We start from the raw sequence: 139500 nt of genomic DNA on the forward strand, positions 1-139500 counted from the left end.
CATTTCATGCAAAGATGGGCTCAATAAAGGACAGAAATGGTATGGACCTAACAGAAGCAGAAGATATTAAGAAGAGGTGGCAGGAATACACAGAAGAACTGTACAAAAAAGATCTTCACGACCAAGATAGTCACGATAACGTGACCACTGACCTAGAGCCAGACATCTTGGAATGTGAAGTCAAGTGGGCCTTAGAAAGCATCACTACGAACAAAGCTAGTGGAGGTGATGGAATTCCAGTTGAGCTATTTCAAGTCTTGAAAGATGATGCTGTGAAAGTGCTGCACTCAATATGCCAGCAGATTTGGAAAACTCAGCAGTGGCCACAGGACTGGAAGAGGTCAGTCTTCATTCCAATCCCAAAGAAAGGCAATGCCAAAGAATGCTCAAACTACCACACAATTGCACTCATCTCACACGCTAGTAAAGTCATGCTCAAAATTCTCCAAGCCAGGCTTCAGCAGTATGTAAACCGTGAACTCCCAGATGTTCAAGCAGGTTTTAGAAAAGGCAGAGGCACCAGAGATCAAATTGCCAACATCCGCTGGATCATGGAGAAAGCAAGAGAGTTTCAGAAAAACATCTATTTCTGCTTCATTGACTATGCCAAAGCCTTTGATTGTGTCGATCACAATAAACTGTGGAACATTCTGAAAGAGATGGGAGAGGGGTAAGAAGCTCCAATACTTTGGCCATCTGACGTGAAGAGCCGACTCATTGGAAAGACCCTGATGCTGGGAAAGATTGAGGGAAAAGGAAGAAGGGGGTGGCAGAGGATGAGATGGTCAGATAGCATTACCTACCCACTCACTCGATGGACATGAAACTGAGCATCCTCTTGGGAGACAGTCAGGGACAGGAGCCTGGCGCGCTGCAGTCCATGGGATTGTGAGAATCAGACACGATTTAGGGACTGAACAACAACAAAAACACGACTGGGTAACTTACATCTGAAAATGTTCAGATTTCTGAAGGCTGGAAAGGCCAGATTCAAGGCACCAAGCACAGTCACGTTCTACCAAGGGCTCTCCTCCAAGTTACAGATACCTGTTTCAACTGTGTCCTCACAGAGTGAGAGGGGCAGGGAACTCTCTGGAGCCTTGTTTATAAAAGCACTAATCCCATTCATGAAGGTCTACACTCATGATCTGAGCATCTTTCAAAGGTTTCATCTCCTAATATTGGGGATTTCAGCATAAGAATTGCGGGGGCGGGGGGCTGCACAAAAATTCATACCATTGCAGGTGGTTGAACAGAGGAATGGCATGTTTTAATTTACATTGAAAAGATTACTGCTGGGCAGAAAATGGGTTATAGAGGCAAGAAAATAAGCAAGAACACAAGTTGGACTTTTGAGGTAGGGTCAGTGTGAGAATGATTCAGAAGAGAGCAGCAGAGTGAGTTGAGTAGATTGCCTAGGGAGACTTCGGAGGTGAAACTGATAGGAATTGCTGACAGGAGTGGGAAGGAAAAGCACATGGAATCAAAGGGGATACCCACATCTTTTACTTGAGCATCCGGATTGGATCTGAGATTGAGGAAACTTAGGGAGAGAGCATAAAAAAGTACAGATACTTTGAAAAAGTACCGATAAACTACACCAGAAAAAACTATGAGGTATTACTTGACACACATAGCAAAGTAATTTATTTGAAATTTGGTGGTCTGGATGTCTCATTGTTTTAGTCTAGATTTTACTTTGCAATACTTTTCAGAAGTGGCTATCAATTTAAATCTTGTGTTCTATTAAACATCCTTTCCAGGAGATATCTTGCACAACCCTAGGGAAAGTTGGGAAAGAAAATGGAATCTCTCTCTAAACCCTGGGGTACTGATTATGTCACTGTCAGCACTCTTCCAGCTAAGAGCCTGGCATTCAGTAATCCAGTGTCCTAGGGGAGTTTAGTATATGTGGTTGGTCAGTGGAATGTCCAATGCTCATTCCCCTTTAGCACTGTCTATCCAAGAGACAAAACTATAGGTTCTTAGACTGTTGAAAGTGGGAAAAGGAAAATTCCTAGTTTGTGAATTTGGAGAAATGAAGTCTTAAAAGTCCAAGAATAGGGACTTCCCTGGAAGTTCAGTGGTCAAGGCTCCGTACTTCCAGTGCAGGGGGCACAGGTTCGATCCCTGCCTGGGGAACCAGAATTCTGCAAGGTGTGCCATGTAGCCAAAAAATAACTAACCCAAGAAAAATATAGATAAATGAAATTTTATCTTTCCCTAAGGAAACAAATTAAGCTAGTTTACAAATAGGATAGCCTTTACAAATAAATATTTTATCTCCAATAATACCTTAACTTTACCTACCATAAGGTAGAAAGTTTAAAAAATTTTCATTAAAAAAAAATACACATTAAGAGAACTCTCCAGTGTGTTGCAAGAAATGGTAGATGAAGCCTTTAGCTAGAATGAACTACAGCCTGTTAACACATGCCATGCCAGAAAAGGAACTAGACTAGACCTCAGAAAACAGAAGGGAGACCTTCTCCTTTCCCTTGCCACTGAACTGCTAAACATCAGAGCAGTTAAAATAGCAGCATTTGACACCGAAGCCGAGGACGGACAGCAGGATTTAGAATCACACTGCACAGGTGAGAGACCTTGGCTTCAGAGAACAGGCTGGTGGAACACTTTTCTGAAAGACTATTATGTAAAAGCCAGAGCAGAAAATGGCCTTGAGCTAAATCAGGAGAGAACACCAGGCCTTGCTCTTGGGTTCACAGCTGTGCAGGACTAATTAGGGCAAAACGTGGTGCTGAAATCTAGGTAGAACTGGCCAGCAGCTCGCCATGGACAGGACCTTCTGGAGAACCTTTTCCTTCCTGCCTGTATTTCCGACTGCCCAAGGTTAGGTATAGGGGCGTCCAGCCCCTGTGCTAGAGCAAAACACTAAGGGAATTAAGCGAGGCCCAACCAGTCCATTCTTAAGGAGATCAGTCCTGAAAATTCATTGGAAGGACTGATGCTGAAGCTGAAACTCCAATACTTTGGCCACCTGATGTGAAGAACTGACTCATTGGAAAAGACCCTGATGCTGGAAGAGATTGAAGGGAGAAGGGGACGACAGAGGATGAGATCATTGGATGACATCACTGACTCAACGGACATGAGTTTGAGTCAACTCCGGGAGTTGGTGATGGACAGGGAAGCCTGGAGTGCTGCCATCCATGGGGTCGCAGTGTCCGACACGACTGAGAGACTGAACTGAACTGGACTGGAGTTTCAGGTGTACAGCAAAGGGATTGAGTTATGCATATACACATATCTCTGGTGGCTCAGATGGTAAAGAATGTGCCTGTAATGCGGGAGACCTGGGTTTGATTCCTGGGTCAGGAAGATTCCCTGGAGAAGGGAAGGGCTTACTCACTCCAGTATTCTTGCCTGGAGAATTCCATGGACAGAGGAGCCTGGTGGGCTACAGTCCATGGGGTCGCAAAAAGTCGAACACGATTGAGTGAATTAACTGAACTGAAACTCTTAGTCCAGGGGCCGCTGCTGCCTCCGCGCGCACTCCCGGCGCCCCCTCCCACGGGTGGCCGTGGCGCCCCAAGGCTGGTGCCTGCTCTCCTCTCTCTTCTTCCCGGGTCTTTGGCTGGAGCTTTGCCCTTCCTGGTGGCTCAGCTGGTGTAAAATCCGACTGCAATGCACGAGACCCCGGTTCGATTCCTGGGTCAGAGAGCCGCTGGAGAAGGGATAGGCTACCTACTCCAGTATTCTTGGGTTTCCCTGGTGGCTTAGCTGGTAAAGAATCCGTGGGAGGCCTGGGTTCGATCCCTGGGAGGGAAAGATCCCCTGGAGAAGGGAACGGCTGCCCACTCCAGTATTCTGGCCTGGAGAGTCCCATGGACAGGGGAGCCTGGAGGGTCCACGGGTGTCACAAAGAGTCGGACACGACTGAGTGACTAACACTAACTCGTCCTCTAAACTGCCTTTCCCAACCGCGGCAGGCCCTCCAGGCGGAAGCGACAGCTCAGGTCTTGCCGTCATCCTGCACCTCTGCTGGTAACCGGGAACTCGCGGACTCGGGACGGCGCCGTCAAGATTGTTTTAAATAAAGTTTTCGCCATCAAAAGGGGGCGGGGTGGCCGGGGATTGGCCAATGCACGGAGGGGCTGAAACAGGAAGACGCCGGGGCCCGCGGGTGATTGGTTACCTCAGAAGCCTGTCTGGCTGGTACCACAGTTATTGGGCGGGGGGGAGCTTGGCGAATTCGGGAGGGTGGCGGCTTGTTCTTGAGAACTTCCAGCAGACACATATAACTATATTTTGCTTCTGAGGATTTCTGCGTCTATACAGGAGGGGCGGAATGCGGGACGCAGGAAAAGGGGACTCCTCGCCCGGCCATTCCCCCATTTCTGACTCCCGGGCGGTCGCCGGCGGAGCCCGACGGCCCTGAGCGCGCGCGCTCTCGTGTGTTCTCGCGTGGCGCGGCGCTGTGCTCCCGCAGCCAATCAGGCTGCGAGGTCGCCGCGGTCGCCGGGGTGCGCGCGCACGCCCTAGGGTGGCGTGGGGGCGGGGGCAGCACGGTGAATGGGGGCGCGCGCGGGGGCGGGCGCGGCGGCGTGAGCCGCATGAATGAGAGAAACGCGCCCCGCGCGAGACGCAACGCGCGCGCCCGGCGCCAGGAGCCAATGGGAGCGCGGGGAGTGCGGGCGACCCGGCCCTGAGGGCGACGGCCGCGCGCCGGCTGGAAGGCTAGCGTCGCCGGGCGGGCGCGCGCGTCGCGGGGCGGGCGCGGAGCGTGCGGGGGCCGCGCGCTGCCTCTCAGAGGCCGGACGGCACTGCCGGGAGGCGGCGGCGGCGGCGCGGCGCTGGCCGCGGGTGAGTGCCGGGGCCGCCGGCCCCTGCGGAAGCGGAAGTGCGGGGCCCGGGCCGGGAGGGGAGCGTGACCTCTAGGGAAGGGGGCCCGGGCAGGGGAGGCGCTGGGAGGCCCCGCTCCGCGTCCGGGCCGGGTCCTGCGGCCGCGGCCGGACCCTCGGGCCCCGGAGAAGGGCGACCGGCAGAGGCCGGGGCTCCCCTCGGGGCCGGGTCGCGAGGGGACCCCGGTCCCCGCCGCCCCCGGGCCCGCAGCCCGCGGGGCCCCTGCGGCCGCCGCCCCCGTCCCCTCCGTGTGGGCCGGCGCTGCCCCGGACGGCGACCCTCGGCGCCCCGGCCGCGGGGTGGGGGACTGGGCGCCGCTCTCTCCGGGCGGCTCGAGCCCCTCGCCCCGCTCCGCCGACCCTTGCTCTCTGGTCCGAGCCTCATCCTGTTACCTGTCGCCTCGCACCCGCCCGCTTCCGTCCCTACCCCCACCAGCTCGGAGCTCCCTGCTTCCAGCACTTTGTACTTTTTCACAAGTGGGAGCTCCACTGCGCTGGCCATTATTTTGCCTGTAGGGATCCTGTGGGGCAGGAAGGTTGAAAGTGCTTCACCGACCTGGCCAAATGGAGACGTCGAAGTGAGAAGCAAAAGTGACAAAGTTCTGGAAGGAGCTGTGGGATCCGATGTATGCTGTCCTCTAGACAGCGTCTCTGCCTTGGAGTTTTCACTTCTTGGTGAATGCCATCTTGTCTGGGTTGACCTTATATTCGCCTCCCTTAGTATTATTAGTTTTTAATCCCAGGATCCCTTTGTACAATATTAAATCTCTTCAGAGTAGTCATTATCACCTAGTCATTAAAACCCACCTAGTACTTGCAAGTTTTGTATTGCCAGGTACTCTCCTGCCTCGCTTTATAACGATCACACTCATGTTAAACCTCTCTTTGACTGTTCAGCTGGTATCTTGACATGTGGCTTATTCCACATACACTGATGACTTTGTATTGGGCTTTACAGTATTATACCATTACACCACTTTATCTGAAATAGGACTCGTGCTGTCAGTCCTGCTGCCCTATCCATTCGCCCCTTTAAGGAGGTACTTGTGTTCAAGTTTCCTTGCCTTGAAACGGCGCAGTCTGTAGTTTATTTTCTGTGTACGTGGTCGCCTTCCATAGAGTGCTCTGTGCCTGACGGCATCATACACGTGCTTGCCCACCCTTGGCATACTGCCGTGGGTCCAGACTGCTGGTTCTCCTGAACCACACGCACCCTGCAGTCTCATCCCAGCTACTCACGGAACACCCTTCTGCTCTGACCTGGTGCTTCTCTAGTAGACCCAGTGCCTCCTTAGGTTTAGTCGTGTCACTTCTAATATATATCCTCTAAATATCTTAGACTGATCTCTTTTGTTTCCCAGTACTGTCCTCCCCAAATAGCCTGGCCTTTTATGACTCTGAATTACTTTCACAGTATTAGCCCATAATCTGAAATAATATATGGTATCTAAATGATATCCTACCCTAGATAAAATACAAGCAGTGCAATTTTCCATCTTCTCTAACCTTTGAGGCTTTGAGGGAAAAGTTTAATAGTACTGTCTGCAAACTAAGAATTTGCTCCTCACTGTTAACAAAGTTACTGAGACCTAAATTCAGAAAGTTGTGCTTTGATTCCTGTAGGAATCAATCCGTTCTAACTATGCTGTGTGGCCCTCTAAAACTACATTGTGTGTGTGTAAGAGAGAGCAAGCGCATCTGAAGGAAGATCTGTCTCCCATGCCACAGAAAGGAGGAAGTGATCGATTCCAGGGTACATTCATATTTCATTATTCAAAACTTCTGATATTTTCATCTCTGTCTTTGGTATTAGGGAGATACCACACCTCTTGGATGGAAAAAAAAAAAACCTTAAGTAAAATGTTTGGTCTGGAGATTCCAGGTTGTCTTCAGCAGACAGGTAGTGTAGTAGATGAGAAAGGTTGGAAGGGTTTGCTTTGGCAGAGGGGGCCTGTGAACTGTGAGTTCTGAACCTGACTGCTTAGTAGATGGCTTCCGGCATTCTCTAACCTTCAGTTTTATGGAATGGGATAAGGAACTGTGTCATCAGATAATGTGAGTTAAATGCTTTGCCATCACTAGATGAAAAGCATCCTACACAATCCGAAGTGTTATTTTGCTACTACCATCAACAGAAATAATTGCTATTCTTAATCACATCAGGGAAGGTGGGGTCCCTTGACTTCCTATTAGGCCAATATAGGAGCAGAAAACTGTTGACTTGGGAAGAGAAAGACCAGCCCCTCTGGTTGACTCAGTTTCTCTTAGAGGGCATCTCACCTTTCAGTGCAGGGACATTTGTCATCCAGGTCCTTTCATGAGTTATTTCAGAAGGCCAAAAATTCAGCTTTTGCCTCTCTCAAGGTTGTAACTAAAAAGCATAGAAGGATAAGAGCGAGAGAGACATAGGCAGAAAGGAAATGAGACTTACTGTCCTAATTTTGTCCTTTTTTCATTGTAGCAATAAATATTCTCTTTGTTCAAAGGGAAATCTCTTTTCTAGGACTGCCCTTCTCTGCTGTGCCTTTGTCTTCAGATTTTGATATTCTTGGTATTTGTTACTGCCCATCGGTGTCAGGTGGGAAAGGCCTCATCTGTGTCGAGAGCTAGTTCTCTGATGATCTTAGGCCAGGTGAAGCCATGTTTTTCTTTCTTCAAAATGAAGAGCACTTAGAAGAGAGAAGAATTCTAAGTCCACTGTCCTCCCAGTTCAGAGTACTTTTCACATACACATAGTGGAGTAGAAAATCATCTTCTTTCCGAGGGCACATTTTAATGGAACGCCTTGTGGGGTTTCAGCCTCAATGCTCCTGAGAAATGCTGTGAACAAATTTCTCTGATCAGGTGTCTGTTTCTCTTCAGGTGAGGCACCCAGCTGAACTCTGCGTCCAGAAAGCCCGAGATTAAAGGAGACTGGAGACGCTGACTGACCTGGAGACAGGGACCTCTGGGAATTCTGCTTTCATCCACAGTGACCCTTCAAAAGTATCAAGTGGAGTTGATTTTCTTTATCTTATTTTGCTTATTGGGAAGAACATGGCTTTGGGAATTTTGTGTTTCCCTTCAGTTTTGCACGAACTCTGCAGGGAACGGAGCACTTGAAGGGTTCGGGGGTAACAGGAAGAGACTGAAGACGACCCGCTTGCGCTCCTGCGCTCTGGGCTCTGTTCCCCCCCGCTTCAAAGAAAAGGATTTACAACTCAACCTTGTAACAGCTGCTGCCCAGCTTTAGCCATCAAGAGAAAGTAAATAAAATTAAACCACCACTGCCAGACGACAAGCCCTGCAGTCAAGGTGTGGGAGTGGTGGCGTTGAGAAAACCGCCTGAGAGGGACAAGGACTGCAGTGAAGCCGGTTTCTCTTTAAAGCCGGAAGGGGCCCCAGGTCCCTTCTTGGACTGAAATAGAAACTCAGGGCACCCTCTCCCGGGCGCCGCTCACCCTCCGGTGGGAGTGAGGTGGTCCTGGTGCTGCAGTGTCTCCTCCGAAGACATTTTCCTCGCGAGAGGTGTTCTGTGCTCCCGTCTCCTCCCCTTCTTCCCTTCGGAGGACTGCCTCCCCTCCCTCCATGCGCTGCTCCCTGGTCTGTCCAGCTGCCCGCGTTCTCTACCTGCGGCCATTTGCATGTGTGCAGCCTCCTGTGTGGCTCCGGTTTTTAAGCTGTGCCGCTTGTGTTTCTTAATCGCTCCTTCTGCCTTGTTCTGGGGAGGTGGTTATTCGTCATCTGGAGTCACCTTTCCCCCTCCCATGTGCTTTCCTTCCTTGGAGATCTCTTGACCTTTGGTTTTCTTTGGGAGGGGGAAGGGTGGTGAGTCTAAATTTTCTGTGTCCCTGGTCTCCCTCGGTCCTCCTCTCTCTGTGGCTGGCCTCGTCCCGTTTTCTGGTCTGTTCTGCCGCTGTGTGGACCTGTGCTATGCGGCAGGGCAGATCTCCCAGCAGAGCTCCAACATGCCCGCAGAGTCTGCAAAGAGATTCAAACCCAGCAAGTATGTTCCCGTCTCAGCAGCCGCCATCTTCTTAGTGGGAGCCACGACCCTCTTCTTTGCCTTTACGTGAGTTTCCTCCCAGCTGGATGGGGGCAGGGGGGGTATGTTTCCTCTGGAGTTGGCTCCTTACTTGCAATGCCGAGTGACTGGGAGTGTTTGAGGTATAATACAGGTAAAGGGAAACCAGAGGTGTGGTAAGAAGCGTTAAGGCCAGGCCTACCCTCTCTGCTCGGTCCTCTGCCGTCCCCGCCTCCCTTCCTCTGGAGTCACAGATGTCTTCCTCTTTGCCTACCCATTTTCATCATTAGACGACTCTGAACTAGAAAGGAAGTGGGAGGGAGTCACCAGAGAGGATGACGCAGCCTCTGCAGTCAGTTCTATGAGAAAACTGGACTCGACGGAAGGTTCGTCAGGCAGTCGTGGCTTCCCCCAGGCTCACTGAAGCCCGGATTTGCGATGCAGGTCTCAGAGCCTTGGAGGGTCTCTGACTCGCTTTAGCAGGTCTGCCAGCGAGGCTTTGGCCCTTAGTGCTGCTCAGATGGTCTCCGCTGTGGTGGTGTGGGTGTGGTCTTAACTGTGCTGTGTGATGTGCAAGATGGTTCCCCGACCAGGGATCGAACCCAGGCCCCCTCAGTGAAGGCACGGAATCCTCAGCCCTCGGCCCCTGGGGAAGCCCTGGTTTTCTCTGTGTTCTTAAGGGCCGAAGCTAGAGAAGTGAAGGCCACTGGGAAAGAGCAGGTTTCATTTAAGGAGAGAGTCCTAGAAGGCTTCCTCTACCTCGGTTCTTGCTGAAGGGGATGGCAGGCATTTCTCCCGTTCATGGTCCTTTTAGGAAAAGCAGTTGGTGCTGACAGCCTTCCCACTTAGGATGTCCGGCCTTTGTGCATCCGCTTGTTGCTGCAGGGGATCTGAGAGGTTTCTCTTCGTTCTTTTCTCTGTTAGTTCAGCGGTCGACTGCCTGGCGCGCACCTTTGCTGTTGCCTGTTTATAGTTTAGCGTGTGCCAGGCTCCTGAGCCTTAGACTGTCGAGTCACTGAGTCAGTGTTCAGAGCATGCTAGGGTTTCTGGGGGTTGACTCTGCTGTGATTCAGGCCCAAACCTAAGTGGGGTGCTGGTTAGAGCCAGTGTGAGGTGACTGGCAAGAAGAAGATGGACTGGAGTGATCGGGCATAAAAGCAGTTTGGACTCACTGAAGGATGACTGAAGTGGGCAGTTACTGTTATGGGGAGAAAGTAAAACAGAAATTAAGTCTGTGACAGGAGGGAAGGAGCCACCTCCCTCCAAATAGAGCTTCTGATGCCAAAAGGGATTCTCAGAACTGGGTTGTTTGGCCAAAAGAGTAACAATGCAGAAGTAAAGTGAAGGCAGTGTTCTTCTATTTGGTTTTTAAATAAGGGGAGAATGAACCTGTTATCTAAGGTACGAGTATCATCCCGAAGAGCAGACTAGGTCACAGATTCTTTGGGCCCAGCCCTTCACCCTGAGCACACCTGTGGAGTCCCTCAGGGGTTCAAGCCCACCTTCCAAAAAGGAGGAGTGAGTCTTCGGTTTCGGGCTTGTTTTGGTTTCTGCTGTTATGGCCACTGCAGTCAGCCTTTTAGCTGAGGGATGTTTACGTGGGATCTTAGTATCTTTGGGGCAGTTGTGGTGCCCTCAGGAGGGACGGGTTCAAGACTAATCTGACACTGTTTGACCCGCCTGATGGGAGAGGGAGTCTTTTCCTTTAAGAGGCAAAGCCTTTGGGAAGCGAAGAGATTGGGGACTGGCTCCGTGGTTTCTCTTTCAACCCATCAATTCCTGAGTTGGGGCAAGCAGAATCCTTGGTCTTAATTTGCTCCTCTGGAGCCATTGAAGTGTTTGGCTGGTTCTACCAGTTTTGCCACAAAGAGTTGTCCTGACATAGGCATTTTCTCAACTGATAGTTGAAGCTGTTTAACCTACTTTCCTGTTGCCTGGTGCCAGAAAAGTCAGGGGCCCTCCTTATTCCCTGCACTGTCAGCTCCAGGAGAAAGGATTTTGGAGGACAGGGTTGACTCTTACTTGGTGTTGTTGGCTCTAACCCGAAGTGAGAAGCGCCTTAAGACTTTGCTCGAGTTCCCCCGGCAGTCTCCTCAGGACACGGGTCTGGCCGGCCTTTGCTCTCTGGGTTTGCCCCTGCCCGCTTCGTGGGGACGTGGTGGACACCCTGTTTGTCTCAGGCCCCTGGCGCTTGCGGCTTCTGACGCGCTCATCTCTTCCTGTCCATCTGACTGCAGCAGCACCTGTGCAAGCAGGTGCCTGGCTCGAGGCAGCACTCTTCTCCCAAACCTCCCTGTCCCTTCTGAGGTTCAGTGCTCTGTTTGAAACCATATACAGCCTAGAAAAGACTGCTTTCCGATAGACTGGAGGAAGGCTCTTCTGGAACCAGCTCCTGCTGGGGCCTCGAGTCGACCCGTGCTGCCACCCTGCTCTCCTCACCAGGCTGCAACTGTCTGTCCTCACGTCACAGCAGGCCCCAGGTGAGCGCTCCTCTGGGGCCTACAGGCCTGGGAGGAGGAGGACGACGAGCCCTCTCGATTGGCAGGTGTAGTTCGTGGAGACACGTCGGCTTCTAGTAACTAGGTGCGGTTCACCCTCCGTGTTTCTTTGTCAAGCAGGGAAAGCGCTGAGCAGAAATTAGCAGTTGGGTGTGGTCAGCAAGACGTGATGTTCTGCTCCAGAGGAGCTCGCCTGGAACTGCTGAGGTCTCCCCCATGGCCTCTCATTTACAGCCTTTGTCCAGTCTGGAACTAAGGAGGAGCTATCGGGGACCCTGTAGCTCTTTACTCCGTCCACTGTTTGGGAAGTCGTGGGCCTGCTAAAGGAACCTCCCGGTCCCGGTTAGGTAATAGACGCTGCATTTAAGGTCACCAGCCTGGACCCCACCTGGCTTCGCTGAGTCTCCTTTTGTGCTGGGCAGCGGGCAATTCCAGGGGAGAGGAATAAGCCCTGTTTGGGGAAGCTGGTTCTGGTAAAGTCGGTTAGCTGTTGCAGACCTCTGTCTTCTCTGTATAATGAGGAAGTTGACCTAGAGAGTTTATTTAAGCAATATGCCCCCCCCTTTTTTTTTTCCACTGAGCTCTTCTGTGGAACCCAGTATATAAAGTGTAAGGGTAGGACTGCTCTGGTTCAAGAGAGGCTGACGCATAGAGGCCCAGACCCTGGGTATCTCCTCTTTGCCTTCCTGGGGACCCGGAGACCTCCTTAGGGTTCCTAACAATACCATTAGAAATAAGTCACTAAGTCGTATCCTTTAAAGTCTCCTTGAGCCTGTGGAGTTACGTCAGCTAGTGTCCGAGACATCTGTTTCTAAAACCAGTGGGGCGGGCATGGGGGTCTGGGCCGTGAGCCATCCTCTGCAGGAAGGGAAGTCAGGGTTGTCCAGAAACCCGTCCTGGTCCCATCAAGGCCCCAGCTGTGCAGCTTCCACCTTTCCCGTCTCGCCTCTCCAGGGTCTTACCCACTGAGTTGGGCAACCTCGGTGACTCTCCCTCTGGGTTTCTTTTTCATGACTGCAGAGGTGCTGGCACCTGATTTGAGTGGGAGCAGCCTCGTGATTTAGGGCATTAATTGAGCAGTGGTGGTTCTTTTCCTTCCCACGTTGTTTTCTCATCCAGGAATACGTGCCCAAGTCCTACGTCTTGTACTCGGCTGCTTGACAGTCTGGAAAAGACAGGACAAATACAGTGTTTCATGAGAAATTTACCCACTTAGAAGGGAAGGGATTTTTTTCCCGTGGAATCTTGAGGATCCCCCGGGGCAAGAAGTGGGATGTTCTTTCTAGGCTTGCTTCATTACCAAGGAACACTCCGTATATGCTAGGAGTAGGTGCTAGACATGGCAGGAATGCAAAGACCTGTCCTTTAGGAGCAAATGCCTCTGTTGTGTTCTTGAGTCTGGTACTTCAGATGGAGGAAGTGCAGTTAGGGAGGGAGGTGGGGCTGGAATGATAATTGATGGTTAATAATGTTTTCTGTTTGTTTCTTCTGTCTTGCGGATGCTCATGCTAAGCCAGCTAGTTCAGAAGGACTCGTAAGCTCTTCTCAGACGTCGTCTCTCTCGTTCTGATGTCTGTGTGATGCAGCTGACGAAACACGCTCACAGCGTTTCCTGTGAATTACCTAAGGCTACAGCAGCAAAGCATTGATGAAGACAGGATTGAAATCCAAAGCTTCTTGACTGCTACTTTAGTTTTCTCACCAGGAATTTAATCATATATATATATATATATACACATATAAAAAATAGGAAGAGTTAGGGCTGGGGAACAGGTTTTCAGTACTCTGAGTATTGAAACCCACTCTCCCAATTTTGGAGAAGGAAATGGCAACCCAATCTAGTATTCTTGCCTGGAGAATCCCAGGGACGGAGGAGCCTGGTGGGTTGCCATCTTTGGGGTCGCACAGAGTTGGACATGACTGAAGCGACTTAGCAGCAGCAGCAGCTCCCAATTTGGCCTTGGAAACAGGAGTGCTGGAGCGGCGGGCAGAAGAACCTGTTCTCCCTGGGGTGGTGTAGGTCTGGGAGTCTCACCCGTGAGTCAGCCAGCCTTCTAAGCGACGCCACTCCCTGCGCTTGGAGCTCTGTGATTACTGCCGTCATCGGAGGACGAGCCCCAACAGCTCCTCAGCTCAGGCCTCACCTCCTCCCATCAAAGGTGGCAGATTGAGACAGGCCACTTGAGGGGGTCACCTGGGAATCTGGCAAAGTACTGGAGCTACGGCAAGCCCCTCCTGGAGCCAGGCAGGATGTGGGGTATGGCAGGCTCTGCTCTCAAGGCCTCTCCTTGGTGGGAGGTACCTGACTTGGAGTGCTCAGGTTGGAAGCAGTAGTCTTTGATTTGAATCTAGGAGTGAGGCTCGCCCGTGCCGTGGAGTTGTTTGCATCCTTTCTGTATACTTGCCACAGTGGGGATAGGGCTTTATTTTGGAACTTTTTAGTTTTTATTTTGGAACCGAGATGGGAGCTTGTTTCTAGAGTCACACATTTCAGCTGGGAGGGGTTAATATCCAGACGGTTGTAAGGGATAAAGTTCATTATCCAGGGGAAGGTGTTTGGCAGGATATCCTAGAAATGGAGTGGTTTGCTTTGTTTGGAAATGCAGAGACTGAGGACAGAATGGGGCCGAAAGATTGACGTCAGTGAGGGGCTGACGTGTCCCTGTTCACTGTAGCTTCACTCAGAGGCGGAGGGACCCTTACTTTTTCCGAAGCTCCAGAGGCCACAGTAGCCAGTTCTAGGAATGAGACTTTTAAATCACATAGACCTCAGTGTTCTAAGGATTTAATTCTTTTTTCCTTCTAATTATCTTCTCAGGCTGTAGGAGTCAAGTGAGTCACCCTTTCTCCTCTTCCCTGGGCGGAAATTGAAGTGACAGCTAAGAAGCAGGGAGGGGCTCTGACCTGGATGACTGGTTTTCAGTTTCTCTCCCTCCCTCCCAGGAGCCTGGGAGGTCACGCTTTGGGTGGGGCTGTGTGAAGATGCAGCCTTCTTGCTTGTATTCCACCCCAAACCCTGCCAAGGTGTGGGGCCAGCTTTTTTGAATCAGCCCCCAGAGGAAGAGGCTTCCTAGGAGACTTTGGCAGAATAAAACTAGAGCCGTGACTGGAGGTCTGTTTTTCCTTGAAGTCACTGCCCTCACTCTGGCTTCAAGGTTTTGTCTCCCAAGTAGGTACTGGCCCGTCGAGAGAGGCAGAGTTAACAGAGTTAACTGAGAGTTACTGTCTGAAGAAGCCTGGCACATGGTGCATATTTGCTTCAGTCTCTTTTTAGTGATCGGCTCGGTGGAGCTTGCGTGAGTGGGTGGTGGTGGCGCAGACGCGCGCGGCGCTTTGTGACGGTCAGCTTGGCCTCCTGTCCTTAGTTTGCTGTTGTGTTGGTTAGTCTGTCAGTCGCATCCGAGTCTTTTGCAGCCTCGGGGGCTGTAGCCCACCAGGCCCCTCTGTCCATGGGAGTTCCCCAGGCAAGCATACTGGAGTGGTTTGCCATGTCCTTCTCCAGGGGATGTTGCCAGCCAGGGATCGAACCCACGTCCCCTGCGTTTGCAGGCGGACTCTTTACTGCTGCCTCCAGGGAAGCCCTGTCGTTAGTTTACTCCTCACTGAGGAGCTCCGTTCGTTTGAACGTCCTGAATCACCGCTCAGGACTCTGCTTGTTGTTCGGATGGAGACAGATCCGCTCTCAGCAGAATCCAGACCTGCTGTGGATTAAGTCTCCAGAGTCATTTGCTGTCTAGTCCTGCTGGCGCCTCTTCCTTTGCTTCAGCGAACTCTTCCTCTCCTTGCGGCTGCTCTGGGTGAAGGGGGACAGGACAGATGCTGGCCTAATTCTGGAGATTAAGTTCTCAGCCACAGAGCAGATTAGGGTGTTCAGCCACTGTCTTGTAGTGGGAAGTTCTGAGCTGAGCCGGAAGAGAGGGTGTTTGATACCGGGGACTCCACAGGCAGCTCATCTGCTGTTCTAACACTTGCAGGAACCATCCTCAGGGAAAGGCAGAGCAGGCCGCATTCCTGAGGCTTCTGTCCTGACAGAATCTGAGGGCCCAGCTCACTCTTGGTGTCAAGGAGAAGTTCCCTAAAGCCTTCTTGTGGTTTGAACTTGGAATATTCGATATGTGTAGCCCGTTTCTTTTCCCTGCAGGATTTAGGGCCACTCTGCTCTGATACCTTCTCGCTCGCTCTCTTTTCTCCTCCACTCTTCTGCTTCATTTATTGATCTCTGGGTCTTCCTTATCTATGAGTGGTTTCCTTTTGTTTATCCTGAGAACTAGCCTAGTTGAATAAAATTCTCTGAAGTGTGTGAGACATACTTGTATCTATAATGGATCTGAAGAAACTCTAAGCAGTGGCGAGTGATTTGGAGCCAGAGAGGCAGGTGGTGTCGCCTGCTCTGGGCCAGCGTGCGGGTCAGTGGGGCATGGCTGGGGTCCAGGGGCCTCGGGCTGTCCCAGAGCAGGACTGCAGCTGGTGTCGGTTACATTCTTAGTCCCCACTCCTGGGCCTGGTTAAGAGGAGGTCAGGACAGAGGCCATGACACATGGGCGATCCACAGGGTAGGAATGAATTTGAAGAACACAGACTTCAGTGCAAGGGCGTATGAGTCTTGTACCTTGATCTAAAGTGAGCATTTCCCTGGGAAAGCAGAAGCACCTGTTGGGGAGGAAGAAGACAGTTTGAGACAGTGAAGGTGAGCCCCACGAGACGTGTGTGTGGGGGGCGCGCACACCTACATTTCTCGCGCGGCCACTGTCCCGAGTGTCGAGGCATCCCCTCATTCTCTCTGTTGTCTGCAGCTGCCCGGGGCTGAGCCTGTCCGTGTCGCCCGCAGTGCCCGTCTACAATGCGGTGGTGTTTCTGTTTGTGCTGGCCAACTTCAGCATGGCCACCTTCATGGACCCGGGGATCTTCCCTCGAGGTAAGACTTCCCTCTTCTCTCTCAGAACTGCCTTTGAGAAAAAAGAGTTTCGGCGTGCACGATCGGTCTGGGGCCTTCAGGGTCTTGCATTTTGGGATGTTCCTGGGGTCTAATGGTGAAAAGCACGCCGGGGTTTTACAACTTCTAGGCCTTTGACCCGCCTTGGGTCAGCTCTGGTTTTCAGTTGCTCATCCAGCAGAGGTTTATTTCAGGGGTGGGTTGGGCATTATTGCTCACTTTGATAACATCTGAGATGAGTCAGAGAGGAACAGTGTGGTACGACCTGTAATGGAAGCATGAACAGGGCTCTGAGGGACCTTGGAAAGGGTGCGCTTACCCTGCCCAGGGAAACTGGGGAGATGCCACTGGAGGTGGGGTGGGAAGACCTCACCAAGTGGAGGGTGGGCGGGGAGGGCACTGTAGGCAGAGGAAGCAGCGTGTGGCCGGGAAACACAGGCTGCAGGGGTGGAGGATGGCGCAGGGTTGGGCCAGGGCACCAAAGACAAGCCAGAGGCAAGTGTGAAAGACTGCGTGTTAAACAGGCGACAGGCCTTCCTTTGGACAGCGGGGGGCTTGAGCTGGAGGAATCACGGGATCAGCTCTCCTCTCACAAAAGTAATTTTTGTGAGAACAGACGGATACCTTGAGGAGGCTACTGCAATAATGCAAACCAGATGAACTGGAGTTCAAAGCTGGAGTTACAGATTTAGCTCCAGGAGAATTGTTCACGCCTCGAATTGATGCTTTTGAATTGTGGTGTTGGAGACTCTTGAGAGTCCCTTGGACTGCAAGGAGATCCAACCAGTCCATCCTAAAGGAGATCAATCCTGGGTGTTCATTGGAAGGACTGACGCTAAAGCTGAAACTGCAATACTTTGGCCACCTCATGGGACGAGTTGACTCACTGGAAAAGACTCTGATGCTGGGAAAGGTTGGGGGCGGGAGGAGAAGGGGACGACGGAGAATGAGATGGCTGGATGGCATCACCGACTCTGTGGACATGAGTTTGAGTGAACTCCGGGAGTTGGTGATGGACAGGGAGGCCTGGCGTGCTGTGATTCATGGGGTCGCGGAGAGTCGGACACGACTGAGCGACTGAACTGAGCTGAACTGAGTTGGTGCTTAGGTGAGAGTGAGAGGGTGACGGCGGCTCCACTGCTCCTGCCTTGAAAGATCAGTTAGATGCTGGTGTTTATGAACTGAGACCCAAGTTACAGGAACGTCGAGCAATTTTGGAGGGAAGACAGAGCACTGTAGACATGCTGAATTTGAGATACTTAATGGATTGTTCTGGCTTCCCTCATAGCTCAGTTGGTAAAGAATCCGCCTGCAATGCAGGAGACCCCAGTTCGATTGCTGGGTCGGGAAGATCACCTGGAGAAGGGAAAGGCTACCCACTCCAGTGTTCTGGCCTGGAGAATTCCATGTACTATAGTCCATGGTGTTGCAAAGAGTCGGACGCGACCGAGCGCCTTTCAGTTCACTTCACTTCACTTCAATGGATCGCTCAGTTGCATTTGAGTAGTGAGGCTCAGCGCAGAGTCCCCAGCCATGTAGTTTTGTCAGCAGCAGGAGTGAGACTGTCTAGAGAAAGTGGGATGAGGTTAGGAAAGAACGTGTGTCAGCCTGACCAGCCTTGATTAATAATGAGCAGAGCAGAAGGAGGAGGGACTGAGCAAGCAAAGCAAGTAGGAGGAGAAACTGGACGAAGTGGGAGCTGAGGGAAGTTCATGAGATAGCTGATGGTTGGCGTCATCAGAAATTACACTCAATAGTGTGGAAACTCCAAGTTGCCCATTGTTTTAGTAACTAAGAAATTAGTGATCTTAATAAGAATTGTTTGAGACGTCCCTGTTGTTCAGTAGTTAAGACTCTGCATGTCCGCTGCAGGGGGCACGGGGTCGGTCCCTGGTTGGGAAACTAAGATCGCAGAGCTTCATGGCATGGCCAAAAAAAATACAGCACACACACAGGAATCTTTTATTTTTTGGTCCTGCTGTGCAGATTGCGGGATCTTAGTTCCCTGACCAGGGATTGAACCCAAGCCCCAGTAGCAAAAGCGCCGAGTCCTGACCACTGAACTGCCAAGGAATTCCCAGCAAGAATAGTTTTAATCGTGTGTTTATGTATGTGGGAGAGACAGTGAAGCTACCAAAACTGCAGTGGTTCGGAAGGTAGTGGATGGGAAATGAGGGAGCAGCATCCGTGAGGATTGAGGTTATTCTTTTAAGAAGTTGGCAGAGAAGGCAGAAAGGTGGAGTGTCTCCAGTGAGAGGGAAGGGCCTCGTTTGTTTTGTGGTACAGAGGGGTTAGCGTGCTGGCAGCATGAGGAGGTGGAGCCAGAGAAGAGAGAGGCTGACGTTGAGGTAAGCGGGTGATTGAAGAGTGCCCCGGAGGAAGAGCCGTTCTCCTCTCCTCGTGGAAGGGTGACGCTCACAGAGCTGGGCTGTTTCTGGAACAGGAGGCAAGAGTGAGGCCCAGCATTGGTGGACTAAGGCAGAAAGAGAAGCTGATGCTGATGGTTGCTGCTGGTGACGTCCAACTGCTCTCTCACATGTGCAGTTCCCTCTCGAGACAGACTGGGGCGGGGCAGCAGCTGTGGTGAGGGGAGGTGTGTCTGAAATTCACCGTGCTCACAAAGCCTGTGTCACCGTGCTTTCTGACTTCTGTTTCAAAGACTAGAGTAACAGGAGGTGCTTTGAGATCCTAAAGCCGAGGAAGGCTGTTTTACCAAGTGTTTAATGTTCATTTATCAAATATTTACTGATGATTATGGGATTTTTTAAAAAAATTTTAAGGTCATTGCTTTCAAATAGCTCAGTCTAGAAGGGAAGATAGGGAAGACATTTACATAAATACATACACTGGTGACTTTTATTTATTTTTTTACGGTTAAAATTACATATTCATAAAATAATTTTATTATTGAATACCAAAGGTGATCAATGAAAATCACATATTACAATTAAGGTTAAAATTAACACTGATATATCAGTTACCAGATAAACACATCAACATTTACAATTGGGCTCCTGTGTCTTTGAAATCACATATATGCTTTTGGTGGTGGTGGTGGTTTAGTCACTAAGTCGTGTCCGACTCTTGGTGACCCCATTGACTGTATCCCGCCAGGCTCCTCAGTCCATGGGATTCTCTAGGCAGGAATGCTGGAGTGGGTTGCCATTTCCTTCTCCTACACTGGTGACTTTTAAGAGTAATCAAAAAACTGTAGAACTTTCAGAAGAGAAAGCTCGCTTCTGATAGACGACGGTGCGGAAGAATCGGTTATTTCAAAATAAATAGCGTTTGAATTTTTTCCTTTAAAACAGTAGAATCTTCATAACGTAGAAAGTCTGAAATAGATAGTGGAAGTCGCTCAGTCGTGTCCGACTCCATGGATTCTCCAGGCCAGAACACTGGATTGGGTGCCTTTCCCTTCTCCAGGGGGTCTTCCCAACCCAGGGATGGGACCCAGGTCTCCCGCACTGCAGGCGGATTCTCTACGAGCTGAGCCACCAGGGAGGCCCGTAAACTAGAGAAGTGCCACCTGTGCGTTCCCAGCGCAGGGATAGCTGCTGTTGCGCCGTCATACGTTTTCTCAGTTAGCGCTCTGGAGCCTTACGGGGTCTGCCCGCCCACGCACCTGTGGCGTGTTTGTTTTCAGCCTGGGGTCTGTTGGTGTGCACTTAGTTACATTGTTAGCATCTCTAATTGAAAACGTAATAATTACTGCACCATCGCTTACCAATGTTTCCTTCCCACAGGTATTTTTTTTAGATTAATAATTTAAAGTATGAAAATTGCTTATTATAGATGAAGGCATAATGTTTCACTTTTGAAGTGGGGTGGTGACTTTTTTTTTTCATAGTTGATTTACAGTGTTGTATTGCTTTCTGCTGTAAGTTTCTGATAGCTGAAAATTGAAAGGGTGTTCAGGTAAAGAGAATGTCTGGAACCAAGAACCAGTACTGACATGTATAGGGAATCAGGGGAAGACCTTTGGCCAAGGGACTTTGTGCATGGAGAGAAGGTTCACGCTCGTTTGTTTCTCCGCATTTGGATTGCTGTAGCTCAGTCATGTACTTGTAAATATTGAACTGTTACGCAGACTCATTATGTATGTACTTTGATATGTAAATCATCTATTTCTTTTGAAATACATTCATAATATGTAAACCAAGAATCCCAACCTATCCATATCAGAGCCGCCTCTGAGTCATCTTCTTGAACCACTTTTCGCAGTGTAGAATAAATTATTTCCTCATTTCCGTGGTGGTGTATTTAGAGCTGATCTCTCAGCATTGGAGCTACCAGTCCCTAGTCTCCCTGCCTTTAGACTGCGTTCTTTGAAGGCAGTATCGCTGTGTCCCCAGTGCCTAGTACAGCTGCGGCACAGCTGTGTTTTCAGGGACGTTTCCTCTCTGCAGCTGAAGAGGATGAAGACAAAGAGGACGACTTCCGGGCACCCCTTTACAAAACCGTGGAGATCAAGGGCATCCAGGTGCGCATGAAGTGGTGTGCCACCTGCCGCTTCTACCGGCCTCCCCGCTGTTCCCACTGCAGCGTCTGTGACAACTGCGTGGAGGTGAGTGCCGGCGGGCCGCGTCGCCCAGGCTGTCGGCGGCCTGCCCGCGGAGTCGGGACCGCGTGCTGTGGACTCTGGGCCGCGGCCGGCGGGGCTGTTCTTGCGCTGCCAGAGTGCTGGCAGCGATGTACGTGCGAGAGGCGGTGTGTGCGTGTCCTGTTGCGGGAGGGGCCCTGGGTAGGCAGGCCCAGGCGCAGGCCCTCCCACACGCAGTCAGAGCTCTGGCCTTCCGCCCGCGGCCTCTCTTGGTTATCTGTCCTGCCTCCGTGTTCTCTCTGTCCCACGACATCATGCTGCTGCGTTCAGGTTTCATAGTGGTAACTGATGAGAGCCAGCACACAGCACAGGGAGCTCTGCTCAGTGAGCTCTGGTGACCGCAGTGCGCAGGGGTCCAAACAAGGGGACCTGCGTGTACACATGGCTGATGCGCTCTGCTGCACAGCAGGAGCTGACACAGCACGGTAAAGCAACTATACTCAGATAAAAATTTAAAAATAAGTGTGCGATTTTCAAATTAAAAACACACAAAACAAATTGTACAATTATATTTCTCTTTCTTTATGCATGCCTTGTCTTTTATTTTTAACCCTTTTCCCAGTCTATTTTTACTTAGCTATAAGCAGTTGCCTACTAGATTTTTTTTCTGAGCCTCTTTTTTTTTTTAAAAAAAAGAAAAATCTTAATGTATTTGCAAACTTCTGACATTTGTGCTGTCAGAGTTCTTGGTCACGTAGGATAAACTGTTAGATGGCCCTGGCCTTTGATGCTCATGCTCTAGGCAAGAACACTGGAGCGGGTTGCCATTTCCTTCTCCAGGGGACCTTCCCGACTCAGAGATGGAACCCATGTCTCTTATGTCTACTGCCTTGGCCGGCGGGTTCGCTACCATTCTTTCCCACCTGGGAAGCCCTACAGAGCGATAGATAAACTGCAGGAGCCTGTTTTTACATTTTGAACGTGATCACACATTGCTAAAAGCAGTGTTTAGTTGTGTCTGCCGTTGCTGATGGAAGAGGTGTGGTGCCGTGACCCCAGCCTGCCTTGTCCGCCCGCAGGAGTTCGACCACCACTGCCCCTGGGTGAACAACTGCATCGGCCGCCGGAACTACCGTTACTTCTTCCTCTTCCTCCTCTCCCTGACGGCCCACATCACGGGCGTGTTTGGCTTTGGCCTCCTCTACGTCCTCTCGCACATGGAGGAGCTCTCCGGGGTCCGCACAGCTGTCACGTATCCTTCAAGGCCTGTGGGTCGCCGGACTGCCGGCGGGGGCGGGCAGGGAGATGGTGCAGGCCTGTGGTGGCGGGGGCCGGGGTGGGGGCCGGGGCGGGCCGGGCCACAGGGCTCCGCTCTCCTTGACTGCTGGCTCCAGGATGGCCGTGATGTGTGTGGCTGGCTTGTTCTTCGTCCCGGTTGCCGGCCTCACGGGTTTCCATGTAGTGCTGGTGGCCCGGGGACGCACCACCAACGAACAGGTAGGAGGGCGCGAGGGGAACGCGGGCCTGTGTCTCGGCCCAGGGAGCGGCGTATCCCTTCCGTGATGCAGCGTCCACGTTCCTCCTGTGAGCACGAGGACAGGCCGCGTCTCAGCTAGTAAGCGTTGTAGAACGCGTCCTCCGTCCTGGACGATGAGGGCTCTGAGCCAGTAGAAGCAGTAGAGGCCTGGGCCAGCGCTCGGAAAGCGTGCAGCCACACACGCTCCTGCGCATGGTGACAGCCGGCGTTACTTGCTGACTCTTACGTGGAGGTCCCCCCTTTACATAAAGACACTGATGTTCAGGGTTAGGTAGCTTCTGTGAGGGGACCTAGACATTGGACTGATGGCCCTGAGTAGAGTCCCTTTCGCAGTCTCCACGGGGACGCACTTCGTTGCGGCAGGCTTGCTCGTTTTTCGTGTCTCCCGGCAGTGGGTGCACAGGAAGGTGTCAGCAATGCTGTGTTGGCTTCTGGAGGCCATGGTGCCCTTGTTTCACTGGCCTGGTCCTTTTTCCTCCGTCCAGGTTACGGGTAAATTCCGGGGAGGTGTGAACCCCTTCACCAATGGCTGCTGTAACAACGTCAGCCGTGTTCTCTGCAGCTCCCCAGCACCCAGGTACGTACGCTGTGCTCTGGCGCCCACCCTCGGTCACACACGTCTGTCTTCTTTGGGCTGGTTCTGGTGTGGGGGGCTGCTCTTAGGGTGGGTTCTCCTAGAATGGGAAGTGCCGAAGTGCCGACCTTCAGACCCTGTGAGTGCAGTGCCTTCTGTAGGTGGTGCTCCCTTTGGAGAGGCGGGAATGAGGTTCACTCCAGAGAGCCTCGAGCTTGGTGTATCTGCCCAAGGCCTGGTCTTGCTGTTGGTCTTGTACTTCATAGAACTGGAGAAATCAGTTCAGTGCTGGTCTTTGCCCTGGCCTGCTGGGACTGTTCCTTGTATCTGTAAAAGTGCTTTCCACAGGGTAGGCAGCCAGTAGGTATTTTTAAACGACTGAATAAAAGCCCTCTTGCTCTTGACACTCAGGTATTTGGGGAGACCAAAGAAAGAGAAGACAGTTGTCATCAGACCGCCCTTCCTTCGGCCCGAAGTGTCCGATGGCCAGATAACCGTGAAGATCATGGACAATGGCATCCAGGGGGAGCTGCGGAGGACTAAGGTGGGGAAGCAGGGGGCAGCGCTGGGCACCTCGGGGATCCGCCCCCACAGCAGAGGTGGACGCTCACTTTGTTTAAATCTCTTTGCATATTTATCACTTTCTGGTTTGTCTTCCGTCCGTCCGTTCCGTCGCTCAGTCGTGTCCGACTCTTTGCGACCCCCTGGACTGTAGCCTACAAGGCTTCTCCGTCCATGGGATTCTCCAGGCAAGAATACTGGAGTGGGTTACCGTTTCCTTCTCCAGGGGATCTTCCCGACCCAGGGATCGAACCCGGGTCTCCTGCATTGGAGGCAGACGCTTTAACCTCTGAGCCACTAGGGAAGCCCCTGGTTTGTCTTGGAGTTACTCAAATACATAACTTCTTTTCCCGTTGCATTTTAAGTTCATTAACAGTAGAAACTGGGTCCACTCCTTCGCGTGTCTTCCGAGGACTTAACAGAACTTATGGATGGTGGGAGCTCAACAAGTAGTTGTTGGTGGAAATAAATGACAGAGGGAAACCCTTGTTGAGGAAGACTTCCCTCTGCAGCGCCATCCCAAGAGAGGCTGCTTTCTCCTTTCCTAGTTGAGAGGCACATGACGCCACCCCCCCCTTCCCCCAGTTTCGCACTTCGAGTCACCCTGATGTTCCCTTCTGCCTCATTTCTCCAGTCTAAAGGCAGCCTGGAGGTAACAGAAAGCCAGTCAGCAGACGCGGAACCGCCACCACCTCCTAAGCCGGACCTGAGCCGCTACACGGGGCTGCGGACACACCTCAGCCTGGCCAGTAACGAGGGTGAGTGTGGCAGCAGGAGTGCGGAGGTCAGGCAGGGATGGCTTGGGCGAGGGGTGGGGGAGGCCGCTGTGCTGTGGCTGAGGAAACCCAGCAAGCGGTGCTCGACCCACTTCTGCGGACAGCGGGAGAGGGGTTCCACGGGGCGCGGGCCGTGAAGCGGCCATCCGTGTGTGTGCGTGTACCGCCAGCCTCTGGGCAGACCAGAGAGCACCCCAGGCTCTGCACGCGCACACTCTTGGTTCTGGGCTGGGCTGAGTCTGTAGTCTCGGCTTCAGCAAACCCGTGTCTGCTCCTGGGCCTTCCCTTCTGCCTGGTGTACCTGTGCCTACCTAGTGTCAGCTGTACTCGAAGCAGCTGTAGCCAGGTTAAGCGAGCGAGCGGCTCCTGAGGTGGCGCCCCTCGGCCTCTCTTCCTGCAGAGAGCAACCTCTTGGGCAAGGACAGCCCCCCCACGCCCACCATGTACAGGTACCGGCCGGGCTACAGCAGCAGCAGCGCGTCCGCCGCCATGCCTCACTCGTCCAGCGCCAAGGTACTGCGCACACGAGGGAGTCGGGCCGGAATGTAGGCCGCCGGTTCTGGGACAGCGGGCGGGAGGCGGCGGCGGCACCGAGGGAGCGAAGTCCGGAGGCGGGCAGCGGCGCCCGTGGTGCCGAGTCTCCCTGGTGCGCGTCCTTCACGCCGAGGGGGGCCCTGTGGCCCCGTCGATGCAGGCGCTGAGGGCAGCCTCAGCTCCGAGTTCACAACCCAGCTCCGCCGCCAGACACGCTCCTCCTGTCTGCGCCTCGGTCCCTGCGTCTTACAGCCAGACGCCGTTTGTCCCTAGTCAGAGATGAGCCTCGGGGTTGAACGCGAGAACGCAGGTGAACTCGAAGCATGTTGCTGGCGCGGGACCCACACTGACGACTCCTTGGGCTCCGGGGCCTGGCATCGGTTGCGGGAGGGGCGGCTAAGAGCCAGCTCTGCTTTCTCCCTCAGCTGAGTCGCGGGGACAGCCTGAAGGAGCCGACCTCCATCGCAGAGAGCAGCCGTCAGCCCAGCTACCGCTCCGAGCCAAGCCTGGAGCCCGAGAGCTTCCGTTCGCCCACCTTCGGCAAAGGCTTCCCGTTTGACCCGCTGTCCAGCGGCTCGCGCTCCTCCAGCCTCAAGTCCGCCCAGGGCACAGGCTTCGAGCTGGGCCCGCTGCAGTCCATCCGCTCCGAGGGCACGACCTCCACCTCCTACAAGAGCCTGGCCAACCAGACGCGAAACGGGAGCCTGTCCTACGACAGCCTGCTCACGCCCTCCGACAGCCCTGATTTTGAGTCCGTGCAGGCGGGCCCGGAGCCAGAGCCGCCTCTGGGCTACACATCTCCCTTCCTGTCGGCCCGGCTGGCCCAGCAGCGGGAGGCTGAGCGGCACCCCCGCTTGGCGCCCGGCGGCCCGCCGCCCCGCGAGCCCTCGCCCGTCCGCTACGACAATCTGTCGCGCCACATTGTGGCTTCCCTGCAAGAGCGCGAGAAGCTGCTGCGCCAGTCGCCTCCGCCTCCGTCCGGCCGCGAGGAGGAGCCAGGCCTGGGGGACTCGGGCGTCCAGTGCACGCCCGGCTCGGGCCATGCGCCGCGCACCAGCTCCTCCTCCGACGACTCCAAGCGCTCGCCACTGGGCAAGACGCCGCTGGCACGTCCAGCGGCTCCCCGGTTTGGCAAGCCGGATGGGCTGAGGGGCCGGGGACTCGCGTCCCCTGAACCAGGCCTGCCCGCCCCGTACCTGGGCCGCTCCGTGTCTTACAGCAGTCAGAAAGCCCCCCCTGGCGTCCCTGAGACAGAGGAAGTGGCCCTGCAGCCATTACTGACACCCAAGTAAGTGTCTGCAGCCTGGACCCCGTACGCTGACTGCAGGCGGCCTCGGGGTTCCCGGGTGCCTTCTAGCGCGGACCCCGCCCGCCCTGCCCGGGGAGAGCCCTGCCTTTCCCTGTCTCTCTTGCTGCCTTCCTGGGCCTTGCCTGTTGAAAGGCTGAGGACGTCTCCCTAAACAGCAGTCTGTTTGCCAGAGAGGAACTGAGCAGTGTAGCTGTTACTGGAGAGAAGGAATAAGCGGGAAGGAGGGAGGCAGGCTGCTTGTCAGCAGGGCAGTAACATAAAAGGGGGTGTTTGGGTCGGAAAGGCGTATGTAGACAGGATGTTTTCTCTCTCAGCCTGGTTCAAAGTGTGTCCCTTTGCTGTGTCGTGTCCCACGCTGACCCCGCTCTCCTTTCCTTCCCAGAGATGAAGTACAGCTCAAGACCGCCTACAGCAAATCCAACGGACAGCCCAAGAGCATAGGCTCAGCTGCCCCCGGCCCGGGCCAGCCGCCTCTCAGCAGCCCCACGAGGGGGGGCGTCAAGAAGGTGTCGGGGGTGGGGGGCACGACCTACGAGATCTCAGTGTGAGCCTGGCGCCGCCTCTGCACCCGCACCAAAGGGTCCCTCCCCCGCACGGACCTGTGCAAGCCCCGACTCTGGGAGGAAGAGGGCCGTTTCTTAAACCGCAGGGGGGCCGGGGGGTCAGAGCGTGGGGGCACCGAGACTTGGGGTAGCAGCCCCGACCCTCCCTCCCTCACCCCCTGGACCAGCCTCAGTGGACATTTGTGCAATTGCTCGCCCTGGAGGGAACCAGATCATTTTTAAACCAGAAATAATTTTTTTTATTATTGTTACGGATTCTATTTTTTTCCTCTTCTGCGTTACCAGGTGTGTGTACATATATATATATATATTATAAATATCAAAGAAATTCTATATCTATCCTGGGAGGGGAAGGCGAGGGCGGGAGATGTGTGAGGGGCCCTGACCTGTTCCTCAGACCGGCAGGAAAAGGGGAGACGGCACTGAAGTCTCTTCCCCATGGGTCCCGCGCTCGATCCCAGGTCCCACCTGAGGACACAGCACCAGCTGCGTGGTCAGGAGACACCTAGGGAGGGGAGAGGAGAGTCGGGGCGGGCTCTGTCAGAGGAGGCGGGCTTGGGGAAGAGAGTTGTTTTCCAGGCTCAGCAGCACTTAGTCTCCCCTGGGGAGGGTGCCTCAGCCCCACGACGTGGTGGTAGGGTGGTCAGAAGGGCTTGGCCAAGCTCCAGCAACAATATTGGGGTAAGCCCCCCTTCTTGGGGGAGAGGGAGCAGAGAGGGCTTCTTCAGTGGGCCCTGCAAAGCCCTCCCTCGTTCACACGGTCAACATTATTTTTAAACCCAAGGCCGGGAAAGAAGAATCCAAAAAGCAATATTTCTCATCACATGCCAAAAACGGGGTGGAGAGAAGGAGCGGCAGGCCTAGGCCCCTCCAGCTATCCCTTGGGGTCCCCCCTGCCCACTCAGTATGGTGCTGGGTAGAGGGGATACCTGGGTTCTCACCTTCAAAAATAGGGGTGACCCCAGCCTCTAGACAGAGGCCCTTTTATTTTTTATTCTGATTAGCCATTTTAAACCAACAAGGAATAAAAAGAAATCCTGATCTAACCAGCCCCCCCGACTTGGCGTTATTTTGTGTGCTTAAGGCAGGGTGACTGATCTCGGATGGGAAGTTACAAGGATGACCAAAGTGTCTCTGGTCCGGGCCCATCCTTAAGCAGGACTGTGGTGAAGAGAACTACTTAAGACCCTGTTTTTATTTCAGTGATTTAATTGGATGTTTCAGAAAAAAATTCTTGTAACAATCAAAACTTGTCATTTCAGAGTTTAGAGAGCTCTTGACTTTTGCTTACAATCCCTTAACAGAATTTTCTCTGGATGCTAAAGCTCCTTTTGGACGCAGCCAGAGGTGAGCCAGTGGATGATCATCGCATGAAAGGCAGACCACAGGGACATATAGGGGCAGTGTGACATCTCATGCTATCTCTTCTGTTAAAAGCAGAAGCCTGTGTCATTTAACTAAGGCACCCTTAGACACTCATCTCAGAAAGCTGGCCAGAACCCTTTATTTTCCTATCTGTAACCAAAGTCTGTAAACCCTCGCTCTGAAGTCCGAGGTTAACACGAGCAGAATGAGTGGTTTTCCATCTGCTGCTCTAGGATTGACCCTGGCTCATCCCAGCAGACCAGCCATGTCACACTGGGCTTTGGTCAAGACGACGTCACCTGGGGCTCTCGTAGCTTCTGCTTACCTGGCCTGCTGCAAACACTTTACCTTGTGACAGTCACCTTGTTCAGTCGCATCTCACTCTTTGCGACCCCTTGAACTGCAACATGCCACACTTCCCTGTCCTCCACTGTCTCCCCGAGTTCACTTAAAGTCATCCATGAGTCGGTGATGCCGTCCAACCCTCTCATCCTCTGCCGGTCCCTTCTCTTGCCCTCAGTCTTTCCTAGCATCAGCATCTTTTCCACTGAGGTGGCTCTTTGCATCAGGTGACCAAAGATTTGGGAGTTCACTAGTTCTGGCTGCCTTTTTTTTTTTGGCTTAGAAACTTAGGCATTCACATCAGCCAAATAATTTCACTGTCTTAAGGAGTGATGAAGATCAAAAGTAGTTCTTATTATAAAGAGAATCATTTACCTTTGCTTGCCAGAAATTTATTTTTTAAAAAAAAAAAACAGGGTTGACCAAGAAGCAACCTTGCTGAAATTCACTTTTGACCATGGGTGCTTTCTCCATTGGCTACCCAGTTTCCACACGAAACTGACCTAGAACACAGCCGGGCCTTAAGCGGAAGGCCATCCAGGCACTGGCCGGCAACCTTAGGGGCAGGGTGGTAACGAGTCTGGGGCAGAAAGGTGTCAGCACGCTCCGCTTCTGGACCCTGCTCCCTGGTCTCGGGCGGCTGCCCCGCCTGCTGAGGAAACCATGGCACACAAGGTCTGAGCCCCCTCAGACCTCAGCACGCCTTGGCTTACACCCTGACTCCCATGGAAAAAGGCACTTACCTCCTGACAGGCAGCCATGCTTCAGCCAGTTTGATAAATGCCAATTTTAAGAGAATAAAAATCCTTACAAATCAGACCAAGTCCTACATCAGACAAACGGCACACAGAGGTGAACAGAAAGCTTCCTGGGAGGGGAAGAGGTGTCCGCGAGAAAGCGAGGCGGGCGGAGGCCGCCGGGAGCCTGGTCCGTCTCCCTTTCAGCTCCTCCGGCCGAGCGGCTTCCACCCCTGCAACCCGGTGCTGACCCGGGCCGCCTCCGGCCCAGCAGGGAAGTCCTCCTGGCAGGGTCCGCCAGCCCCTTAGCGGAGGCTGCTGCTGCTGCTAGCCTGAGAGCTGCCCATCCCGGGGTGCTCCGGGCTGTGTCGGTTCTGGAAGGAAAGGAGGGCAGAGGAAGAGGACGAGGCTCAACCGAGGCCCTGGGTGAGGCGGGGGCTCGGGCTGCGGCCACGGGGGCGGCACCATACCTTCTTCTTCTTCTTTTCCTTCTTCTTCCTCTTCCGCTCAGGGTCCTCTTCTTTTTTCTTTTTCTTCTTCTTGTGATCTGAATCAGACGGCGTCTCTGGGGGAGACAGAGGTGCCCGTCATGGGTCGGGCCCCGAATTCTGGACCGCTGGAACTCTGGGACGCGAGGAAAACCCCTAGTCCAGGGCCACCGCTTCTCTCTGCGTGACCAGGACACGTTCAGAGGCTCCGCTGAAGCCCTGGCCTGAGTTCCTGTCTGCCCAGGGGCTGCATTATGTCAGCTTCTTCTCTAAGAAGCAGGGAGTCCGGGGCTCGTGAGGAACTTAACTGAGCTTTTAACTGAGGAAGGTCAAACCAGATTCAGAGCGCCTGGCTTTCCAGCTCTGATGAGAACCGCTTCTTACCTGGGGGGACAGGGTCCTGGGTGCGGCTCTGTTTGTGCTTCTGCTTATTCTTCTTCTTCGGCGGCTGAATATGCATCAGGCGGCACTGCTCCGGCAACTGAAGGAGCCAAAGGGAGGGCTGGGTGAGCAGAGGGCGCCCCTTCCGGTCATCTGCTCTGTGCAGCACCTTAGGGGGGGCAGACGTGGGGAGGAACAGCACCGCAAAGCCTTCGGGCCTCCCCCTGCCCCCTTCCTCCCCAGGAGGGCACGCACCGGGCCGGTATGCAGGCGGAAGCCCGCCAGCATGGTCCCTGTGATGGGATTGAAAGAGCCCCCGAGGATAGGGGGCTTCTCGATGAGGGAGCGCAGGCTGCTGTTGTCCTGGGACCCAGGCAGATCGATCATCCCGGGCAGGTCGGGCAGAAAGTTGCTCAGCTTCTCCTTCACCTTCTTCCCGCAGAATTTATGATAGGCGTGCTCCAGGCTGTAGTGTGTGATCAGGTTGGTGCTGCCTGTCAGCTCGCTGCTGCCTGGGGACACAGGGAGTGGGGACAGTAGGAGGATCAGATCCAAGAGCCACTGTGCAGCCGCTTGATCGCGTCTGACCCTGTGACCCCGTCCTGCACTGCCTCCCGGAGCTTGCTCAAGTTGATGCCACTCAGTAGGTGCTGCCGTCCAACCGTCTCATCCTCTGTCGCCCCCTTCTCCTCCCGCCCACAATCTTTCCCAGCATCAGGGGCTTTTCCAAGAATAGAGAATTTTTTTGTTTTAATTCACTGACCTAGAAGGGAAAGTAAAAGACTATATTTTAACCTAAATAAGAATCTTTTAAGTTAAAATTACCAATAAAGAAAAGTTATTTTTGAGTAAGAAATAGCAGTAAATAATAACATATAACAAACACTAAAACTACTATACTATAGGAGTATATAGTACAAGCAGCAGCAGGTTGGAATGAGAAGAAAAAATAGGCAAAAATCCAAATAGGCAGCGGTAGAAACCGTTTTAACTCAATGAAGGAGACACTCAGTCTAACCACAGTAATAACGTATACGGTGCTTATAATCTGCTAAACACTGCTCTGTGTTTCATCAATATGCTAATGGGAAATGGGAAATTAATAGTTTTGGCTGTGACAAGAATAATAAAGCCTCACAGGTCAGCTACAACCAACCTTAAAGCCGACTATAACCCAGTGGTGTGAGTGTCTTGCTTCCTTTTTTTTTCAAACTAGCAAGAAACTCCAGTCACCTTTACAGAGAAAAACAGATTTTTCTAGCTATTGCTGATAACTTTTGTTACCACCATCTTTACTCTTCCTATAATACCAAATATGACAGCTCTGCCTAGAAAAAAGAAATGTTTGATTAGAAGTTGGGCAACTAAAATTGAAATCCTTTATATGCCTGTTTCTGCTTATCTATGGAATGCAATAAAAGCTATCATATTCACACTTAATTTTTTTTCAAGGTTCAAATGAAAACATATTGAAAAGTATAAAGTATATAAGCGGAAGACATCATCAGTATAAACATTTCATGGCTGACTTTTTTCAAAGAATTGCTCTTGTTGCCATTCAGTTACTAAGTTGTGTCCAACTCTTTAAGACCCCATGAACCGCAGCATGCCAGGCTTCCCTGTCCTTCACTGTCTCCTGGAGTTTGCTCAGACTCATGGCCATTGAGTCAGTGATGCCATCTAACTATCTCATCCTCTGCCGCCCTTGTGCCTTCAATCTTTCCCAGCATCAGGGTCTTTTCCAATGAATTGGCTCTTCGTATCACGTGGCCAAAGTATTGGAGCTTCAGCTTTAGCATCACTCCTTCCAATGAATATTCAGGGTTTATCTCCTTTAAGATGGACTGGCTGGATCTCCGTGCAGTCCAAGGGACTCTCAAGAGTCTTCTCCAGCACCACAGTTCAAAAGCATCAGTTCTTTAGTGCTCAGCTTTCTTTACGTCTGACTCACATCCATACATGACCACTGAAAAAACCATAGCCTCGACTAGACAGACCTTTGTCGGCAAAGTGATGTCTCTGCTTTTTGGTATATTGCCTAGGTTTGCCACACCTGTCCTTCCAAGGAGCAAGTGACTTTTACTTTCATGGCTGCAGTCACCATCTGCAGTGATTTTGGAGCTCAGGAAAACAAAATCTGTCACTGCTTCCACTTTTCTCCCTTCTATTTGCCATGAAGTGATAGGACTGGATGCCACGATCTTCGTTTTTTTGAATGTTGCATTTCAAGCCAGCTTTTTCACTCTCCTCTTAGTAATTTAACTAGGGTCCAGTGGTGAGGGTAGAAATATCTAACCTTACAATTTCATAGTCTAGTTATGATGAACACTTGGGGTACAAATGACAAAAGTGACTTGTTTATAATCATTCACTTGAGAAAACTCAGCTTCTGAGCTATCAACCCACTGTGGGCTGAGAAAAATGCCTTGTTCATTCACATGTCACTGATGCTCAGTGAACAACGTGTTTTTCCTCCCTACTGACAGGCCTTACCCTCTTCTGCTCCGTTGTCTTCCACGCCGGCTGTCGCTGAAGAGTGGTCCATGTCATGGCAGGAGGCTCCGGGACCCAGTACCTTTCGTATCAGCACTTTCTCCTTCCGTTTTTTCCCACTCTGTGCTTTTTCTAAATCCTTTAACCTAAAAGAATCCATCCAATGTTCTGTTTTGCCCATCAGTTCTATGAAGATGATTTATAAATCTCTCTCCTCAGTCCTGATACCACTCCTGAAAACTAATCTTCCATTTCCAACATTCTCTTAATTCACTGCAGACTCAATTTTCGTTTTTTTTTTTTTTTTTTTTCTGCACCAGGAGGCTTATGGGATTTAAGTTCCCTGACCAGGGATCAAACCCACTGCAGAAGTATGGCGCCCTAACCACTGGACTGTCAGGGCATTCTTTTTTAAACTCCAAATCTTCCCACCTCACTCATGGTTCCTTTATTTTAGTACAAGGCACCCGTATTCTCCAAATATCTTTAGAAGCTGTACTCACTTCAAAAATCTTGATGGTTTCCCATTCCCTCAGGAAAAAGCTCAAATTCCTTCGACTTGCGTTCGTGGGTGAACGTATAAACATCTCACTGAAACATCACTAGCAGGAATCAAGACTGCTGGAATAAAGAGCAACAAGCTCAGACAGATGACACCACTCTAACAGCAGAAAGTGAAGAGCAACAGCAGAGCCTCTTGATGAGGGTGAAGGAGAGTGAAAAAGTTGGCTTAAAACTCAATATTCAGAAAACTAAGATCATGGCAAACAGAAGGCGAAAAACGGGAGGCAGTGACAGACTTTATTTTCTTGGGCTCCAAAATCACTGCAGATGGGGACTGCAGCCATGAAATCAAAAGACGCTTACTTCTTGAATGGAAAGCTATGACAAACCTAGATAGCATTTTAAAAGAGCAGAGACATCATTTTGCCGATAAAGGTCCGTACAGTCAAAGCTATGGATGTGGGATGAACTGAAAGACGTCCCTGAGACTAACATGTCTAAAATGACTCGTGATTTCCGCCTCCTCACACTTGTTCTTTCCTGACCTCAGCACTACCATCAACCTGTTCTTCAAGCCAAAAATTCAGAATCCTCCTCAATTCCCCTCTCCCACTTTTATATTCAATCCTTCATTCCCGTCAGTTCCACCTCTAACATTTATCCTGCATCCATTACTTCTTTCCTCCATTGCTATCGCCTAGTCCAAACCGCCTCTTTCTTTACTGAAACGAACGCAATAATTAATTTAGCTATTTCACTACCACTTTGCATTATTACATTCAATAGTTACAGCTGACACACCTGTAAAGTTTTCTCCAGCACCAAGAGTTTCATTTTCACTTTGCATATCAGAAAACAATCACTAAGGTTTTTGTATCTTTGTTAGTCTAACAGTCACATCGCCTGAATTAGAACTATATTCGGAACGACGACCATCTTCTGAGACACTAGTAAATATGTTGCTTGGACAATAAGAGGAAGGATCTGCATAAAATTCACTGAAAAATTTTTCTTCACTCAAAATTTCATGATGCGTCACTCTTCAACTTCCCACGGTGATGTTAATGGTTTCACTCTCTAAAAAATGTATTGACATGTTTATGGTCAATAATATGTTAAAATCTAAATGTCTAATACAGGCCTCTGCCTACCACTCTCACTTTATCTCCCATCACTCCTCTGTTCACTTCACTGGAGTCCAACTGACCTTCTGTCCCTCAAACATTACGAGACTTTTCTCACACTGGGGCTGTTGATTTCAATTTTTTTTTGGATCCAGTTATTCCTTCTCTCACTCATAAATGGCTAGCTCTTTCTCTGCGCTTACATTTTAACTCTAAGGTAACCTAATCAACAGAGCTTCTCTGATCACTCTAGCTAAAGCAGTTCCGCTTCTTTAAATCTTTATCACATTTTTTTTTTTCCTACAGCCATAACTGCTATGTGATTTCACCCTGTTACCTCTTGCCTCCTCCATGGGCACGTAAACTCCCAAACAGGCAAGGATCTTGCAGCTTTGTTCACAGCTGTATCTTCAGTGTACAACACCCCTTGGTACATAGAGTAGGTGCTCAACGAAATAATTTTTTGAATTAAAGAATCTGGTTCAGTTCTATTCACTTGTTCCAACAGACGAGGAAAGGCCCAGGCCCAGAGAAAAAGGAAGGCAACAAACCAACAGGAAGTCGGAACCAGATTTGGAACTAGGTCCGCAAGGATGTTAAATCAGGACTCTCAAATTCCAAACTCGAACTCTGGGTGCTTTTTCAGAGTTAGCCGCTCAGTCGTGTCCGACTCTCTGCGACCCCATCGACCGTAGCCCGCCAGGCTCTTCCGTCCATGTAATTTTCCAAACAGGGATACTGGAGTGGGTAGCCTTTCCTTTCTCCAGGGGATCCTCCCGCCTGAAGGATCAAAACCAGGTCTCCCGCATTGCAGGCGGACTCTACCGTCTGAACCGGCAGGGGGTAATTTTTAGGGAGTCATAAAACCACCGTCAGAGTCAGAGGCAAGGCGGAGCGTAGAAGGCGGCCACAGAGACCCATTCTTCTCATTCCCAGTCCATCCCGAGAGTTCCTGTCGTGCCTTTGGCCGTGAACTCGCAGTCCTTTCCGACACGGAGCTCCGAAATCCCCGCACGCGCCGCGCGGGCCCCCCTCACCTCCCTCGGCGGCCAGGAGCCACGCCCAGCCCCACCTCGCGGCGATCTGATTGGCCGGCTTCGGCCTCGCACTCACCTGGCAGCTCCCTCATAAGGTAGAAGGGGCCGCAGCCTGCCGCAGACTTGTCGCTCCCGGGAGGGGCCGAGGCGGCGGTCGGGGGCGGGGCCGGGCCCGGCCCCCCGCCCGGAGGCGGCGGCGGCGGAGGGGGCGGCTTCCCGGGTCCGAAGCCGAGCGCCGCTGGGGGAGGTGGCGGGTCAGCCTGGGCCCCGAACAGCGCCGTGAAATTCTCCATCGTCCCCCTCCGCCCCGGCACCGTCCCGGTGTCTGGCGTTAATGATTCTCATTGGTTAATCTTTCCACGGGGTACCGCCCTTTTCCTCCAGGAGCCGTTTACCATTGGACTGCCTCTGGCCCTGCCTACCTTCTTCCGGCAACGACTTCCGTCGCTTTCTGAGAACGTTCCGGAAATACTCCTTAACTGTATTAAATTCTCCGAGGCCTCCGCTCGCCGCAATCGCTTAACCAATGAGATGACTTAGGTAGAAAAAGCGACAGCTAGGTTAACCAATAACGTATCAAGTCCCTTTCTTACTTTCCTTACTTGACGTAGGGGCCAATCAAAGATCTAGGTCCGGGTCCAGAGGCGGGGCATCTGACACTTGGCCCAATGGAAACCTTTAATGGTGAGAGAGGCGGGACCAGACCTACGGAAGCCGAAGAGAGCCGCCGGCGCCTCAGGGGGCCGGAAAGATGGCGGTCCTAGCGCCTTTGATTGCTCTGGTGTATTCGGTACCGCGACTTTCACGATGGCTGGCCCGACCTTACTACTTTTTGTCAGCCCTGCTCTCTGCCGCCTTCCTGCTTGTGAGGAAGCTGCCCCCTGTCTGCGAAAGTCTCCCCACGCAACGCGAAGACGGCAACCCGTGTGACTTTGACTGGGTGAGCGACCCCCGCCTCGGGACCCCGCGACCTTGCCTGTCCCCGCCCTGGTGGTCGCAGCCCGGAGCCCCGAGGCCGACCGTCTTGAGAACGCCTCGGGTTCCGGGCCTCTTAGCGCACTAGACCGAATACTAAGAGTGCAGGGCGTGGACTGCTAGCGAGCCTGAACCCGCGCCCGTGCGGGGTGAGAAGCCGCCGGTTGGCTCGCCCAGCAGTCTGCGCCGTCTGCCTTTTGAGTGCGGGCTCCTTCCCGCCGCCCGTCCACGCCCGACCCCCGCACCGCGCGCTCTCCCAGCGTTGCTCGGCAGTAAAGCCTGTTGAGGAACCAGTGAGCTGAACGAGGCGAGCAGTAGTTGTAGTATTCTCATTTTATTGATGAAGAGACGGATCTTGGCGTGGTTAGGAGACTCGTCCCAGGTCACACAACTAGTGAGCGACAAGGATCTGCAACCACTCTTCGGCCATGGTAACAGCACACAGCCATTTCTTAAAACTAAGTTAACAGGCTCACAGGGAGGACTGTGTGCTGGGCCCTGTGCCGCATACTGCGGATGTAAAAATAAATAGAATTGTTACGCCCATGGAAATGGAATGGTAAGAAAAAAAGAAAACCTTGTAAAGAAATTTATCTCAAGCCTCTTGCAGTCCTCCCTGAGCTGGAATGGAGGGACCACACAGAAAAACAACTTGAGGGGCTTCCCTGGTGGTCCAGGGGTTAAGACTCTGCGCTTCCCTTGCAGGGGGCCTGGGTTCCATCCCTGATCAGGGACCTAAGATTCTGCATGCTTTAAGGGGAAAAAAAAAAAGTGTTAAATAAGTTGAAATTCTGCCCTCTGCTGAATAGCCACATACATGTTCTGAGGAAAGACAGTCACCTGAGTTTTTGTGTTTTTTTCAAAGCCCCAAATGAGTCTTGATCTTTAACAGAACCTGCTTCCTTACTTTTATTCTTCACCCCACACTTTTTCATACTCTATCCTGTCCCAGTGTTATTCATTAGCTCTGATGTAGCCATCTTCTTCAAAAGATCCTATTTGTATCTATCCCGCTTTAACCAAAATAAGACTCAAACATAAGTGGATGGAAATAAAGATTTTATAAAAGGGACTTTTTATGCAGTTAATTTCTCTGAGTACTCTTCCCTAATTATATGCAAAATACTGGAGAGTGTTATGTTTTCTTTTTACTCAGTTTTAACTATGTAGTATTTGTAACTGTTTGTTTTCCTGGAAAATCTGTGTTTTACTCATTTACCCTGGTGATTTGGATGTTACAATATTAAGGTAAACAATGTTAGCAAGGATGTGACTTCCCTGGTGGCTCAGCAGTAAAGAGTCTACTTGCCAGTGCAGAGACTTGGGTTTGATCCCTGGGTTGGGAAGATCCCCTGCAGAAGGAAATGGCAACCTATTCCGGCATTCTTGCCTGGGAAATCCCATGGACGGAGGAGCCTGGTGGGTTTCAGTGCGTGGACGTGCAAAGAGTCAGGCAGGGCTGAATGAGCAAGCACATACACCTACACCCTTTGAATCTGAATGAGGGCCGAGCATTAGAGAACAGCGAGGCAGTGATATTAATTTTGTTAGATATGAGAATGGCATTTTAGTTTAAGAAAGAAGTTCTTATCTGTAAGCAATATGTACTGAAATCTTACAGTTGAAATAATATAGTTGCAATTTGCTTTTAAGTTTCTCCAGCAAAAGAAATGGGTAGCGTAGATGAAATATTTTGCCATATTGGCAAAATATTACTATTGAAACTGAGTATTAGGGGTTTACTACGGTCTTGCAGGAGGCGGAAAATAATTTTCCCTTTGCCCTTCTGAGGTCTTGCCTGAGACTACTGTAATAAAAGACTGATTGAAGTCAATTAAAATACAAATAAATTTATTTACATGTGTAACTGTGTTCAAGGGATATACCCAGGGAAAAATCACTGACAAAGAGGCTTAGAATTCCAGCTTATATGGCATCTTCAACAAAGAACAATAAATTTGTGGAGAAATGTCAGGATGAAGAAGGAAAGAGTTTTAGGTTTGCAGGAGCTGAAAATTGGAAAGGTAAACTAACGGTAGGTAAAGGCTCATTTGTTGCGTAGATCCCTCTGGTGCTATCTCCAGGCTGATAGCATCTAAAGTTATCTCCCCTGATTAGTTTTGTCCTTGGTAGAGAAGGTAAATTTTTGTCCTACTCTTAGACACGTAAGGGAAGGGCATGGAGCTTTTCTTTATTTTACTTCTCATCAGTTGCCTTTAGACTCAAAATAATCCTTATGCCAAAATGGCACACTTGGGAGCGGCATATACTGCCACCCTTCAGTGTCCCCTCTAATTTGGTGTATGTTTGAAAATTTCCTTAATAAAAAGTTTGAAACAGGGCTACGCTGATTACTCAGTGGTAAAGAATCCAACTGTCAGTGCAAGAGACACAGGTTTGATCCCCGGTCAGGAAGGATTCCACTTGCTGTGGAGCAGCTCAGCCGGTGCACACAGCTCCTGAGCCTGTGCTCTGGAGCCCGGGAGCTGCACCCACTGAGCCCACCTGCGGCATTTACTGAAGCCCCGTGCCCTAGAGCCCGTGCGCTGCAACGAGGGGGCCACCGCAGTGGGAAGAAGCCTGCTCACCCCCATGACGGAAAAGCCTGCCTAGCAACGAAGGCCTGGCACAGCCAAATACAAGTAAAGATAAAATTAGCTTTAAAAAAAGTTTGAAACAGTGACTAAACAAGCAGACAACCAAGGGAGCTCTTGTTTATGCAGTTATTCTGGAACCCAGGCTCATCCTGTCTTCTACTGATGGCCTTAAGATCGTCCCAGCATCATGCCAGCAGGTGGAGAAAGAAAGCTGTCCTGCAGGAACGTGCATCCCCTTTTTTAACTGCCTGGGCACAGAAGTGGCGCATCGCTTCTGCTTACAGTGCATTTATGAGTGCTGGTCACACAGTTCTCCCCAGATGTGGTATGTCCAGGAGAAAAAGGAAGTAAGGTCTGGAGTATGCATGGCTGGTATTTACCACAGACCCATTCTGTCTTTTTTTTTTTTTTTTTTAAATTTTAATTTATTTTATTGGAGGCAAATTACCTTTCATTAATATATTGGTTGGTTTTGCGATACATTGACATGAATCCGCCCCGGGTGTACATGTGCTCTCCCTCCCGAACCCCCCTCCCACCTCCCTCCTCCCCATATCCTCCCCCCATGTCATTCCCGTGCACCAGCCCCAGGCATCCTGCATCATGCGTCGAACCTGGACTGGTCACATATGCTAATATACATGCTACAATGCCATTCTCCCCAATCATCCCACCTTCACCCTCTCCCACAGAGTCCCAAAGACTGTTCTATATGTCTATGTCTTTAGAGTATATTCCTTTTAGTCCTGTCTTTGGTCTCCTGATTGGGCATAATTCTCTTTTAAATCATCTTTCCATAATTATAAAAGCCACTTTTACAGCCAGTTTCATTCTTGAAAACTCTTCCTAATTTCTATTCAGGTGGAATATTTAGTAAGGCCTGTCATATTCCCTACCCTCCCACTTCCGATACCCATTGCTAAATCCGGTCAGTTACTTTTTGTTGGAGATTGAGGCTAAAAACTAGGTCCCTGATTGCTGACCGTAAATCACAGTTAATTGGTTCTGTCTGTAATAGTGATTTGGACCCTGTATGCCTAAGAAAGGTATGGAAAGCCTCAAACCCTGCAGTCCACGGAAGGCCCTCCCCGTGTGTGATCTCTCATGAATTCCTTGTTACTCTTCGTTCCAGTCTTTGCTCTTTGAAGTTACCTTGTTTGTGTCACCTGACTCACATGGAACTTACCTTCTGGAAGGTCAGAAAGAACAGTAAACTAGTGGTACTGAAAAGTACCTTTGAGAGGTTTGAAAGGCCTTCAGCTCTCAAATTACATTCAAGGTGCATGGATTATCACAATGAATATGAGGTGGTGAGGAATGTTGTAACTTAAAACCAAACAAATGGAATAACCATCTGTTGTATTGATGGACATGATTGAGAAAGTTTACCTGGAAAAGTTTTATTTTACCAGGGTCACGCTGAGGTGATTGTAGTATCTTACAGTTTTACACCGTATACTTTATGTAACTGCTTCATACCTCTTATCTTCTTTAATCCTCAGTCAGGGAAGCCAGTGCTCGCTCCCACGTTAAGTGCTTTGCAACTTAACAAAGGCAACAGGCAGTTTGTGGTAGGGGTAGAACTGGAACCTGGATCTTCTGACTGGTGTTTTCCCCACTACCCCTTGTGCTTGCTAAGTCACTTCAGTCGTGTCTGACTCTCTGCGACCCCAAGGACTGTAGCCCTCTAGGCTCCCCTGTCCATGGGATTCTCCAGGCAAGAATACCAGAGTGGGTTGCCATGCCCTCCTCCAGGGGATCGTCCCGATCCAGGGATTAAACCCGTCTCTCTTGTGTCTCCTGCATTGGCAGCTAAGTTCTTTACCACTAGTGCCGCCTGGGAAGCCAACACTGCTCCTCAGCTGGCTCCAGTTATTTCTCTGCTGTTACTGTTCCCAGTTTGGATCTTTGTTAGTTTTTTCTCTGTTGGTTTTTGTCACATATTTGGCTCCCTCGGCCTCCCAAATGATTTCTGTTCATGGCATTCCTGATGGTCTGATTCTGTTCCAGAGAGAAGTAGAGATCCTGATGTTTCTCAGTGCCATCGTGATGATGAAGAACCGCAGGTCCAGTAAGTGTAGTTTCCCGCTTCTCAGTCTCTCACGGTTCGGACCGACGACCCCCGGAGTCTTTCTCTCATGTTATGAGAGGGGCATCATTTGGTGAACTTGTCCCTCATTCTGTACCAAGGCTGAATTTGACCTTAGACTTTTATCCCCTTCCCCCCTCCCATGTCAAAGTATTCCGAGGAGAGGGACAAATAATAGAACGTGGGAGCACGCACCCCAGCCTGACCTCTGACATCCTTGTGTTTCAGTCACCGTGGAACAGCATATAGGCAACATCTTCATGTTCAGTAAGGTGGCCAATGCAATTCTTTTCTTCCGCCTGGATATTCGTATGGGCCTGCTTTACATCACACTCTGCATAGGTAAGGAGACTGTAAGACTTGGTCGTGGGAACCAAATTCCAGCACCAAACCAGGTTCTCCATACCTGTCTTCCATAGCTTATACCTAATTAATTGTGTGAAGCTCAGATGATAAGAACCTACAGAGATTGTATTTTAAGAGGAAAGGAACGTGTCTGTGTATGTCTACAAAGTGTACTCTTTGGGACTTGAAATCTTTAGGTTGGTTTGATAGTAAATCCCCCACTCAAGGCCTTATATGTTTCCTGTGTTGACTTAAAATGTGCAGCATGAGAGCTGCAAGTGAAGTTTTAATTGGGGCAGAATGAGGACTGCAGGCTCGGAGACAGCACCTCAGTTAGCTCTGAGAAACTGTTCCAAAGAGGCAGGAGGAAAGGACAGTATATATGTGATTTTGGCGAGGGGGGAGTACATGCAGTCAGCGTTTATTTTTTATAGAAAGTGTGTGCTAGTCTCATGAAGCTTTCTGCCAATCACGAGAAGCTGTGGTCACCATGAAGGATTTTAGTGCTTTTCTAGATGTGAGGAGATACATGAACTGGGCTCATAAAATCGGCTCCTGAGAATATGTAACTATCGGAAGACCTGTCCTGCCAGTTTTTCCCTGAGCACAGGGTGCCTCGTTTCTGCTCTCCACCCTGGGCTCCTTCAGGGGGTGTTGAAGGTCGGCAGCTGCGGGCGCATGTGACGTAATCCTTACAGAGATGGATGGCAAGTGCCACTCTGTAGTTAACACCTGTGACATCCTGTTTCTGTGTTTAGTGTTCCTGATGACCTGCAAACCCCCCCTGTATATGGGCCCTGAGTACATCAAGTACTTCAGTGACAAAACCATTGATGTGAGTAGTCTTCTTCCCTGTTCCTTGGGTCCCTTGGGGGTGATTTTGGCATTGCGCTCATTACTTAGAGGAACAGCCATGTTTCTGAATGGAAGTCAAGGGCACTGGTTCACTGTGGGCTCCAGAGGAGAATCAAGGGCACCATGGTTCATTTTGGGGTCTACACAGGTATGGGGAAGTCGAGATGAGGAATTGGGTGCTGAAGTCTGAATCTTCCAGGAGCCTGTGTAATCCAGCTCACCATTTCCTCTCTGTGTGGTAGGAGGAGCTGGAGCGGGACAAGAGGGTCACTTGGATCGTGGAGTTCTTTGCCAACTGGTCTAGTGACTGCCAGTCATTTGCCCCTATCTACGCTGACCTCTCGCTCAAGTGAGTGGGACAAAGGGAGGGATGGTAGAAGTTACTCCTTCCCTCTCATTGGTTTGGCCTTGGTTTTTGCACACTGCGGCCAAAGGCACTCCCGCCCCACCCTGATACGTGTACCTCGGCTTCATGGATTCCTTCTCTCTCATGTGAAACAATACATTCCTCCCAGGTACAACTGTACGGGGCTGAATTTTGGGAAGGTGGACGTTGGACGCTACACTGACGTTAGTACACGGTATGTGAGGGCCTGGGCAGGGGGTCCCTTGGGGGGATACACGCAGATGCACTTACAGAGAACCTTCTGGATCCTGCAGGTACAAAGTGAGCACGTCACCCCTCACCAAGCAACTCCCTACCCTGATCCTGTTCCAAGGTGGGAAGGAGGTCATGCGGCGGCCGCAGATCGACAAGAAGGGCCGGGCTGTCTCTTGGACGTTCTCAGAGGTATGTGAGCGGGCAGGTGGTTTGCAGGAGGGTGTATAACAGGTCAGTTTGGAGCCCACCCTGGGTTTGATTCCTGTTTCTGCTACTGGCCCACAAGCTTTGAGAGTGTGGACTATTATTAGGTCTCATTCCTGGATTCACTCAGCAAATTATTCTGCCATGTGCCAGACGGTCTAGTAGTAGGGAACGATTATTAGTTAAGATTCAGTCTTGGTGGCTCTTGCCCTTATAGTCTATTTCCTTGGCAGTAAATTGGAGAGGGTAACATTTAGTTTACAGGTTTTGTTTTGCAGATTACATTAAATAATGTAGCTATAATTCTTGGCACAGTGACCGGCACGTAATAGGTGAATGTTAATTGACTTTTTCAGGTACCCAAAAAAAAGAGATCTGGGTTAGCTTCCTGTCCTTTGCTTCCTCCCTTCCTAGCCTGTGTAAATACAATTGACTCTTGCACACACAAGTCAGAACTTGTCGGTCTGCTTGTGTGGATATTTTTAACAGTAAAAACTGCAGTATTGCACGATCCATGTGGTTGGTTGAATCCGCACACATGGAACTACAGATTGGGAGGGACTGTGGTTATGGAAGGCTGACTATAAGTTGCAGGTGGATTTTTGAGTGCAAAAGGGTTGGTGCCTCAACCACACCGCTGTTCAAGGGTCAACTGTACTTCTTCCCAGACACCACCCTCCCTTCCAACTTGAATCTGATGCCTGCGTCCCTTTTGCGCAGGAGAATGTGATCCGAGAATTCAACTTGAATGAGCTCTACCAGCGGGCCAAGAAGCTGTCAAAGGCTGGAGATAAGATCCCCGAGGAGCAGCCTGTGGCCGCGGTGCCCACTGCCGTGCCAGATGAGGAGAGCAAGAAGGACAAATAGGATCCCTGCTTCAGTGCTTCTTGTTCTGTCAGTCCCAGGCACCTCAGAGGCTTTGCCCTTTCTGTAACCACAAGCCTCGCCTGAGGCCTGGGCCTTTATTTATGTTTCCCCTGTTTGGCTGTGCCTAGATGGGGCAGGGCATCGCTTCTGAGTTTTAAGAGGCACCCAGGGCAATGACAGGCGCCCTCTAGGAAGGCCCTAACTGCTGCAGCTGTTTCACTGGAGGCGGGGAAGGTCCTGTCTGGTGGGTGGAGAAGGCTTGCCCTCCAAGCTGGGCCAGCCCGACGTCTCCATCCGGCTCTGGTCTCGTTATTCCTTACGGTGGCGCCACGCAGCCTACTTAGACTAGATTAAACCCTAACATAAACAGGCCAAGGTGCAGAGTTAGTGCAGAGATTTTCCCCTCATGGAATCTTACTCCTTTAGGCCCTTCTGGCTTAGTCTGTGGCCTCTATTTAAAAAAGTGTGAGCCTGTGACTGGTCCCAAGGAAAAACCTTTAACCACAGACTTTTCTCTTTGAAGATTACTGAATAATCTACCTAGTTTATGAAGATTGGGAGGAAGGAGAACATAAGTTTGAGACTTCCTTTGTGTGGTGGGCGCTGGATGGGAGCTCACTTAACCCTCCTGCATCCTTCCACACCCAGTTGATGGTTTTGCACAATAAAGAGACTGAGAATTACTTTTGATTTCGCCTTTGTGTGTTATTCATGCATTACAAGTGCAAGTGTTGGTCACTCCTGCATTAGAAAAGCCAGGCAATTGCAGAGGACTGTTCCATGTTCATTTCAAAGGCCATCCTGATTAGTTCATCAGATGCTGCGCACAGGTCCCCAGGATTGTGGACAGCTGCAGAAGGTTTGGGTCTCCCCTATGTTGGTGTTTAGTCGCTCAGTCATCCTATGGACTAGTCTGCCAGGCTCCTCTGTCCATGCTATTTCCTTGGCAATACTGGAGTGGGTTACCATTTTCTTTCTCCAGGGAATCTTCTCAACCCAGGAGCACACCCATGTTTCCTGCATTGGCAGGTGGATTCTTTACCGCTTAGCCAACTGGGAAGCTCTTTTGAAGAGTAGCTATCCAACAGAACTGAAAAATCTACTAGATTATTAAGATATGACAATACAGACCTTAATGAGAGAGAAGGAGTTGGAAATGCGGGATAAGTAGGACTTAAGAAAGCCCTGGACACCTTTCAAAACAGACATAGGTAGGCTCGTCAAAATCGCAGGACCTCTGCATGCATTTAAAAATGTTCCTCAAATGGTCTTGATATTACTAACATCCTACTATCCCACTTGAAAATCAATGATGGAAACAATACAGAGAATTCTTAGAATTTATTCATATTAGTTAATGAAGGATCCTGAATGATTACCGACGTTAGATCTAAGCAATTACCTTGGAAGAAGCTCGAAATGGAGATACAATATTGGCTTGGCTTTAAAGACTAGGAAACAATTCAAGCTTCAAATCAAAACCTTGTACCCGTAACAAAGTTTACTTAACCCCAGAGTTAAGCTGTACATTTGGTCTGGGACTGATCCGTGGGTCCCAGGAGCGAAGTTTTGGGTAGCAGCCCTGATGGACACCGTTCAAGCTGGCGCCGCGGTTACAGAGACGCCTGTGTGAAGACTGGTTTTCACAGCGACCCGCCCCCCAGCCGGGTGGTTGGGCGCGGCGCCCCGCGCCTCCCCGCCTCCGCGCAGCGCGGCTTCGCCCGAGGCCCCGCCTCCAGACCACGTGTACGCCCTGCGCCACGCTCGCAGCCGCCGAAGAGCGGTTTCGCGCCGGGAGCCGAGCTCTTGGGCTGCGGTTCGGCGCTCGGAGCCGGGCTGGCCTTCGGTGGCCGCGGCTGCGCCTTGTCCCCAGCCGGACCCCAGGCGCCATGGCGTCCCGCGGGAGGAAGCGGAAGGCCGAGGCGGCGCTGGCCGCTGCGGCCGAGAAGCGGGAGAAGCCGGCCGGCGGCCAGGAGGGCGGAGCGGAGGTTCCGAGCGTCGTCATCGAGCACTGGTGAGCGGCCCGGCGCGCGGCGGGGAGCGCGAGGGCGCGGGCGCCGCAGGCCGGGGCCCGGCTCTGACCTCGCCCTTCTCCGCGCAGCACGAGCTGACGCGTCTACGGGCGCAACGCCGCGGCCCTGAGCCAGGCGCTGCGCCTGCAGGCCCCCGAGCTGGCGGTGAAGGTGAACCCCGCCAGGCCGCGGAGGGGCAGCTTCGAGGTGACGCTGCTGCGCGCCGACGGCAGCAGTGAGTGCGGGCCGGCCCGGGGCGGGGCGGGGCGGCGCGGCGCGGGCCTCCAGACCGCCGCCTCCCGGTGGCTTCGGGGAACTGCTGCAGGGTTCCAGAGCCGTTGCGCTTCACGTGGCCTTTCTTCCCAGGCGCGGAGCTCTGGACGGGTCTTAAGAAGGGGCCCCCACGCAAACTCAAGTTTCCGGAGCCTCATGTGGTGCTGGAGGAGCTGAAGAAGTACCTTTCGTAGGGAGGTGGGGCAGAAGGCGTCTCGCTGAGGTTCGAGATGGCGAATGGGGGGGGGAGTGGGCTGATCTTGGTGCGGCTGCCGGCGAAGCAGCCCTTCCTGTTAAATCCGATTTCACACGGGACCTACATCTCCATAACTCGCTTCTGCTCTCGGGATTTCCTCTAGTGGGAATACCTCTTCCCCCTTTTCCTGGTGGGAAAAACTGAAGTCGCCCCCCCCCCACCCCAATTTCCTATTCAGTGTGCCCTTTGCTACAAGCTTCGTGTCTCATTCCAGTGTCTAAGCCGTGGAATGCCGTTGGTAGTGTAAATGACTATGAGAATGCAAATTGTGTCCTTAGAGGATGCAGAGAACTGTGTCCTTCGGAGTATGGGCCGATTTTCTGTTTTTTAAAAAAACACCTCACTTTGCTGTAAATCCCACCGATGCCCTCGTGTATTTGTGTGTGTTGTCTCCTTCCTGGCCAAACCTCTGTGTAGTTTCCGGTGTGCCTACTGCCCTCTTGTGTTCCCGGCGTGTACCGCCAGCCCTGCATAGTGGTGCTGGCACTGCTGGTCGCAGGATCCGACCGTCTGTGTCCCGAGTGCTGCAGCCAGGGCTTTGGCATGTTGTCAGGCACTTGATGCTGCGTGAGATGGGGGCGGTGTGTGTGCGCGCAGCCCTTGAGTGCTCTGTGTTCGGTGGTGGAGGGCTGGCTAGGATACCTGCATCCCTTCTCTAACTTTTCCTTTCTCTGTTTCACAGCCTCTGTCCCTGGTGATGTTGGAGCATTTATGACGGGACATGGCCAAACTTCAGTCATGGCCCTGAAGCTGTGATTTCCTCCCCTCCAGAAACGATGGTTCAGTTGTGAGGCAATCCTCTAGTAAGACATTGAAAAGTTCTTGCATTTGGTTTAATAAAAATTAAAGGATTTGAGTTGATTAAGCCTGAGTCGTGAAGTAAATTTATTAATATGGGAAGGGGTGCCCTAAGCCAGCCTTATGGGATTGGTTGTGTTCCTCATAGCCCTAGGTCACCAGTTAACCTGGGTCTCCTATGGTCCTTATTAGAGCATGGGAAATACTTGTCAAAACTATGGGGGAAAAGGAAATAAAAGGAACTACTTTTCTCACCTCACTTCTCAGAAGTGCTGATGCAGGACATCTTCCCAGCCCTGTGGAGCTTTTGGCTACACTTCCCATGCTGGCAGTGACTTAAGCCACACATACCAGGCACTAGTGATAGATGCCTGCTGATCGGGGAGACTGGCTTTGGCTGTCACTGGTGACCCACGAGAGTTGGTGACCACACAGTTTATTGTTTCACTTGTCACTGACTGGAAGACAAGATTATGAAAGAAGTAAGGGGATTCAAGTTCATAATTTTCTGCCTATGGAATGACTTGCCTGGCTCCAAAAGCCTCGGGAGGGAAGGAGCACTACGGGCATGCCTGCCTCTGGTGCTGAGAGGACAGGGACGCACGCTGGCCTGTCGGTGGACTTTCTCTGGGCCAGCATGTCTCTCCCTCCCAGGCCCTGTGACCTGACCTCCCCGCTCTGCTACCATGTTAGTATATCTACCTCTGTGTCTGACTCTGAGGAAGGGTCAGGCCACACAGAGAGAATGCTCATGGGTAGAATCCCCTCTGACAGGGAGTCTACATCAATCTCCTCTTCAGGGCTGGCAGGAAGTGGACCCACCCACTCCGAGTTGCCAGATCCCTCCTTGCCTGCCTCTGGAACTGGGTATAATACCTCATCCATTGCTAGGGACACTTCCAGGTCAGCGTCCACCCAGTTTGAACGGGGAGGCGAGAGGTCTCCATAGGACCTTTGGGGAGGGTCAAGGGAGTCCATGTGGAGAAGTTTGTCTCTCTGACCTTCCAGTGGCTGGGAGCTGCTAATTTCCAGGTCTGGAGTCCAAGAGCCTCCCACTGAAAACACCTCCCCGTCACTTACCTCGGAGGGCATGACAAGGGGGCTGAAGGGTTCACCTGGCTCTTTGCTCTCAGAGGGCAGGACTAGGGGGCTGAAAGGCTCAGCTGGCCCTTTGTTCTCACCAAGAGATTCCTCTTCCAGTCCTGTGAACTCCCTGGGCCAGAGCTCCACGTCTGGCAAACACCATTCTTCCCCTTCGATCCAGGTCTTGCCTGTTTCCGTCAGGTGGTAACTCGGGGTCCTGCAGCCCTCAGCCCGGGGACTCTCCAGAGACTCCATGGGCGGCTCAATGTCAGAGCCGCAGAGCATGAAGTCCAGGATCTCCTCCAGCTCGCTGGTGGCAGCGGCGCTGGTGATGCGGTACTCCTCAGCTTCGCAGGGCTGCCCGAGCGGGGCTGGATTGAACGTGTAGGACTCTCTGCAGTCCATGTCCAGTCCAGGTTCCTTCCCTACCAGCTCTGGGCTGGACCCAAACTCGGACTTCTCCACTGAGTGGTCTGGAGAGCGGCCGGCAGAGAGCAAAATGTCTTGTAGCCTGGAGCACATGGGCGAGTCCTCACACAGCTTTGTTCTCGTGGATGACAGGTCCTGCTCCTTACCTGAGGATGGCTGTGTCCCCAGAGGCTCTCCTGAGTCTTTGAGTTCTGGGATTTGAGGGCTATCTTGAGAGATTCTGAGGGGAGGCTCTTGAACTACCTCCCAGCAGGTCCCGTTGACAATCTTGCGAAGCTTTACTCTCCCAACCTGCCCCTCCTCTGCAGAGTCCGGGTGAGGGGCCCTGACTTCGGGGCTCCGCTTCTTATTCCCACCCGTCTTCCCAAGACCCGATGCACTTGGGCTGCTCCTGAGGGGACTGGCTCGCCCTGTTTTCTTCTTGTCCTCTGGTGCTTCTTTATTTGTACTCTTCTGCCGCCACAGGCGGCGGCCAGGGGCTGTGGGCACTGAGCTAGGTCCACTGAGGAGGCTGGCAGTCTTGGATGTGCAGACATCGGGAGATGGCTTTGAGCGGCTCAGCTTGATCTTCCTGGGCAGGAGTTGTTCGTCGACGGAGGGGTACAAACTGGGAGGGGAGAGTGTGACAGAACCGAGGGCGGGGTCACTCCTGCTCTCCTTGGGTCCCTGACCGCGGCTCGATGGTGAAGAACTTGACTCTTGTGGAGCTGGGCAGGCCCTGGCCTTCCTCTTGAGCAGGAGAGTGCCAGACGAGTTCTCCGGGTTCTGTCGGTGGTTCTTCTCCGGGGGCCCCTCCTCCTTCCCCGAAGACTTCAGTCTCAGTGCCCCAAGAGGACAGGGTGCCTGGGTGACAGGCAGCGGGGCTCGAGGCCGGCGGCTGGAAGCCACCACTCTGGCAGAGATTGGCACTGGGTTGGGAGGTTGCAGGCACTCCCTGTTCAGCCTTCGACCCTGAGGGGCCTTCACCAGCTTCCCGCCCTCTAGCTGAAGGGATTCGAGCTCAGACACACGGAGCTGGCGGGCTGCGGAAAGCACGTCCTGGGCTTCTTCCCCAGATAATTCCATCTCGGAGGTGTACAGGAAGTCCACCAGCTTCCTCAGGGTCCTGATCTTGAGGCCCCCCAGCTCAAGCACCACCTTCCGACCCTGGGCTGGCTTCTCCCGCTCCAGGCGCTCTGTGAAGAAGGGGCTGCAGGCTGACAGGATGCAGCAATGGGCTGGGACTGCCTCACCTGGAGGGAAACCCAATTATTTATCTCAGGCCGACTGGCAAGTTCGCGGGTTAAACACAGGCACTGCTACCTGAATGTGCTGTCCCTTCTCAGTTTCCCTCAAGGAAGCTCAAGGAGGAGAAATTTGTTTCTTCTGCCGACCTGGACCAGTCTGCCATTACCCAGCTAACTCATTTTTTATCCTTGAAGGTTTATTTCAGAAAGCCTTCCCCACCCCTCCCCCGCCGTCCCCACTGGGTCAGGGGTGTTGCAGCTACCACAGCATTCAGCTGTTTTGCACTGAAACTGTCCGTCTCCTTCACTAAACTTCTAAGCTCCAAGGACAGGGACCGTGTCTGTCTAACTCACTGAAGAATACCCAGTACTTGACACAAAGTAGGGGAACAAACACTTGTTGAATAAATGTTTTTGACTCACCCAAGAGTTTAAAAATTTGTACAGAAGCTGCTTGTGATCTAATCAAAAGATCGTGAGCTCTGGATATGGATAATCAGGAGCTTGCTTCCCTGGTGGCTCCGACAGTAAAAAATCTGCCTGCAACGCAGGAGACCCAGGTTCCATCCCTGGGTCGGGAACATCCCCTGGAGGAGGGCATGGCTACCCTCTCCAGGATTCTTGCCTGGAGAAGTCCTTGAACAGAGGAACCTGGTCGGCTACAGCCCATGGGGTCGCAGAGAGTTGGACACAACAGTGACATACACTTTCACTTTTCAGTCGGGGCTCAGTTCTCTCCTGAAATCTCCCCACTGCCTGGTATCCACTGTCCTGAGCCACCTTCTCATTTTATGGGCACTTCCCTCTCCCATGGCGTCCATTAGCAGAGGCTTGCTGACGATTCCCAGATCCAACCCTGCCCAGATACCTCTTCTGAAATACTAAGCAGGCCACAGCCTGCAAGACAACATGGATGTCCCGCAAGTACCTCCAATGCGACCTTCCTAGAAAGTAAACTCACCACTCCCCACACTTCAGAACTGCCTGATGTTTACTTCAAACTAAGATAACACATCCACCCAATGGCCCAGACCTGAAAACTAGAAGTCACATTTGATTCTTCCTTTTCTCTTACCCATTGCATCTAATCAAATATTCAGTTTTCTTTAAAAAAAAAAAAAACTAGTAACTTTTCAGTCCTTATTATGTGCCAGGCACCTAAGGCTCTTACCAGAATTAATTTTAATCTTCACTACAACCCTGTGAGGTAGCTGTTATTACAGATGAATAAACTGTGGCACAGTGTAGTAATGTGCAAAATTACAGTTAGTGAAGCATTTGGTCCCATCGCTTCAGGGCAAATAGATGGGGAAATGGTGGCTGACTTTACTTTTTTGGGCTCCAAAATCACTGCAGATGGTGACTGCAGCCATGAAATTAAAAGAGGCTTACTCCTTGGAAGCAAAGTTATGACCAACCTAGACAACATATTAAAAAGCAGAGACATTATTTTATCAACAAAGGTCCATCTAGTCAAGGCTATGGTTTTTCCAGTAGTCACGTATTGATGTGAGAGTTGGGACTCTGAAGATCGCCGAAGAATTGATGCTTTTGAACTGTGGTGTTGGAGAAGACTCTTGAGAGTCCCTTGGACTGCAAGGCGATCCAACCAGTCCATTCTAAAGGAGATCAGTCCTGAGTGTTCATTGGAAGGACTGATGTTGAAGCTGAGACTCCAATACTTTGGCCACCTGATGTGAAGAGCTGACTCATCTGAAGAGACCCTGATACTGGGAAAGATTGAGGGCAGGAGATGGGGACGATAGAGGATGAGATGGCTGGATGGCATCACCAACTCGATGGACATGAGTTTGGGTGAACTCTGGGAGTTGGTGATGGACAGGGAGGCCTGGCGTGCTGCAGTTCATGGGGTAGCATAGAGTCGGATATGACTGAGCTGAGCTGAGCTGAAAGAGCAGGGACAAGACTGAACCCAAGGCTACCTCAGTCTATGTTCTTAACTGCAGCAACTTTTGTAAATTCTTTTTGTTGCTGTTATTCAGTCGCTAATTTGTGTCTGACTCTCTTTGATCCCACAGACTGCAGCACACCAGGCTTCCCTGTCCTTCACTATCTCCTGGAGCTTGCTCAAACTCATGTCCATTGAGTCAGTGATGCCATCCAACCATCTCATCCTTTGTCAGCCCCTTCTTCTCATGCCCTCAATCTTTCCAGCATCAGGGTCTTTTCCAATGAGTCAGCTCTTTGAATCAGGTGGCCAAAGTATTGGAGCTTCAGTTTCAGCATCAGTCCTTCCAATAAATTCAGGGTTCATCTCTTTTAGCACTCACTGGTTTGATCTCCCTGCCATCCAAGGGACTCTTAAGAGTCTTCTCTAGCACCACAATTTGAAAGCAACAATTCTTCGGTACTCTGCCTTCTTTATGGTCCAACTTTCACATCCGTATACCTCTTTAATACTTCTCTTTAATAGCTCATAAACTGTGTATTTCTTTCTATTCTCAATACCTTAGTTCAGGCCACAATTCTCTTTCTCCTGGATCCTAAAAGAGCCTCCTCTCTGGACTCAATAACAATCTAATAATTCTCCTCATTGCAGCCTGAGTGCTATTTCTAAAGCAGTTATGACCTTCTTTAAAATCTACAAGTATAATTCCAGTGTTCTGAGGACAAGACCAACTTCCTTGGTATAACCCTTCAGACCTGCTAATTTCTCTAGCCACAGCTCTGATCAATACAATTCTTACAGTCTGTGCTCTAGCCATAATGAACCAGTTGCAAACCTCTGGTCCATACCTCTAAATCTCTGTACATGCTGTTTTCTCTGCCTGGGAAAATCCTTCCCCACTTCTTCCTACTTCTATTTGTCCTTCACAACTCATCTAAGAGGTTATTTCCTCTAAGAACATCTCCCTCACCCCCACCTCCCAGCCTCCTCAAGTCTGTGAAGTTGGTGACTCTTGCGTTCCTGTCCCACCCCAACGTTATTTACTGTGCTGCGCAGTTATCTGAATGCACTGGTTATTGGGATATCCCCCCCTCACATGGTTTCCTTACAAGGATGGACTTCATCTTCATATATACTAGCGCTCATGCTAGTACAGTATACTTTTTTGGTTTACTTTGAATAAAGGAATGAAACCAAGTGTTACTAAGAGAACTTACTAAGACAAGTCACTCAAATCACTGACTCAATTCGCACACCTGTAGAACTGGGACCATACAACAACATGCTTTATCTCAGATGAGAAACTATACTATATGTACTTGGTAAACTGAGAGTGTTACAGTGTTGGTAGTGAAGAAAGTGAACTGCCAAGACACGAAGTTACTTGCTTGGCAAGACAACAGGAAGACAGGGCTCCCCTGGTGGCTCAGTGGTAAAGAATCTGCCAGCCAATGCAGGAGACACAGGTTCAGTCCCTGGTCTGGGAAGATCCCACATGCCAAGAAGCAAGTCAACCATACTATTAGGCCTGTGCTCTAGAGCCCAGGGACCCTCTGCTGAAGCCCGTGTACTCCAGAGCCCATACACTGCAACAGGAGAAGCCACTGCAGTAAGAAGCCTGCGCACTGTGATGAATAGTCCCCAATCACCGCAACTCGAGAAAAGCTGGCGCAGCAATAAAGACCCAGCGCAGCCCAAAATAATAAAGAAATAAAAAAGAAAACAGAAAAATACATAATAGGACCATCTAATACTTACATTCTGCTTAGTACAACATTAAAAGTACCTTTCTAGGTGTTTTACGTATATTAAACTCAATCTTCACAATCATCCCACTACCGTATTATCCACATTTTATAGAATTTCTACATTTACGGCGCTTTATAATTAGTTCATTTTTTTTAAAGGCGTATAATCTCACTTTCACTTTTGAGAAATGTACCCGTCCTAGAAAAAGCTCTTTACCAAACAGCACTCAAATGCAATCATTACACACTTTCTGGTTTTGTCCTTCACTGCCTGGCCCTAAAATGATTTTCTCTTAGTCTACGGTGAGTTGAGTCCCTACTAGTCTCTTACCTTCTGCCTGCAGAAGGACATCACAGAACACACCACTCTGTTGCTGGTGATAAAGCTGCAGAAAAGCTAACCGGAGGAACCGGGGATTCCTGTACAGGATTTTGGGACTGGCAGGAGAGCACATGTTGGTCTCTTAACAACCTTTCTGGGTTTTCATGGATCAGATTCCTGTGGGTGAGATAACACCTTTCAGAGGCATGGTTATACCTAATTTTTTTCTTTTTAAGTTTAAAATGACAGGGAAATTTTGAAAGTAAGAGACAAAAGCATGAATTGAGGAACCATAAACCCAGGAATTGTGCCCCCAAGTGTATCTTAAGAATATCCGAGTGGTTACAGGTGGGAGCTCGTTGATAGCCTTAGATCTGAATCTCAGTTCTGTTATTTATTAGCTTAGCTATATAGTTTCAGGCAAATGATCTAACTTCTCTGAGTCTTACTTTTCTGATCTAGCTAGGAAATAGGAAGTATAACAGTCGTATACTAACCTCATAAAACTGTTTGAGAGATTTAATGAGTTAGTTTCTACCAAACTGCTTAGCATTGTGAGTGCCTAGCACAGAACTAGCACCACAAACATGGAATTCCTGTTGCCCTTAAACCTTCCTCGTTCACGTCACCAGGGACTCAGCTCCTATGGTGCTGGCTACTCATATTCTCCCTGAGCATCACATTTCTGAGTTTCATGGGTATTCTTCCCACATTTAACACAGTTTAATGAAACACTTGAGTATTACATGATCTCGAAGAAGTCATACACGCCTAATTCTCTCCAAGCTCACTCTATCACACTAACCAGCAGAGGGTGCACAGCAAAGAAGAGAAGCTGCTGGACTTGGCGAAAAAGTCTCCAACCGAAATAAGAAGACTGCCACACTTGGTTCAGATGTTTTTATCCAAAGGAAGCCTGTTTCCACCTGGAAATTGGCACAGAATTTAGCCTGTAGGTTTGTCAATCTGGTTAACTATCTGGCTAACAGTGAAGCAAGGATGATTATGCTAGATTCTACCCCTTCCCAACACAAGCTGGGTATTCGGACTTCAGACTTACTACGTTTCCAGTTTTCTGCACCGAGGTCCCCACACGCTGCACAGGTGGTGTTCCTTTCCTGGCATGCAGGTTTCCGTCAGGTGGCACTGGGGCTCCAAACAGTTCACGTCAAACTACCGGGAAAGAAAAGAGTGGAAAAGGTGAATTAAGAAATCGTAGGCTCAATTCCATCCCAGCCAGAGACAGGGGAGTGGAGGATGGCACCGGTTGCAAGGGCCCAAACGTAGGCCCTGGGGGAGACTTCCCGACCCACCAGCACTGGGCCTCGCCCCCAGACCCAACCTGGAATAGCTCCGCGGGAGGAGATGCTCCTGCGGTCGTCTCGGCGCTTGGGTCCTCGATCCAGCCTGCCTTGCTTCCTCCCACACTCCTGCCTGGCGCGGGGCGGCTTAGCAAAGCTGCACAACGTCCCGAGGTCTCCTTCCCTGTCCAGAACCAAAGGAATCGCGGTTGGCGGAGCGGGGAACGCAGGACTTCAGGGAAGGCCCTGCAAAGCGGGGCGCCCCACAAGCCCTGCGCGCCCCGGGCCCAACTCCTTTGAAGAGAGACCTCTCGGCGCGAAGGTTTCTGGGAATGGAGCGTGGCGGTCCCGGAGGCCCGAACCCGAGGCTCGCCCTCACTGCCTCCTCCGGCCGCACGGGCTCTGCAGCCGCCCCCCGGGTGCCCTCGTCCTGCCGCGGGCCCCGGCACACACGTGCACGGGGCGGGGGGTGACAGCGAAAGCCTGAGGCCACGCAGCCGGCACCACACACCGCACGCCACCGTCCTCGCGCGCCACACGCACGCACGTCGCGCACCCGACGTGCTTCCTCCTCCCCCAGCCGCGCGGGTGGACGCCGGGCCAGTGCGTCCTCCCCCATTGGCCAAGGCCCCTCAGACAGCCAATCACAGGGCGAGGGGCGCTTTGGGCGGGAAGCCAAGTCTTGAGGGACTTGGGGGCTGGGGGCAAGAGCGCTGACAGCGCGAGGCAGGGGGAAGGGCGCGCGTGGGCGATTCTCTAGGAGCAGGCCGCATCCTTCGCAGCCGATGAAAACAAACGGGAAAGAGGCCCCAAGGAGGTGGGAGGACACCTCCGGCTTCCCGTGGAGGAGGCTGCTTATGGCCTCAGTCCTGCTAAGAGCGCCCCAGGCGTAATGGAGGCGAAGGCTTCCAGATGGCGCCAGTCGCACCTGGTCCCACATGTCTCTCACACTAGGTGGCTCCTGGAATGTTCTGGAACAAGATCCCTGGGCTAACTCCTGATCTCAGGTTTGTCACAGACTACCCCAGACCCACATCTGGGAGACCCGAGGACCCGAGGTGGGGACAGAACTCTCCATCTGGAGGGATCTCGAGCGTTGAGGTCTTTAGCGCACTTCCTGGCTGGAAACAAGCTGTTTTCAGGGAGGAGATCAAAAATTAAATGGTCTCGAGATTACACATTGTGAGAGCTCGCCAAGCCGCGTCGGAAACCCGCAGGTTCTCTGCCCCGTGCGTGTTGGGACGTGGGGCCCGGCTTCAGGTAGCTGCCGGGTGTAGTCCTGCGCCGGACGGAGCCGGCCGGATCCAGCGCCACCGGGACCACGTGTGGTGCGGTCACGCGGCCGGAGGCAGGGAGGACAGCGCCTGAGGGCCGGGGAACCTGTCCGGGGACAGAGCGGACGGGGTGAGTAGTCCTGGGCGCTCACGTGTATCTGGATGGCTATCTTGCATCTTTTCAAAAGGGTCTGAGGTGGTTGATAGAAATACGGGGCAGGGCGTGGATTGCCAAATCAGGTAATAGTTTCCCTAATGTGAGCTCCCTGCCCTGAGATGGAGAAAGAAACAAGGAACAGAAAGACGTTTGGGGTTGCCGTCATATTTTGAAGAGGTAGCAGTTCGTGAAAGGACGTGAAACTTAGCAGAAGGAGGACAGATTTTTAGATGCTGCCAGCGCGTCACACACGCACACGCGCATACACATACACACGCAAGCAAGCAAGGGAAAAAGACGGAACAATACTTGTTTGCAGCATCTGTTACTGTGGAAATGGAGCCTTGACTTGGCGGGTGCAGTGCCACTGTAGGTGATTCTATGGCGTTTGTCAAGAAAATATAAATATTGCATGCTCTCAGAAATATATTGTTATCAGGATTAGACTAATTTTCAAGAGGTAGAGAGGACTCACTTCTTTTGTTTGTTTTAAATGCAACAACAGTTTAGTTAAATCTTGTGTTAGTCGATTTTATAAAGGGAATGAAAAATGGCCATCCTACCCAAGGCTTCAAAAATGGCAAACTTAGGATGGTAATGTGTTGCCATCAGAGCGGAGAAAGAAGTAAAAATGTTTTGTTTTCCTTTGTATGGGTAGTGAGTGTTTTTTTTGGAGTTGGATTTTTAAAAATTTCTTCTCCTTGGCATTTATAGTTTTAGGCTGTTTTAGAAGTAAAGTCATCATAGCACAATGCTCTGCCCTATATAATAATTTTAACATTTCTTTTTTAAGTACAGTTTTATTTCATAGTTCGGTTTATGATATCTTTGTGTGTATGTGATGATGGTTGTGAGTGGAGAAGTTAAACTTTGAGAGTTGTAAAAATGAGTACTGAACGTAGTCTTCCGTGCATTAAAAACAAAATGAAAACCAGAAAAGAGGAAAGGAAAAAAAAAGCCTCCAAAAAAAACAGCCCTTTTCTCTGAACACATCCCTTTATTTCTCTCCCTTTTTACTGCTACTACTGTGATACTGCTCACAGTATCACTGCTCCGTATCACTGCAAACTGACCTTCAAACTAAGTTCCTTGCTTTCACTCTTCCCCTCCTTTTATCCATTTGTCACATAAGCAGCCAGGCCTTTTCAAAATGTTGATTGGATTATGTCATTCTGCTGTTTAAAATTTCCACAGGCTTTCTTTCACCTAGAATAAAATCAAAACTCCTTTCTCTAACCTATAGATGCCTTTATACTCTGATTCCCACCTATACCTCCCTCATTTCCAACATGTTCTGCTGGATCCAGTATATTTCAGCCCCACACTTTAGGGCTGTGGCATTAGTAGTTACCATTGTTCATATTTTCCCAAGGTTGGCTGCTTCTTACCATTCAGATTTCTCCTTAAATGTCACTTGTCCAGAGAGTTTGTCCCTGACTTCCAATCTAGAACAAGCCACAAGTCCCTTCTCATCAGTCTGTTTGATCTCTTCATAGTGTTCCATCTGACATCTTATTTGTTAATCTTCTGCAATTTCCCCTGCCCCAGCTAGAATGTAAACTTCTTGAGAGCAGGATACTTGTCTGTCTCGTTATCCTTAACCTCTAGAAGAGTACATGGCTTACAGTAGGTGTTCAGAATAACCCAAAAGGAACAAGTCTTTTTATTTTATGTTCTATTCACTGAGTATAAACACTTTTTCCCTCAGTGAGTGTTAATCCTTATGATTCTTTGTTTGAAGATGGCTGTTTCAGATAAATTTAACAACTTTTCATCACTGAGTTAACTGTTTTAAATTTGTATATAATTTCTTAAAAATTTATTTTTTATTGAACGAGAATTGCTTTACAGAATTTTGTTGTTTTCTGTCAAATCTCAAAAATTTGTATATAATTTTATTTTGAATGTTATCTACAAATCCATTAATGTTAAATGACTTGTCCAGGATTATTTAACTAGTAAGACAACAGACTTCATTTCATTATTCGTGTGTTGCTAAATATGATATACAAGGCTGAGCTCTGGGGATACACTAGAAAGATAATTTTTATGCCTTCATGGAGCTTATCTTCTGGTGGGGGAGACAGGAAAACACACAGACACATACGGATGAAGGAAGGAAGGAAGGCAAAATATTTGCAATCTGTTAGTGATGGTGTGAAGGAAACGAGACTAATCCATCTCTAGAAAATCATAGCTTATTCTAGATAATGGCTCTCATCTAGGAACCAGTGAATCAACAAACTGGTTGATTTCTGGTGCTGTTTTCCTTTGACAATCATCTTTGGCTTTTAAACTTGCTGAACAGGACTAGGAATAGATGGAAAGTAGATGGAGAAGGAAATGGCAACCCACTCCAGTGTTCTTGCCTGGAGAATCCCAGGGACAGGGGAGCCTGGTGGGCTGCCGTCTCTGGGGTCGCACAGAGTCGGACACGACCAAAGCGACTTAGCAGCAGCAGCAGAGGTAAAAGATGTGATAAGGCAATTGGAAAAGATTCTTAGACAATGAGAGTTAACGGCTGTTTGTTTCTTTGTCATATGTATTCATTGCCCATTCTAGTTTGTTTAAAACCCATCAGACAGGTGCTGTGATGTCTGTTTGGTCTTCTAGCACTTCTGAGAGAAGTTCTTTTTGGCCACATTAGACCAAATGAGAGGGTCTATGAGACTGTAGACCAAATATAAGGGGGTGGATAATGATCAGATAAACCTGATTGGAAGGGCACTTTCATGCTGAGGAGTGGAATTCCAGTTTAAATAGATAAGGAGGGTCAGATTATGGTTAATAAATGTTACTTTAATGTGCTGGATGAATAAATATGGATCTTGAAAACAGATGAGGAGCTTGGCCTTTATCCTGACCACAGTGTAAGGTAATGGAAATAGCATGGGCTTGGAGTTAGACTGATAAGGGTTTACTCCTTAGCTGGATGAGCTCAGGCGAGTTTCTTAACCTTGCTGAGCCTTGATTTTCTCATCTGTAAAACAGTGGTAATACTGTCTCCATGGTGGTATTTTAGAAGTTAGGGATAATGAGTGGAAAGTGCCCTCACATGATGGATGCCTCATCATTGTTTGCTATTTTGGGGCAGTGGTGAGCTATTGAAAATTTTTTGGCAGGGTTCAGTTCAGTTCAGTCGCTCAGTCGTGTCCGACTCTTTGCGACCCCATGAATCACAGAACGCCAGGCCTCCCTGTCCATCACCAACTCCCCGAGTTCACTCAAACTCACGTCCATTGAGTCGGTGATGCCATCCAGCCATCTCATTCTCTGTTGTCCCCTTCTCCTCCTGCCCCCAATCCCTTCCAGCATCAGTACTGATAATCACAACTTATCGAGTTTACACTGTATGCCATATATTATTTTAAGAACTTTATGTGTGTTTTAATTCTTTCAACAGTCCTATGAGAGAGAGATAGTTATTATCTCCATTTATAGTTAAGAAACTGAGTCACAGAGAAATTATATAACTTTCCCAAGGTTGCAGTGTGTAGCATGTGTGTGCTGCTTGCTCAGTCATGTCCGACTCTTGCGACCCCGTGGACTGTAGCCCCCCGGGCTCCTCTGTCCCTGGGATTCTCCAGGCAAGACTACTGGAGTGGGTTGCCATTTCCTTCTCCAGGGGATTTTCCTCAACCCAGGGATCGAACCCATTCTCCTGAGTCTCTTGCATTGGCAGACAGATTCTTTACCACTGCACCACCTGGAGAGCCACAAAGTGTGTAGCACATTTACTTGTTTAGGTATACTTAGGAGAAAAGGTTGAAGCCAGTCAGCCTTACTGCAGAACCTATGCTCTTAACCACCATTTTAAATTATGAAAACTTTATGAGGATTCATTTGGTAGCAGTCTTCAGATTTTTAGATTTTCCAGTAAGAAAGAAAAAGGAAATTTTCAGTTCATCATTATCATTTTCATATAGTTAATGACCATAAAATAATAGTCTTTGTAAGCATAAAAAAATTTTCAATCTCTGCCCTTCATGGCCTAATAGTCTAAGAACATATTAAAGATAACTCTTAGTGAGAAAAAGAATACCTGTTATAATCCTTTATTTAGGTCAAGCGTAAAGAGAATGTATGAACTAGACCTTCTTAAGCCCCAACTTCACAAATGAATTGAATTTTCTTGATGTGAGAGTTGTTTTTCTTACACGTGCTGTTGTCTCCAAATATATCACTTGTTTATGGGATATAATTTACTGTGAACCTCACGCCCACATTATTTTATTTTGGGGCCAATGAGAAGACTGATTTTCTTCAACAGCCTAGTGGATTCAGCTTCCTTCTAGTTGAAAGTATGTATGTATGTGAAACTAGCTCAGCTGTGTCCAACTCTTTGCGACCCTATGGATATACAGTCCATGGAATTCTCCAGGCCAGCACACTGGAGTAGGTAGCCTTTCCCTTCTCCAGAGGATCTTCCCAACCCAGGGATCGAACCCAGGTTTCCCGCATTGCAGGCTGATTCCTTACCAGCTGAGCCATCAGGGAAGCCCAGGTGAAAGTATAGACACTAAAAATGTTAAGTCGAAGTATTTGTTTTTCTAATTAACTCTAATGCATTTTAACCAAAATAAAATTGAGAATTTACCTCAGATATCCCTTGCCATCCCAGTCAACACATTGTAACCCTGTTTCTAGAGTTTCTTGCTCCTTCCCTTCCTATCTTCCTGTGGGAAAATGCTCTGGGGTAGAAAGCAACAAACCAAATAACAGGCAAATAAAATCAGCTCTTTTTTTCTTCCCCACCCGGAAAGGAAGGAGGGAGCAAGAACTCCACCATCAGAGAGAACTGTGGTTCTTAGGCATGCCATTCTAAAAAGCCCGTGTTCCTTCAGCTCTCTTCCCCGGCTCCTCCCAGCTCTGCAGTAATTCTTTAGAGATTATATAGTCTCCACTTTAAATATAAATATATATATAAAACTTCCCCCTGTCTCTTTTTCTCCTCCTCTTGCTTTTTTCCCCCGTTTCCTATAATAAAGTTTCCTATTGGATAAAATCAGCTGCCTGATTTATGCCTAGCTCCTATTGGAAGTTCTCAGGGGCTGACATCACTTAGGAAAGCGAGGGGGTAGGGCTGCCAGATCAGTTTGTCACCACCCAGGCTTCCTAGCCTTTGGCTGGGTGCAACTTCCATTTTAGGTGTTGGATCTGAGAGAAAAAAAAAGAGAGAAAGAAGAGCAGGAAAGATCCTGAAAGGAGGAAGAGGTGGCGAAAAAGCAACTACCTTGCTGGATTTGTCTTTCTCAGCACATTGACGGAGCCTTGGTTGTCTCTCTTAAAGGAGTGGTTTTCAGAAGTCCACATTTGAGGTGTGTGCCTTTTTAAAAAATATGTGTATAGACGGGTAAAGCAGGATAAGCCAAGTTGAATTTTTGTCTTACGGTAACCGAGGGAATTTGAAAATGAGAGGGTCTGTTATGCTGACGGGTAACTTTTAAACAATTATTAATTTTTTTTCTACTTATTTGGGGGAATTTTGGTATTTTATCGTATTTAAAGCAAAAGAAGATATTCAGGACCCAGAAACAAACTTCTAGGTCTAACATGGGGAGATGAATAGATTCAGAGGGGTGAGAGCTGTTCCATAAATTTACATTTTGGTGTGGTCTTTGATTGTATGTGTTTTTTTCTAGGTTAGGCTAACAAACTTCTGTTTTCAGAGCCCAAACCAAAAGTTGGGTTTTTTGGCATGTTGTGTGTGGGTTGGGAAAGGAATTTGTCCGGGTCTGAAGCTAGTTATACAGATGGTTCTTCATATGTTTCAGAACTTTTTTTTCCTCCCTTTTATCATTAAATTTGTGAAAGCGCAAAGTTGCAGGGAGCTTTGCAGCTTAAATAGTGGTATTTTTCCCCTGGAGAGTTTGAACGGCCCAGGTCGGTTTCAGCCCTGCTGTTCCTGGGTGGATCCCTCTTTTACTTTTTCAGGTGTGGTGGGTGGGAGCCTCTTTCGCCTGCTAGACTTAGCCTCTCTGCTTTGCCTTGTAAAAGAAAACAAATGGATCCTTGGTAACTGGATTGCCATCCCCTTCCTTCTAAAGCTACTTTTGATGGCAAAGATTTGTGGAGGTATTGTACATTCAGTCTGCATATACAATAATGTTTGGTTTACGTGCTTAAAGGGATAAGGAAACTCTAATCGTGTATTTTAGTTCACATGAGTAAAGCAGCTCACGAGAAATATTTTCAGCTCTGTGCTCTCTGACAGAGGCTTGGAGTAAAAAAAAGGTTAGGCTAAAATAAAATACTTAATACAAACTAGTGTTTAGGATGCATTTGTGAAAGAACAGGGGGAATTCTTATTTTTAAACCAAACTGAAAGTTGTTTTTTGGAGGTGCATTTTTGATTTGGCTGATTTGCTGTGAAATCAGAAACCTTTTAAGATCTGAAGGCCCAAGACTGTGCTTTCGTATCTTATGTTTAATCTTAAGATTTGTTTTTTGTTTTGCACATACATTCTTGCAAAAATACTACATAAGCATATAGCCGGCTCCTCAGTAGCTGAAAACTGGATGTTCTCTTCCTTCTCCCTCTGAAAATGAGAATCATCTGAGAATTATAACTGCAATAGATACTGCCCTGATTGTAGCAGGATGGTCCTTAATATGTAAGGACCATATGTAAGCTTAATATGTAAGCTATTAGATTTAAACTGGTATGTATCTATAATAATCTTCTGATTCTGAACCCCCCACCCCACCCCACCCCTTAATTCTTTTTAGACTAGAACACTTCCTTGAATTTCTTTTCCAGGACAAGAATATTTCTTGAAAGATGATTTCATTCTTGTGAGGTTGTAGCTTCAGAGGAAACTGAACTTTGTGCTTTCTTTTAATCTGATTTATGCAAGGGCTACAGTAAGATTTTAATGTCTGGATCATCTAATTATAGCAAGTGCAGTTAAAAAGAAAAAGGACAATGTGTGTATTTTGCTGGGCCGTAGTTATATCATTTCCAAATTTTCGAATGCTCTCTTCAGCCTTGACTGCAGCCTAGGGGGGTTTCTTGGTGGATCTTTGGAGGATTGGTCATGTTGCTGCCAGAGTGTCAGTTTCCCACTCAGCCTTTAGGGGGAGGGATGAGGGAGTCAGAGCGAGTACAAAGGCAGTTTGAAAATAGGTTCTGGGTGACTGAGTGGTGGTGGTTTGGATCCAGCTTTAAACACTGGGCTTTGTATAGCTGCAGTGAGCATCCTAGTTATATAGCGTCTAGGACTATTTCCACGAACTGAGGCATTGTTTTGACTGGTGTGTGCTATTAGAGCCTTTTGAATGGTAAGATGGAAGATTCGTCTTTTACCTCACCTCTGCTAGTTCTTCCAGGAAATAGAGGAAGAGTGTGAATAAGTAAATCTCTTATTTTTTGTTTTGCTCTTCATTTTGGCTTTGGGGTAGAAAATGACAAGTAAGTATGAGTTCTGCAGCTTTTCCTCTCCTCGTTTGACTCCTGTGTGCTTTGGTTTCTTTGTTATAGGACTAAGGTATGGTCTGTATTCCAGGTGGGGGCCTCCTTTGGGTGTTTAGAGTCTTAATTCCTTTCTTAGGTTTCAATTATGGAGAGTCAAAGGGGTTAGAATGCGTTCTTTCAGCTAGGATAAAAATGGGGACTGCTGGAAATCTTAAAAAGAAAGAAGCTCTGAGTAATGGCAGTTTCAGCCGTGGGTTTATGAGGTAGATGATCTCTAGAGATGAGAGTGAGAGGATAGGTGCAAGTAAATTAAGCATCGACCGTTGTTCAGTGGGATAGCAAAATGGTTAGCTTGCTATAATTTATGGCTTTCTATTTTGGTACTTGGTGGTCCTCTGTTACTAAGTTCCAGCCCTCCCTCTCCCACCCCCCATCTTGTTTTCTCAGTGAGTGCTAAGCATTTTGCATGAACTATTTACTTAATTTCCTACAGTAACTTTCTGTTTGTTGGTTTTTGGTTTATTTTTTGTTTTTTTAAGGAATTTGAGCCTCAGAGAAGCTGAGGTTTGCTGAAAATTTCAGTGCTTGTAAGTGACCAAGCCCAGGATTAAACCCTGTTCTGACTATATAAAGTAAGTGGATTTAACCGCTAAAACACTGCCGTTCTCCAGAGAGAACAGAAACAAGAACCAGAACTAAACTGAGCCCTTGTGAGAGGCAGGAATGCTTCATCCCGAGGAAGGTCAGTGCTCACTTAGAGTTCCTGCATGCTCCAAGGTAGAGCAGTGTATGTAAAAAGTCCATTTTCCATGGAGCTAGATATGTTAGAATGGAGATTACCTCAGTCTGTGTCACAGGGATCTTTCCATGTGCACACCATTACTGTCCTGTAATTCTTAAACCTACAGGAAATGCCTCAGACTTTATTTGATTGTCAGTGAAATTTCTTTCAGAGAATTTTCTGACTTGGGTTTGGAATGAATTGCCAATTTGCAGGGAGAGGTTTGTAGCAGGTAGTTCAAATACTGTTTATCACATTGTATTATAATTGTCTGGTTTTTTTTGTCTTTTCCCCTATACTGACCTGCTTGAGTGTAGATACTGTCTTATTTCTGTATCCCCTTTGCACCTGTCTTAGTATCTGGGATATATTGAGGTGCTCAGTAAATCTTGGTTAAAGAAGACACTATGGGAATCAGTGAGGGACTTTTGTGGGGAAGGCTGAAAGGAAGTTGAGATGGGAAGAAATTCAACAAAGGTTAATAAAATTGCAATGTAATTTTGAAATTTAGTCTGTAGTTTTAACCTTTTATACATTGCCTACCTTCCATTTTTAAATACATTTTTTAGAAAGAATTGAAGGTTTAAAATTTGAATTTTTCCTTAATCCTGTTACTTTTCTGGGCAAGCAGTACAAATAATAGTGTAAATAGTAAGGATCCTTCCTAGTCAGTTCATTTCATATTATAGGCAGTAACTTCAGCCACTGAAACCTTATATGTAACCATTTTCTAGAGGGGAGGAACTGGTTACCCAAAACATATTAGGGCAGCAGCAGGGAAGTATTGCTTTCAGCTGTGTTGGAAGTAAATGGTTTTTATACTTGTTAATAAAAACACAAAAAGCTTGAAATGATAGTTTGAACATTAGTGCTTCAAAGAAAATGTTTGGACATCGTTGTATTTTTTTTTTTTTTTGTCACTGCTTTCGCTGTGCAACTAGGAGATTTTGTTCACAAAGTGTATTGGAAAGTTTATGAGTTTAAGAACCCAAATTAATTTTCTGGGAAATTAGGAATAATAGTAACAAGAAATTTGCCTAAAGGAACGAGCCGTAGGTTATTACTTTGTGATTTCATGTTCTCTTTCCTTGCAAAAGGGGTTAAATGCTGTGAGACGCAGAAATAGGGATTGCTCTGCCTAAATGCAGCTGCCTCCAAGGTTTGTAATAGAGGGCATTGATATCTCCTGGCAGGGAGATTGTAAAGGCGGGGAAGAACGACTGTTCAGTTAGAACTACCCAGTGGGATATGAGGGTATGGATTGATTGGTATTTAGTTTTTTTGTATAATGTATTTTTGGAAGTAAGCACCGCGCCTCCCCCCTCCCATTCTACTTGGAATTGCATGTTATTGATTATTAAATGTGGACCCTGTTCTCGATATTTATTATTCTGGTTCAGGGACAGTATTTCCCATTTTAAGGCCATTTTCCTCTCCAGTGAGTCCTTAAACCTGATCGGAGTGACGTGGGCATTTAGATTAGGCATGTAGTGGGGGCATTATAAAGATCCAGAGTTTTCTCAAAGTCTTCTCCGATAGCCTACAGGTAATTTGGTCACAAAACATGTCCCATTTTGGATGATAAAATTTATTTTGAAAACATTTCAGACTTTCAGAAAAATTGGAAGAGGAGCGCAGTAACTCCTGTATATCCTTCATTCACCTTGACACCAGTTGTTAAAATTCTGCCACAAACGCCTTATTCTGTACTTTTTGATCAGTCTGCTGACCAAACAGGGAATTTCCAATCTAAATGTGCCACAAATATAGAGGCAGGGCAGCTCTGCATGGTAAGAGTGTGGCTGCTGCAGCTGGACTGCCCGTGTTCAGATCTTCTACCGCTTAACTAGCAAAGTAACCCTGGGAAGATTGTTTAATTGCTCTATGCCCTGATCTCCTTGTGTGTGAAATGAGGACAATGATATTAGCTATCGCATAGGATTGCTGTGATGATGAAGTGACTTAATACATGCGAAATTCGTAGGCTGTTGCCTGGCTCATGGAAACACCTCATTTTTGCTATTAGAATGGATACTTTGAATGAATTCAAACATCATTTGTCTAAGTTTCCTTTAAGGTGTCTTAAAACCGGAGACTGTGGTGGATATAGATGCTTTTATTACAGAATAAATGGGTATCCTGGATGAATAGGCTTTTCTTTCTTTCTTTTTTTATTTTAAATAGACAAAAAGTGCCTTTAGCGATAGGCAAGTTTAAGTTGTGGAGGCGTGGTTGTCCAAAATGTGGGTGCTGTGGGAATGGATAGCTCTTAATAAATTGATGCATGAGTGAGGGAAGAGAAGCTGGTGGCAGCCAAAGCTGTTGCAGTATACTGCAGATTTCTTAGAAGATTTGGATACTTTAGGGGGAAAAACAGCAATATAAGTTTCTCCCATCTTTTTGTATCTACAGGAGACAGAACTCTAGCATCCAAGACTAAACTTCCTTTAATTTTGGTAGAGAGTGGATTGAAAAAGCTTTGTTTGGGTTTATTATTCTTAACTTCGGACCAGATTCTTTCCCTTGATGTCTCACTTGTCCAACCAGGATTTTGTTGGATAACGTTAGTTTTGAATGTACAGGAAGCAATTGCACAGTGATGAAGGCGGTTTTTTACTGTCTTCTCTTGAAATAAACCTCACTTTTTTATGTTCAGAAAACATCATTTTCTATTTTCAACCCTTATTTATGGGACGTTGGCAAAACTGAGACACGTAGAGATTTTGAGTTCATCGGTGCTTCCTGTGAGAAGTGCTTCTGTGAAAGTGGTCTGCACTTATATGTGGAAGAGCTAAACTGTGGCCTGTGGGAAATACATATGTGTTAACTGCAGCCTTGTCTGGAAGCTTTTGGTTTCTTCCAGCCTAAGTTTTTCCTTCCCTCATACTAAATAACCCATGAAACTAGTGTTCTGGAAAGTCTTTACACTTAATTTCTGTTGGCTCTTTATAGCTTCCTATCATGACTTCTCCACCCAGCTCCCCATAGTTATTTATTTTTGACTGTACTGGGTCTTTGTTGCTGTGTGTGGGCTTTCTCTGGTTGCGACAAAGCAAGCTGGGGGCTACTCCAGTTGCAGTGTGTAGACTTCTCAGTACCGTGCCTTCTTTTGTTGGGACCATGAAGCCCGTGGGCTCAGTTGTTGTGGCTTAGCTGCCCCTCAGCCTGTGGGATCTTCCCGGCCTACGGATCAGACCTGTGTCCCCTGCGCTGGCAGGTAGATTCTACTCACTGTGCACCAGAGAAGTCCTCTGTGGTTTTTTAAACCAACACTTCCCTCTGCTGACTCTCCTACGTTCTCTCCCCTCTTATTTCGTGTCTCCTTTACATTGTTGCCTCCCCTGTCTTTTTCCCCTTAGGTTGGCGGTCTTCATGGGCATCACTTCGCCTCAGCAACACTTAATATGAAAGAAATTTCTAATTTTTAAAGTAGAATAAATTGTACTCGTGGTGAAGGTTCGAGTATTAGGATACTGAATTTGGTTATTTCAGTTAGGTCTAGGTTAGGATTAATTGTTATGATTCAAGAAGATTGAGTTCTAATTCAGGTTTTTTTTTCCCCCCCCATTTTCAAATATCAGCCTCATTTACTAATTAATTACTCATTTTTTGATCATTCGACAGTAGAGCAAGAAGATACTTACTTTTCCCAGAGTAAAAGTAAGTCACTTACGGGATATTTATCAGTTTTGTGTGTGTTTCCCATGTTCAATATTGAATGCGATCGTGTATTGAGAGGTCTCTTTGTGGAGTAAAGATATTTGTTTTAGGGAGCTTATATTTGAAAAACCAAAATATATTCTGGTGGTTGAGAATATAAGGCATTGTTATAGAAACTAGGTCAACTTTTCAGTACTTTTATCAAAGTACCTACAGTTTCCATTTCATTGCAAGTGAAGTAAATCTCATTGACATAAAGTAGCTGGTGTATATCCACACTTTTAAAATAGAGTGATCCATTTTAAAGGAGAAATTGGTGCCAGTCTGCTTTCTTCTCACTGTTTCTTTGTTGGATGGGGAAGTTCTGTAACCCTCTCCTGTTTAGTTCTCTGTTGACTGCTTTGTAAACCAGGGTACAATTGGCCATTTGAATGTCTGCCCTGCTGAAGGTCAGCCAAATCTGCAGGTAAGACTACTTGAGATCCCCACTGATGGGCCTAACGTCACAATGAGAAAAAAATTTGTAGAAAGAAAAGTGAAATAATGTTGATTTACTTTTCTGAAGTTTAATTTTTTGTGTTCTCTGAAAAAATGAAACGTCTTCATTTGAAAGAGATCAGAGAGCCTGCTGTGCACCGACTGGACTCACAGAGCTCACATTCCAGTTGGAAGAGATAGGCATTAAGTGAGCAAGTAAATACACAATAAGTCAGAGTATGAGAACACTACTGAGGAAAAATATAAAGCCATATATGTAGAGTGGTGATAACAAGTGCAAGGGTAGGAGTGAGGTTGTTTTAATATGGAGTAGTCAGGGAGGGCCTCACTTACAAGTTATGTTTGAAAGAGACTTTAAAGAAACTAGAATGAAGTCACACAGATAAGGGTGCACAGTGCAAAGGCCCCGACAGACTGGCGGTTACCAGCAGGCAAGATAGATGGGGGCAGCAAACCCTTTCAGAGAGGCCCACTGTGTGCGTGTTGGACATAAGGGGAGGCCGTATAGGACCTCCTCCTGCATTGCACAGTACAAAGCAGTCTTCCTCACTGCTGACCCCAAAGACAACTGCTGGTAACAGTTTTTGTGTCTGCTTTAGAAGGAGTTGAGGCAACCAGCCTCCGTCTTTGTCCCGTTGCAGGATAGCTCAGAAATTGCAAAGTAGCAGAATTTGCATAGGTGGATGACCCTTGTCTTGGAGAATGATAAAAGTAATGCAGCTATTTAGAATAAGCTTGTGTGTGTTTGGAAACTGAGATCAAAATTTTCTTCCCTAGAGAAATCTGTTTCTCCACCGATTGATCTACAGAGTCAAATTTCTATGAACAGTAGAAGTGACAGCCTTCTTTTTGAGTACATTTGAGTACATTGAGTGTTTTTTTTTTTTTGAGTACATTTGTTGATTTGGCTTATGACCAAATATTATGCCTACCCCACTTATTTGCTGCTTTTTGTTTTGCTCATTAGACCAAAACTTCCTCCTTCCTCACAGCCCTAATCATTGAGATTAAATAGCTTCAGGGGCCATTTTATAGGTCACCATATCCATATTACTGTCTTGCACATCAGGGGGTGTGATCAGTCCTGATAACTAACTGTATGTCTGTTTTCCCTTTTTACGTATTGATATGTTTAAGCAGTAATGGTGTTAAAACATTGGCCGAACCCTTTGGCCTGGTTGGTTGGTGGGATTGAAGAAGCACCAGCTGTTTAGTGATCGATGTTCTGTGGCACCCCCATAATGGAAAGTAAAAGGATAGTGATTCCCAGAGGAGTTCTGTCTCGAATCACCCATTCTTACTTTCTCTTGCAAGATTTCTTGTTTTGCTAGTCTGTCCTTCAGTGAAAGAGTGTCTCTGTCTCTCTCTGGGTCTCTCAGTTGGGAGTTTAACCCTAGAGCTTGACCTGGTTACCCTCTATTCTTCTCTTTAATTATACCTATCTAGTTGTCATTCTGTTACCTAATATCATCCTTGGGAGATGCCCTCAATCAGGAAACTTTTTTTCCCTTCCTATCCCCTTTCCTTTGGTCAGATAACTGTATCATTGTGCAGGAAATACTCTTCGGCAATCAGATTCCCCAAATTTTGGAGTTGCTTTAAATCACTGCTTTACAGATGTTTATAATTGTCTTGAAAGTAAGTCTTTTGATGCCATTCTTCTTTCCTAAGTCTCTGGTGACATGCTTCCTTGTGGAAATAGTTCTCTTTATGCTCCTTCTGAAAACATCTTACTATTCACTTGCTATTCAAAACAGAAGTTAAAGTGACTTACTTGGATAAGTGTCAGAGGTAACACGTGAATCCAGAGTTTCTGGTGTCTCTATTATATTGTCAACTGGGCTAAAACTATCTAGGGTCTTGAATGTTAGATTTAGGACTTCGGACTTCTTTTGGGATGGAATGTGGAACCAATCTTAGGAAATGTGGCATAGCTCTTTGTTCCTTAGGGGAAAGTTAAACTGAGTCATTTGAAACAATAATTGGGTTTTCCAATCTGCAGTGTAAATAGGGATATCCTCCACTGTAGCAACTCAGGATTCCAAAGAAGTGAGATAGTTCTTCCTTTTAGGTTCTGAGCCTGGAATATAGCATTTAGTATTGTATCATTCTGGCCATCTATATTTAATTCCATACTTTCAAAGAAACATTAGTCCAAAGTGAATAACATGCTGTCTGGTGAACAGTAAAGCAGGTCCAAATAATGTATTTTATAACCAGTGTCCTTTTTGGGAGAGGAATGTGGTGGGCAGAGGGTTGTCAGGGATAGGCCAGGATGGTGGTTCCCAGCAGCTGTCAGAATCGCTTTGAGAGCTTTTTACGAAGATGAATTCTGAGGCACCTAGATGGTGAGGTGTGAGGACTGTGGATGTAGATTTGGGAGATATTTCTAAAAACAACTTCCCAGGTGCTTCTGATCACTCAGGTTTCAGGGCCACAGAATCGGAACATTTGGGTTAAGCTCCAGATCTATGCGCTTTCTCAGATGGGTGGTCACTTAGTATGAGAAGTGAGGAGACTGGTTCATGGGAATCGGTGGGTAGTGGGAAGCCTTCTACCTCTGTATCCCGTGTTGTTTTGAAATGACAGGTGTCACTGTCGGACTTGGGGATTCTGCTAGCGCTTGGTATGGGATGGAGGACTTGCCTCTTAGGGGGAAGGGAAACAGACCACATCTGCATTTCCCTTCTCCATTTTGAAATGGTGGGACGACTTCAGGAGAGGATGTTAACATTGAAACTCAGCTGGACAATTTGTTTAAAACTCAGCAGGAAGGGCCAACGTTACTTCCTGTCTGAAAAGGAAGTGCTGGCTTCCTTCCTTTCCTCCTTGGCTAATGCTGGCCCACTCAGAATATGGCTGGGGGAGGGGCTGGTCACAGTAGTGCTTTCACTGGCTATCGTGCCTGGGGAGGTCAGGTTATATCAGTGTGGAAGAGCAGAAGCATTTGTTCCCTTCTTGAAACATGGAGATGGATGCGGTGTGGACTGCTTTCTACTTGACCTTATGTAATGCCTTTGTGCTGCGTTTGCTGTTGCAGTCCAGGAAGCCTTCCAGTCTCCAAGACATCATTTCACATTAAACCTTATACCTCCCCTGTATTCCCTGACATTTGAAAATAGACCAAGGAGGGAAGAAACTGAAATCCATTTGATACTGAGGGGTAGGTTGTGGAAAGGAGAGCGTAAATGGCAGAGGGGAGTGGATGACAGAAGTTTCGTATTTTTAAACTGAGCCAAGAAAGCATTCCTTCTAAGTGGGGCCAGTTGGCACTCTTCCTGCTATTTTAGTTCTGGCTTCTCCTTCCTACTGGCCAGTCAATTGTATTAAGTGTTTGATGTGAGTTTGAACTGTGGTCTCTGGGGCTGGGGGGAGGGAGGCGGGGGGAAACAGCTGGTGCCTTCATCAAGCTGTCTCAATTATGCTTCTTTTCAGGGTGTTTAGGGGGAGGGTGGTAGAGGAATTGGATGTGTGTTAGCAGAGTCCTAGCAACTCTCAGTAGTGGGATTGGATTCTTGGGCACTTTTAATGCTATGTGGGATGTTGGCTAGTTGGAATGTAGCAAAACCTTTTCCCAATCACATTCTTTTCTCTGCCTCCCCTCCTTCCAATTCTTTGAGCTTTGGGCTGACTGGGAGAGAAAGGGGTATGTGTGAAATTATATAGCAGAACAGATTCATACTTTCCTAACCGTTTAGTATTCAGCTTAAGTCTCGGTCCCTTCCACTGACTTTCTCCTTACTTACTTGTTACTGCTTTGGCTGGGTTTTCTGACTGTGTCTGCAAACGGCCAGATAGGATAGGAGTAGAAGCAGGGCCTCTGGTGAAGCTGTGCTGAATTGCAGTCAGTTGGCTGTGCTGGTCTGCTTCCCTCCCTCACATTGTGGGGTGACTGTATTTCTGAGTCAGCGTGCATTTTCTGTCTCACCTGCTCAATTTGGGGCTGAGAACTTGCTGAGTATCCCTTTGGAGTAACAGCGACATTAATACTGGTGTGTCCGGTTCTCTGTCTGGGATGTGTGTTTTTTTAAGTATCTTAAAACACTTAAAAAAAAAATCTTAAACTTTCCTACTGTACTGTTTTATCTGCTTTTGGTATAACCATCTCCCACGAATTTATTTGGCCTGGAGTATGAATGAAGGAGAATTGGGTAAGAATACTAACTTTTAAATTAATACTAATGTTTAAAGTTATTCCTGAGTTAGTTTGAGTCAGTGCTGTGTAAGAGATTTTAAACTGTGTGTGTGCCTCAGTGATGGAGCTTGAGTGGCTAGGCTCTGGTCTGAAGTACAGGGTGAATACAGCTGAATATTCTTTTTTCTGTCCAATCCTAGAATGACTTGACTGTTGTGTCTATACCTGCCCCACCTCCTTGTATCTGCTTATATCATAGCCAGATGTGGACTAAATGCTGTTTTAGACTTATCTCTGTGCAGCCACATGTACCATCCAAATCAGGTTTCCACACAGGGGGCTTCTAGCAGAGCCAAGAAGGAGAAAGGAGGGGGAAAAGATGAGAAATAACCGTGTATCATTTACTTGTTAGTTGCCTGGAATGTCCCTCTGGTTTGAGAGCTCTGTGCTGTAAACCTTGTGCTGTGCTTTATGCAAGGGGAATTGAACCCTGGGGGCAAAGGGTGTTACTTTGGATTTCAAGAATCTGGTTAATAGGGCTTGACGTCTTCCTGCATCTTTGCTTCTGGAGTTTAGGGCTAACACCCAGTGGGCTTGTATAAGACAATAGAAAAATGTATCCTTTATCCCATTCTTGGTGTGAGCTGAGGGCTCTTATAGGGAGGGAGGCTTTCCTTCCTGATGAGGTGCCAAACCTACAGCCCCTGATCCACTCCAGGGGCAGCAGTGAGCAGGAAAAACTGAGTTTGTAGTGTTGACCTTTTTTGCTGCAAGAACTACTGTGCGATCCCCAGGAGACCCCCTCAGTCCCGGGGATGGAGAACTTTGCTCCTGGCGTCTGCCGGTGCTTGTTCTGCCTCTGCGTAGGGTGGAGTCTGCTGTCTTTTGTTTGTTCTCTGTGGGGCCTTTTAGAAAGCAGCTTTATGCTTGTGGCGAAGCGTTTGAAAGACTGAAAACAGTAGAAATTGGTGGTAGAGAACAGGACCGAGGATGTGCCCTAGTTTTCCCAGGTGGGAAGATTCTCTTGACTGAATTCAGATTGGTGATCAGGTTGCCGTGATGAGGCTTTCTGTGAGATGTATCACACACAGCTGAGCTGAGTATAACACCAGCAGTGGCTTTAAAATCCCCAGTCCCCCAAGTGAAGAAACTAGCCAAGAAGGAATCTTGAGAATCACCCCAGCCCCTTTGAGCCCTTAGGTCCTCACACAGTATCTTTCCGCCGATCCTTAAAGGCCTGAGCTTTGTCCCCTGTAGCTTGGGGCAGGGAAGAGGGTTGTTTTCCCTGAACATGATAAGGAGCTGCGCGGGGCAGAGAGGGAGCTCGGGCTGGCGATTGGTAGACAGGATGCCCTGGAATGCGGTTGGCTTGCAGCCCAGAATCCAGCACTTTGTATTTGTTTGTTTCTGGGAGACTGTGGTCTGGGGCTACTGTGACAGGAAGTGAGGAAGCTGGGAGTGGGGGAGCCGAGAGGGGCGATGTCTTTGTGGCTCTCCTGTGAAATCTCTTTGTCCCTGGAGAGCTGCTCCGCTGCTGGCTCTACTGAGAAGAGAGCAGCCTTTGTGTGTCCAGTGGATTTCAGGACAGCGAGTTTCTCTGAGGGCTGGGGAGTGTGAGTTGTGACTGTGGCCTTTTGCATTTAGCACTCGAGTTAAATAAATGTCTACCATCTCTTAATATTGGGGATCTCACTGACTCTTTTATGTGTGCCGCTACTATTTATAGATCTCTAGGATTTAATTAAGGAAGGAATATTAGAAGGAGATAATTTTTATTTTATGTTATTCACGGTATATATTGCAGATTTTTAAAAAGTATAAATTTATTTTAATTGGAGGCTAATTATTTACAGTATTGTAGTGGTTTTGCCATACATTGACATGAGTTAACTATGGGTGTACATGTGTCCCCATAGTGAACCCCCCTCCCACCTCCCTCCCCATCCCATCCTTCTGGGTCATCCCAGAGTACCAGCCCCGAGAACCCTGTCTCATGCATTGTAGAAACAGGCAGTGGTCCAGTTGATGCCTTAGTCCATACAGAGCTGGAGAAACCTACTTATTTAAAAAAAATTATCTTTGTATTTATTCATTTCATTGCGCCAGTGAATGGGGGATCCATTTCCCCTGACCAGGGCTCGAACCTGGGCTGCCTGCATCGGGAGCATGGTGCCTTTGGCGCTGGACCACCGGGGGAAGCGCCGCCCCCGCCCCCGTTTTTCAGTATTGAGAGGTACTGGCAGTTCTCTGTGCTCTAGTAGGCAACAGGCGGTCGTTTTCCGGGATTTTCCCCGCTCCGTCTAGACTGAAACAGCACCTGTAGCTCTCCCGCCCCTCCCTACCCCCAGCTTCCCCTTGTTTTGTGTTTTCCCTGCCCTCCATTCCAGCTGTGAAACAGGCATCTCTTCTCAATTTGTGGATTGGGTGGCTGAGTCTTCAACTTCTTGCGGAGCTGGCTCGTCCCTGAAAACACAGACAAGTGGCCTTTGATTACCCAGGAGGACAGCTGCCCTAGAGGCAGATTGCTGACATACCGCTAGAACAATCCCTCCCCTCTGTTCTGATGCTGGCTAGCACAGTCTTCCCGCTTCTAGTTCCTTCTGTTTTCTCTCCCACCTCCGATCTCTGCTATTGGTTTAGTGAGGTGTCACATCAAAAAAGGTAGTAGGGATATTTGTGATTAGATTTTCTTTCTTGAGCTGTGCTTAGAGAATGTGGCAAGTAGCCAGATTTCAATAGCAGGCCTTTCAGGGGAAAAGTAGGTGATTTTGTACAAACTAATACTTCTTTTGTTTTTCTTAGCTTTTCTCCTGAGTTCTTGTTCCTTTTAAAACAAGAAATCTAAGGTGTTTCGATTCTGGCTATTCCTCTCCAGAACTGAGTAAGGTCTTACTCTTGAAAATGAAGGCAGTACCCAGAGGTCTAGATGCGTCCACCTCATCCTTTGTCACCGCCCCTCCATCCCCCCGCCCAAAATTTGCTTTTGGTCACCTTCTGTATTGAATTAGAATGGCTTTTAACCACAAGAAACATAGTTCATATCCGTGTCAGTCTTTCAAGGGGAAGGAACATGGACTTGGAACAGAAACGATGCGTTTCTGCCACTTAGTAGTTGTGTTGACCTTGGGCAGGAAACTGAATCATTCTGATGCACAAGTTTATTCATCTACAAAAGGGGCCAACCTTACCTCAGAGGTTGTTGGAAAGAGTATGTGTGTTTATTTATAGGCAGAGGTCAGTAATTAATAACTCACAGCTATTCTCCCTCTATAAGGTCAGATTTTCTTCTTTTAGAGAGAAGCATTTCCTTCAGCTATCTGCCCTGTGGCTGAAATAGGACCCTCACACCTCGTGATTTCTTCGTGGACTCACACTTGTCTCTCTGTCGCTTGTGTCAAGAGTTGCACCCTAAAACCCTAAACCTAATGGAACGGGTGTCTGGTTGCTCATTTTAGGGCTCAGGGCTTTCTGAAGAAGCTGGACTGTAGATATGATTCAATTACATGCTTTCAGCTTTTCCAGGTCATCTTCAAATAATGGGCAAAAAAGTCGGTGGGAATACCAGAGATAGAGTTAGGCAGTTCGGTGAGAGGCTGCCACTTTAAAAAAGGAATGTGAGCTCAAACAGTTGGGTGACCTCTAGTAAACCTTAAGGTTAAGCTTTTTTCCCGTGGATTTTTTTCCCCTAGCCTGTGGTAGTGAAGAGTGTAAGGTACCCTAGTTAAGATTTCTCTTTTATGAGACAGAAGTGAAACTGCCCTGTCCGCTTTGACTAGACTTCTGATTCCCTTTGCAGGCCGGCCTCCCTCTCTCTCTCCCACTTCTTGTAGAATGGAGAGAGGCTTTCCGCCTCTCCCCTGCCTCCAGTCTGACACCTCCCTCTTTTTTTTTTTTTTGACCCCTCCTTCTTATCTTTGTTTCCTTATCGGCCTCTCCCTAAATCTCTGCTTTCTCCTTATAAGGCTGGCTGAGGTGCCTCTGGCAGGGTTGCAGCAGGGATACAGGTAAGTAACTTGCTGTGTCTCAGACTCTCAGGATTGAGAGGAAACTCAGTGTTATCTGTCCCCGCGGAAGGCCTTGGGGAGGCACGTGGGTAGTGGGGCAGGAGCAGGAGGCAGCCTGGCCTGAGAGATCAGAAGGACTTGTTAGACCAGTCCTGCCTGTGCGTCATACGCCCTCCAGAGAAGCAGGTTTTGTTTCTTTCCATACCGTTTCAGTCCTGGGCCCCCTCAGTAGGCGAGAGCCACACCCTTACTTTGCTTCAAAGCCAGCCTAGCATTTAGCCAATTTAGTGTGTTACGGTTTGGGGGGCTCCCAGAATACTCGGGAGGGGACCGAGCAATAAGAATGGACCATCTGGTTTCTGAATTAGGGTCAAGATGGAGGAGGTGATTTTTTTTTTTTTTCTTTTAAAGTCACAGTAAAAAACATTTAAATCCTGGAACAGGTAACTAGAATATTTAAGGTGTCCTAGTGACCCATCCTAAAGGAGACCAGTCTTGGGTGTTCATTGGAAGGACTGATGCTGAAGCTGAAACTCCAATACTTTGGCCACCTCATGTGAAGAGCTGACTCACTGGAGAAGACCCTGATGCTCGGAGGGATTGGGGGCAGGAGGAGAAGGGGACGACAGAGAATGAGATGGCTGGATGGCATCACCGACTCAACGGACTTGAGTTTGAGTGAACTCCGGGAGTTGGTGATGGACAGGGAGGGCCTGGTGTGCTGTGATTCATGGGGTCGCAAAGAGTCAGACACGACTGAACGACTGAATTGAACTGAACTGAAGTGACCTATAGAGATTGCTAGCTCAGCTGCCTTTTAACAAGGAGTGTTTCTTTAAAAAAAAAAATTTCATATACTTAGTTTCCTTTTTTTCCTCAGAAACTCCAGTGAGATAGCATGATCACTCTTTTCTCAGAGGAGGGTGATTTACCAGAGACTCCCTTAATTCATTATATTTAGGTGGCGCTAGTGGTCACACATTGGAGAAGGAAATGGCAACCCACTCCAGTGTTCTTGCCTGGAGAATCCCAGGGACGGGGGAGCCTGTGGGCTCCCGTCTATGGGGTCACACACAGTCGGACACGACTGAAGTGACTTAGCAGCAGCAGCAACAGCAGTGGTAACAAAATCCCGCTTGCCAAGGCAGGAGACTCAGCTCGATCCCTGGGTCAGGCAGACCCCCTGGAGGAGGAAATGGCAGCCCACTCCAGTGTTCTTGCCTGGAGAATCCCATGGGCAGAGGAGCCTGGCGGCCTACAGTCCACGGGGTTGCAGAGAGTCAGACAGGACTGAAGGGACTTCGCATGCACATGATGGTGGATACGGGGAAACCTGGGCCTTCCTTGTAGAGACCCCTTCGGTAAGCCTTTGGGTGCTCTTAAGTGGAGAAGCTGGGCCTGTCATAAAGCAGGCCACGGGGAGCAAGGAAACTGCCAAATACTTCAGGCGGGTCAGATTCTGGAATATCAGTTCTGTGATTCCGAGAAGTGCCCAGTTGGCAGGAGGTTGTGAAGTGAACAGAGTCCTCTTTCCGTCTTTGTGCAGATCCTGTCCAGGGTTTGAGTTAGTGTAGGAGTGAGTCTTTCCAGCAGGGAGAAATACTAGAATTGTTCTGACTGAGCTTCGAATTGTTCTCAGTTCAGATGGTGGAACTTCAAGTGGTGGGTGGGGTGCTTAGACTTTGGACGTTGGTATAAGCACTCTGTGATAAGAAGCCCTGGAAAACTATCGACAAAATATATTCCTTTTGATTTAAAAATAAAGTGCGGATTTTCTCTTTGTGTGGTTGAACGGGACTATTTTGGTTTGAACGTGGCAAATGCCAGTCAAGGCAAATGATACCTTTACATGTCTAGCACACCGTGCTTTCGGTTTGGTTATGCTCCGTAGCGTCACAGGTGCCGTGCTTTACTGACGTGTGCTCAGTAGATGGCTCGGCCTGTACCTGCTGAAAGAGCAGTTTGGAATCCCTCGGATGATGCAGGTGTTGCTGGTCATTGCTTTAGAGAGAGGACACGACTTACCTTTGACTCTGTGATGACGAGATAGAAGGGCTACGGAAGATAAGGATTGACAAAATTGACAAAATTGAACCTGGCTACAGAAGACAGGATTGCTTTCTTGGTTTCCTCCAGAGCCCAGAGACTGTTCTGTGCGGTTTAGAGTTTTCCATCTGAAGACTAATAATCTTCCTCTTTCCACAGAGATTTATATGCCTAATTTTGGTCATCTCTTTGCATATACTTTCCTTGGAAGGAAAGTTATGACCAGCCTAGATAGCATATTAAAAAGCAGAGACATTACTTTGCCAACCAAGGTCCGTCTAGTCAAGGCTATGGTTTTTCCCGTGGTCATGTATGGATGTGAGAGTTGGACTGTGAAGAAAGCTGATCGCCGAAGAATTGATGCTTTTGAACTGTGGTTGCTGGAGAAGACTCTTGAGAGTCCCTTGGACTGCAAGGAGATCCAACCAGTCCATTCTAGAGGAGATCAATCCTGGGTGTTCATTGGAAGGACTGATGCTGAAGCTGAAGCTCGAATACTTTGGCCACCTCATGCGACGAGTTGACTCACTGGAAAAGACTCTGATGCTGGGAAAGGTTGGGGGCAGGAGGAGACGGGGATAACAGAGAATGAGATGGCATCACTGACTCGATGGACATGAGTTTGAGTTAACTCTGGGAGTTGGTGATGGACAGGGAGGCCTCGTGTGCTGTGATTCATGGGGTCGCAAAGAGTCGGACATGACTGAGCTACTGAACTGAACTGAACTTGGATGTACTTAGCTGAATTGTGTGGAGGTGTGAGACAGGTTCAGAGTCACCCTGTCTATAGCTTTACATATCTTATAAAGCTAAACTCTGAAAAGTAACAAAAAATAAAGCTTGCATGGGGTTATTTATAACTTCTCCAAGGTCTCACAGTCTGTTTTTGGCAAAGCCAGGTCTTGACCTCCAGGTCTTTTGACCTCTGGTCTGGAGTTTAATCCGCCCCCCCACCCTTAAGAGTGTGAAGAATTCCTATAACCTGTAGTTTAGAACTATAGCTAGTGGTGAAGGGGAGGGTGTGGAGATGAGTGGTTTCTTCAAACGCCCTACCAGCGCCTCCAGAAACCTTAGTCCCTCACGTGAGCTGTGTATCAGTCACTCAGTCACGTCTGACTCTGCGACCCCGTGGACTGCAGCACGCCAGGCCTCCCTGTCCATCACCAACTCCTGGAGTCTACCCAAACCCATATCCATTGAGTCGGTGATGCCATCCAACCATCTCATCCTCTGTCGTCCCCTTCTCCTCCTGCCCGCAATCTTTCCCAGCATCAGGGTCTTTTCCAGTGAGTCAGCTCTTCGCACCAGGTGGCCAAAGTATTGGAGTTTCAGCTTCAGCATCAGTCCTTCCAGTGAACACCCAGGACTGATCTCCTTTAGGATGGCCTGGCAGTAGTGTCAGTAGTAATAGCTTCTGTGCGTCAAGACATTTTCTGAGTACTTGCCACGGGTTATCTCATTTAATCCTCGCAACCATCCTTTGTATTTTGTTTCTCCCTGTTTCTCCATTTTACAGAAAAGAAACCTCAGGATTACAGAGATTTGCCCAAAGTCATATAGCTAAGAAGCAACAAAGCTGAGATTTGAACACAGTCAGTGTGATTCCAAAGTTGATATTCTTAACCTCTAACGATTCTAATTCCAAACCATTTCTGCAGCCAGTTTACGGCAGAACATCATTGTGGGGACTGTGCTGTTGGCAGGTGGCTTGTTTACCCTGGTACTTGGTTGACACTGCTGAACTGTTTGGTCTTTCTGGGTATCTGATTTAATTCAACTTTTTTTTTTTTTTTGGTTTAGAATTCTTATAGAAGAGATTGGATATTTACCGTTGTCCGTGCTTGAATATGGGAACCTTGTAGATTCAGGGTCCATAGGTCTTGGCTTGTTAAGAATAAAAAAGTTATTCTCAGAAAATGTAGTGATTAGTTGAATTTCAAGTTTCACCTGTTCACTTTGCTTCCCTCCCCCACCTTGGGAATTCTTAGTGATCTTTTTTTTGGGGGGGGGGGGCGGTGCTTTTACTGCATGTCTTGCAGGATCTTAGTTCCCTGACCAAGGATTGAACCTGAGACTGTGACAGTGAAAACCCCAAGGCCTCGTCACTGGGCCACCAGGGAATTCCCAGTGATCTTTTTTTAGTAAGAACAAGTGTAATCCATTGCAAATATTAAGTGGCATACCGGTAAAGGTGTTGGCCTGCAGTCTTGAGGCTTTCTTGACTCTTAACTGCCAAAATTAGTTAATGGTTTGCAGATTCTGGTCTCTAGGATAATTTGCTTTTTATGCTGTGTATGTTTGGCATGAGACTCAAGTCTCAGAGTTGTGAGGTGATGTACTATATAGCTTACATAACTGCTGCATTCTCTTCCCCCACATATGCTTTCCTTTTCCTTCCATTTATTTATTTTTTTAATCCCATTTATTTCTTATATGGAGACATTATGGGTAACCCTTTAACCTAAAGATAAGTAGGAACTTTTTCTTTTCCCTTTTTCCTTTGATATTTGGGAATAAACCTCTTAAGAGTTGTAGGAGAGAGGTGTTGGACTATCATTTTATATTGGACTTAAGTTCACAATTTGCTGTTAACTGAGACCTTGGGTAATTTCTTCACCTGTAGCCCGTTTTCTCATTTGTAGTAAAACTTCCTTAGAGTCCTTGGAAGGATTGCCGGGATAATAAACGTAAAACACTCAGTGGTCGTCAGTTCTCTTCACTTCCTTTTGTCCTTGTTAATACACTGATAAAGCCTCAAGTAGGGAGTTGAGAGTTGATTATAGCAGATGTGTAATTCTGTGATGGCTGCCGGGCACTGAAGAGAAGCACCCTACGTCCCAGAAACACTGGTCTAGGTGGGACCACCTAGTAAATAGTGCTGGAGTAGGGAAACCAGCTCATCCACTCCTTGGAACCCAGGTATGCCCTTGACCCAGTGAATTTCATCTACTGGTTCACAAAATAGTTTTAGGCTGAGGCATTATCATTAAGTAATGTAATTGGAAAACAGAGTTAACTCTTGAAACAGTACCTCACATTTATATAATGTCCGTTGTCTCAGCTGCTTCTCGCTGTGGCTCTGGGTTAGGCTGGGCTGGCGGTGTTGGCACCTTAGAGATGAGAGCATGGCAGGCCTTGCTGCCGTCGTTGGCTCGTGGCGGAGCCAGCACGGGGTGTGTCTCCTGAGTCCAGTTCTGCCCTGCAAAGCTCTGCTTCTGTCCTGTTCCGGGCAGATAAGCCTCCCCCATGCTTTTAGTCCTAGGAATCTGATCTTCTCTTTCTTCATGTTTCCACCTTCTCCAAATGAGGGCCAGGTGGTCCGCTTTAAAAACCATGGAGATGGGAGAAGCTAATGTCTCCAGATCCTGCTTCCTAAGTTGGAGCCCTGGGTAGCGCCCCCTTCCCCTTCCTAACGTCGTGGGGGCAAAAGGCGGCGATTTTATGGCAGACTGACAGTTTCTCTTTGCAACAGGGAATGTTGTCATTGTATGCCTGATAGTAGTGGTAGTTTGGTCTTTTATTAGCAAAGAAAATTACAGGGTGGAGACTGCCCGACTAGTAACTACAGTTCAGACCGGCCTGGGAGAAGCTCTCGAGCTCAGAGTGCTCTTAGTATGCAAGGTTCGTAGGTCATTGATATAGTGGGTAAGTGCAAGTGCTTAAAATTCAGTGATAAAAATGAAAGGGAGAAACATTTTTTAAAAATAAGATTTTTGAGTGGCCTGTTGGAATGTAGGGTATTGAGAAAGTGACAACGGTCTTTGAACTTAGAGGAAGAACAGGGGTTGTTAAGTGGCTGTGGGAGCCCAGAGCTCAGGCTGGAGGACCGCATTCCTGGACTTAGGGCCTGGATCCACTGGGAGGAGTCTGGGTGATGGAGAATTAATTAAGGAGTCTGAAAAGTGAAAGTTGCTCAGCCTGTCCGACCCTTCCTGACCCCATGGACTATATAGTCCATGGACTTCTCCAGGCCAGAATACTGGAGTGGGTGCCATTCCCTTCTCTAGGGCATCTTACCAACCCAGGGATCGAACCCAGGTCTCCCTCTTTGCAGGCAGATTCTTTACCAACTGAGCCACCGGGGAAGCCCAAGGAGTTTGTTGGGCGCCTGCTTGTCAGTTCTTCTGGATACTCTTGCTTGCTGAATGCTGCGTACACAGTGAAGCAGACAGGCCTGAGTGCCTGTGCTCGGTAGGGCCCTGGGGAGCGTGGGAAAGGGAACTGAAGCAGAAGGCTGGGCCTGGCTAGTCCCCACATGCCTTCCCCAGCACGACTATTGCACTGGTTTCCCAACGTCTCTGTGGGCATGCTGGGACTGGGCTCTTGACGTTTCTGCCTTAGGGGTGGGGAGGAGGGGGAAGGGTGTTCCAAAAGCAGTGTTTTCTGTCTTCCCAATTTGGTTGCTGGGAACGGGGTAAATGAATTTCTATCCATATTATAACCTGCTCCTAGTGCTCCTCAGAAGTACAGGTAGAGAAACTCTGACATGACCGCCGAATCGAGGTTTTATTGAAAACTACATTCAGGGTCCGCATATTTGAAAACCGCAAAGTCCAAAGGGCATCTGTCACATTAAGCGATTCCAGGTCATGTTTTAAATTACGCCCATTCCTAGATTGTTGTCTCCCCATATCTGCCCTTGCTCCCCCCCCTTTTTTTTAATACATTAGATATATTTTATTTTCCTCTTACTCCTGTTTTTCCTCCACGTATTCCTACAGCTCTCTCCTTCCTGCTTCCTCCTTGCTGTGGTGGCTGGGATGCTTCTCCCATGATACTTTGGATCTAGCCTGGGCTGTTTTCTCTTAAACCAATCAGTTGCGACCTTCTCTTAACAGGTGTGTATATAAATGTTTATTAACAATAAAAATTTGTTAAGTGCATTTTTTCTGGCGGGGTTGATGGGAGGGTGGGAAATGGAGGAGAGGGTTTATTCTGGAACCCACCTTTCATCACGGTACATTTGGGGCTCTCCAGAAAGCCTCCCACTGCCACCGTCCAGAGAGGGAAACCCTGCTCGGCCCAGCAGGGTAGCTGCGGTGCCCCTCCACTTAGCAGCCAACTCGGTAGTTCACACCACAGGGTATGGGGCCCTCTTCAGCTCCGAATAAGTATCATTGATGGTGGTGGTTACACACAAATCCTCTATAGGTGCTTGGATGTTTACCTTTAGTTGGAATAAGTAAAGAGGTAAGAATGGAACCTATTTAGAGCTTCCTCCAGGATGACAGGGATGAGGAAGTGCCAGCTATCGACTCAGGGTTAGTCTGTGAACTGCTTGAAGGGGCACCTTTATTATGGTTTCCTACTCCACGAGGAGGTGTGGGGTCACTGACAGTGGCTCCTCTTTGCATGCAGTCTTTTTATTCTGCTTTCTTGTCTGTTAGCCAAGGCAATTCTGCCCTCAATATTGTAGTGTAGTTCTGAAAAGTAGAAAAGCCCCTTTATATATGTATTCCATTTGAGGGCCTTAGTTTTATTTCCTTCCTTTGATGGTGGGGATTTTTTTTTTTTTTTACTACTTCCATTTCTCATTGGCATTTTAGCGTCGCATATTTGTTTAGTATGTTTTGTCGCCACTGCCGCAGTTTCAGTGTTCGGATTTGGGAGCCGTGAACTAAGATCTGTCCTGCCCCTCTGTCTCGAGAGGCGGCGTGCCCCGCAGGACCCTGAGTGCTTGTGTGTGGTGCGGAGGTGCAGCTTCACTGAGCAAAGCAGCCTGATTTTAACCTCGTGTGTGAGCAGTCCTGAGCCCCACCCCTCACTGACAGCGCAGGGCATGGGTCTGGTTGCACCTCTGCTTTCAGTGGCTGCCCCAGAGGGTGGTGGGCACCCTGCTCGTGCAGGCGGCGGTGGTGGGCCCGGCTTGGCGGCGGCTCTGCAGTGCGGGCAGACGGCGAGGGGCATCTCTGGCTCTGGGGTGGACCGTGCAGCTGTCCTCGCTGACCTGTGCCCTTCTCTCCCCGCTCTCACCCCCGGTAGTGTGCAGTGAGGGGCCCCCCTCCTCCCCTCGCTCAGTGGGCCACTTTCTCTCGCCCTGCCCTCACCTCCATGGACGACTCGGAGGTGGAGTCGCCCGCCAGCATCCTGGCCTCCGTGAAGGAGCAGGAGGCGCAGTTTGAGAAGCTGACCCGGGCGCTGGAGGAGGAGCGGCGCCACGTCTCGGCGCAGCTGGAGCGCGTCCGCGTCTCCCCGCAGGACGCCAGCCCGCTCCTGGCCAACGGCACGCTCACCCGCCGGCACCAGGTAACCCTCCGTCCGCCAGGCCTGCCCGCGGACACGGACCCCTCGGGGAGGCTGCTCTCCGCACGGCGGGCGCCGCGTGCCCCTGCCTGGTGATCGCCTTCACGGGGCGCTCGGCACTGCTTACGACAGAGGACGCTGCTGCTCCGCTGAGTGCGTGGACGTGTCTCTCGGAGCATCCGTCTGACTTCCTGTCGGCTGCAGTGGGGTTCTGGGTTGGGGTGTCGTCTGGTAGTGGCAGATCTGTAATTTGAAGCTGTACTCGAGTTCCTTCTTCTTTTTTCCTGGTTTCCCCCTACTTGGGGAAGCGGGGCACCGCGCATTCTCCTTCTCCCTCAGAGAACAGTGTGCTCAGAGGGCGGCAGTCTCGCTAAATCGTGTATTCCCGCTCCACACTCTTTTCGTTGGCTGTGTAAGTCATTTTTTGAGAAGGCGGTCATTGTTAATTCTTTTGGTTAGACTTGGAGAGGTAGCATCATGCTGCCGTTTAAGCCAGATGACCACAGGAGCCAGTGGTCTCTGGTTGGCTGACTCGGATGTCACTCTGAAGTGACTTGGTGTTCGAAAGGAGAAGTATCTTGTGTTTCCTATGGTTTCTGTAGTCTGACTTTGCTGTGATGTAATCTGTCTGAGGTTTTGTCTGTGTGTGCGTGTGTTTCTGTGTGTGTAGTAGGCACTGCAAGACTTCATCTTAAGAGATCCTGATGGGAATCAAGAGCAATGCTCATGCTCATGATTACTTATTCATTTTGAAATGGAGAAGGTCCCTCAGGCTGAGGAGCTTATTGAGTGAGAGGATATAATTTCAATCGGGGATGATCAGGATTTTGGAAGCCCTGTGTTTGCAGTGCTTCTAGGATTTTTACAGGAACAAGAATAGAGGGTTAGGGTTGGAGGGGTATATATTGTAAAGGAGAGCAGGACTGCTCAGCCTTGGAGGTGGTGGGGAATTCCAGGATTTAGTACATGGAGTCTCTCTCTCTCTTTTATTTTTAACTTCTGCTCAGCAATGAAACCACACCCTCCCTTCTTCCTGAAAATAATGTTTAACTTCCTTTCCCTACAGCATTACACGTCCTACGTAATGGGAGTAGGGTAGGGGAAGAAGCTCTCAAGGTGGCTGTATCTCACTGTATGCTCTTTGAAGGGGAGTAGCCAAATGTGTTTTTACATAGTATAAGGTCATTAGATTATTTCTTGCTGCTTCAGACGGAGCAACTTAAGAATGACATTTTTGAATGTGTTCTATGAATCTTATAATTGGTGATGAAGACATTGAGACATTTGTTTGCTTGAAGGGGGTTGAGAGGCTTATTTTCTTGCTGCTTGGAAAGAGAAACTCGTATCTCTTGCTTCATTCTTTATAAAGCTGCCTGGTGTGGGAGTTTACCATGGTTGTAGAGCGTGAAGATGCATGAGACAGTAAAGGCTTTTGGAAACCCCCCACCCTAGCTTTTCCAACTTTCCTGTGTTCTTATGGCTTTCCAAAAAGATTTCACGGGGAACTTACCTTATTCAGAAAAGAGTTTTGAGTACCTGAGGGCACTAGAGAGGCACTGAACAAAACTCACCAAAGCGCACAAACCCCTCTGCCCTCAGAACCCTTACAGTCTTACGTTCCAGAGACCCAGGCTGCCCGAGTTCCAGGCCCAGTTCTGGGTCTGAGGCGTGATGTGGTTCTTTTATCTGCACTGACAGACGGACTCCAAGCCACAAATGCCTTCTTGAAAGCCCATTTCCTGTTTGGAAAAAAGACCATTTGTGTTTGATAGAGCAGAAGAAGGCTGCAAAGTGAACTGTCTTCTTGTGGGCTCTGTTTCAGAACGGCCGCTTTGTGGGCGATGCTGACCTTGAGCGACAGAAATTTTCAGATCTAAACCTCAACGGACCCCAGGTACCTCTTTTGGTTCAAGGTCTGGGTTGCTTGTTCGTATGTTTCCCAGCTTGAGAGCATATTGGTGTCTTCTAAAGTACCTGGCACTTTGTAAACTTTTGTTAATTAGTTTCTTTTCATTTAGTGGGAAAAAATGAAAAAGTGGTGGTTCACAGTGTCTGTGTGGCTTTATTTTGGACTTGATTACATTGGCTGCTGACTTAGCCTCTGATCCCTCAGTCACTGCATCCCCTTTCTAGAGTGGGTGTGGCTCGACCTTGCAGAAATCCCTACCTGAAATCTCGCTGCTCTTGAGCCTTAGGCATATCTGAAGGCAGCTCTTACTGAGGATTTCTGGTTCATCTTAAAGGTTCTTATTGGGTAAAGTTGGTCTATTTGAAGGATCACTCAGGTACAGATACAGCTGCTCTTTACCCAGTTCATGTTCACTTGCATGACGAGAACTGGGAAGTTATATCTGCTGTCTCTGCCACTGGGGTGTCGTTGATGTAGCTATAGTTAACTCAGTTCCTGTCTGTTAAGTGAGTGGGATTGGGAACTTATAATCTTCTGCCCTTTTGTACCAGTTGGGAAAGTGGGAACAGTCACTCCTAAAAATTCTGGGCCCACAGAAGATGCACTGTCTTCAGGGAGACTGTGCTGCTAGTTGGGATGGATTGCTAGTGTATATGGCTTAGGAGTGGCTCTGTTTCTCGCTTCCATGTAGGATCACAGCCACCTTCTATACAGCACTATCCCCAGGATGCAGGAGCCAGGGCAGATTGTGGAGACCTACACGGAGGAGGACCCCGAGGGCGCCATGTCTGTGGTCTCCGTGGAGACCGCGGATGACGGAACCACTCGCCGCACAGAGACCACAGTAAGCTGAGGCTTGTGTGAGGACGGGGGTGAGGCCGGGGGCGAGGGCGGGGCCTTCCTGTGGCCTTTGTCAAGGGGGGGGGGCTGGGCAGTGCACTGGGTGGGAGGAAGGGCCAGTGGGCTATGGTGAGGCCATAGAGACAGTGCTCCCTGGCTAGGCAGGGAGGCTAGGAGAGATGTGGGAAAGCCTGAGGGAGTGAGGAAGGGAATCTCAGCAGCTTTCCGTGGGGCACTGTGACGGCCAGTGCAGCTTTCCCGCCTGCCAGCTTCCCAGAAGATTCAAGGGGAGACGGTGACAGTGCTCAGCATTTCCCGGGAAAGCAAGCTGGGGACAGAGGGTGATTTCTTAGAGGGGTCTAGAGTTTAAGCTTAAATTTGTTCACGCCATTAATGTTCGTTTTCTTTCCTTACTCGAAGGTCAAGAAAGTGGTGAAGACTGTGACGACGCGGACGGTGCAGCCAGTCCCCATGGGGCCCGACGGGCTGCCTGCAGACGCCCCGTCACTGTCGAACAGCTACATCCAGACTCTGGGCCGCGACTTCCGCAAGAATGGCAGCGGGGGCCCTGGTCCCTACGTGGGGCAAGCAGGCACGGCCACCCTCCCCAGGAACTTCCACTACCCACCCGACGGATACAGCCGCCACTATGAGGACGGGTATCCTGGGAGCGGTGACAACTATGGCAGCCTGTCGCGGGTCACCCGCATCGAGGAGCGGTACAGGCCCAGCATGGAAGGCTACCGGGCGCCCAGCCGGCAGGACGTCTACGGGCCGCAGCCCCAGGTCCGGGTGGGCGGGAGCAGTGTGGATCTGCACCGCTTTCATCCGGAGCCCTACGGGCTGGAGGATGACCAGCGAAGCATGGGCTACGATGACGTGGATTACGGCATGATGTCCGATTATGGCACAGGCCGGCGGACGGCGACGCCCTCTGACCCGCGGCGGCGCCTCAGGTGGGAAAGGAGAAGGGAAGCAGAGGGCCTCTCAAAGACAGCGGAAGGGGCAGCTCTTCCTCTTGGGGAGCAGAGGCAGTTGGGACCCCCTCCCCCCTGCCTGTTTTTGTAGGAGACCATCCTAATCATTCCTCTTCTGATTTTACTAAATACTGACTTGGTTTTTTTTGGTCTCCTTTTCATTATAAATATCATGTATTCTAATTATAGAAAACAACCTGTGACAGTTAATTGGTCCTAAGAAGTGGCCTTTGGTTCTATGTCAAGAGTTTCTTTATTTTCTGCCTAAGGTTTGACACCCCTGTTTGGAACCTGATATCTGAAGCTATAGAATACTTGTTCTTATGAATTTCTTCCACTTCTTGTTTGGTGTTAAGAACAAGGTTAAGGATTTTAGGCTTTCAGGAGCCAAGTAGACAGGTGAAAGTGTTAGTCGCTCAGTCGTGTCCGGCAACTCCCTGGACTGTAGCCCGCCAGGCTTCTCTGTCCATGGAATTCTCCAGGCAAGAATGCTGGAGTGGGTTGCCATTTCCTTCTCCAGGGGATCTTCCCCACCCAGGGCTTGAAACAAGTCTCCTGCACTGTGGGCAGATTCTTTACAGTCTGAACCACCTAAAGGTATATGTAAGAACCCTCCCTGTGGTGGTTTAAATCTCAAGTTAAAAACCTTGATCTCACAAAAACCCTAACACCTTGTGCTTGGCTGCTTCTTACATTGATTGTGACGTGAGATGGGCTGGCTTCCTTAGAGGGTGGTACTTTACTGACATCCTGAAAGGCTCACTAGTTCTGACTATACTGCTTATACCTGAGGATTCTTCGGTGACGTGCAAAAGGCCGTAACTGATGTGTGGACGGGTAGATGGTTTACACCGAGAAAACGCTTTAGAATGGAAGCTGCCAGACCTTTTCTGAAAAAGGGAAAGTTAGGTGCTCAGTTGTGTCCGACTCTTTGTGATCCCATAGACTGTAGCCTGCCAGACTCTTCTGTCCATGGGGATTCTCCAGGCAAGGATACTGCAGTGGGTTGCCATTTGCTTCTCCAGGGGATCTTCCTGACCCAGGGATTGAACCCAGGTCTTCTGCATTATAGGCAGAATCTTTACCATTTGAGCTGTCAGGGAAGCCTTAAACCTTTTCTATAAAGGACCATGGAATTAATTTAGGCTTTGCAAATAATATATTGTTTTTGTTGTATGTCATTGTTCGTTTTGCAGCCTTTTAAAAATATGAAATGATATGGTTAGATAGTATGACCAACTCCATGGGCATGAATTTGAGCAAACTCCAAGAAATAGTGGAGGACAGGGGAGCCTGGCATGCTGCAGTCCATGGGGTCAACAAAAGTCGGTCATGACTTAGTGACTGAGCAAAAACCACAAAAAAATATGAAAACCGTTCTTAGTTTCAGGGCTGATGTGGCCCTTGGGCTGCCAACCTTGTTTTAGAATAAATCAGAAACAGTGTTTTCTGAGCAAAGAGAAATAAGAATTATAGGAGAAGATTTACGGATGTCTTAATGGTAAGAATATCCTCCCAGCTGTTGCTGAGTTTCTGTGTGAGGTCATGACTTTCTAAAGCAGATGCCTTGGTGCTCTGTTACTCACATTAGGTGGCTTTAGTTAACAGCAGACTGGGCTGGGCCCAGGCTGGAGGCCCCATTATCTGAGCCTGAGTCACTCACCTTTCAGGTGTCTTTGGACAGCAAATCCAACTCCCATGTGACTCATGTTTTATTCCCGGGGTGGGGGTTGGGGCACCCCAGGTCTGTGTGTAGCTTGAGCAGCCGCGGATAACAGCCATCACCAAAGGAGTCGGCCTCGGGTGGTGGCGCCTTCCCTTGGTGACAGGTGTGCTTTTCCTGACTTCCTCATTAGTGGGCTGACTGAGTGGATCTGAGTGAGTGCTGGTGGCCAGGTCATTCTCTTGTCCCTGGTTGGGGAAGTTGACATAAAGAGGGCTTGGGCTTGGTTCTTGGGTTTATTCCAGGGTGGTACTGGACTTAGAAACCTGCTCGACTAGCCGAGAACATTTGCTGCTTCCTGTTCTGGGCCTCGTAGAGTAAGGCAAGGTCAAGTGAGAACAGTAAGGCCGAAAGAGGAGTGGGGAAAACAGTGAACCTGAGCCCTCAGCTCTCGCTGTGCCTTTGCTCTTAGCTATGTAGCTGTAGGAAAGTCATTTAATCCTTCTGGGCACAGCTTTGTTATTTGTAAGACAAAGGAAAGAATGTCATGACCTGCTTGTAAAAGTGACCAAAATCGTTATGGTGATTGTTTTGCAATTGCTTTATATTAAAATCATAATAAAAGTAAAAATGTCTTCACTACGAAACCAGAGTTCCATCCATTGATAAAGAGCTTCCCTTAACATTCTTATGCTTTTCTTTTGTGTTCTTTTCCTTACACATGTAAACACAATCTGACCTTATTTTTCCCTCCTGAAATGGAATCTTAACTTGACATGCTGTTTAGTAGCCTACTCTTAACACTTAGCTATATAACCTGTGTATTTTGTTTCAGTGATATTAAAAAATAGTGATTTTTTTTTTTTTTTAACTGACTGCTTTGTCCATTTGAATTGTGTTTGAGCGCTTAATGTTGACAGCTCTGAGGCAGGCCCTCTGTTCAGGCTAACCTTGAGGGTTTGGTGACAGTGGGAGTGGTTTTGTGGAGTAAACAAGAGGCTCATTCGAGTGTTGCACACAGTGGAGTCTCCTCTCTCCTGTGGGGGCCACTGAGTCAGATGAGCTTGCAGAGAATGGGTCTCTTCCTTCCTGGCTGTTAAGAAAACTAACAGTGTGGCAGACTCCCCCTCTAGTGGTGGTCGGTAGTACCGAGTAGGAAGCTTATCTCGGGTTAGGCATTCTCCTCTACCTGCAGTTGCTCTGTCTCTGTTTCTTTTCTCAGTGGGTGAGTATCCCAGAGGTGATGGTGGCCAGTAGTGTGTATTTTGACAGAACCGGAAGTGTTGTCTTTAGAAATTGGAGCCTAGAAATCCGGTCTCAAACCCATTTGCTGAGTCGCAGAGATGACCTTGGGATGAACTGTACAAACTCATGTTCAAGCTTATGGCTTGTCAGCACCACAGCTGAGTCCCGCGTGAGGTCACAGTGTCCTCTACTGCTGCTACTCTCAAAAAGAGAGGCTCTGTCAGAATCTCGCTCGTGCTCTCTCTAAACAATAATTTCCAAAATAGGGTAAGGAGAGGCTGAAAGGTGAGATGTGTGTAAGAGTCTCATCCCAGCAGCTGTTTCCTGTGTGTAAATGCCTCACGAGAGCTGGTCTCCAACATCGTTTCTGAGTTCTCTGCTGCCAAGCTCATTGGTTTCATTAACTCTGCTGTCTGAAGGCTTATTTCAGTCTCTATCTGGAGAACTTACTAGGTAGCAAGTATCATTCAAGCACTAAGCAGTCAGGATTTGGTTCTTTTTTGTGATCAACTGTCCAAATGTTTGTTGCTCCTCCAAGCTAGTAAACGTCACAGAAGAAAATGATAGCTTTAATCTAATCGCAGATGCCTTTAAAATTATTGTCTTATCTCATTAAGAAAAATTGATCAGTATATTCTTTATGCAAAGGAGAGATGAGATCTAGTATGCTCCAGCTGGGGTTCTTCCTTCCTTGAAGATGAGGGGTAATGGGGTCTCCAGAGAACCAGTGCTCGACAGCTTGGTGTATTCTTTTTTCTCTCTTGGTCCTTCTGACACCACAGGAGCTATGAAGACATGATTGGTGAGGAGGTGCCATCAGACCAGTACTACTGGGCGCCTCTGGCCCAGCACGAGCGCGGGAGTCTGGCAAGCTTGGACAGCCTGCGCAAGGGCGGGCCCCCGCCCCCCAGCTGGAGGCAGCCGGAGCTGCCGGAAGTGATCGCCATGCTGGGCTTCCGCCTGGACGCCGTCAAGTCCAATGCGGCTGCCTACCTGCAGCACTTGTGCTACCGCAACGACAAGGTGAAGGCCGACGTGCGGAGGCTCAAGGGCGTCCCGGCGCTGGTGGGCCTGCTGGACCACCCCAGGAAGGAGGTGCACCTCGGGGCCTGTGGCGCCCTCAAGAATATCTCCTTCGGGCGTGACCAGGACAACAAGATCGCCATAAAGAACTGTGACGGCGTTCCTGCTCTTGTGCGATTGCTCCGAAAGGCGCGTGACATGGACCTCACTGAGGTGATTACTGGTGAGTTCCAGGCCCGAGGGGGAGCCTCTAGGTTTAGAGTCAGAGATGGTGCAAGGTTTTCCAGATTTTAAACACTGGAGTGGGTTGCCATTCCTTTCTCCAGCTGACCTTCCTGACCCAGGGATTGAACTTGGGTCTCCTATACTGCAGGCAGATTCGTTACTGTCTGAGCCATCAGGGAAGTCTGATTTTAAAGCATTGTTTGCTACTGTGTTAAATGCAGACGATTTCCCTTAAAATCCCAGATTCTTGGCTTCTGTTTTCAGTGTACAGGAACTGGTAATGATGGATCTGTTTTACTGCCCAGTAGTTGGTCTGAGGTGACTGGGGCACGTTCCCTTAGTGTGTGTTGAACACAGCTTTGTGGGTCACAGTCAGCATCCCAAGAGAAAGAAAGGAAAAGGGATAGCACAAATCATTAGTGCTCAATCGGGGTGATCTTGTCCCCAGAGGACATTTGCAATGTCTGCAGGTATTCTGTTGTCATAACTTGGGGAGGTTGGGAGTTGGAAGGGAGTGCTGTTGGTCTCTAATGAGTAAAGGCCTGAGATATACTCACACTTGATCTTAGCCAAAAGGCCGAGAAGCGATGAGATATACTCATTTAATGATGGGCGGGATAGCTCTCCACAACGAAAATTATCTGGCCCAAAATGTCAGTGGTGGTGAGATTAAGAAATGGGTGTAGCGGGCCCAGAAATTATTGCTTATAATAATTATTGTTTTAGAAACCTTACTTCATGATGTGTATGTTTGTATTGACCCATAATGTAAAATATATTGTCATGAGTAACAAATTAAAGCTTGAATATTGTTACAAGGTATTTGGTCATTGGGGAAGACTGAGAAATGTTGGGAAAGGGGTTTCTCTTTGGCATTCTTCAGACGTACTGTCTTGGTGCTGGAGAACTGTCTGATGAGTGGTCTCTGCCAGGGACCCTGTGGAATCTCTCATCCCATGACTCCATAAAAATGGAGATCGTGGACCACGCACTGCACGCCTTGACGGATGAAGTGATCATTCCCCATTCGGGCTGGGAGCGGGAACCCAGTGACGACTGTAAGCCACGCCACATCGAGTGGGAGTCTGTGCTCACCAACACGGCTGGCTGCCTCAGGTAACAGAAGGGCCGGGAGTGCGTGAAGACTGAGTTTCTAAAGACTACAATTGCTTTCAAAGCACGTTTAAATTCTGTAGTCTGCCGTTCAGGCTCCGTTCCTGTTTGTGTTGCGTCCCAGGACCCCATCCTGTGTTTCTGCCTGTTGCTATCCCCGGCATACCATATATGCCTTGTGTGGTTTACTTGCGGTCCCCACACCTCTCCCTCACTTCTGTGCCTCTTTGACTTCGTTAATATGACTTGTTCCAAACCAACAGTGTCAGGCCATTGTCTAGTCCTGGGCTTGTGTGTGTCTGTGCCCTTCAGTACTTGTTTCCAGTCAGCCTGTGCTGCGTGCAACACATGGATGCAGCCTGCTGGGTGGGCAGCGTGCGGAGAGTCCTTCCCCGTCTGCAGGGCGGATCTGCTGCTTTGCCGTTTGAGGCCAGACTCGGGTGTTCTTACTCCACGAACATTCTCCTCAGGTCTTTTCCTTGTACTGAAAAACGTGCAGAATATTCTTTCTCTCTTTGGAAGCTACTCCTGTGTGCTTTGTCCCCATTCTTCATTTGTACTTTCCCATGAGCGGTACCTGCTCTGTCTTAAATTATTGCTGTTGGTATACTTTATCTGTGTGCCCCCACCCCTGGCCTGGTTATAAGTGTCCTGAAAGCAGGAGCTTCAACTTTCTCTCAACTCTAGTGCCTCCAGTATAACAGATACTCTTTATTTGTGACAGTGGAAAGGTATTAAGGAGGCTTGTAGAGACTAGGGGTACTAAGAGAGGGTTTCTGGTGTTCAGTCATCTCGAAGCTTCCCCTTTTCCCCTCAGGAATGTCAGCTCGGAGAGGAGTGAAGCGCGCCGGAAACTTCGGGAGTGCGATGGGTTGGTGGATGCTCTCATTTTCATTGTCCAGGCTGAGATTGGACAGAAAGATTCGGATAGCAAGGTAGGTTCATGGGTCAGGCACCCGTAACACAGACCTATCATCTCAGGCTTTCAAATAACGTCAGATACCTGTACCAGCCCCGTCCTCAAAGTGGGTGTTCACTTTAGAGGAGAGCCGTTTCCCTTGGAATCCCCTTTGCCTGCATATTTCAAAGCTGTTTAGCCATACTTCCGTTTGTTTCTAATTAGGAAAAAGTCAGTGTGACGGTGAGTTTTATGTTGCACACCAAATGGTAGCAGAAACTTTTATTAGCCTGAGGCTGAAAGAATTCTGAGAGGCTTGGGGACACTTAGGTATTATGAGAGATAATGAATTGGGCTATGCTTTTGAGGATCACTGTTTTAATACCTGAATCATGGAAACCTGTACGTGTTAGAAAATCACTTGTCATTCTCTTCTCTCACTGGACCTTTTATTTTGTGATCCCAAGCTTGTGGAGAACTGTGTTTGCCTTCTTCGGAACCTGTCGTATCAAGTTCACCGGGAGATCCCACAAGCAGAGCGTTACCAGGAGGCGCCTCCCAGTGTCACCAACAATACCGGGCCGCATGCTGCCAGCTGCTTTGGGGCCAAAAAAGGCAAAGGTGAGGCTTGCTTCCCTGTTCCCGGCTCACTAGTGCGGGACGGGGGAGGAAGGCGTCTCTGGCTGTACGTGTGGAACGCTTGCTGGGCAGTGCTGGGGTCTGCCTCGTCAGGGATGTCTCTGCTGCTGCGTCCCCTGTGCTGTGTGCTCCGCGCTGGCGGCGGCGGCGTCAGTGTCAGCAGTCGGGCAGCGGAGGCTGCGAGCCCGGCTGGTCTGGGGCCTGTTTCTGTGTTTGTCTTTCCCTCTCTGCTCCCTGCTTATTTTCCCGTGACCCTGCTGACATCTCTCTCCTGCGTTTTTCTTCCTTCATTTCTCTCCTCTCCTTTCCACCTTGGGTGACGCACTGGAAGATGAGTGGTTCTCCAGAGGTGAGTGGAATCTTTTAAGGTGCTTACCTACCTCTAATTTGCATGTTTGGGTTTTAGCTTCCCTGGCCTTTCCTTGCCTAACCCTTCCCTGTGGATGCATGCAGGAAACTTCATTTGTGGAAGGCCACTGAACCCGGTTGCGCTCTGCTGAGCGCGCGGCTCGCGGCATGCTGTTCCTGGGCAGCGGCGGCGGCGGCCGCCCTCCTCTCACTCGGCTGCTGCCCGTGCTCTGTCCTTGCTTCTGGGACAAGCTGGGGACCCTGTCTTATTTTCTGCGTTTGGTGTTTTATCTTATGCCCCTCCTGATGCATCTCTGATGGAAAGATTCTGACTGAAGGATAAATAATATACTGAGCGGACCACTCTTCCTTTCTTAAACTTTTTATCCCTTCTCCCCCTACTTTCTTTTTTAAATTTCCAAAGGGAAAAAACCCACAGAGGATCCAACAAATGATACAGTGGATTTCCCTAAAAGAACTAGTCCTGCTCGAGGTAAGTTATCTTTTTCTTCTCAGGCTCCATGGGTCTAATAAACATAGTCCACAGATAAGTGTTTGGCAGCCAACCACTAGGTTATACAGTGTGTTCACTGTTCTCTCCCCCTGACTTAAGGAATTTGAAGTGATGATTAAAGTATTTGGAAATTTTTAATATACAGTGACTTTCAGAGGCCTTCTTGTTATGGCAGTTATTCGGATTACTTGAGGGTAAGGACCTGGTGGTATTCTAGACCAGGGATTTTTCATTCTCACCGATAAGGTGAGTCCAAAATTCACAGCTCTCCATGGACATTACAGTTAAATCTGTGAGAGACCCTTTGACTTCATCATGGTTAGGGTAGGCAGGATGCCTCACTTAAGTTGGAAATTCATCTGAGATGAGGAATCTTTAACGCTTCAGTGCTGTCGATGAGTAAGTGAATCCCTTGAGTGCTGGGCAAGGCCAGAGCAAACTGTGGCTAGAAAGACTAGGAAGGAGAGAGAGCAGTTGCGTGCGTTGATACATGTCCTGCTTTTGCCGTGGAGGAATTATTCTCGAGAAGGCATGTAGTCAAATCTGAGTTTGCTCTTGGGTTGGGGGGGTGTTTGGAGAGCCTGCTTATATAGGAGCATAAACCCATCAACCCAGAGTCAATCCTAACACTGGACTGTAGTCAGCCAGAGCCTGCTTTGTAGGCACTGCTAAGCACCCTTTGCTTTCTTGCCCTTACTTGTGCAGGCTATGAGCTTTTATTTCAGCCGGAGGTGGTTCGGATATACATCTCACTCCTCAAGGAGAGCAAGAATCCTGCCATCCTAGAAGCGTCAGCCGGGGCCATCCAGAACTTGTGTGCTGGTCGCTGGACGGTGAGGCCCCTGTGCAAGATGTGTTTGGGGTGGGAGGACTTTGCTTCCTCGTTTGCTGGCGTTTGTAATCTGCTCTGCTTCTCTCCATGCGCTTCTTGTAGTACGGCCGATATATCCGCTCAGCTCTGCGCCAAGAGAAGGCGCTTTCCGCCATTGCCGACCTCCTGACCAGTGAACATGAGAGGGTTGTGAAAGCCGCATCTGGAGCCCTGAGGAACCTCGCTGTGGACGCTCGCAACAGAGAATTAATCGGTAAGGAGCTGGCCGTTAACCATTACCTCAGGGTCTGGTGCGCCACCTTTCATTCAGCAGATACTGAATTTATTTGTTGAAACAGCTGAGGAAGAATCCTAGTCCTCCATGGTTTGTGAATCTGGGGCATTAGAGAAGGTTATATTCTAATGGTTCTTGGAAAGAGAAGAGGTGATGACTCTTCGAAAGTTGAAAAATCATATCTTACTTGTTGAGCATGTACTTTGTTACTAGGGATTGCTAAGCGTATCTGCATGTTCTCATTTAAATATCACCATTTTACAAAGGTTCTTTCTCTTTTTTTAAAAATAAACAAGAAAATTGAGGGTCAGGATGTTAGTTTCTCCGGAGTTAATAAAGCAGAGCCCAGTTTTTGTTTTTTTAATTCACAGTGACCGCTGTATTAAGCTCCCGTAGTATTCAGTACGCCATTTTCACTAAGAGACCTGACTGGACCGTGTAGCGTATTTGACATGAAGTAGCCAGATTGCTTTAACGTGACTGAAAGAGCGAATAAGGAGACAGAGGAAGGACAGTGCATTCGTGGCTGCTCCTGCTCCTTTGCCTTCTGCAGTGAGAGTCACAGGGGCGTGAAGCCATTCTCATGGGTGGTCATGATCAGTGCAGTGAGTGTTGGGCTCCTCAGAGCCTGGCTTCGCTGGCTCTCCCTGTGTACATGCCTCCCGTCTTACCATTGTAGGTAAACATGCCATTCCTAACTTGGTCAAGAATCTGCCAGGAGGGCAGCAGAGCTCTTCCCAGAATTTCTCTGAGGACACTGTGGTCTCTATTCTGAACACCATCAACGAAGTTATCGCCGAGAACTTGGAGGCTGCCAAAAAGCTCCGGGAGACCCAGGGTATCGAGAAGCTGGTTTTGATCAACAAATCAGGGTGAGAGTAGCACTTCACCATTGCGGCTGGGGCGTGTGAATGCAGGAGAGGGCGCTGGGAGGGCGCTACCCTGCTGATTGTGCAGGCTGTTTTCCCTTATTTATATGTAAAGAATGAAGGAGGTGTTGCTGCCTTTCTGTCTTAATTTTGAACCATAAATTGATAAGATTCTTCCATCAGACATGTTTTTGTTACTGTTTGAGTTAAAATACAGGACTTGGTGAATACCTGATCTTGCCCGTTTGGGGACTTATCTTCTTATGTTACACTGGATTAGAGAGGACAGGTTCTCAGCTTCTTTCCTGGTCTTACATGCACATCCCATCCGGTTTTCTTTCCCTAAAAGGAACCGCTCAGAAAAGGAAGTGCGAGCAGCCGCGCTTGTATTACAGACGGTCTGGGGATATAAGGAGCTGCGGAAGCCACTGGAAAAAGAAGGGTGGAAGAAGTCGGATTTTCAGGTAGAGTGACTCTCGGGGCTGTGGCGCTCACCTTTCTCCCCCTTGGTTTCAGGTACTGCTTCTCTCTTTGCTTCTTCTGTTTCACTGTCACACTGAGTCTACCTTTGACCTGCGTCTCTGTGTGTGAAGACATCATGTGTTTCCTTTCCCCCCCAAATGGTGCCTGAAACAGCCCCGGTCCTGCGCTGTGTCGTGGCGCAGTGTGAGTGCTGCTGGCCGCGTCGGACGCTGCCCTTTGACCTCTTCTCCAGATCTGTCTCAGCCCTTTGAAGGAGTTTGCCATTTTCTGAGGCCCTGAGAGCCTGAGCCCATTAAGGAGTAGGATGTGGGTGAACGCGGTACTCTGACGTCACTGCATTTTACGTTTGCCTGCAGGTGAATCTGAACAACGCTTCTCGGAGCCAGAGCAGTCACTCCTATGATGACAGCACTCTCCCGCTCATGGACCGGAACCAGAAATCAGGTGCAGGGTCGAGGGGACGCACGTCTCTGTTTTTATTCCGTCTCTGCTCTTCTCTAGTGGGCCTCCTATCTAACGAAATAAGATAGGTAGTGATTTCTGAACAAGCTTGGCTTTTGGTGGAGGAGAGTTATACTTCACCTCAGGATGATAGCACGGAACCTTAGAAAATAAGAGAGCATCAGAAGATAAGACAGGCAGTTAGCCTGGGTGTGATCCCAACTTTGCCTGTGGACTTCAAGTGACTGGGTAGTGAACCTTACTCTGTTTTCTCTACTTTATAAAGTTGTAAATTTAAGATGTGCAACGTAATGACTTGACAGATGTATATAGAGGGTCCCTGATTTAATGATGCTTTGACCTATGATTTTTCGACTCTGTGGTGGTGCAGAAGTGATGTGCGTTCAGTAGAAATGACACTTCAGGTTGAGTTCTGACCTTCCCCTGGCTGGTGAGACGCCGTGGGCCACGCTCATACCAGGCAGCAGTGGGTCAGCCACAGAGCCCTGTCAGTCCCGAGGGTGAGCAGCCGACAATGCCAAGAGCCACTCTGTGCCCAGACAGCTGTTCCGCCTTTTGCTTTAAGTGCCGTGCTCAGTGTGTTATATATTGTGAGATGTTCAGCACTTTGTCGCCAGGCATGCTCTCTGTTAGGTGATTTTGCCCTCCTGTAGGCTGATGTAAGAATTGTGGACACGCGTAGGCTGGGCTGAGCTGTGACCTTCTGTCTGATGGGTGAGGTGTGCTAAATGCAGTTTCCGCTTAACAGCAGGCTTATCAGGATGCAACCCTGTGATCAGTCTAAGGGAGATCTGAATGTTGCAAAACGATTATTCTTCCCTTTTAAATTTTCATATAATACCAAGTAGTATATGTTTACTGTTGAAAAATTAGAAAAGACAGGCAAACCAGGAAAGGGAAACAACAAAAAACACTTATTTCTGTTATCCATCCAGAGATAACTCTGTTATTTTGGATTATATCTTATAAATACTGCCATGTGAGCAAACACATTTTCTTCAAAAGACAAGTGATATGTTTTGTTTTGTGAAGTGATTGTCACTTGTGTCTTTTATAGTCTTTATTGGCTTAATGACCCTGGGGTTTTGCCTGAAATGTGGTCTGAGGATCATCAAATCTGTTGACATTTGTGCTGACGGTACAGAAGCGTGGATGGTGCTTGCTTTATTGCTGGGGGCTGAGCACAAACCAGGGCAGTGACACCAAACCAAACCAGCCATTGTAGTCTTTGTTGCCATTTACTTGCTGTTATAAGAAGAGCCAGTTTGGGGAGGGTGGCGGGGGGAAGCCAGTCTCACTTAAGAGTGTACCTGGTGGCGCTGTACCAGTTACTGATTTTATTGGTTCTGCTCTTGAGGACTCTCTAATACTCTGCGTTGATGCAGGGGTGCTCAGTGGCACCTCCAGCGCACCAAAGCCGATGGCTATCTTGAGGGAAGCGCTTGTGCTATTTGTTTGAGTCACTGGCTGAACGTAGCCACCTTTTTTTTTTGGAAACACCATTTTTACTTAAAAATGACAGACATTTTCTTGAAAATGAATGCAGAGAGCTTGTCAGTTTGGGGAAAAGTAACTGACAAGTACTTGCGGCCTGAATTTTCAAGTGAAAATTTTAATTTTGGAAGACTTGTATCTGCCACTGTGACTCTGATAAAATCCCAATATTTAATATCCTTTTTGATGAAATCATTGATGATTTTAGTGAGTGTGATTTTTTTTTTTAATATATCATGAAATGTGTTACACATTTTAGAAGATCTGCATAACTCTGTGAACCAGTATATTTTCCAGGTGACCAATGCATGATTTTCAAAATCATACAGGGTTAATTGATCCATTCAAAGTGCAAAACAGACCAGTGGGTTTTAATTTAACAGAAGGTGAAGAGAGCATTGGTTTGGATTCAGATTCCACATTGTGCTGACCTTAAAGAAAACTCTACTTGTTGACTATTAGTATACTATCAAAGAATAGTCACCATCATCTGAAAAGCCTGTTAAGAAGTTCGAAAAGGGAGGATAATTTTATCTGCGTGAGGCTGGATTTTCTTCGTACAGTTCGTCCAAAATAACATCCCAGCAGATTGAATTACAGAGGCAAATATGGGAATCTAGCTACCTTCTCTTAAGCCAACTCCAAAGATGTGCAAAAATGTAAAACAATGCTTTTTTAAAAAATTAAAAAGTATGATTTATGTTAACATGGAATAGGTTTATTGTTATTTTTAAATGAAATGAATATTTAAAATCTCTTAGTGACATAACTGTTAATACAGGTAACCTGCACCAGTGAACGCTCTTTTGGATCCTCGTAATTTCTAAGAACATAAAGGGGCTTTGAGACCAAATAGTTTGAAGCCCGCTGGCTTAGAGTGAATGGTTTCTTATATTAGAGTCTGTAGGAGAGGGATCTCTTTTATCTAGAGCTTGGCACTTGTGGGTGGTGCTCAGTAAACATTTGATGAGAGGGAGAGGGAAGCAGAGACAGACTGAGAGCAATGTGTATGAGCACGTACATTGTGAAGAGCTGGGTTTTGACCTGGGTAACTTTCTGACTCCTTATAGATAAGAAACCTGATCGGGAAGAAATTCAGATGAGCAGTATGGGATCAAACATGAAATCATTAGGTAGGTGGTTAATTCCTGCCAAGCACTCGGAGGAGCAGGCCCCTGGGACGAGGAGGACTGTCCGGCGCTGCCCTTCGCTCCGGCGGCCTCACTGTTTGCCGTCCTCAGGAGCGCTGGCTGCGCGTTTCGCTGGGGGGGCTCGAAGAGATTTAGTAAAACCTGATCTGTCTACCTTTTGCCATGTTTCCACATGTTCAAAGGTTAAAACAAAACCACTTTATGACTCTGCTGTTACCACAGAACCTTCCTTGTGTCCCTGAACTGCACTCATGCCTTTCACGGTCTGCCGCTGGCTCTGTGCTGTCCTGCCCTCCACGCCCTCTGCGTTCCCCCCACCTAGGCCACTGCTGTCCTGTCCTTCACTGCGTACTCTTTCTAGTTTGCTCTTGTAAGACCTCGTATCAGAATGCCCTTCCCAACTGCTTTCTAAACTGTCTTCGTCCCCAAAGGCTTGGTTGAAGTCCTGTATACTTTTGTCAGGTCTTGCCTGACTGTTGAAGCTCACCTCACCTCACTGTCTTCTCCTAATTCCAGTACTCTCCATAGACAGATCTCTTCAGTTTAGCTTTATTATTACATGTGGTATGTATTGCCCTCCCAGTTAGATGTAAGGTTTTCTGTCAAGGACTGCCAGACTTTAACGCCTTTCTGGAGCATTTGGTAAAGTTCCGTGTGCAACAGAGGTGCCTAATTCACATTTGTCTGCTTCATACGTGTTTTACACCCGAGGGGAATACCATGTCTCTGTGTACGTTTTCCCTTTTCTTTTTTTAAACTAGATAACAACTATTCCACACTGAATGAGAGAGGGGACCACAACAGAACACTGGATCGATCTGGAGATCTCGGCGAAATGGAGCCATTGAAGGGAGCGCCCCTCATGGTAGACCCTCTTTATGTACTGTTGTCCTTCTAAGGCCAGCTCTGTTTTGAAGCCTGCATGTGCTGTGAATTAGGAAAAGAGGGTATACTGAAAGATGGCATCGTTTTCTTGAGGCTTTTTTTTTTTTTTTTTTTTTTAGGGAAAAAGTAGGACTTTTGATTCATGTTGAGATTTCTTGGGCCATATTTCTGTGACGGTCGAGAGGGGAGCAGCAAGGCTGGAATGTGTTGCGTGTGTGACTAACGCCCGCTGGCCTGTCCACTCAGCGCTCGCTCTTTGTCCCTGCCTTTTCTGGGATGTCTTGCCGTTCCCTCGCTGCTGTTGCCTTGTCTGTTAGCGCGTACAGATGTGAGGGCGTCCCTGGGTCTGGCGCTCGGTCGTGAGGTTCCTGTTTTCTTTCTGTCCTACTAACACACTGCATGTGTTCACAGCAGGACGAGGGGCAGGACTCTCTGGAGGAGGAGTTGGATGTGTTGTTTTTGGAGGATGAGGGGGACCCCATGTCTTACCCCCCCATGGTATGTCCTCCAGCCACCCCCAAGATGGTCCTCGAGAAGCGAGGTCTCTGTGTGCCAGCAGTTTGCCAATCATGCTAATCCTATTGCGTTCGGCCACATGGGGTTTAGGGGCGCTGCTTCTGTGATTGTCACCTCTTAAGAGGCCGCTGGTGATCTGATTTTCCATTCCTGCCACTTCCTTCCCTTCAGATTTGTTCTGCTGTCTTTTGGTTCTCCTTATTCCCAGCCGCACTAACATGTCTTTCTCTTTTTTTTTATCCTACAGCAGAAGATTTAGCACCACTCTCTCCGCTGCATCCGGGCTTATAATATATGTACTTTTATTTTTTGGTGGTGAAATGGACTGATGATTTTCCCTTTCTTCGCTGGACTGTTGTGCCAACTGCCAGGCTGCCTCCTGCCTTGATGGCCCTAAGTGGTTGCCTTCTTTCCATCAACTCCCTAACTGCTTCCAGTGAAGCTTAATTGTCCCTCCTCCCCCCTGCAGACCCCTCCAGTCACTCCCAAGAAGCCTGACTCAGTTATAGACATATCTTGAGAAACTGCTGCAGGTTAGCTCTTTTTGCCAGCTCTCCCTGGAACTCTTGGCCTTGGTGGAGGGAGGGAGAGTGGGAACCTTCACTGGAAGCCTTGGAAAGAACCGGAAGTTACATGCTATACATGCCATGTCCAGCAATCTGGTAAACTGATGATTCTTAATCAAGATTTTTCTTTTCCTGGTGGGGAAGGGACTTTTTTTTTTTTTTTGAGAATGGAAAGTGTGAGTTCTTCTTTTATTCCTTATGACGATTTTTGAAGCAAAGAAGGCCGGCAACATTGGCACATCCCACTTGGCAAGGGCCCTTGAGTAAGTGAAGGTTTCCTAGAGCGGAGAGTAAGAGACCTTGCCCTCCTCCTCTCCGGGGCGGGGCCACCCAAGGACCTGCACCCCCCATCTCTTCCCCAAGCCTCCTGCCAACCCCGGCTGCTGTGGCTGCCCCCGCTGAGCCTGTCCCGAACCCTCCTCCCCCAGTCCGTGGTAATGTCTGCTGACTCTGCCGTTTGCAAGAGGCTGTAGAAAGAGGAGAACGTGTCAAGGAAGACTTTTTTGGGTGCGAAGGAGCAAAACGATGTCTTCTGGGGAGAAGAGCCTCTGGGAGGAGCTAGTAGGAATGTACATGATTCATTTAGTCTGAAACTGGCAGGAAGCTTCCCTGCTGGCTCCCCCTGCCCTGCATTCTCCTGTCCTCACCCCTGCAGCCCGTCCTGCCCCTGCCTCCCCCGGACTGGCTGGCTGACTAAAGGACTTGATGTACATACTCCTGCCCCTCTACCCTGAAAAGGTGGGGTTTGCCCCTGGCTCTGCCTCTTCTTTGTGCCTTTGGCCTGGGGTGCATCTCCTCCTTCCCTTCCATGTGCCTTTCTTTGCCTCTGCAGTCTCATTTCTCATGATTTTGCAAATTATACTTCGTTGCTTTCTGACCTACTGTTGGCCCCAAATAGCAGAAAGAAGAGGAGAGGGGACCTAGAGACCCTCCCTGTCTCCACTGGGAATTGAAACAGCCTCTGACTTTAGCCATAGAAGGTTTTTACTCAACTGTATATGTTGGGGTTTTGCAAAAGTCCTGTTCTGGTGAGTCTCCAGATGAGGTTGCTTGCCCAGGATCACCGTCATCTCTGAAGGGGTTACAGGGAAGGCGTGTCCATCCCTGCCTCCCGCCCCGCCCCTTCCCTCCTTCTGTTAGTGTGCAGGTTGGGCTAGAGGAATCAGCTGCTCTGCGGTTGATTATTTTTGTTTTTAAACCCGGTCCCTTGTTTACTTTTTACTCCTCCTCCCCTCAATCTAAAAGCGCTGTTCAAATGCAACTGGAAATCTTTCTTCTCCTCCCTCCCCCTTTCCTAATATATTGAGGCTTTGGGGTAGGAGAAAAGTGCACAGCCCACCACCCCCTTCCCCTTTCCCTATGCATTTACCCCGTTGCCTCCTCACATTGCTTCCCACTCCTTTTCTGGCAAAAAGGAGCCTCTTCATGTCTGACTAAGTGCAGGGGCGGCCGCCCCGTCCGGCCCTGGCTCTGCTCTTGGTCTCTCTGGTCGTCCTCTGCTGTCTTCCTGGTGCTCTTTTTGTCGGTGGGTGTGGGTGATAGAACAGCCATAGGCTTCTGGGGACCTTTAATTGTTTTTTCCTTTCCATTTATAAAGACACTAAACATTCAATTTCAGAGAACCAAAAATCCCACCTTCCCACCGAACACTACTAAGGGGCGTGTCTTCTGCTCCATACCTTTTCTGTTTTTCTTTCTCTCTTGTTAATGCTTTTAAAAACAAATGAGTTTTTTATATAAATAAAGTTTTTAAAGTGTGTGTGGGGGGGTCCTGTGTCATTCCTTCACTCTGAGCTGTGTCTCTTCTCTCCTGTTCATCCTGATCGCTTCATTATATATCAGTGTCCTTTTTCTCTCCAGAGCACCCAGAAGGGGATTGTACCAGGATGGATTAATTTTGAGCCCAATCCCAGCTCTTAAGAAGAAACATTCTTTTAATTATATATGAAATACTTTTCCTCTGAAGATTCTTAAAAATTAAATGTAGAGCATGGGAAGCTTATTGCTTAACTTACAGATAGGAAAGTGAAGTATAAAGAATTAATAAATTTCTTAGTCACTGGGATTCTTTTGCGACATCTGTCAAAACTAACGTTGAATAAAGCTCTGCAATACATGGCCCTCTTGAACATAGTTATGAGTAGAAGATTAAAAGCTGTCATCCTAATAAGTATGAAAATGGCTCACTGGGCCATGAGGTTCCTTCTTAGGCTGTCTGCCATCCTTTAGTAAGATGGTAAGGGGCAGGCCCAACGCTTCCTCCGTGTCCTACCAAGTAACGTGGGTGGGTAGCAAATAGATTTCCAGGGGTTGTCTGTGCTGTAGAGGCCAAGGATTAAGACCTCTGGAAAGGGGCCTTGTTACCTTGTTAAGATGAGAACTGATGTAAAATGCTTCTTATTTGCCCAGTCTTGAGATTAAAAATGTATAGCTATTTCTGGTGATGCTCACGTCTCCATTTTGTTGAACTAGGTCTCAGGTATGAAAACTTTCTTGGACTAGTAAAACCAGGACATCTTAGCATTGTAGCTGACTGATACCTCTTAAAGCTTGATTTGTGTCCAGCAGTTGTAGTTTTAGAAAGGTGAAGCACAGAGCCGGAAGGCTGTTAGAGTTTGCTTTATAGAGAGGTTTGGAAGCCCTGCTTGAGTGTCTTTTTTTAAGTGTAGAAAAAGCTGGCTATTGGTGAATAGCCTTCATTTCTGTTATATTTATTATCCACTGGCATTGAGCCGCACACAAGCATTCCTCTCCTCTCCCTGGATTGGTCCATTTGTTTTATCTCATTCAATAAATATTTCCTCAGCACCTTCCACGTATCAGGCATTGTTGTGTACATCAGGTTTAGATGAGAAGTTGAGATGGATAGACCCTTTCTCATATCGATAGCAATCCATGAGAATCTGTGCTTTTTTTTAAAAAAAACATTCCTCCGCCCTTAACTAAAACAAGGTGTTAAAAAGAATAATCTGTGGAGTCCCTGTATCTTGTTTCTTGGTACTGATTTAGTAACGCTTTTGAAGCCTCTTGGTGTCTCTCAACACCAGCTTTAGGAATCCTGTGTATTTTGTCAAGATTTGCCAACTTATTCCCTGATCTTTACAGCCTGAGTTTTTATTCCCCACTCCCACTGGAGGTGGTAATAGGTTATGCCCAGCCACTCTTCTGCCACAGTGATGCTTTTTTTGTGAGCATGTTTGTGAAGTAGCTGCAGTGAGTCTCGCTGTGACATACTTTCTGACTGAGCTCCGAGCTGAGACCTCACTTGGCTGCTGGTTTCTTCTTGAACTAATGACCAACCTAGATAGCATATTAAAAAGCAGAGACATTACTTTGCCAACAAAGGTCCGTCTAGTCAAGGCTCTGGTTTTCCCCGTGGTCATGTATGGATGTGAGAGTTGGACTGTGAAGAAAGCTGATTGCCGAAGAATTGATGCTTTTGAACTGTGGTGTTGGAGAAGACTCTTGAGGGTCCCTTGGATTGCAAGGAGATCCAACCAGTCCATTCTAAAGGGGATCAGTCCTGAGTGTTCATTGGGAGGTCTGATGCTAAAGCTGAAGCTCTAATACTTTGGCCACCTCATGCGAAGAGTTGACTCACTGGAAATGACTCTGATGCTGGGAGGGATTGGGGGCAGGAGGAGAAGGGGACGACAGAGGATGAGATGGCTGGATGGCATCACGAACTCAACGGACTTGAGTTTGAGTGAACTCTGGGAGTTGGTGATGGACAGGGAGGCCTGACATGCTGTGATTCATGGGGTAGCAAAGAGTTAGACACGACTGAGCAACTGAACTGAACTGAATGCGCTTTGTTACAAATTAGAAATAGCTCAGCCAGGAGGAGCTAAGAACCAGTCACTCTAGACCATTATTTTTCACTGTCTTTCTGAAGCACTGGGTAGTAAAGACTCCTCTTGGTATTTTCATAGATAGTGGTAGGCCACCCCCACATAGTCTCTCAGATTGGAGCAAGTATCCAGGAATCACCCGGGAAGCTTGTGCTTCAATAGGTGGGACTCTGGAATCCTGAAATCTTAAATAACCTAGGTTATTCAAATGCCTTTGGTGAGTTAATTGCAACTTGAAACACTGATCTGAAGACTTGCTTAAGATTTCAGACTCTAATAGAATCCAGGATGACTGGCCTCAGCTCCACTGGCAGTAATGCTAAGTTTCATGGTGGGTGTGGTGACAGCCACAAAAAGAAGAGTTCATTGAGAAAACTGTTTATCTCAAAGGTATGAGTTGACTATAGAATTTGAGATACTAGGGACAGGCTGATCAGTTGGATGTAGGTAGGAGAGACTTCTTTTGCAAAATCTTGCCATCTGTGCAGATGGGAGATGAACTTCTCCCTTGATATGGTGCCCTCCAGAGCAGTAGAGAATTCCCTAACAAGTTTTAACAAAGTGTCACTTCTGGCTACAGAGTATCCCAGCTGGGGAGCAAGTGGCCCCATTGACCTAAAGCAGGGAGATGTGCCTGGAAATTTAAATCACTCCCAAGGACAACCTATGTAAAGAAAATAGAAAACACTGTAGGAGCAAAGTTGGTTTTTTTTGCTGCACCATGTGACTCGTGGAATCTTAGTTTCTTAGTCACCTCACTGCTCAAGTCTTCATTTCAGTCCTTTGCTCCATCTTTAAGGCAAAGTTAGCATTGTCCTTTTGCAAACTTGGCACTCTGGGCCTTTCTACAGCCCACTCTTGTCAGACTCCAGGGTCAGGAGAATGCAGTGTGTATAGCTGGAACTAATTCAGGCTTCTGTTTTTTGGCATTGTGGATTGGACACTCTGGAAAGCACTTTCAGCAAAAACAAGATGCTGGGTAAAATGTATTTGTTTAAAAAAAATAATTATAAACATTGCTGAATAAGCACAAAAGTAAGAAATTCATAGATCTTCAAAATGCAGGGAAAACTAGGAAGTAAGCGACAACTGGAGCTAGCTTTTGCCGAGCTCAGCAAGCTTTTAGTACCCATTTCAGTTACAATGGAGAAACTGTTGTGTTGTGCTCAGTCATGTCAACTCTTTGTGACCCTGTGGACTGTAGACCACCAGACTGCATCCATGGAGTTTTCCAGGCGAGAATACTGGAGTGGGTTGCCATTTCCTACTCCAGGGGATCTTCCCGACCCAGGGGTCAGACCCGAGTCTCTTGCATCTCCGGCGACTCCTGCATTGGCAGACGGGTTCTTTACCACTCGCACCACCTGGGAACAATATCAGTGGAGGGTGTGGGAAACAGGAGATGAATCTAGAAGGTGACTCCAGGTAAAACTGGGATACCCTCAGTGTAAAGGTGAACAAGATATAGAAAGCAGCAAGGAACTTAATTTGTCTCAACCTTGATGGTGTTACCCTAAAACTGGACTCACCTCTTGGTGGGAGCCCAGCCAAAAGACACAGCCAAGTCAAAGATCAGAAGGAAACATTTTGCCAGTAAGGAAAAACACCAGAGATCGTGTCCAAAGCAGTGTCTCTCTGAACAGCAAAATTGGGGAGGTTTTAAGCTAAGGGTACACATCTTCATGAAGGGGTTTGAGCATGAGGGCCCCTCCTAGAACTGGGGCTGGGCTGAGAGGCCAGGCTTTAGGTGAAGCCGGTTTTTTTTTTGTTGTTGTTAAAATTTATTTTATTGAAATATACTTGATTTACAATATTGTCTTAATTTCTACTATACAGCAAAGTGATTCATTTACATATATTCTTTTTTTTTGAAATATAAGGTTTTTATTTTAATGTGGTATAATCAATAAATATTTCCATTTTATGCTTTTTTGTTTTTATATTCTTTCTCTGCTTCCACAAGTATCACATAGTTTTAAATACTATAACTTTATAGTGAGTCTTAAAGGAAATCAGTCCTGAATATTTAAGGGGATGACAGAGGATGAGATGGTTGGATGGCATCACCGACTTAATGGATGTGAGTTTGAGCAAGCTCAAGCTCATGGAGTTGAGACAGGGTGATGGACAGCGTTTGGTGATGGACAGGGAAGCCTGGCATGCTGCAGTCCATGGAGTCACAAAGAGTCATCCCCTTCTCTTCCAGCCTTTAATCTTGCCCAGCGTCAGGGTCCAACTATCACATCCATGGTGAAGCCGGTTTAAGTCAGCGCCGTCATCCCTTGGGTTCCAGTGGCTCTGGTAGTTGAGTGCCCTGAACGGGGAGGGGCTGAATTCTGGAAAAGCTCAAGAAAGAGCTTCAGACTATTAGAACTGGGAAGTCTCTGCAACTGATGTATTACTTTTGTTATCGTTACTTCTCTTGCAGGATAACAATTTGTTCTTCTGCTCCCTTTAGATCATTATTACTGTGGCCAGGCGTAGGTCACCAAATGGCTTAGGCCTGAAATGGTTTCTTTTATGTCAAAAAGCTATATCTGGTTCTTTTCTGGACCCCCCACTGTATCTTACAGTTGCTTGTGCCTTCAGGTGATTTCCAGAAGCAGATGCAATCAAATCCTGTATATAAACTCCCAAAACACACAAATGGCCCTGCTTAAAAATTGTAAGATTCATAAGAAGACACCATGAGTGGAGAAAAGGCCAAAGAAAACTTTTTGATTAATGAAAAGCCTGACAGTAAGAAATGACAAAAGACAACCCAGCAGACTTTTGGGAAGAAAGCCGTTCTGCATTAGAAATGACAAACACAAATTTGAAATAAAAATGAAGATTAAGTTGATTGCAGCAATTGGGGTTCTACTGAATTGGAAGATCTCAAGAAATTATACAGGATGTTGTCCAAAGAGATGGAAAGGAAGCACAGAAAACCGACAAAGTTGAGAAGCGGACAAGAATAAGATCTAGTGTGGCATCTGGAGCTCCAGCAGGAGACGAGCAGCTAGAGGTAAAATGCAGATAGACATTAGAAACCAGCCCAGCTGGGTGACTTGTTAACATCAACAGTGAAAGCCGGAAAACATCCTATTAACAAAAGAATGGTTATCATGGAAGCTGACACTTATTAAAACTTTTTTTTTTTTAAAGAGGGCTAATTAGAAACATTTTCAGACAAAAGCAGAGTTTCAGTTCAGTTCAGTTGCTCAGTCTCCGCGACCCCATGAATCACAGCACGCCAGGCCTCCCTGTCCATCACCAACTCCCGGAGTTCACTCAAACTCATGTCCACAGAATCGGTGATGCCATCCAGCCATCTCATTCTCCGTCATCCCCTTCTCCTCCTGCCCCCAACCTTTCCCAGCATCAGAGTCTTTTCCAGTGAGTCAACTCGTCGCATGAGGTGGCCAAAGTATTGGAGTTTCAGCTTTAGCATCAGTCCTTCCAATGAACACCCAGGATCGAGCTCCCTTAGAATGGACTGGTTGGATCTCCTTGCAGTATAAGGGACTCTCAAGAGTCTTCTCCAACACCACAGTTCAAAAGCACAGGTGTTAATAATACAGGATTCTTGAGGCAGAAGGAAAATGATCTTATATGAAAAATCAGAGGCAAGAAGGAACACAGAACAAAGTGGTGAATAACATTGGTAAGTTAGCATTAACTGTAAAAAAACCTATATAGTTTGTGGAAGGGAAATATGGACTAGAATTAAAGTACTGGGCACTAGCACATACCTTGGGGTGACCAGACACTAATTTCCCTGTTTTCATATTCAGGAGGAAAATGATGTTGAGTAACTATGAGTTTGTGAAACGTATATTAGCTAGAATAACCACTAAAAAATAGAGCTTACCACCTTAAAACAAGTAGAAAAGGAAAAAGGCAAGAAGCAGATGGGGGATCAGATCTGGCTCTTCCGTTGATAGAACAATCTCAGCTTCCAGGGCAGTGGTTACAGGGAGGGGTGAAGAGCCTTCCTCTAGGGCAGTTCATGGGGAGGTGAGGAGCCTTCCTCTAAGACAGTTCAGGGGGCGGTGAGGAGCCTTCCTCTATAGGACAGTTGAGGGGGCGGTGAAGAGCCTTCCTCTAGGACATATCAGGGGGTGGTGAGGAACCTTCCTCTAGCACAGTTCGGGGGGCGGTGAGGAACCTTCCTCTAGGACAGTTCCTGGGGAGGTGAGGACCCTTCCTCTAGGACAGTTCTGGGACACAGCGTGTTGACAACAAGAAGACCCAGTGAAGTGTAAGAAGGGGCAGTGAACAGGTCCAAGATAATCTCCATCAAAGCAAAGTTAAAATTTAAAGAATAACTATTTGCTGGCTTGTGTGTGGATTGGTCAGCCTGATTTAAAGACAGAAGTTCAGGACAGAATATTTTTATACCTTGCTGACTGAACTGCTGACTCCTGGAGTCCTTCAGGACATGGAACCTTAGTTTTACATCAGAGAAACAGTTGAAATGGAATAAAAAAAAGAAAATTGAGTCCATACCCTCCGTGTTTCCAGACCCCAGAGCAAGATCCAAATAGCATAGAAGATCAGAAGGAAAAAGTAAATCCAAAAATGAAACATCAAGGCAAACCCTACTCTCTGAGGCTCGTTATTTCTCTTTGCCTTAGGAAACCATGCAGCTTCTTTAAGAAAAAAAAAAAAAATTGCTCCCAAGTCAGAGAGTTCTCTAGTTTCATCACCAGCATTCTAGGAGATGAATTTCTAGTTCTTTTTGTCCTCTTTCAGGACCTGCTTTCCCTTTTTAAATATTGATGTACCACCAGGGTTCAAATTCAGCTTGCTTCTGACTTGTTGCTGATGGAATTCCCAGGAAGAGACCTGGTTCAACCTGATTCTCGCCTTATCTTCTTTGCATTTTTTTATTTTTTGGTTTGATACTTTTATTATTTTTATTTTTTTATTGGAGGCTAATTACAATATTATATTGGTTGATTTTGCCATACATTGACATGAATCCGCCTCGGGTGTACATGTGTTCCCCTTCTTGAACCCCCCTCCCACCTCCCTCCTCCCCATATCCTCCCTCCGGGTCATCCCTGTGCACCAGCCCCGAGCATCCTATATCATGAGTCTAACCTGGACTGGTGATTCGTTTCACATATGATAATATACATGTTTCAATGCCATTCTCCCAAATCATCCCACCCTCACCCTCTCCCACAGAGTCCCAAAGACTGTTCTATACACCTACGTCTTTTGCTGTCTCGTATACAGGGTTAAGGTTCCCATCTTTCTAAATTCCATATATATGCGTTAGTATACTGTATTGGTGTTTTTCTTTCTGGCTTACTTCACTCTGTATAATAGGCTCCAATTTCATCAACCTCATTAGAATGTATTCTTTTTGATGGCTGAATAATACTCCACTGTGTATATGTACCAAAGCTTTCTTATCCATTTGTCTGCAGATGGACATCTAGGTTGCTTCCATGTCCTGGCTATTATAAACAGTGCTGCAATGAACATTGGAGTGCATGCATTTTTTAAATGGTAGGCACCAAGGTCTCCTCACCGTCTGGTTAAAGTTTGATGGTGGACACTTGGTAACTCACCTCTGGTCCACCTTTACTTGTAATGTGTCTTGAATTCTCTTATTCTAGTGATGGTTATCTCATTGCGAGTTGCTTTGTAACTTGCATTTTATATAATGTCACCTATATAATGACTTTTCTAAAGTGAAACCCTGCACATATTTGTTCAATAAATACGCAGATGCTAGGGCCAAAGGCTGTTTCTGTTTTGAGTCCCAGGGATAGAGGCATTAAATTTGTGAATCAGTGAGATAAGTGTTATTATAATGATATGTTTCTAGCATCAGAAGAAGGGTGAACTCTGCTGGCAGGGAGGGCAGGTCTTCACTGAGGTGACGTTTAGGTTGGTCTGAAAGGACAGCTCGCATTCTGTCAGTTGGAGGAGGTGTCATGCAGGGCTGATAGAATAACACGCAGAAGTATTGAGGTGTGGGCATCCTCGTAGGTGAGGGGAAGTTTATTTTATAAAAACATTTCATCTAACAAACGGAGAGATTGAGATAGTGCCATTTTGCCATCCTGAATAAATAGATCTTGGCCACTGAGGATCAGCCGTTGCTAACTTCACAAAAAGAGAATCAGATAGCATTTCAAAGTGGTTTTTCAAAACCAAAGCCAAATCAAACCTCTTTATCTGATTACTATTTTATAGGAAATAAAAGAGGATGTGGGAAATGTTAAAATTACACCATGGGGATGCAATTAGCAAAATGCGGTAAGAATTACAAAACAAACGACGTAATTCTTAAAATAAGTTAATTGCAAGAAGGAAAAAGATGGAAGCAAGCATACCTGTAGACTGAAAGATAACAATCTCTAGATTAAAAGACATCGATCACAATGCATGAAACTTCACTGGATCATGATATGGAAACATTTTATGAGAAAACTGGAACACCAGTTCAAATCTAGTGTTATTTGAATACTAGATACTTGTTTTTACTAAGGGATTATTTTTTAGATGTGACACTGGTATTGTTGGTTATAATTAATTCCTTGCCACACAGAGCAATGTCATGAAATTCTAGTGGAGGGAATGTTAGGAAATTTACTTCCAAGTTGTGTGGGGTAAGAGTGAATGTTGTTTAATTGCTATGATAGGGAGGTAGAAATGAAACAAGACTGGCTGTGAGCTGATTTAAAACTGGGTTGTGGGTAGATGGAGGTTTATTATTATATTTGATTGGGTTTTTATGTGTGTTTGAAATTCCTTGTAATCAGAAGTTTCGACAAATAGTGAAAAGCCGTTTGGGACTAATTGTTGCAGGTATTTGCGGCACAGGGGTGCAGAGAGGAGCAGGAAATGGCACCAGGAAGGGGGTGGAGGCGCAGCTGTAAGGCTTGGGTTATAAGGACCTTTGCTGCTGGGAGCGGGCCAGTGGGTTTCAAACCACTCGGGACACCTACGGTTCTGCGGTGTCGCCTGCAGAGCAGGCATAGGGATGGCAGAGTGGTGCCAAACAGGGGACGTCAGCTCACTGACGCATTTTAATAAGAACATTTTGCTTCTGACTTTTATTAAATGGGGCTTCCAACTTAATAACTTTCATTTAAAAACAGGATTCTGGAGCTTTAAAAATCTTCTCTACTAGGGGAACAGTTAAAGACTATCCCTTGAGCTCTAGTGCGAAAGACTGGAAGTAGGGAAATGAGCTATGAAACTGCTGTGATATCACAAATGCAATGAGAACTTTGTTTTCAGGGGAATTTAGTTAATGAGAATTTGATCCAGGAGGTAAACTTTTTTTTAAAACTTTTTATTCTGTATTGGAGTATAACCGATTAACCACGCTGCGATAGTTTCAGTGGACAGCAAAAGGACTCGCCCAGATTCCCTGGGGGTAAACCTTTTATGACAATAATGTGTGACAGTCGTTTCCCAGGCCGCCAAGGACCGCGAAGAGGGTGTGGCAGCGAGGCTGCCCCTTCTAACCGAGCCGGCGTCTCTGAGCCCCGGCTCGAGCGCGGGCCCTCCGCGGCCGCGGCCTCCGCAGGCCTCCGTGCAGCAGTCCGGCGTCTCCCCGCAGCCTCTGGCCGGGCCCTGCTGTGCGCGGGGCCGCTGTGTCGGGGGCCGGGCCGGCGGCCTCTGCCGTCATTCCCGCCCCGTCGCGGCCGAGCCGCCTGAGGGGTGCCCGCCACAGCGGCTGCTGCGGGGCCTCCAGCTTCTTGCAGCAGCCGAACTGCCGACGGTAAACCCCAGCGGGCAACCGCCGTTCCTTCCCGCCCTCCACAACCTCGGCGTCCCCGCTGAGGCAAACGCACGGGCCTCCCCTCCCGTTACTGTCCCCTGGGGCTGATGTCTCCCTGACCCCCCGGAGCCGCACGTCCACCCACCAGGATCCTGGGGCTAGTAAACGCAGGCTGCTAACCTTCCAGGCGCACAGGTGAAGATCACTTGGGTTCATCCTCAGACTCCTCCACCTCACCGACTTGACTTCGCTCCTCCTTGGTTTTGCTTGGTCTCTAAGAGTTTGTTGGGTTTTGTTCTTGTTTGCTTTTAATGTTGCCCTTGCCCCTCTGACTTAACGCTTGAGCGAAGCTTCCCTAATTCTCTTTGCTCCTCAAGACAGCTCTTAATCATCTTGAATCTCATGACTCCATGAGAATCTGATGATAGCGATGAACTTTCTCCAGAAAAGTGCACGCACACACACACACACACACACACAGTGTTTTGCCTATAATTTCAGAATTTCTAGATTTTTAAAGCTGTGCTCATCACATCGGGAAGCCTTTTGAGGGTGGTGGTGATGGGATTGCTTGATAAAATGCAGTGTTCTTTGGCTCTTCCCCAAATCAGGCTCTACCCTATCAAATCAGAATTTTTGGTGGTAGGGCCTAGGAATCAAGAATTTAAGCAGTCTCCCTGGTTAATTGTTAAGTGCGGTGAAATTTGAGGAAGTGTGCTCTAGAGACTCAGTTTATCTTTACAGCCCGTCCCATCTTCCCCTCCCAGTCACTTCCCTGTGGATACAGGGGTTCAGACTCGGCATCCTGGTCCTCTAGGCCTGTGGTGAAGCCATCCCCCGCCCCCACCATTGTTGGAGAAGCTCTGGAGTCTGATAGTGGACTTAGGTCTCATTTCCAGGAAAGTTCTAAACTTAGACAGCCAAGTCATGTCCATGGAGGCCACTTTGCTCCCTTTTCTTGTATTTGCTTTCCCCGGTCCTGAGTGGAAACACCCCTGCTTCTGGAGACACAGATCCCCGCCCAAAGCAAGATGTCCTGTGCTTGCGTGTTTGCCTCATCTCAGACGCGTCATTCCTGTAGGTAGCCAGTGGTTCTGAGTTAGACGGCCTTGCAGATGGGGTAGAAGGGTACAGTGAACAGGTTTGCCAGATTACTCCTAAAATGCTGGCAAGTCCAGGTACATTCTTTGAGGTTTAAACCTGGTGACAGAGTAGAGAAGGTCATTGAGTAACTTGGTTTTAACTGATTGCTTTTACTGGGTGGCATTTTAAAAATATCATAGTTGAAAACAATTTAGAAAGTACAGAAGGTTTTTTTTTTTTTTAAGCAGAAACTATATAAGTCAGTTATAACCCAGGGTCCTGTCATCTAGAGGCATGCTTCCATCTAGTATTTTCCTATTAAAAAAAAAAAACATAATAGAGCTTATACAGTACCAACAGCACAGTTGCCTGCTTCTCTTGTCTAACATTGTTTTATAATATTTCCCAGTTAATTCTTCAAGACCTTATTTTGTTTTTCATGGCTGCATGGTATTTCATCAAATGGATATACCATTATTTATTTAACTTTTGCCTAGTTGTTGGATACTTAGGTACACTATTTATGTGTAGCATTATAAATATGCTGTAATAAACACCTTTGTGCATCAATCTTTGTCATCTGGATTATTTCCTCAGAAGAGGAATTTCTGGGTCCAAAGCTAAGAGCATTTTCAACGCTCTTGATACGCTGGAACCAAACTATTTTCGAGAAAGGCTAGCTCAACAGGAATGTCTTAGCACATGTAGAAGTTGCACTACCTAATGAAAACCCTTCAGAGGGTTTGCATACAAGCAGGGTACTACAATGAAGTGTGGGTGAACACGATCAATGGAAGCAACCCTTCTTGTGGCCTGAGGAGGAGGAGGTCTGTTTTGTTAGTATTAGAACAAAATCCTGCACCACATCCTCTCAGAGCCTCCAGGCTTGAGTAAATATTGCGTCAGCATTTTGGACCGTGAACCTCAGCCCAGGTTGCTGTTGTTGCGCTGAACTCTCAGGAGACGCCTCCTTTGTACTTGCTCTTTCTGCCATTACAGTGATTTCCCCTTTGGCGCCTCTGCTCAGGCCTCTGCTGTCTTTTTCCTGTGCTGTTCCTGCCTTGAAATTGCAATAAAATTTCTTCCTTTGGTAAGTGGAAGTCCTCGTTGGCCAACTCTGGATCCTCGCCTCTAGTGACGACCCTCCACCCACCTAGCCCTGCTCAAGACTGGCTTTACCCATTCGCTTTTTCTGTTTCTTATAGTTCCCTCCATTCTAGAACTCAGAGACTGGGCTAGGGGATGGGTGCAAATAGATCTCCAGTGTTCTGTCTTCTCCAAGATCTTCTGAGGTTCACTTGCATGTTGGATCCCCCTTTTTGGCGTGCTACAGCCCAATTAATCAATGAACACATCTCTGAAATTTTCTAATGTTAAACCATTTGAAAAATTGGAAGATTCAGATGATCTTTTGACACAGGGGATAAACACTTGGGTACTCCTGCTTTCTCTAACCTGTTGCATGGCCGCAGTTTAGTCTGTGTACTCTGAGGCCCTCGGTTTCCTCATCCAGAAAGTGAGTCATGTGGGTATTGTCATATTCAGGTTCCTATCAGCTCTGATAGCCTGTGATCTGAAAGGAAATAGAGTTGTTTCTAAAGTTCACTGCAGCAACTAGGGACACAGAAAGCTAAGAATAAACAAACTGGGGGATGAGTGGATCATTTTGAATTTGTAATTCAAAACGTTAAATGAGTTAGCACAGAAATAGGTCCTTCTGTACATAAGACTATTATAAAGCATCAGAAAGCAGAGGGAAGAAAAGTCAGTAGATGGTGTTGGGATGATGAAGTTAAAAAATCTCACACCACATACTTCATTTACTTAGATTTTTAAAATTTATTGTTCTGACTATGCTGAGTCTTTGTTGCTATGTGTAAGCTTACTTGCCCTGTGGCATGTGGGATCTTGGTTCCCCAACCAGGGATCGAACCTTCGTCCCCTGCATTGGAATGTGGGTTCTTAACCACTCGACCACCAGGGAAGTCCCCATTTTCTTAGATTTTAAAGTTATATCTAAATATATTTATATTTTTTAAAGTTATATTTTAAAACAGGTGAATATTGGATTTTGGGGAGAAGAATTTGCCAACTCTTTGGAAAAAAGTAATGATATGTGTTTCAGAGCAGTTACAAAAAATTTGGAAAGTACGGAGAGCTTGCAGATACCCCGTCACTTACTGTCCCCCTACTTACCCCCGGCACTCCACCCCCAAATCAGTTTCCTCTATTATTAATATCATGTATTCATGAGCCAACATTGGTTGATACACTGTTATTAACTAAAGTCCATCGTTTACATGAGGGATCCCTCTTTGGGTGAGTTTCTCTTCCTGTGGGTTTGACAAATGTTCGGTGTTTCCACCACTGCAGTATCCCATGGAAAGATTTCACCACTTTAAAAATCCTGCGTTCCTCTAACCCCTTCCTCCCTCATCCTTGGCAGTGACTGTTTTTGTTGTGATTTTGTGATTTCTGTTTACTGTCTCCATAGTTTTGCCTCTTTCAAAATGTCTGTGGACTCACGGATGTTTTCAGATTGTCCTATTTCATTTAGCAACATGCGTTTGTTTCCTTCGTGTCTTTTGATGACTCGATAGCTCTTTTTCTTTTCTTTTTTAATTGCTGAATAAGCGCCCCCCCTTCACCCTCTGTGATGGCCCACACTGTTTGTGGAGTGTGCTTCTCTCTGAATCTGAATAAATCCACTTCTCACCTAAAAAAGCAGACAAAAAAACCACTGAAAAAGCTTCCATTGTATGAATATACCATGGTTTGTTTATCCATTCACCTATTGAAGGACATTTTTGTTTTTCTAATCAATCCTAACCTCTCGGGAAGATTCTTTGAAATGTCAAATGTAGTCAGTGTCTGCCTAGACCTCAATTCCTATAATACTTATTTCAACCAAGCAATTTAGGCTTTAACTATGTAGAGCTAACCCTTGAACAAGGTGGGGTTAGGTGCTATGATGCTACACACAGTAAAAAAATCACCGTATAACTCTACAGTTGTCTTTCTGTATCTAAGTTTCCACATCTGCAGGTTCAGCCGAACGTGGGCTGTGTGGTGCTGCGGTACGTATTTACTGGAGAAAGTCCTCATAGAGGTGGACCCACGCGCCATTAAAACCCAAGTCGCTCGAGGGCCCACTGCATTTTCACATTCCGTTCAGTCGCTCGGTCGTGGCCGACTCTCCGCGACCCCACGAATCACAGCACGCCAGGCCTCCCTGTCCATCACCAGCTCCCGGAGTTCACTCAAACTCATGTCCACAGAGTCGGTGATGCCATCCAGCCATCTGATTCTCCGTCGTCCCCTTCTCCTCCCGCCCCCAACCTTTCCCAGCATCAGAGTCTTTTCCAGTGAGTCAACTCGTCGCATGAGGTGGCCAGAGTATTGCAGTTTCAGCTTTAGCATCTGTCCCTAATTATTTTACACGATTAAAAAGTGCCAGTAGATTATGAACGTTTTAATAAAGTTGAAATATGGTCGACATACAATGTTTTAGGTGTCCTACATAGTGATTTGACATTTGTGCGCATTATGAGATGGTCAGTGTGGTTAAGTCTAGTAGCCATCTGTCCCCATAACATGTGACTAAAATATTATTGACATATGCCTATGCTGGAAGTCATCCTTGTGGCTTATTTATTTTATAACTGGAGGTTCATATCTCTTAGTCCCCTTCACGTATTTATCCCACCCTATCTCCTTCCCCTCTGGCAACTAACTGCCCATTTATTCTCACTATCTATGAGTTTGTTTTTCTTTTCTTTGTTTTTTAGATTCCACAGGTAAGTGATAGCATGCATTATTTTTCTTTCTGTCTTATTTCACTTAGCATGATGCCCTCTGGATCCATCCATGTTATTGCAAATGGCAAGTTTTTTTTTTTTTTTTCAACTTAAGGTGCATCCATATCTTGGCTATTGTATATAATGCTACAATGAATATTGGTGTGCAAATAAATATCTTTTCAAATTAGTTTTTTGCTTTTCTTGGGAAAGTATTCATAAGGGAAGTTGCTTGATCAGATGGCAGCTCTATTTTTGATTTTTTGAGGAAGCTCCAAACTGTTTTGCATAGCGGCTGTACCAGTTTACATTCCCACTAACAGTGCATGAGGGTTTCCTTTTCTCTGCACCCTCACCAACACTAGCTGTCCTTTCGATGATAGCCATTCTGATAGGTGTCAGGTGAGATCTCACTATAGTTTTGATTTTAGTTTCCCTGATGATTAGTGATGTTGAGTATATTTTCATGTATCTTTAGCCATCTGTAGGTCTTCTTTGAAAAAAGGTCTATTCACGTCCTCTGCCCATTTTTAAATCAAGGTGCTTTTTTGATGCCTAGGTGTTTGTTTGTTTTTTTCCTGTCCATGCCTTGCAGCTCATGGGATCTTAGTTCCTTCACCAGGGATCAAACCAAGGCCCTTAGCAGTGAAAGCACAGTCTTAACCACTGGACCAGCATGAAGTTTCCTGATGTTGAGTTTTATGAATTCTTTGTATATTTTGGGTATTAACCTCTTACTGGATATATTGTTTGCAAATATCTTCTCCCATTCAGTAGTCTGCCTTTTGGTTCTGATAGTTTGCTTTGCTGTGAAAAGCTTTTTAGTTTGATAAAGTTCCATTTATTTTCACTTTTGTTTCCTTTCCTGAGAAGACAGATCCTATCCCATCCCCCTGCCAATTGCCAAGACTGTTGTCAAAGAGTGTACTGCCTACATCTTCTAGAAGTTTCATGGTTTCAGGACTTCCATTTAAGTCCTTACTCCATTTTGAGTTTGTTTTTGTATATGGTTTATTTCTGGACTCTCTCTTCTGATCCACTGATTTATGTGTTTGCTTTTGTGTCAGTACCTAGCTGTTTTGATTACTGTAGCTTTGTAGTATAGTTGAAACCAGTAAATGGGATACTTCCAGGTTTGTTCTTCTTTATCAAGGTTGACCTAGCTATTTGGGATCATTTGTGTTTCCATGCAAATTTTAGAATTATTTGTTCTGGTTACTTCCAAATTTTAAAAGTTTTGAATAAAACTGCTGTAAACATTCATGAAAGTATTGTGTGGACATAAGTTTTCAAAGTCATTTGGGGAAATACCAAAGAGTGTGTTTATTGAATCATATGGTAAGAGTGTGGTTAGTTTTGTAAAAAGCTGCCAAACTGCCTTCCAAAGTGTCTGTGCCATTTGCATTCCCATTGGTAATGAGTGAGAGGCTTCCTGTTGTCCTACATCCTCATCAACATTGGTGGTGTTGGTGTTTTGGATTTCACTCATTCTAGCAGCTGTGTAGGGGTGTTTTGTTTAAGTATTTTACTTATTTGACTGCACTGGGTCTTAGCTGGCATGTGGAATCTTCCATAGTTGCACGTAGGATCTAGCTCCCCGACCAGAAATTGAACTCTGGCCCTCTGCATTGTGAGCATTGAGTGCTAGCTCCTGGACCACCACGGAAGTCTGATAATACTTGTTGTTGTTCAGTTGTTAAATTGCGTCTGACTCTTTGTGACACCATGGACTACTGCATGCCTGTTCTTTACTATCTCCCGGACTTTGCTCAGACTCACGTCCAGCGAGTTGGTGATGCCATCCAACCATCTCATCCTCTGTCCTCCCCTTCTCCTCCTGCCTGCAATCTTTCCCAGCATCAGGGTCTTTTCCAGTGAGTCGGCTCTTCGCAGCAGGTGGCCAAAGGATTGGAGTTTCAGCTTCAGCATCAGTCCTTCCAGTGACTGACTAAAACCATCAAAAAGAAAAAGAAATGCAGGAAGATGAAGTGTTTGTCTGAGGAGGCCTTACAGATAGCAGAGAAAACAAGAGAAATGAAAGGCAAGGGAGAAAGGGAAAGGTATACCCAAGTGAATGCAGAGTTCCAGAGAAGAGCAAGGAGAGATGAGAAAGCCTTCTGAAGTGAACAGTGCAAAGAAATAGAGGAAAACAATAGCATGAGAAAAACTAGAGATCTCTTCAAGAAAACCGGAGATACCAAGGGACGGTTTCATCCCAAGGTGGACACAATAAAGGGAAGGAGGCACTTCGATTTACTCAGTGCCTCCAGTGGACGCTAATCACTGAGGATAACACAGAACCACAGACGGCACTCAGTTACTTTTCAATGAGCAGAAAATTCAAACAAGATAGGAGTTAGCAGAATATCAGAATCTTCCCTTTTTCCTCGCTACCCTCAAACCCATTTTAATTTTTCACAGGATGAAAACTCCAGTGTTAACTAGGTCGTCCAGAAGCCTTTCTGTGTGTTTGAGCAGCCTGAGGAAAGGCACCTCTGTGTGCAGCTTTCTTCCTTAGCCCCTTCCCTTCCTCTTTTCTGCTCCCGCTCCTTTTCTTCTTCCTCTCTCCCTTGGTCCCTCCTTCACTTCTGTCTTCTGTGTGTTTTGCTCTGAAACTTAACAATATAATTTACAATATATCTGCCCGATCAATCCCTATGCACAGTATTTTATCATGTGGTTCCCTGGTGGCTCAGACGGCAAAGCGTCTGCCTGCAGTGCAGGAGACCCAGGTTCAGTTCCTGGGTGGGGAAGATCTCCTGGAGAAGGGAAAGCTTACCCACTCCAGTATTCTCGCCTGGAAAATCCCAGGGATGGAGGAGCCTGGTAGGCTACAGTCCACGGGGTTGCAAAGAGTCAGACACAACTGAGCGACTTCACTTTCACTTCAAATTTATTTAATCTTTTTCCTATTGATGTACATTTTTCTCCTATTGATGGACAGATATTGCCCTTTCAAATAATGCTTCACTGAGTATCTTTTTGCCTATCTTTGTATACATGTGTACATGTATTACATACTCAGTAATATAGATTTCCCAAACTGGAATTGATTGATCAGGCAAATCTCTTTACATTGTATTCTGTTGGATTTTGCTTCTGCTTGGATCACTTGGCAGTGGTGTAAAGGGAACATGGTTAACATTTGTGATTCTTACCAGGAAAAATCTAACGACAGCCCTGGGCGTGTACTCTTTCCAACTTTCATCTTCATTCTGCTCTATTCTGCACACCTGGGCCTATTCCACAGGCAGAGAAAAAGGCGGGGCTCTTCATGAATCAGGGAGCAACAGGGAGGTATTACTACTTGGTCATCTCCATTAACCTCTTAGAATGAAAGCCATTCAGAGTTGTCCTTTTAAGCTTCCTACTTACATCTTGTCAAGGAAATGGCAAGGAGTTGTGATGAGTTTCATGGGGTCATGGTTCGGTTTTTATCCTCTGTGATTGACTTGGATTATTAGCATGCATTGGAGAATGCAAAGCCAGCTTAGGAGTATATCCTGGAGTCTCAAAGCAGGATTATTCCATATGCATTAGTAAGTCTTAGACATTTGCTTCATTTTTACTTACTTGACACACTATGCTGCTGACCAGACCACTGACAAGAACTGAACCGCATGTCTATGGCTCTTGTAGCTGACAGACAACGTGCTGAGAACAAAGGTAAGAAACGTGGGGGTGTGTGGGGTGAACTGGGAGACTGGGACTGACATATAAATATCACTGCCTATAAAATAACGAATAAGAACACACTGTGTAACACAGGGGACTACTCAACACTCTGTAATGACCTGTGTGGGAAAAGAATCTGAAAAGAGTGAATATATGTATGTGTATAACTGATTCACTTTGCTGTACAGCGGAAACAACGTTGTAAATCAACATATGCCAATAAAAGTTAACAATAAAAACAAACAACAATAACAAGCCCTAGAGACAGAGGGAAAAGAGTAGTATCCAGAGTTGCTGCAATATATTATGTGGAGTGGACTGTCTAATTTCAGCAATTAGGTAACATTTAAATAAATGGCAAAGTGTGACTCATACACAAGATAAAAAATAGGCAACGGAAACTGCCCGTGAGAGGGAGAGATGTCAGACTTAACAAAGACTTCAAAGTAGTCATTGTAAATATATTCAGAGAACCATAGGAAACCATGCTTAAAGAAGTGAAAGAGGACATGGTGACAATGTCTTACTGTCAACAGATCTACAGAATTTCAATAGAAATTATACAAAGAATGTAATGGAATTAGTGAAGTTTTAAGTAAAATAACTAGAAAACTCACTGGACAGAATCAAGGGTGGTTTTGAACTGGATAAAGAAAGAATTAGTGAACTTGAAAATAGGTCAAAAAAGATTGTGAAATCCAAATAGGAAAAAAAATGAAGAAAATGAACAGCACCTCAAGAGAAATCTGGAGGGGCTATAATAATATCAGACAATAGATATAAAACAAACAAAATCTAGAGATAAAGACAGACATTTTATAATGAAAGAAGGGCCCATCCATCAAGAAGACATAACAGCTACTATATATATGTATCTAACAACAGAGTCCCAGAATACAGGAAGCAAAAACTGACAAATGTAAAGTGAGAGCTAGACAATTTGACAATAATCATTGGAGACTTTAATACCTCACTTTCAATAACAGAACAACTAGGCAGAAGATTAACAAGAAATAGAGCTGAACGATATAAACCAATGAATTCTAACAGACTTCTATAGAGCACTGTGCTCCACAGTTCAGTTCAGTTCAGTTCAGTCGCTCAGTCGTGTCCGACTCTCCGCGACCCCATGAATCACAGCACGCCAGGCCTCCCTGTCCATCACCAACTCCCGGAGTTCACTCAAACTCATGTCCACAGAGTCGGTGATGCCATCCAGCCATCTCATTCTCTGTCGTCCCCTTCTCCTCCCGCCCCCAACCTTTCCCAGCATCAGAGTCTTTTCCAGTGAGTCAACTCGTCGCATGAGGTGGCCAAAGTATTGCAGTTTCACAGTAGCAGCACATAAATTATGTGCACAGGGGACAGTCTTCAGAATAGACAGTGTGCTAGATGATGAACCACAGCAGACTTGACAAGACTGAAATTGGCTAGTGTTCTCTAACCACAATGAAATGAAATTATAAATCAATAACTGAAAGAAATGTTGGGAATTAACAGGTGGAATTAATATACTCCTTAATAATCAACGAATCAGAGAAATCACAAGAAAAATTAGAAAATATGAATAAAATTGAAGGCACAGTATAATAAAGTTTATGGGATACAGCTAAAACAGTATTTTGAGGGAAATTTACAGCTATCAACACCAATTCTATGAAAGAAGAATAATCTGAAATCAATAACTTAAACTTCCACCTAAAGACATTTAAGGGGAAAAGATGAGCAAAAGCTAAAGCAAGCAAGAGAAACAAATATAGAATGAAAATTAAATAGAGAATAGAGAACTGATAGAGAAAAATGCACAAACTGAAAGTTGGTTCCTTGGAAAGATCAACAAAATTGATAAACAGCGAAACTGACGAAAGAAGGAGAGAAGATTGAAATGACTAAAATTAAGAATAAGGGGCGTTATTACTGACACAAATTAATAGCGGAAAGAACATTTGAGAAAAATGCAACACACTTTCTTTATAAAAACATTCAGCAAATTAGGAATAGAAGGAAATTCAGTCTAATAAAGGACCTCAATGAAAAACTCGTGGCTAACATAATACTTACTGATGAAAGATTAAATGATTTTCCCCTAGAAAAGAGGAAGGGAAGAGGAAAGGATGTCTGCTCTCACAACTTTTTTGGTACTGGAGTTTCTTTCCTGCGATGTTAGCAGTGAGGGTGAGGAGTGCTGTTGGAGGTGAGGGTTGGGGTGGGGAGAATGAATCCAGATTTTAAAAAAAGGAAATAAAACCATCTCTCTTCACAGGTAATATGATGCTGTGTTCTGAAGAAATCCACCCAAAACTGTTAGAATGAAAGAATTCAGTAAGTTAATAAGATATAGGATATACAAAAATCAATTTACTTCTACCATTGAGTCACACACTTTAAATGAGTGAGATGTATGGTTTATGACTATCTCAATAAAGTTGTTAGAAATCAATTATATTTACATACACTTGCAATGACCAATCCAAAAACGCAGTTAAGAGAACAAATTAAGGTCCCGTCAAAAATAATAAAATAATACATAAATTAACAAAGAAGTGCAGAATTTAATCTCTGAAAATGACAACATACTGTTGAACAAAAGAAAAGATCTACATTAACTGAAAGATGTACTCTGTTCATGGGTAAGAAGTTTTACTATTTTTAAAACAACAATGCTTTCCAATTAGAATCTACAGATTTAACTCAATCCTTATCATAATTCAAACTGGCATTGGCAGAAATGGAGAAGCTAAAATTCATATGGAAATTCAAGGGACCAAGAGTAGCCAAAACAATCTAGAAAAAAAAAACTTGAAAAACTTGCACTTACTAATTTCAAAATTTAGTACAAAGCTACAGCAATCAAAACAGTGTGGAAACTGGCATAAGAATAGGCATACAGATCAATGAAATAGGATGGAGAGTTCAAAAATAAACCTATATATTTACGGCCAATTGATTTTTTATGAGTGCCAAGAGCATCTAATAGAGAACAATCCCTTCAATATCTGGTGCTAAGACAATTGGATATCCACATACAAAAGAGTGAAGTAGAATCTCTAGCTCACACTATATACAAAATAAACCAAAAATGAATCAGAGATCCAAATCTAAGAGCTAAAACCTAAAAACTATTAGAAGAAAACATGGAGGTAAATCTTCATGATTGACAAGCCTCAGAATGGGAGAAAATATTTGCCAATGAAGCAACCGACAAAGGATTAATTTCCAAAATATACAAACATCTCGTGCAGCTGAATATTAAAAAAAAAAACACAGCCCTAACAGCCCAGTCAGAAAATGGGCAGAAGACCTAAATAGACATTACTCCAAAGAAGACATACAGATGGCCAAAAAGCAATGAAAAGATGCTCAACATCACTAATTATTAGAGAAATGCAAGTTAAAAGTACAATGAGATATCATCTCATACTAGTCAGAATGGCCATCATCAAAAAATCTACAAACAATAAATGCTGGAGAGGACCTCCTTGGTGATACAGTGGATGAGAATCTGTCTGCCAATTGAGGACTCGTAGGTCTGATTCCTGGTCTGAGAAGCTTCCACATGCACTGGGGCAGCTAAGCCCGAGTGCCACAGCTACCAAGCCCATGGGCTGAACCACGGAAGCCAGGGTGCCTAGAATCCATGCTCCGCAGCAAGAGAAGCCACCACAATGAGAAGCCCGCCCACCGCACTGAAGAGTAGCCCCTGCTTGCCACAACTAGGGAGAGCCTGCATGCTGCCAGAAATAAACTAAATAAATCATTTAAAAAATGCTGGAGAGGGTGTGGGGAAAAGGGAACCCTCCTACACTGTTGGTGGGAGTGAATATTGGTCCAGCCGCTACAGAGAACAGTATGGAGGTTCCTTCAAAAATTAAAAATATAACTACCATATGACCTAGCAATCCCACTCCTGGGATTTGAAAACCATAATTTGAAAAGGTACATGTAACCCAATTTTCCATTGCAGCCCTATTTACAATAACCAGGACATGAAAGCAACCGAAATGTCCCTCAGCAGAGGAAGGGATAAATGAGATGTGGCATATATATACAATGAAATACCACACAGTCATAAAAAAGAGTAAAATCCTGCTATTTGCAAGGATAAGGATGGGCCTAGAGATTGTCTTACTGAGTAGAGTAAGTCAGACACAGAAAGACAAATACCGTGATATCACTTATATGTGGAATCTTAAAAAAAAAGGGTACAAATGAACTTACTTACAAAACAGAGATAGAGTCATGGATGTAGAAACCAAACTTCAGTTCAGTTCAGTTCAGTCGCTCAGTCGTGTCCGACTCTTTGCGACCCCATGAATCATAGCACGCCAGGCCTCGCTGTCCATCACCAACTCCCGGAGTTCACTCAAACTCATGTCCATCGAGTCAGTGATGCCATCCAGCCATCTCATCCTCTGTCGTCCCCTTCTCCTCCCGCCCCCAGTCCCTCCCAGCATCAGAGTCTTTTCCAATGAGTCAACTCGTCGCATGAGGTGGCCAAAGTATTGCAGTTTCAGCTTCAGCATCAGTCCTTCCAATGAACACCCAGGATTGATCTCCTTTAGAATGGACTGGTTGGATCTCCTTGCAGTCCAAGGGACTCTCAAGAGTCTTCTCCAGCGCCACAGTTCAAAAGCATCAATTCTTTGGCGCTCAGCTTTCTTCACAGTCCAACTCTCACATCCATACATGACCACGGGAAAAACCATTGCCTTGACTAGATGGACCTTTGTTGGCAAAGTAATGTCTCTGCTTTTTAATATGCTATCTAGGTTGGTCATAACTTTCCTTCCAAGGAGTAAGCGTCTTTTAATTTCATGGCTGCAATCAGCATCCGCAGTGATTTTGGAGCCCAAAAAATAAAGTCTGACATTGCTTCCACTGTTTCCCCATCTATTTCCCATGAAGTGATGGGACCAGATGCCATGATCTTTGTTTTCTGAATGTTGAGCTTTAAGCCAACTTTTTCACTGTCCTCTTTCACTTTCATCAAGAGGCTGTTTAGTTCCTCTTCACTTTCTGCCATAAGGGTGGTATCATCTGCATATCTGAGGTTATTGATTCCAGCTTGTGCTTCTTCTAGCCCAGCGTTCCTCATGATGTACTCTGCATATAAGTTAAATAAGGAGGGTGACAATATACAGCCTTGACGTACTCCTTTTCCTATTTGGAACCAGTCTGTTGTTCCATGTCCAGTTCTAACTGTTGCTTCCTGACCTGCATACAGGTTTCTCAAGAGGCAGGTCAGGTGGTCTGGGATTCCCATCTCTTTCAGAATGTTCCACAGTTTATTGTGATCCACACAGTCAAAGGCTTTGGCATAGTCAATGAAGCAGAAATAGATGTTTTTCTGGAACTCTCTTGCTCTTTTCATGATCCAGCGGATGTTGGCAATTTGATCTATGGTTCCTCTGCCTTTTCTAAAACCAGCTTGAACATCTGGAAGTTGACGGTTCACATATTACCAGGGGATAAATGAGGTAGTGCTATAATTGGGAGACTGGGATTGACATATACACACTGCTACACATGAAATAGATAATTAATAAGAACCTGCTGTACAGCACAGAGAACTCCACTCAATACTCTGCAATGGCATATATGGGAGTGAATATATATATATACACATAACTGATTCACTTTATTGTACAGCAGAAACTAACACAACATTGTAAATCAACTCTATTCCAAAAAAATTAAAAAAAAAATCTTTGTTACCTTGGATTTGGCAGTTCAGTTCAGTTCAGTTCAGTCGCTCAGTCGTGTCCGACTCTCCGCGACCCCATGAATCACAGCACGCCAAGCCTCCCTGTCCATCACCAACTCCCGGAGTTCACTCAGACTCAAGTCCACAGAGTCGGTGATGCCATCCAGCCATCTCATCCTCGGTCGTCCCCTTCTCCTCCCGCCCCAACCCTTCCCAGCATCAGAGTCTTTTCCAGTGAGTCAACTCATCGCATGAGGTGGCCAAAGTATTGCAGTCTCAGCTTTAGCAGTAGATTCTTAGATATGACCAGTAGCATGAGAAACAAGCGAACAAAAAATAAATAAATCCTTAGCTCATGTTGCCACAACAAAATGCCATGGGCTGGATATAGCTTAAACAAGAGAAATTTATTCCTCACCGCTCCAGAGGCTGGAAGTCTGGGATCAGAGTGCTAGCACAGTCAAGTTCTGGTGAAAGTTTTCTTACTGGCTTGCAGATAGCTGCCTTCTCACTATGTCCTCCAAGAAAGAAATAGAAAGAAAGGAAGGAAGAAACAGGGGAAATGAACAAGCGCTCTGGCATTTCTTCTTACGAGCACATCCATCTCACCATGAAGGCCATTCCTTCATGATCTTGTCTAGATGTAATTATCTCCTAAAGGCCCCATCACCTAATACTATCATATTAGGGATCAGGGCTTCAACATCTGAATTTTTCTGGGAGGAGCTGGGGGTGACAAAAATATCAGCCCATATGGTGGTTGGTGGTTTAGTTGCTAAGTTGTGTCCTACCCTTGCGACCCTATGGACTGTAGTCTGCCAGGCTCCCCTGTCCCTGGGATTCTCCAGGCAAGAATACTGGAGTGGGTTGCCATTTCAGGTAAATTAGACTTCATCAAAGTTAAAAAGTTTTGTGCATCAAAGGACACTTTCAAAAGAATGAAAAGACATTTTATTGAATGGAAGAAATATTTGCAAATCATATTATCTGCTAAAGGACTTTGTATCTAGAATATATAAAGAACACATAAACTCAATAATAAAATAACACAATTAATAATGGGCATTCAATCTGAATATACACTTACTCCAGAAAAGATACACAAATGGTCAATAAGCACGTAAAAGGATTTTTTGACATTTTTGGTCATCAAGAAAATGAAAATCAAAACCACAGCAAGACATACCACTTCACATTCATGAGGATGTTTTTAATGGTAAAAGATGGATATGAATAAGTCTTAGTAAGAATGGGAGGAAACTGGCGTCCTCAGACACTGCTGGTGGGAATGTAGAATGATGCAGACACTTGGGAAAACAGTTTGGTTTTTCCTCAACAGATTAAACATACGGCTTCTGTATGACCCAGCAATTCTATTCCTAGAGAATTAAAAATATGTGTTTGTACTTGTACATGAATGTTCCTAGCAGCAGTATTCATCATAGTTAAAAGGGGAAAACAATCCAAGTGTCTATTAACTGATGAATGGATACATTAAATGGTGTAGATCCAACGGAATATTATTCAGTCATGAAAAGGATTGTCCATTCTCCACTGCCCTATTCCAGCGAGGGGAGAGGAAATGGAATGAATAACTGATCACAGCTGCATGATGAAGTCTCCATAAACATTTCAATAGTATGGAGTTTGGAGACCTTCAGGGTTGGCACCCCGACTCTCCAGGGACACAAGATCCTGTACTTAGGCCCCTGCTGGACCTTGCCTTATGTGTCTCCTCATTTGGCACTTCATCTGTGTCCTTTATCACACCTTTTAAAAATACTTGTTTATTTGGCTGCACCAGGTCGTGGCCCACAGGATCCTTGTTGCTTTGTGTGGGGTCTTTCGGGTGGCACATGGACTCTAGTTACCATGCGCAGGCTCAGTAGTTGCAGCTCATGGGATAACTTGCTCCTTGGCATGTGGGATCTCAGTTCCCTGACCAGGGATCAAACCTGTGTCTCCTGAACTGCAAGGTGGATTCCCAACCAGAGGACTCCAGGGAAGTCCCCTTCATACCTTTTATTTTATGATAAACTGATAAACACGAGTCAGTGTTTCCCTGAATTCTATGAGCTGTTGTAGCAAATAACTGAATCCAAGGGGGAGGTGAGGGTGGTCATGGAAACCTCCAACTTGCAGCTGGGTCAGACTGAAGCTGTGGATGACCCAGGGACCACTGCCTGGTTTGCTGTCTGAGTGGAGGGCAGTCTTGTGGGACTGAGCCCTACCTGTGGGGTCTGGGCTAACGTTGGTGAACTGTAGAACACCTAGCTGGTATCGCGGAGAACTGCTTGGTGTGCGGGGGAAACCCCAAACACCTGGTATCAGAAATGCTGTGAGTGTGACAGGGAAGCAGAGACAAAGGGAGAGGAGAGGGTGGATTTTCTGTGCTTGGAGGGATTGTAGCTTATGGGCATCACGTTTCGATAAAGCCATTACAGGGCTTCCCTGGTGGCTCAGATGGGGAAGAATGTCCTGCAGTGCAGAAGACCCGGGTTCGATCCCTGGCTTGGGAAGATTCTCTGGAGAAGGGAATGGAAACCCACTCCAGTATTCTGGCCTGGAGAATCCCATGGACGGAGACACCTGGAGGGCGACAGTCCACGAGGTCAAGAAGCGGCAGACAGGACAGAATGACTGACAGTTTCACACTTTCAAAACTGTTATGACTAGAATGGTTTTCATTGTTTCCACCTAGACATGTGAAGATAGGTAGTTTAGTTCAGTTGCTCAGTCGTGACTGACTCTTTGCGACCCCATGAATCACAGCACGCCAGGCCTCCCTGTCCATCACCAACTCCCGGAATTCACTCAAACCCACTTCCATCGAGTCGGTGATGCCATCCAGCCATCTCATTCTCTGTCGTCCCCTTCTCCTCCTGCCCCCAATCCCTCCCAGCATCAGAGGCTTTTCCAGTGAGTCAGCTCGTCGCATGAGGTGGCCAAAGTATTGGAGCTTCAACTTTAGCATCAGTCCTTCCAATGAAGATACATAAGGGTGAAAAAAAATGAATGAGTCAAAATTCAGGTAATCATTAACTTTTATGCAACTGATCCTTTCATATATAGCCACACCTCTAAACTCCCTTCTTATACCAAATGTGACTTTTCTATTTCTGTAGACAAATAGCCATTTTATGCTCCCTCAGAGTCCTGCTGTCTGTCAGCCGATACTTTCATCTCAGTGTGCTCCCGTCTAAATATGGCAATGTTTGTGTAACTTCTCGAACATTTTATTGCATATTTACCCTTATTTATAGAAGTATAGTGGAAAATGGAAAAATAAAATGCTGATGTTAATGATTTTACAACTGAGACAAAGAAAGATGCCATTGGGTATGCCAAAAAAAGTAAATTTGATGCTTATTGAATTTAAGTAAGTTTGACAACTGTGTTCAATTATAGAGGAGAACAACAAAATTTAAAACACATGTACAAAATGCTGTACATATATTTCCAAAGTTTGTGGCTAAAAGATAAGGTGTAGTGGTGGAGAAAATGTGTGAATGTTTACAATTAGATATAGTAGAATCTTATTTTGATACGCTAATTTTTAAAAAATAATTAGACAAACAAGCAAACAAACAAACTCAATGATCTTTCCCTCTTCAAATGAGACCTCTTGGCAGCTACACCTTGGGGTAAGTTTAGTGCCGCATAGTGCAAATACCAAAAAAGTCAATTCCTGGCCTTTGAGGTTTAAAATATGTTTTGGAAACTCAGGGTAGAGATAAAACTTTTGTGATAAAAAGCTTTTGAACTTCAAAAGCTACAGTCTTCAGTGACCCAGGGCATACACTTGTGCCTTAACCACAGGCATACAAGAATAGGTGCTCAGTCAGAACCAGGTTTTTCCAGAGCTTTTCTTTCTCTCCAGATAAAAATTCCCTAGGCTTGCAAGTTAGGAAAGAGCTGTAGTGAGCTTAGGGGTTGGGTCGCTGAATCCAGAAGGAATCCTGTGGTCCAGTCTCCAGAGCCTCCATACCTCTGGAAGTAAGGGAACCATTACTTCAAGGAGCAGTGGAAAGAAGTGGGTGTATGGCAGGGCTGGACAGAGACCCCGCATGGCATGGGAGAGGGTGAGTGTGGCCAAGCCCTCTGAGAGTGTCCCAAGTGTGGCCAAGCCCTCTGAGAGTGTCCCAAGTGTGGCCAAGCCCTCTGAGAGTGTCCCAAGTGTGGCCAAGCCCTCTGAGAGTGTCCCAAGTGTGGCCAAGCCCTCTGTGAGTGTCCCAAGTGTGGCCAAGCCCTCTGAGAGTGTCCCAAGTGTGGCCAAGCCCTCTGTGAGTGTCCCAAGTGTGGCCAAGCCCTCTGAGAGTGTCCCAAGTGTGGCCAAGCCCTCTGAGAGCGTCCCAAGTGTGGCCAAGCCCTCTGTGAGCGTCCCAAGTGTGGCCAAGCCCTCTGTGAGCGTCCCAAGTGTGGCCAAGCCCTCTGTGAGCGTCCCAAGTGTGGCCAAGCCCTCTGAGAGCGTCCCAAGTGTGGCCAAGCCCTCTGAGAGCGTCCCAAGTGTGGCCAAGCCCTCTGAGAGCGTCCCAAGTGTGGCCAAGCCCTCTGAGAGCGTCCCAAGTGTGGCCAAGCCCTCTGAGAGCGTCCCAAGTGTGGCCAAGCCCTCTGAGAGCGTCCCAAGTGTGGCCAAGCCCTCTGAGAGCGTCCCAAGTGTGGCCAAGCCCTCTGAGAGCGTCCCAAGTGTGGCCAAGCCCTCTGAGAGCGTCCCAAGTGTGGCCAAGCCCTCTGAGAGCGTCCCAAGTGTGGCCAAGCCCTCTGAGAGCGTCCCAAGTGTGGCCAAGCCCTCTGAGAGTGTCCCAAGTGTGGCCAAGCCCTCTGAGAGTGTCCCAAGTGTGACCAAGCCCTCTGAGAGTGTCCCAAGTGTGACCAAGCCCTCTGAGAGTGTCCCAAGTGTGGCCAAGCCCTCTGAGAGTGTCCCAGGAGAGGCTGAGCGACGACAGCAGCATTCGGATATGGAGTCAGGACCGTGACGTCATGGTCTGGCAACTAGAAACCAGGCGGAAGGAGGAAGTCAGAGGAAAGGCCCGCACGGAGAGACCACAGCAGAGGACCAGGCGATGATTCTGCCCACCCCAACTCCTTGGTACTCTCAGAGTGGGTTGCCATCTCCTGTTTCAGAAAGGGCTTTCCTGGTGGCTCAGATGATAAACAGTCTGCCTGCCATGCAGACCCAGGTTCGATCCCTGGGTCAGAAAGATCCCCTGGAGAGGAGTATGGCTACCCAAGCCAGTACTGTTGCCTGGAAAATCCCAGGGACAGAGGAGCCTGGCGGGCTACAGCCCATCATGGTGTTACAAAGAGTCGGACAGGTCTGAGAGACCAACAGTTTCACTCCTGGAAGAGGAACACAGAAGACCTTGCCAAGAAAAAATGAAGTCAAACTCTTCACACAGGTGAATTTGGAGCAGTTTGGCTAGGCGCCTGTTCCTAAGAAGCGGAGTATCAGCATCAGCTAACCCTCAACAGAGGGAAGTTCGCAGCCCACCGAGCTGCAGACTGTCACTCAGCTGCTTGCAGCCTCCTTTATGAAGGGAGAAAGACTGTCCGTGTAACACTTTCTCTCTACAAACTTCAAAACAGCGTTGGAAAGTCATTTTCATAGTTCCACAGTTTCCTACTCTATCATTTGCCTAATTACTATCAGCAGATCTTTATATCCAACATTAAAATTAGATTTTCTCCTTTCAAATACCATTTCAAATAAACACAATGAATCAGGACTTGTGAATTGCAAAGTTCCAGGAGAAAATTAAATTTGAGAGCATTCCCTGGTGGTCCAGCGGTTACGACCTGGTGCTTTCACTGTGGAAGCCTGGGTTCCATCCCTGGTCAGGGAACTAAGATCCTGCAAGCCATGAGAAAAAAAAAAGAAAGAAAGAAAATTTGGTTGTCAGTATTCTTGCCTGGAAAATTCCATGGACAGAGGAGCCTGGCAGGCTACAATCCATGGGGCTGCAAACAGCCTGACACGTTTGAGAGTATGCACATGTGTTATCAGTATTTAAAGTATAATCTTTTTTTAACAAGTTAAATACTTAGATATACAGTGTATGCTGCTGCTGCTGCTAAGTCGCTTCAGTTGTGTCCGACTCTTTGCGACCCCACAGACGGCAGCCCACCAGGCTCCTCCGTCCCTGGGATTCTCCAGGCAAGAACACTGGAGTGGGTAGCAATTTCCTTCTCCAATGCACGAGAGTGAAAAGGGAAAGTGAAGTCGCTCAATTGCGCCTGACTCTTCGCGACCCCGTGGACTGCAGCTGACCTGGCTCCTCCGTCCATGGGAGTTTCCAGGCAAGCGTACTGGAGTGGGGTGCCATTGTCTTCTCCATATACAGTATATAACCTTCAGATATGAATTAAGTGTTTATATCATATTTGAGACTCTTCATAATATTTTTTCGCTCTCTGAATCGTATCACTTCTCTTCCTCCCTTCCTTCCAAACGAATGAAACATATTTGTACAACATTCAAATTTCAGGCATTTCAAGTTCGAGAACATTTTTCAGGAAAAAAAGTTTCCAGAGGCAGGGGTTATCTGAGTAGGAAAATACTTTCCTAGCCCAACCCTGAATATCTAGGTAAGAATGATCAATCAAATCGCCAAAGCTTCTAGTAGTCTTCTATTTTTATTGTGGCCTTTGGCCCATGCAGTTGCAGGAAGAAATGGAAATTGATCAATTCCTGGGAGTCCATTCATTTACTGTCTTGGGGCAAAGGCAGGGAAGAAAGGAAATAGCACTGGATTTTGAACCTAAATATCTGAGTTTGGTTTCAGTTCTTTGTCATCTTCCTTCTTTTTATATGTGATCTTTGTTTTTATATTTATTCTGAGAAATATTTAAAAACTATTCAAACTGAATATTGAAAAAATGTTCTTAATTGCAAAATACACAAGTAAAAGTGTATGAAACCTGCATCATTTGAAGAATACACCTATGTATGCACTATCTGGGTTTCCCAGGTGGCACAGTGGACAGAATCTGCCTGCCAAGGCAGGAGACATGAGAGACACGGGTTTGAACCCTGGGTTGAGACGATTGCTCGAAGGAGGACACGCAACCCACTCCAGTATTCTTCCCTAGAAAATTCCAAGGACAGAGGAGCCTGGTTGGCTGCAGTCCTTGGGGTCACAAAGAGTCGAACACGACTGAGCACGCAAGCACACGCACCACCTACCTTAGAAACAGAACTTTCCAGGCATCTTTAATGTGCTGACGAGTCTCCTGAGGACCATGTTAAGATGCAGATGCGAAATCAGTGGGCTCGGGGAAGAGCCGGAGGTTCTGTGTTTCTCAGCAGCTCCCGGGCGACGCGGATGGTGGTGGTCCACAGCTTGCATCCCCTGTCGCAGGACCTAAGGACGCGCCTGTGAGCCTGTGTCTTGTTCTGTGGCCAGGAAGAGCCGATTCTGACTCCCCGTTGGAACTGTTCCTCGACTCGCTCTTGTGCTTCTGCTATTATCATCATGCATAATGGCCTGCCTCGGGGACCCCTGCCCCTTTGCCAGACTGCGAACCTACACTGCCTTTGTTCAGGACCCCATGCATCTGTGGACGCAGAAAGCAGCACAGGAAGACATCCTGCGTGGAAGGCGCGCTGTTCCGGAAGACAGCGACAAGACTGAGATTAATGGCCGTTTCCCTTTGTTTCCTCGCGGACCCTCCCCATCTCCCTTCTGTCAAAGACCCTGGCATCCAGGCCCCCGTAAGATGGTTATTTTGAGATAGTAATTTGTCATCCTCTCAGTCAGCCAAATATGACCAAATAAAGTCATATTCCTTGGCTCAACACCTGTTTCTTGGATTTATTGGCCTGTCCATGGGGTGAGCAGAGTGAGCTTGGACTTGGTAACAATTTCACCTTCTTTTTCTCCCCGATAAGAGGTAAGCATTATCCCGAATTTTATGTAATCACTCCTTGCTTTATTTTAGACAGCTTTACCATCTATGAATACATTTCTAAATATTAAAATTGTTTACTTTGCCCATGTAAATTTTTAAAAAATTTTAAAAACTTACTTTCCACTTACAGTTGTTGCAGGATATTGGCGAGGTTCCTCATGTTGTGCAACGCACACTTAGTCTATTTACACCCAGGAGTTTGTGCCTCCTAGTCCCCCACCGCCTTAGTAACCCTCGCTCCGCTCCCTGGGACTTTTTTGTTATATTCACTAGTTTGCTGTATGTTTTAGATTCCACATATAAATTATATCATACATTGTTTGTATTTCTCTGTTTGACTTGTATCACTTAGCATAATGTCCTCCAAGGCCATCTGTTTTGCTGCAAGTGGCAGCAAATTTCTTTTTTGTTATGGCTGAGTGGTAGTCCATTGTGTGTATACATACCACCTCATTTTCATCCATCGATAAATGGATACATTTTTATATAAATAAAATGTATTTTTATATAATAAATTCTTATCTATTTTTATCTGTTGATGGGCATTTAGTTTGCTTCCATACCTTGGGAATTGTAAATAATGCTGCTATGAACATTGGGGTGTATGCCTATTTTCAAATTAGTGTTTTTGTTTCTTTTGGAGATACATATTTTCATATGTATGTATATACCCAGGAATACTTGCTGGGTCATTATCTACTTTTAAACTCTATAAATGGAGTAACACTGTGGGCATTCTCCTGTTACTTTCTTATTTTATTCAATCTCACGTTTCAGAGGCATTTGTTTTGATGCGTAACTTGTACTTCTTTTCTCTTTGCTGCGTTTAGGTTTTGTTGTGTGAATATGCGCCGTTTCATTCATCTCTTCCTACAGTTGCTTTCACACTTTTTTGCTCTGAGAAACAGTGTTGCTTTAAGCATTCCTGCTATATATTTCAAAATGCGAATCTGCAAGAATTTCTCTTGATTATATGCCTACTCACTGAACTGCTGAATCATAGTGTATGTACATATTCAGCTTTTTAACTTGATGCTGAATTGTTCTCAAAAGCAGTCAGCCCAGTTCACACAGAGCCGTCACAGTTTCTGATCTGCTGGGTCTCCCGTGTCTCCATTTCTCAAAAGCTCTCAGGTCCAAGGAAAGCAGCATGAGAGGCCGTGCTTTCGTTTATCAAGGGTGTTAATCAAGCGTCTGTGATGTGCCAGGCGTTGCTGCAGACGCCGAGGACACAGCAGTGAGTGGGAGAGAACACTGCTCTGCTGCTCCGCAGACTGAAAGTACAAGTGTCTGTTCAGCGTTTGCTTGATGGAGGTGGGTAGCACCTGACCATCTATTAGTTTTAACTTGTACCATGCAGTTATCTCATGCGGGCTTTTATCTTTGTGTTTTGTTTTCTGACCTTCATGTTTTCAAAATGCTTTCCTTTTTGTTGTTTCTTATTCTCTCTTGAAGAATGTAAGTGTTTCTGTATACACACTCATGGGTGACACATTACAGGGTTTAGATTTAGATTAAGTTCCCTCTTAGTAAATACCACTGTGTCGTGCAATGGATT

At 47.3% G+C, this 139500-nt stretch overlaps 6 protein-coding genes across 15 annotated transcripts; 4 read left to right on the forward strand and 2 right to left on the reverse strand.

The window, feature by feature from the left end:
* Nucleotides 1–8489: 8489 nt before the first annotated feature.
* On the forward strand, nt 8490–27744 carry ZDHHC5 (zDHHC palmitoyltransferase 5). Of its 3 annotated transcripts, none has more exons than XM_055424160.2 (11): nt 8490–8913; nt 16157–16278; nt 20706–20863; nt 21919–22091; nt 22234–22336; nt 22862–22953; nt 23362–23494; nt 24146–24269; nt 24688–24800; nt 25247–26109; nt 26513–27744. In XM_055424160.2, exons 1-11 carry the CDS (start codon nt 8810–8812, stop codon nt 26676–26678), a joined length of 2151 nt encoding a protein of 716 aa, XP_055280135.1. In that variant the 5' UTR covers nt 8490–8809; the 3' UTR covers nt 26679–27744. The 3 variants fall into 3 exon arrangements, with proteins under 3 accessions (XP_055280135.1, XP_055280137.1, XP_088699473.1); XM_055424162.2 differs by having other exon boundaries at nt 16192–16278; XM_088843347.1 differs by lacking the exon at nt 8490–8913 and adding an exon at nt 13164–16050.
* A 1425-nt stretch (nt 27745–29169) lies between these two features.
* Nucleotides 29170–35510, reverse strand: MED19 (mediator complex subunit 19). Of its 2 annotated transcripts, none has more exons than XM_055424164.2 (5): nt 35241–35510; nt 30262–30518; nt 30010–30106; nt 29608–29702; nt 29170–29511 (listed from the first exon to the last, which is right to left on the reverse strand). In XM_055424164.2, exons 1-5 carry the CDS (start codon nt 35455–35457, stop codon nt 29443–29445), a joined length of 735 nt encoding a protein of 244 aa, XP_055280139.1. In that variant the 5' UTR covers nt 35458–35510; the 3' UTR covers nt 29170–29442. The 2 variants fall into 2 exon arrangements, with proteins under 2 accessions (XP_055280139.1, XP_055280140.2); XM_055424165.2 differs by lacking the exon at nt 35241–35510 and adding an exon at nt 32500–32801.
* Nucleotides 35511–35865: 355 nt separating this feature from the next.
* Nucleotides 35866–44380, forward strand: TMX2 (thioredoxin related transmembrane protein 2). The gene is made up of 8 exons (XM_055424163.2): nt 35866–36104; nt 40747–40807; nt 41054–41167; nt 41929–42005; nt 42268–42374; nt 42541–42606; nt 42686–42815; nt 43551–44380. Exons 1-8 carry the CDS (start codon nt 35916–35918, stop codon nt 43695–43697), a joined length of 891 nt encoding a protein of 296 aa, XP_055280138.2. The 5' UTR covers nt 35866–35915; the 3' UTR covers nt 43698–44380.
* A 1053-nt stretch (nt 44381–45433) lies between these two features.
* SELENOH (selenoprotein H) lies at nt 45434–47103 on the forward strand. The gene is made up of 4 exons (XM_055424166.2): nt 45434–45711; nt 45799–45944; nt 46076–46205; nt 46921–47103. The coding sequence occupies exons 1-3, from the start codon at nt 45587–45589 to the stop codon at nt 46174–46176; spliced, it is 372 nt and encodes a 123-aa protein (XP_055280141.2). The 5' UTR covers nt 45434–45586; the 3' UTR covers nt 46177–46205; nt 46921–47103.
* Nucleotides 47104–47569: 466 nt separating this feature from the next.
* On the reverse strand, nt 47570–53886 carry BTBD18 (BTB domain containing 18). Its single transcript, XM_055424159.2, has 2 exons — nt 53763–53886; nt 47570–49780 (listed from the first exon to the last, which is right to left on the reverse strand). Exons 1-2 carry the CDS (start codon nt 53884–53886, stop codon nt 47718–47720), a joined length of 2187 nt encoding a protein of 728 aa, XP_055280134.2. The 3' UTR covers nt 47570–47717.
* Nucleotides 53887–61570: 7684 nt separating this feature from the next.
* On the forward strand, nt 61571–106626 carry CTNND1 (catenin delta 1). Of its 7 annotated transcripts, XM_088843348.1 has the most exons (22): nt 61571–61803; nt 83078–83214; nt 83745–83861; nt 85006–85269; nt 87089–87160; nt 87867–88019; nt 88436–88971; nt 92683–93146; nt 94081–94264; nt 95079–95196; nt 95627–95780; nt 96130–96147; nt 96571–96639; nt 97366–97493; nt 97595–97745; nt 98446–98638; nt 98985–99099; nt 99475–99562; nt 102145–102207; nt 102987–103090; nt 103522–103608; nt 103874–106626. In XM_088843348.1, the coding sequence occupies exons 4-22, from the start codon at nt 85075–85077 to the stop codon at nt 103883–103885; spliced, it is 2904 nt and encodes a 967-aa protein (XP_088699474.1). In that variant the 5' UTR covers nt 61571–61803; nt 83078–83214; nt 83745–83861; nt 85006–85074; the 3' UTR covers nt 103886–106626. The 7 variants fall into 7 exon arrangements, with proteins under 7 accessions (XP_088699474.1, XP_055280142.1, XP_055280144.1 ...); XM_055424167.2 differs by lacking the exon at nt 83078–83214; XM_055424169.2 differs by lacking the exons at nt 83078–83214; nt 103522–103608.
* Nucleotides 106627–139500: the final 32874 nt, after the last annotated feature.

This window comes from Moschus berezovskii, chromosome 14 (assembly GCF_049115385.1).
Source record: "Moschus berezovskii isolate FMDL1 chromosome 14, NW_MosBer_1.0, whole genome shotgun sequence".
Lineage (NCBI taxonomy): Eukaryota > Metazoa > Chordata > Mammalia > Artiodactyla > Moschidae > Moschus > Moschus berezovskii.

Excerpts from the sequence above, each read along its gene's own strand:
- BTBD18 (XM_055424159.2), bottom strand. The coding sequence starts at position 53,886 with ATGTGCTCTCCTGCCAGTCCCAAAATCCTGTACAGGAATCCCCGGTTC. Across the intron at positions 49,781-53,762 it reads TGTCCTTCTGCAGGCAGAAG|GTGAGGCAGTCCCAGCCCAT; the intron begins GTAAGAGACTAG and ends GTTTCCCTCCAG.
- CTNND1 (XM_088843348.1), top strand. The coding sequence starts at position 85,075 with ATGGACGACTCGGAGGTGGAGTCGCCCGCCAGCATCCTGGCCTCCGTG. Across the intron at positions 94,265-95,078 it reads AACACGGCTGGCTGCCTCAG|GAATGTCAGCTCGGAGAGGA; the intron begins GTAACAGAAGGG and ends TTTTCCCCTCAG. Across the intron at positions 99,100-99,474 it reads GGAAGAAGTCGGATTTTCAG|GTGAATCTGAACAACGCTTC; the intron begins GTAGAGTGACTC and ends GTTTGCCTGCAG.
- TMX2 (XM_055424163.2), top strand. The coding sequence starts at position 35,916 with ATGGCGGTCCTAGCGCCTTTGATTGCTCTGGTGTATTCGGTACCGCGA. Across the intron at positions 41,168-41,928 it reads TTACATCACACTCTGCATAG|TGTTCCTGATGACCTGCAAA; the intron begins GTAAGGAGACTG and ends TTCTGTGTTTAG. Across the intron at positions 42,375-42,540 it reads TACGCTGACCTCTCGCTCAA|GTACAACTGTACGGGGCTGA; the intron begins GTGAGTGGGACA and ends CATTCCTCCCAG.
- MED19 (XM_055424164.2), bottom strand. The coding sequence starts at position 35,457 with ATGGAGAATTTCACGGCGCTGTTCGGGGCCCAGGCTGACCCGCCACCT. Across the intron at positions 30,519-35,240 it reads CCTTATGAGGGAGCTGCCAG|GCAGCAGCGAGCTGACAGGC; the intron begins GTGAGTGCGAGG and ends CTGTGTCCCCAG. Across the intron at positions 29,512-29,607 it reads AGGAAAAGAAGAAGAAGAAG|AACCGACACAGCCCGGAGCA; the intron begins GTATGGTGCCGC and ends CTTTCCTTCCAG.
- ZDHHC5 (XM_055424160.2), top strand. The coding sequence starts at position 8,810 with ATGCCCGCAGAGTCTGCAAAGAGATTCAAACCCAGCAAGTATGTTCCC. Across the intron at positions 22,954-23,361 it reads TGCAGCTCCCCAGCACCCAG|GTATTTGGGGAGACCAAAGA; the intron begins GTACGTACGCTG and ends CTTGACACTCAG. Across the intron at positions 24,801-25,246 it reads CTCACTCGTCCAGCGCCAAG|CTGAGTCGCGGGGACAGCCT; the intron begins GTACTGCGCACA and ends TTTCTCCCTCAG.